Below are 118634 nucleotides of genomic sequence, written 5' to 3'. Positions count from 1 at the left end.
CGTATTTCTTGCTGAACTGCCGAAGGACGTCAAGGACATCCATCTTACAGAACCGCCATACTTGCGGAACATCCAGGTACATCAGAGATGTCCAAAGTATAGTAACAAGGACATGTTTCTCATAGAACCGCTGAAGGACGTTCATAAGACAAATTTTAGCAAGTACATTGGGAACATCCTTTACCGGTTCTGTAAGATGGACGTCCTTTTTACTATACTTTGGACGTCTCTGATTTGGATGTTTCGCGCTGCGATTTTGCAATGTCTAAGGACGTCCATACTATTTTTTTCGATTATACCTACCTGATTTTGGACGTCTTTGTGAGGACATCCTAATTCAGACTTGGACGACCTTTTGAAAATGCCCCTCCACGCCATACTTTGTATTATTTGAATATTTTTACTGCTGTAATTGCCTATTGCTCATGTTTGATCTATTCTTACTATATACCGCCTTGAGTGAATTCCTTCAAAAAGATAGTAAATAAATCCTAATAAATAAATAAATATCCATGCCTGCAACATAAGCAAGATTTCTGCTAGTTTTTATAAAATGCTAGTGATTGTGATGGGGGGGGGGGGGGGTTGAAAATAGGAATTGGAATTGTCCAATAGTTATACATCTTGACATTGTATTGTGTTTTGCTTGTATATGGATTTCTTTAATAAAAAGATTTAACATAAAATACTAGCATAAGTGGACATTTACAGTACTCTCCCTGCTCTGTTTCCACTTGCCTGAAAAATCATCCTGGTTTTGGTAGGGCATAATGCCAATGTAAATATTTAAACAAACTATTCATTAATAGATATTCTGACTTCAAAATTTGGTGTAACATGCATACTTGTCACGGAAGTTAGGCAGTGTCTTCTTTTCAAGTACTGCAGATCCTGTTGCTTTTGGATAAATCCTTTGGTCGTATCCTTTGGCTGTTTATACGATGCATTGCACCAAGTACAATACATCACAATATTTACAGAGTGCTTATATGTGACCCCTGAAGCAGGTGTCATGCCCCGCGGAAACACAGATCTGTGTCGGGTCTCCATTGTTGGTGCTACAATAAAGGTGTTTGATCCACAACTCCCTGCCTGAAGGTTGTGTGACATCCTCTACTCCTTTGGTGTTTACCTTCAGTGACACCAGCTAGTGGCTAGTTTTAGGTCACATGATTACATAATTCCAGAAGAAGAGCCCTGCATGACTCCTGCAATAACTGAGCTTTGGGCTCAGGCACCCTCCCAAACTGCAGCACCTGCTCAATGGCTGGCAGGGATGCCAAAACCTTGCCAGCTGAAGAAATCTGCTGCCTGAGTTACCCCCTCCCTCTCGTGCTGCTTCAGGAGCAATGAAGTTGGCAGTGTACTTTCAGCTGCCAATGCCAGCATTCCTCAAGCATCCTCAGTTCATGTGTGAACTGAGTATGCTCAGGGACTGCCGGTGATGGCAGCTGGAAGCATACTGTTGACTTTCTCTTTCCTCAGGCAAGGGCCGCTGAGAGACTAGGCCGGGCCCAGGGCAAGGCCGTCCCACCTCCGCCCCCCCACCCGCTGCCGACCCCGTCGCTCTCCCCGCCGCTGCAGTCCGCGGTCTCACCTGCCTGCCTCCACGGCTCCGGGCCCCCTTCATTCAAAGTGGCAGTCGCAGATCGCGACTCTTCTGGCCTTCCCTCCCTGTGTCCCGCCCTCATCTGCTGTAACTTCCAGTTTCCGCGAGGGCGGGATACAGGGAGGGAAGGCCAGAAGAGAGGCGATCTGCGACTGCCGCTTTGAATGCAGGGGGCCCAGAGCCGAGGAGGCAGGCAGGTGAGACCGGGGACTGCAGCGCTGGTGGTCTGATTCCGGCGCCTGGCCCCCCTTGGAGGCCTGGGCCCGGGGAATTTTGCCCCCCCGCCCCCTCTCAGTGGCCCTGCCTTAGGCAGCATAAGGAGGAGGGGGCGGCTTGAGCAGCCGATCTCTTTGGCCTGGTGGGGCTTCAGTATCCCTGCCAGCAAAGGTATGATTTTTCTTCTGGTGAGAGGGGGTAAGAGGAAATGCATAGCCTCCCCCCAGTCAACCCCTGGGCCCCCCCCCCCCCCCCAAAATGGACTTCTGACTGTACCCCTGGACTGAACTAAAGCAAGATGGGATGTGATACATAATAGGAACGGGCGGAGTCCCTTGCAGGTTGCAACTGTTCATCTGAAACGTCAATGACGAAAAGAGTATAAGTCAATACCAGTGTAAGTCTTTATTGTTTTGAGCATAATTCAAGGGACAGCACAGTATAGCTTCTGGGTAGACTCCGACTACACAGTGTTCAGCACTATTTTATATACATTTGAAACAAAAGAACAAGAGAAGGTGTTTGACACAATGGTTTTTTACCAGTTACAGCATTCCAGAGAAAACAATCTGATTGGTTTTACCAATGGGTTGGGGCCTAACTCTTTACACGGTCTCTTTTCAGCACACAGTCTTGTCTTTGTCATAACTACTCTTTCACAAACACTTACATTGAATTCTGCACATACTAGCTTCTTTCAAAGCTATTTCATTTTCTTTATTTAATTCTTTAAAATATCTTAACCCTTTCATACAACTGAATGCTCATGAAGCTGGATCCCAACTGAAGCCCAAAGGAGGAGAACTTCCAGGTTAAAAAGTAAAAAAAAAAAAAACCTAAACCAATCTAAATGTGCAGACGTTTGTTCAAAGCAGCTTGTTTTAACACTATTTCAAAATACAGTCAGTCATACCAACCCCCTCCCCTGTCTACACATCAGATGCTTGAAGGTTTAGAACAAGCCATGCTTTCCCTTTTCTTCTTAATTATGGTGGCCACATCATTTTTAAGTTTGCTCATACAGGATTCAAATTGTTGCCAAAAGTCTTTGAATGCTTGTGACTGTTTCTCTATAAATATGTGCAGTAGTTGCAAGTTTTCTTCTTCCTATAAAAATGGATAAAATTACAAATATAGCATCAGACTGTGTATAGCATTTTATGCACTTGTTTTTCTATTTGACTTATCCAAGAAAACACACTTAACCAAGTTATTCAAAATCTACCATTTTTCAGACTATTTAAATGTATGGATTTGAAGAATAACCTATACAATGCACTCGGTGGGGCTGATATTCAGACCGCGGGAGTTAGCCCAGCTAACTCCCGTGGTCGGCGGTTAAACTGGAAATTCATTGTTTGGTCATATCCGGTGACTGTCATTGAATTTCCAGGGTTTTTTTTTGTCTCTATGCATATAGCCAGTTAAGCCGATATTCATCTCCTGAACTAAAGATAGAGCTGCTATTTATGGGGTCTATCTGGCCACTAAACTTAGCCAGTCAGCCAATGAATATTGGTGCTAACTGGCTATGTTGAATTACATAGGGGCCCTTTTACTAAGGCGCATACAAAAAATGGCCTGTGCTGGTGTAGGCACGTGTATTAGACGCGCGCAGGTCCATTTTTCAGCGCGCCTGTAATGCTGTTTACTCGGGCCTAAAAGTCTCTCTTATCAAAAAACTTCAAACAGCTCAGAATACTGCGGCTCGGCTCGTATGTAAAGCCCCTCGATTCACCAAGTCAGCTCCTCTTTTGATCAAACTGCATCGACTTTCAATAAATGCAAGAGTTGCCTTTAAAACTATGAGTACTTGTTTATCAAAATGTATTTGGTTTTACCTTACTATGGGCCCCTTTTACTAAGTGTTTGTAAGCCCAATGCGGTCTTAATGCTTGCTAAACAGGAAGTATCAGGCCAGCATCAGGCCTTAGAAGCACATGGTGTCAGGGGCATCCCAGGAGCAAAACTGACACAAGGACTCAACCACTGATAGAGATCATAATCTGCAACCCAGGAATTCACGCCTACCTTACCTACTGTTACAGCCCAACCTCCCCATCTGCTAGAGAAAGACAAATAGTTGTCATACCTACATAAGTACCGCCATACTGGGAAAAGACCAAGGGGCCATCAAGCCCAGCATCCTGTCTTCGACAGTGGCCAATCCAGGCTTCAAGAACCCGGCAACCCCCCCCCCCCCCAAAAAAAAAAAAAAAAAAAAAATTAATAATGTTCAATGGCCTTTTCCCTCAGGAATCTGTAACCTCACTGGAACAGTTCACAGTATCTATCTCCATCTGCTGGTTGGAAGGGGTCAAAACCCGGCGGCACTTCCCACCCATAGCACAGCCATTTCCTACAGGAAAGAGAGACTTCCCTTTTACCCGCTGCAGTAAAAGGGGCCTCAGAGCGCATGAAAAACACACCGCCAGCGCAGGCCCCCTTTTGCTGCAGCTTGATAAAAGGGGCCCTATATGCAAAACTTCTTAGAATTACCTTTACGTAATGCTCATGCAACATCAAGAGACTATCTTCTCCTCCATTTTCTGTGTTATAAAAATCTTTGTTACAGATCTATTCATGATGCAAGCTTCATATACCAAGCTACTAGGAAATGGAATTCCCTACCAAAGTCACTCAGATATGTTACTGGCTATTTGAAATTTCATATATTGTTGAATGCATTCTTATTTAGTGAATTCCTCGCCACTGTGATTGTTATTCTTTTAGGACCCTTTTTACAAAGCAGCAGTAAGCCCAACGCGGGCTTACCGCTCACTAAAAATGAACTACCGCTGGGTTACTGCAGCAGCCAGGCGGTAGTTCCCACCCCCAGCTCGCTGTCATATCTGGCGCTACAAGTACAGTATATATATTTATTTTTGTAGCGCCGGTGTGTACCCAGCGGTAATCGGGCAGTGCTGTGCGCTGCCCGGTTACCACCGGGTTAGCATGGGAGCCCTTACCGCCACCTCAATGGGTAGCAGTAAGGACACCCCCCCCCCCGAAATGGCCACGTGGCAAGTGCTTTACTTGCCACACAGCCATTTCCTGCAGAAAAGAAAGACCTACCTTTTACCCGGCTGCGGTAAAAGGGGGGGGCCTCAGCACACGTAAAAAAACACGCGTCTATGCCAGCGCAGGCCCCCTTTTGACTCAGCTTGGTAAAAGGGGTCCTAAGTTAATTTGTTATTTCAAAATGAGTCATCTTACTGCTTGGATGTTTTTACCTATTATTGTTTTGTATTTTTGTTATAGTTCTCTTATTGTAATTTGCTTTAAAAGTTTGATGTAAGCCACATTGAACTCAAACCTGTTTGGGATAATGTGGGGTACAAATGCCATAAATAAATAAATATATCTGCACTTGGCTTCTCAGCTATATGGCAAACTGTATTGTAGAAAAGCATTAGTATCGGATCTGTGTTATTTGAATGTTCTAATGTTTCATTAGTATTATGCCGACATTGTATTATATATCTATTTATGAATTTCAGTGCTGTTAAATATATGTATTTTTGATCTTGTTTCATGGTAGTCCTATTATTGGGTTTCAATTTGCTGGTTTCAAGTTTACCTCATTTATTGTATTTTTGTTTATACTTGGTCATTTTTGTGAATGCCCCAGACCCACCCATGCCCTTCCTATGGCCACTCCCTCTTTGAGTTGCACATGATCCAATTTAGGCACCAATTGTTACAGAATAGCAAGCAGCCAGACTGGCGCCAAAATCATATTAGTGCCAAATAAGTCCTTGCTGACTCCAATAATGACCTCATTATGGGCCCCTTTTACTAAGCGGCAGTAAGCCCAACGCGGGCTTACCACTTGCTATACCAGTTAACCAGATATCTTATCCAGTTATCATAGAGCTGCTCAGTTTCCAGTCAGTTAACCAGATAAATCATTTTGAATATTGACCCCAAGATATTTTTATAACTCAGCAAATTAATCTGGTATAGAGATATTTGGTATGACAGAATTTGACTACTGAAGTATAAAATTTGTAAATTTGGAGTGGAGGAGTGGCCTAGTGGTTAGGGTGGTGGACTTTAGTCCTGAGGAACTGAGTTCGATTCCCAGCACAGGCAGCTTCTTGTGACTCTGGGCAAGTCACTTAACCCTCCATTGCCCATGTAAGCCGCATTGAGCCTGCCATGAGTGGGAAAGCGCGGGGTACAAATGTAACAAAAATAAATAATAAAATAAAATTTGTAAATCAGTCCTTCAAAGATTAATGTTGAGAAGATGCCATGAAAAGTACATATGCAACTGGGAACTAGAGGTTTTTTTTTAGGGCTTCTTTTACAAAGTCACAAATGAGAGGAAGCCCATAGGAATTGAATGGGCTTCCTCTCCTCTCATTTGCCGCACAGAAATCGCTACTGCGGCTTTGTAAAATAAGTCCTTAATTTAGCCAAGCTAGTACTAATACCATTATTCAGAAGGGCCACTCCTGCCTCTGAAAAAATAAACAGTTTAGTTCCATCCTATTGCAAATGTACTCCAGATGGTAAAGGTGGCATATAGTATTAAAAAATGAAAATATCTGTTAAAAATAAAACCTATGCTATTTTTAATAGGACAAAAGAATTACCTTACAAGAACACGTGCTGGGTTTAGACATCTTTGAATAGCCTGATTATCACTTACTGGAGGTCTGCAGTATCTCAGCCTCAGAACATTTCCGCGGATTGTGTTCATACTCTGGTAGAAAACCTTGAGAGCTTTAGCAAAGTCAGCATCGTAGCTTGTTCGGCGATTGCAGGCCTGGCTGCTTTCCTTAGAGGAAAAGGGAGGCCGGCTATTTTTCTTAGCTAACCTTATACCACAAGGTGACTTGGTTAAGTTGTTGCTACCTTAAACAAAAGAAATTGCATATATCATCAATGGAGAATTAGTTTATTTTAATACTTGTTAGAAAGTTATTGTCATTTGAATTCAACGGGAAGGGGGGGGGGGGGGGGGGAAATAAATGCTCTCTTGGAGGGAAAACTTAAAACCAGAAAATCTATATTTTGATTCATCAGTTTGACTCCAATATATACTTCACTGTCCCCCATTTTTCCTCCCTCTTTCCACCCTCAGCTCATAGTTTCCTTTTGAGAACCATGAGTAAGCTTATCTGCAGACTTTGCAACTTTGTGGGCTGTTTTGAACATTACCTCCTTTATGCAAATTAGATGACAAAAATAGTTTTCCTTCAAATTTCTTGTCACACTATGAAAAGAAAATATGTATGTTCTGTTCAAATACAGTGATAGAAAATTTACTTATAATAAGTGTTTGTTTTCATTTAGAAAAAAAAAACCTGTTCTAAACTCAGTTCTTGGGACACACCAAGCCAGTCTGTTTTTCAGGATATTGATTTTATTCTTTCACGCTATTTTCTATAAGTGTATAGTAGTCACCTATTGCTTTCACACTGACTCTTTTACTGTCACATATCACAGATGGTTCTGTTTTTTTTTTTATTTCTTATGGGTTGCATTCTGCACAATGTCTTTTTGATATATCTTTTATATATATATATTACTTACATGATTTGTTATTAGTGTTGTTTATATTATGTCATATTTATTTATGAAGACCTCTGACGAAAGCCTGCGTGCTGAAACACAGCCCATGTTGGATATATCTTGTCAGCGCACCCTGTATACTGCATCTGATGAATAAAATTTGTCATTGGCCATCTTGGAACTAATTTGTGGGGACTTTCACTTTTCTGTTTGCTCAATTGCACTAAACTAGCACAGAGAAAAACTAAATTTACGTTAATGAATCCTGCAAACTTAAAATTATTTATCGAGGAGATACCAGCTGGAGCCCAAGAAGCCAACACTTTTATGTAAGAAAAAAGTCTTTGGGACATAGCAGAGGTGAATGGCATGAAAACCTGAGAAACAGCCTCAGAGGGTTAATCCTTGCAAATGAAAGAACACAGCATTGTTGCAGGCTGAGGAGCCTTTTGCTAGATCTCTGCATGGTGTTGCGGTCCCCTGGCTATTTGAGTATGGATGGACAGTGCTTCATACTTCCGATTTATTTTCTCTGTGGAGACTATTGCTAAATTTCCTTTTTCTTTCTGTCTCAATAAGAGAACTTTACATTGCAGACCGGCGCTAATGAATTGCTACAGTTCTCTAATGCTGATGATTGCGACTGTTTGTATCACCCTCTTGAGGGAGGGAGCACAGAGTTATCTGAGGACAAGCAGGCGTAATATTCTCACGTGGGTGACATCATCCACAGAGTCCGGTATGGGCAATGCCAAGTGCACTCTCACTTTAAATCTTCAAGGCAGTGCCCCCAACGTACATGCGTGGGTGCCTTCCCGTCTGATGCTCGAGCGCGGGACCAGCAGTCTATTGTTTTCCATGGAGCAGAGAGGTTGTTTATTTTTAAATCTCTACAAAATAGGGAAATTAGCGCGTAGCTATTATGGGACAAAGAGGAAAATGTGCCTTTTTACTGGAAATACTAAAAGTGGGGCCACATTTTAGCGCTGCTTGGTAAAAAGGCCCCAAAATTTCCAGACAACAAGGGGAGGGAAAATTATTTTATTTTCAGATTAGTAATGTACAGGAGAAAATATATCTCTATTTCTTTGGTGTTGCACTACACACAGAGTCTGGCATCTAAGGATTTTAGTATAATTTTTGTACATTAGTACTTTTAGTTTGTGGTCACCTATCCTATATTTGAGGAGGAGCTATCTGTGCCCTGTATGTGTGATGGAGGCTAGGTTTTCTGGTGGAGATGGATGTTGGCCTCCGTTGGTTGGTCTTGTGGCTCCACATAAGAAGATACTTCAGCTCTCCTTCGGGACCTTTTGGACCCAAAGTGGCCCCTACTTAAAAGTTAGTGAAGACAGATGGTTAAAGTGGTTCTCTGAGCTTCCCAATGAGCAGAGCTAACCATTGAGCCACCTTATTATACTACTAGGTACTCCCAAGAAACAACTTCATTCAAATTCAGAATGAAATTATCATGGCAGACCGTATTTGGAATAACTTAACTCATCTAAGCACCGAAATAATAGCTCACACACTCAGAAGATTCTACTCTCACTGCCAACTAGACACCTGCCCCAACTATATAATGAACCCCCCCCCCCCCCCAATCAATACGTCACAGAACTCACAGACCACCTTAATTATCTATTCAAAAGAGGCCTATTCCCACAGAACAGAGGAAATATCCTACTAACTCCCATCCCAAAATACACCAAACAAAATGTAGAAGACACCTCGAATTATAGACCGATAGCATCCATAACCCTAACAACCAAATTGACAGAAGGCATAGACGCTAAACAACTAACAGAATACCTCACTGATTTCAACATACTGCACGAATCTCAATTTGGCTTCAGACCTCAGCACAGTACAGAAACAATACTAACCACACTCCTGACCAGATTCAGCAGGAAATAAAAAAGGGGTAAAAACATCCTCCTACTCCAATTTGACCTATCAAGCACATTCGATATGGTTGACCACCATATACTACTGAGAATCCTCGACAAGATAGGAATTACAGGAAAAGTACTCTCCTGGATCAAGGGATTTCTGACATCCAGAACATACCAAGTCAAATCAAACTCAGATATATCTCCACCTTGGAAAGCGGAATGTGGAGTACCACAAGGATCACCGCTCTCACCTATATTATTCAACCTAATGATGACACCACTGGCTAAATCTCTATCCAAACAAGGCCTCAATCCATTTCTCTATGCAGATGACATCACCATCTATATTCCCTTCAAACAGAACCCCACAGAAATCACCAAGGAAATAATAAACAGCATGAACATCAAGGAATCCTGGGCATCGGCATTCAAGTTAAAACTCAATAGAGATAAACCCAATGAGGGGCATAATCGAATGGCGCTGGCCAAATAGATGGCCGGCCATCTCGGGGGCCGGCTCCACAAGGGGGAGAGCCAACCGTATTTTCAAAATACGGTTGGGGCCAGCTAAATCGATTGCTGGCTTCGTATTTCAGCCATAATGGAAACCGGGCCCAGCCATTTCAAACCCGGTGAAATGCAAGGCATTTGGTCATGGGAGGAGCCAGCATTTACTGGCCCCCCTCACATGCCAGGACACCAACTGGGCACCCTAGGGGGCACTTCTAGAAATTAAAAAAACAAAATAAAAATAGCTCCCAGGTGCATAGCTCCCTTACCTTGGGTACTGAGCCCCCCCAAATCCCTGCCAAACCCCACTCCCCACAACTCTACACCACTACCATAGCCCTAAGGGGTGAAAGGGGGGCACCTACATGTGGGTACAGTGGGTTCTGGGGGTTTTGGAGGGCTCAACATTAACCACCACAAGTGGAACAGGTAGGGGGGGGGGGGAAGAGCCTGGGTCCACCTGCCTGAAGTGCACTGCACCCACTAAATACTGCTCCAGGGACCTGCATACTGCTGTCAGGGAGCTGGGTATGACATTTCAGGCTGACATATAGGCTGGCAAAACACTTTTTGTTTTACATTTTTTTTGGGTGGAAGGGGGTTGGTGACCACTGGGGGAGTAAGGGGAGGTCATCCCCGTTCCCTCCGGTGGTCATCTGGTCAATTGGGGCACTTTTTGTGACTTAGACCTAAAATAAATGGACCAAGTGCAGCCGGCGAAATGCTCATCTGAGCAGGCCATCTTTTTTCCATTATGGGGTGAAGCTGGCTAGCTCATAACCACGCCCACGTCCCGTCCCCCATCCCGCCTTCTGTACCCTCCCTTGAAGGTTGGTTGGCTCCGCTATAAAAAGCAGTTGGGGACAGCTAAAATCGGCTTTTGATTATACTGATTTGGCCGGGATCAGGAGATCGCCGGCCATCTCCTGATTTGTGTCGGAAGATGGCCAGCGATCTCTTTTGAAAATAAGCTCAATAGTCTTATTCTCTCGTCCCAATACAATAATGTTCCCCCCTCGGCAATTAACGCACAGGGTTCATCCCTCCCAATCTCAGACCACTTGAAAATCTTAGGAATAACAATTGACCGCAACCTAACGCTAGAAAGCCAAGCTAAGAATACGACCAAGAAAATGTTCCACACTATGTGGAAGCTCAAACGTATAAAACCTTACTTTCCCAGGGATTCATTCCGCAACATGATCCAAACCATGGTGCTAACCCATGTAGTCTACTGCAATAGCATTTACGTAGCTGCAAAGATCAAATCGTATGAAAATTACAGACAGCACAAAACACGGCTGCCAGACTCATCTTCGGAAAAACACGCTTTGAAATCGTGAAACCCCTCCTAAGAAGCTTACATTGGTTTCCTATTAATGCTCGCATAACATTCAAAATATGCTCAATAGTCCACAGAATCTACGGACTCGCACCAGATTACATGACGAAACTTATCGATCTACCATTAAGAAACGTGACGAGAATAGCAAGAACCTACCTAACTCTTCACTACCACAATTGCAAAGGTATAAAATACAAATCTTCACATGCCACCAGCCTCTCCTTTATAGGCACACAACTAAGGAACTCACTACCCAAGGACTTGAAACTCACAGAAAACTACCTACAATTCAGAAAAGACCTGAAAACACATCTTTTCAAGAAGTGTTTCCCCCCTGGATCTGCCTAATCCCACACCAACATACGTCACGAAAAGTTCAGAAATGGAAAACAATAATATTAACCTCTCTCAGAATATGCTAATATATCAACCTAAGCGTTTATTGTACTTCTGTATTATGTACTAGACTTCTACAAATCTAAATTTTGTATCTGCCTTTTTAGCAATATGTAAGCCACATTGAACCTGCCATATGGTGGGAAAATGTGGGATACAAATGCAATAAATAAATAAATTACATCAGCATTTAATTGAACTAATTTGCTATAATCTATAGCTGTTTTCAGCACGTTCAAAATATATTGTGTTTCAGTTTTGAAAGAAGGGTACCACTGAAACCTAACTAGTTTACCTTTTAAATTTACTTACTTTCAGGTTCTCCTGTGTGAAATTTCTTCAGTGTATCCTTCAGAAATACATTCTCTTCTCTTAGAGCTCGGTTAATGTCTCTGAGAAGCTCAGTCTCTTGTTCTAACTTCAACAGCTTATGGTACAGCTCAGAAAGCAGTCTGTCTGTGTTCTACAAAACAATGCAGGTATAAACTTTAGGACTAAATAACAATCTCAAGGTCTGTGGAACAGAAACTTCAAAATTACTGACAAGGGCATTGAATTTCTTTTTGTTCTTTATGTTTTATCATTTTTTTCATTCATTGATTGATTTTAGGATTCATTATAAGCATTATACCATTTTAGTTTTTGTGGAAGCGCAGTGGTCCAAGCTGAAAACTGCTATAAATATGGCAACTGATCTTTACGCAAGGAAAGTAAACAAAAACAAGAGAAACAGGAAGCCTATATGGTTCTCCAAACAAGTGGCTGAAATAAATAAGGGCAAAAGAGGCTTCATTCAAGAAATACAGAAGAATGCAAAGAGAGGATCACGGAAAAGATTACCAGATTAAACTCAAAAGAAGTGAAGAGGGAAATACGGCTAGGGAAAGCGCAGGTGGAAGAAAAAAAAATGGCTAAAGATGTAAAGAGAGGTGACAAAACCTTTTTTAGATATATTGGGGAAAGCAGAAACAATAGGAATGGAATTGCAAGACTGAAAGATACTGAGAATAGCTATGTGGAGAGCAATGAAGATAAAGCAAATGTGCTAAACAAATACTTCGGTGTTCACAGAAGAAAATCCTGGAGAAAGACCCTGGTCGTCTGCCGAGGGTATATCTGTGAATGGAGTGGATAAAGTGTCATTCACAGAAGAAAGCGTTTATAAACGGCTTAAAAATCTGAAAGTGGATAAAGCTATGGGGCCGGATGGGATACATCCAGGATACTGAGGGAGCTCAGAAAAGTCCCGGTGGGACCTCTTAAGGATTTATTTAATAGATCTTTGGAGACGGGAGAGATTCCGCAGGATTGGAGACGAGCTGCTGTGGTCCCTCTTCACAAAAGTGGAAACAGGGAAGAAGTGGGAAACTACAGGCCAGTAAGCCTCACGTTGGTGGTAGGAAAAATAATGGAATTGCTGCTGAAGGAAAGGATAATTGACTTTCTAGAAGCCAATGGGTTACAGGATCCGCGGTAACATAGCTTTACCAAAGGAAAATCCTGCCAAACGAATCTGATTGACTTCTTCGACTGGGTGACCAAAGAACTGGATGAAGGATGTGCGATAGATGTGATTTATTTGGATTTCAGCAAAGCCTTTGATATGGTCCCTCACAGAAGATTCGTGAATAAGCTGAGAGGGCTGAACTTAGGACCCAAAGTGGTGAACTGGATTGAAAACTGGTTGACCGACAGACAGCAGAGGGTGGTGGTAAATGGAATCGGCTCGGAGGAAAGGAAGGTGAGTGGTGGAGTGTCTCGGGGGGGGGGGGCGGTGCTGTAGTTGTTTCTGTTTAATGTATTTCTCAGAGACATTGTTGAAGGGTTAGAAGAAAAGGTTTGCCTTTTTGCGTATGACATGAAGATAGCCCTAGAGTGGATACCCTGAAGGGAGTAGAAACCATGAGAAGGGATCTCCAAACATTAGAAGAATGGTTGAGGGTCTGGCAGTTAAAATTTAATGATATCTCTATAAAATATATTGGGCTATCAACTAACCCAGTTTCTAATTTATCTATATTGCAACCACAATCCAGAAACCTCTCTACATTTTTTTTAATATACGTAAGTACCATAAAAAACTTAAATTATTTAATATAAGTTACTTACGTATATTAAAAAAAAACTACAGAGGTTTCTGGATGTGGTTGCAGTTAAATTTAATGCCAAGAAGTGTAGAATGTTGCACTTGTGGTGCAGAAATACAAAAGAGATGTACTGGATAGGAGGGGAGAAATTGGTACGCTTGGGGTGATGGTGTCTGAAGATCTCAAAGTGAAGAAACAGTGCCACAAGGCAGTGGCCGTGGCCAGAAGGATGCTGGGCTGCATAGAGAGGGGTATAACCAGCAGAAGAAGGAGGTGTTGATGCCCCTGTACAAGTCGTTGGTGAAGGACGGCCAAGTGTTAGGCGCCTTTGCTATGCCTTCGTCCCTGTGACGGGCAGTTGAGGATGTCCAAAATGTGGATGTTTCTGTGAGAAGAACATCCATGCCTTTGCTATGCCTCCGACACCCCCTTTATTTATTTATTTATTTGGATTTTGGATCACAAGTGACAGCAGTGGGATTTGAACCAGCCACCTCTGGATTGCAAGACCAGTGCTCTAACCACTAGGCCACTCCTGTCCCTTGAAATTTGGCCGTCCCTGTGGGGGGGGGCAGTTCAGGGCATCCAAAATGTTTGAAAGAAGGATGTCTACGCCTCCGCTGACACACACACATCTTCCCCCACCCAGGGACCTGCATACTGCTGCGATGGACCTGAGTATGATATTTGAGGCTGGCAAAAAAAGTTTTAAAAGTTTTTTTTTTCAGGGTTGGAGGGGGTTATTCACCACTGGGGGAGTCAGGGGAGGTCATCCCCGATTCCCTCCGGTGGTCATCTGGTCAGTTCGGGCACCTTTTTGAGGCTTGGTCGTAAGAAAAAATGGACCAAGTAAAGTCGGCCAAGTGCTCGTCAGGGACGCTCTTCTTTTTTCCATTATCGCTCGAGGATGCCCATCTGTTAGGCATGCCCCAGTCCCGCCCTCACTACGCCTCTGACACGCCTCTGGGAACTTTGGTCGTCCCCATGAAGGGAAGCAGTTGGGGACACCCAAAATCGGCTTTCGATTATGCTCGATTATGCCGATTTGGGCGACCCTGAGAGAAGGACGCCCATCTCCCGATTTGTGTCGAAAGATGGGCACCCTTCTCTTTCGAAAATAAGCCTGATATTGACCTAAACATGGAGGAAAAGAGAAACAAGGGTGATATGATACAGACATTCAAATATTTGAAATGTATTAATCTGCAAATAAACCTTTTCCAGAGATGGGAAGGTGGTAGAACCAGAGGGCATAAATTGAGGTTGAAAGGGGACCAATTCAGGAATATGTCAGGAAAGTATTTTTCACCAAGAGGATGGTAGTAGATACTGGAATGCCCTCCTGCGGGAGGTGGTAGAAGATGAAAACAGTAACAGAATTCAAAAATGCGTGGGACAAATACAAGGGAATCCTGTTTAGAAGGATAAAATCCAAAGAAGCTTAGTGGAGATTAGGTAGGAAAGCCAGTGCTGGGCAGAATTCTATGGTCTGTGCCCTGATCAAGGCTGAATAGATTTGGACGGGATAGAGTGGAGCTATTCAGGGGCTTTGACAACACTTCAGAAATGTTAGAACAAGGCCAGTGCTGGGCAGACTCATTAAAAATATGATGTATCACTTCGTACTATATGTAATGAGTTTATCTTATTGGACAGACTGGATGGACCATACAGATCTTTATCTGCTGTCATCTACTATGTTACTATGATGTTTTAAAATTCTTTGCATACTGGTTGATGTTCTTAATATTTAGACCCCTGATGCAGGCAGTTTTGCCGAAACACGGACCGTGTTTGGTCCTGTCCAATAAAATTTGAGTTGACGCCCCCTATCTTGAAGGCTCCTTATACTTTTGTTTCTTTACTCCTGTGTGAGTGTACTTTGGTTTCCCTTTCTGATGTCCTCCTTATGCTGTTTGTCCACAGTGTGCTCAAATCACAAAGGGATGTGTTGGGGGCATATTAAGGGTGGGATTAGGGCGTTCCTAACACTTGGACATTTTTCTGTCATAATGGAACAAAATAAAAATGTCCAGGACTAAAACTAAGATGTTTTGAACTACACCTGTTTTAATATTGACTAAGCCACAAAAAAGTACCCTAAATGACCAATGACCACTGGATGAATAAAAGAATGACCCCCCCCCCTCACCACCCAAAGATATGAAAGAAACAGAACATACCAGCCTCTATGACAGCCTCAAATGTTATAGCCAGTCCTATTAGAGCAGCATGCAGGTCTCTGGAGTAGCCTAGTAGTCGGTGCAGTGCATTGTAGAGAAGGGGACCCAGGCCCATATCACACTCTGACCTACTTTACCCACATATAGGTGACACCTGCAGCCATAAGGGCTATCATAGTGGTGTATAGTTGGGTACATCAAGTTTTAAGTGGGTTTTGGAGGGCTCACATACAACTATAACCACTACCTTCAGGAATCTCCAAGCTGTCGACCCCCCTACCCTATCCTCTCACATCTCCAATCTCTTCCCGTCCATCTCGTCTTCTGAATCTGTTGACACGGCTGTCTCTACCTACAATGAAATTCTCTCCACTGCTCTGGACACCCTAGCACCATCTGTCTCTCGCCCCACTAAGCGCATTAATCCTCAGCTCTGGTTAACCCCATGCATCCGTTACCTTCGCTCCTGCACCCGATCTGCTGAATGACTCTGGAGGAAATCTCGCACCCTGTCAGAATTCACCCATTACAAATTCATGCTATCCTCCTTCCAGTCCTCCCTATTCCTTGCCAAACAGGAATATTATTCTCAATTAACCAACTCTCTTGGCTCCAACCCTCGTTGCCTCTTCGCAACCCTCAACTCTCTACTTAAAGAGCCCTCCGCTCCCACCCCCCTCACTCTCTCCTCAAACATTAGCTGACTACTTCCGCGACAAAGTGCAGAAGATCAACCTTGAATTCACCTCCAAGCCTTCTCCTCCCTGTGACTTCTTAACCCACTCCCTCAACCAACCTAACCTATCCTCCCTCTCCTCCTTCCCTGAGATCACCGAAGAGGAAACTGCTCGCCTTCTTTCTTCCTCTAAGTGCACCACCTGTTCCTCTGACCCCATTCCCACCAATCTGCTTACCAACCTCTCTCCTACAGTTAACCCCTCAATCTGTCACATCCTCAACCTCTCTCTCTCCACTGCTACTGTCCCTGACACCTTCAAGCACGCTGTAGTCACTCCACTTCTTAAAAAACCATCACTTGACCCCACCTGTCCCTCCAATTACCGCCCCATCTCCCTGCTACCCTTCCTCTCCAAATTACTTGAACGCGCTGTCCACAGCCGCTGCCTTGATTTCCTCTCCTCTCAGGCCATCCTTGATCCGCTTCAATCCGGCTTTCGCCCACTACACTCAACAGAAACAGCTCTCTCCAAAGTCTGCAACGACCTGTTCCTTGCCAAATCCAAAGGTCACTACTCCATCCTTATCCTCCTCGACTTATCTGCCGCCTTCGACACCGTCAATCATAATTTACTTCTTGACACACTGTCCTCATTTGGATTCCAGGGCCCCGTCCTCTCCTGGTTCTCCTCGTATCTTTCCCAACGCACCTTCAGAGTATTTTCTAATGGCTCTTCTTCCACCCCCGTCCCGCTCTCTGTTGGGGTTCCCCAAGGATCTGTCCTTGGACCGCTTCTTTTCTCATTATACACCTCTTCCCTGGGCTCACTGATCTCATCACATGGTTTCCAGTACCATCTCTATGCCGATGACACCCAACTCTACCTCTCCACTCCCGACATCACAGTCGAAACCCAGGCCAAAGTCTCGGCCTGCCTCTCAGATATCGCCGCCTGGATGTCCAACCGTCATCTGAAACTGAACATGGCAAAGACTGAGCTCCTTGTCTTCCCACCCAAACCCTCCTCTCCTCTTCCCCCACTCTCTGTCTCTGTTGACAACACCCTCATCCTCCCCGTCTCGTCAGCCCGCAATCTCGGAGTCATTTTCGACTCCTCCCTCTCCTTCTCTGCCCATATCCAGCAGACAGCTAAGACCTGTCGCTTCTTCCTCTATAATATTAGCAAAATCCGCCCATTCCTCTCTGAACAGACCACCCGAACCCTCGTCCACTCACTCGTTACCTCTCGTCTTGACTATTGCAACCTTCTCCTTGCTGGTCTCCCGCTTAGCCACCTATCCCCCCTTCAATCTGTCCAAAATTCCGCTGCACGTCTTATCTACCGCGTGAACCGATACTCTCATATCACCCCTCTCCTCAAGTCGCTTCACTGGCTCCCGATTCGCTACCGTATTCAGTTCAAGCTTCTCCTAATGACCTTCAAATGCACTCAATCTGCAGTCCCCCATTACCTCTCTACTCTCCTCTCCCCCTATGTCCCCACCCGTAACCTCCGCTCTCAGGACAAATCACTCCTATCTGTACCCTTCTCCACCACCGCCAACTCCAGACTCCGTCCCTTCTGCCTCGCATCACCTTATGCCTGGAACAGACTCCCCGAGCCCATACGCCATGCGCCCTCCCTGCCCATCTTTAAGTCCTTACTTAAAACCCATCTCTTCTCCCTTGCTTTTGGCGCCTAACCACCTGATACACTGATACCTGATACACTACCTGATACATGATACATGTATACATGATACCTGATACATGATACACTGACTACACTGACTACATAGTTTGTTACCTTTAGATTGTAAGCTCTCTTGAGCAGGGACTGTCCTTCCCCATGTCTTAACTTGTACAGCGCTGCGTAACCCTAGTAGCGCTATAGAAATGCTAAGTAGTAGTAGTAGTAGTAAAATAAGGGAATAAGGGAGACATATGTATCTGGTGCCTTGTAAGTGAAGTCCACTGCTGTGCTACCTAGGGTGCCTCACTGCTCTGCTGAGATGTCTGTGTGAGCTCGTCCTACATCCCAATGACTTGATTTTGTGATATTGTGTATTTTTCCGAGTACAGCAATGCCTATCAAGTGGCCATTTTCAAAAGAAAAAGATAAATGTTTTGCCGTTTCAAAAATCGCTATATTCACCACTTGAATTTTAAACATTTTGAGCAAAACGTCCAAAGTCGGATTTAAACGTCATATTGAAAATGCCCCGCCTTGTGATCTTGGGCAATGCAATTCACCCTCCATGGCCTCATATACAACAGACTGTTAGCTTCCGTGGGCCAAAAAATAACTCGCTCTGAGTTTGGTTTTGGAAAAGAGTAATTAAATCAAAAAACCAAAGTTACATGACTTTGTAATTGAATGAAGGATTCAACTATAAAGTACTTTAGTTTTTTGGTGAAAACATTGTCAAAATGCACCCAAAAGTTTGTTTAAACTTGAATATTTAGAATGAATATATTAAAGAAGTTTATAAAAATGCACTTACCAAACATGCTGGGTTCGAAATTAAGGTTTTGGGGCGATCAATTATGATGCATCCTTCGCTGGTTGACTCAGCATACTGCAGAGACCAGTTCATTTCAGTACAACCTTCTGCATTATAAGAAAAGTACGATGGAATCATTTGAACATCCCACAGATGCTGGAATAGTCATGCAATGAACCAATTCACATTCTATTGAAAAATAAATTGGTTAATATTCAGCCTGCGGCAGTCAGCGTTTTTTTAAACACTGACTGCTGCAGGCAGAATGAGCCCCAGATATCGAAAGCTGGGCCATGTCTGGGCACCAACAGTGAATATCTGAGGCTAATGAAACATGTGCTGACTGCCAGAGTTTATGTGGGTCCCACTCAATATTCAGCCTGGACCCACATAAGACACTTATGCAGGACCAGGCTGAATATTAGCTGGGACCCGCATAAGTAGAAGCAGGTATTCTGATTCTCCTTTCCCTTCCCCTGGTGACAATCCCCCCACCCCAAAAACACACCTGCAGAGATATCAAGGCTTTGATTTGTCTTCAAGTGGGGGCCCAGCAGGCCGAGTTTTTAAATTTGGGGGTGGGGGTGGGTTTGGGACTTTGACTGAGGAGGATCAGACGGAGAGAGATTTTGGGGGAGAGGTGCTCTGACATGACAGACATTTTTTATTTATTTTCAGTGGACCTGAACTGCATGTAATGTGGTACTGTGTGGTAAGTGTCCATTTTGTGTGTTAAATGTAGTGCAAATGTGGGGTAATAAAGACTCTGCACTTACAGTGTGTGCTAGGTTTTGCAACTTAATGCAAGTTAAGTGCAGAAAATTATCACACGTTAGTAAAACAGCCCCTAAATGGACCAGAATGACCAGATTGTCTTATCCTTCTATGAAGAAACAATAAAGACAACAATACCTTGCAGGCCCCACAAATCAACTACTAATGCATTTCGTTGTAAATAAATCAAAAATTCATGTGACACTTTCAAGGCAGCAAACTGAGTCGTGTCTTCAATCTTGGGATTCACGTTTCTCCAGACAGGCTTGGTGTATAAAGTACATGGGAGATCATAAATCTGATATCTAGGAAAAAAAAATAACATAAGCACAATCTGAAATAAAAAAATCCTTACAGTGGTTGTTTCTCATTCATTATCTTACTATTTCCTTAAATTGTGCAAAAGAAGGACTTTGGGAGAACATTAAAAGAGGAGGTCTATGGATTTTTAAGAATATTCTACTGATGATTCTACTGTCTTATACTGCCAAACAAGCTCAGTTCAACTTTTAGTTTCATGAATTTTGTTATGGATGAGAAAGAAAATTAAATCTGTCACAATATCTTTCATAGTTGAAGATTTTTTGCACTAATAATTAGTTTTCACAAAAAATTGTTTATTGGTTTGGTTGAGGGTTTTTATGACCAATGATAGAAGCTGTGTTTCTGATGCTGGAATTTTACATTACAATATTACAACAGCATTCTGAGGATATCACAGTCATCTGAGGTCTCCCCCACCCCACCATCCTTTTGTGGTGCTAGTTTACAGAGAATATATTCCTCACTCTAGCTTTTGAATTGAGTAAGAATATTCCTGTAAATAAATGTAATATACCCATACCGCATTGGAGTTGTGAGTTTGGGAATATCATACTTGTTAAATAAATGGGGAGTCAGTTTTATTATTTTGAAAAGTGCTAATATAAACTGAGCTTCTGCAATGATATCGGAAACCCAGTTCCCATTTTGGCAGCACTAATGGAATCAATTGCAAGCACCAAGTTAAAAATACAAGAAAAGGAAGACTAAATTAGTCACAACTGTGAATGATCTCATCCCATGGCACTGAGAAAGGAACATTGTACTAGCTAGAGTTAGAAGGCCTTTCAGTCTCATGCTACAAGGCTCCCTCAGTCATATATCTCAACTATTTTTGGGAAAAAACTATTTTTCAAATTCCAAGGAGAGGTGGGAGGTTATCTATACAGATTTATCTTGCTAACCACAGAGAACGCCAGTTGCAGATAAACTACTTTGCCTTCTTCATGGATAAGCAGGATTAATTAGCAATAAAAGTCGGGACTCACAGGCTTTGTCTCATTAATCCATGCTTCTACTCTGTAATTTTGTTCTTTATAATAGTGTCTACCATTTTGCCCGGCACCAAAGTCAGGCTCACCGATCTATAATTTCACGGATCACCTCTGGAACACTTTTTTAAAAAATCAGCATTACGTTGGCCACCCTCCAATCTTCCAGTATCATGCTTGATTTTAAAGATAAATTGTATATTACTAACAATAGTTCTGCAAGTTCATTTTTCAATTCTATCAATACTCTGGGGAGCGTGCCAGGTGCCCTTGACCTGGATTGGCCACTGTCGGTGACAGGATGCTGGGCTAGATGGACCTTTGGTCTTTCCCAGTATGGCACTACTTATGTACTTATGAATACCATCCAGTCCAGGCAATTTGCTACTCTTCAATTTGTCAAATTGAACCATTACATCTTCCAGGTTTATAAAGATTTTGTTCAGTTTCTTTGACTCGTCAGCTTTGAATACTATTTCTGGCACCGGTATCTCTCCCAAATCTTCCATGGTAAAGACCAAAGCAAAGAATTCACTTAATCTCTTCGCTATGGTTTTGTCTTCCCTGAATGCCCCTTTTACCTCTCTGTCATCTAGCGGTCCAACTGATTCTTTTGCCTGGTTCTTGCTTCTAAAAAAGATTTTGCTACCTAAAAACGTTTTTACTGTTTTTTTTTCCTCCAACGCAATGTTTTTTTTTTCAAAGTCCCTCTTTGCCTTACTTATCAGTGCTTTGCATTTGACTTGCCATTCCTTATGCTGTTTCTTCTTATTATTTACTAGTAAAAAAGCCCCGTTTCTGATGCAAATGAAATGGGGGCTAGCAAGGTTTTCTTCAGAGTGTGCATGTGGGAGTGTGTGTCCCTGCCCTCTGCCCTCTCTCCCTCCCCCCTCCGAGTCCAGTCCTTCAGTGTTAAGTTTCCTGCTGTTCTGTGTTTGTGTTACAGAGAGAGTGAGGGCATCTCTCTCCCCTGCCCCTATGAGTCCTTCACTGTTACAGAGAGAGGGATTTCCTGCTGTGCTGTTTTCCTTCACTCATGGGGAAACCGGATATCTCTGGCGCTTCACACTTCCGGCTGGAGGCTTCATAGAACGTTGGTGTTGCCTTTTATATATATAGATAATGTTTGCTACTATGATGGTCCTTCCGCTTTTTCTTGGCGGTTTGCTCCACATTAAAAACTTATGCTCCTGTTTTCTGTGATCATTCATTGTGCAGAGACAATATTTTCTTCACAACAACAACTTTTGTATTGAGTGCTGCTTGTTTGTACTGACTCCTGAAGCAGGCGTTAGTCGACACCGAAACATGGCCCATGTCGGGTCATAATAAAGTATACTTTTTCCATTTACGAGAGCCCTTTGTGCTTCTTTTCTGGACTACTTGTTTTTTGTACTCTGACCCTCTCCGTTGTAAGTTATGTGCAGAATGCCATTATAGAATACTAGTGTAAGTGCACATTTATACACCTAACTTTAGATGCAAGCACTTATGCTAGCTCAATGGCTGGCAAAAAAGCTTGTGCCTAATAATAGGCAGTTAGGTGTGTAAATGTTAAGTAGTAGTAGTAGTAGAAGTGGTAGTAATAGTAAATGCAGGTATTCTATAATCTGCACATTATAGACTGCCTGACATGCTCCCGAGCCACTCATGCCCCTCTCAGGTCCATGTAATCTAAGGGGGTCCTTTTACTAAGCTGTGGGAAAAAGGGCCCTGCACTGGTGGCGGGGGCCATTTTTCCTCACATGCCAGGGCCCTTTTTCCTGCAGCCAGTAAAACCCAGAACAAAATATATGGCCATGCGGTGAGAGAACTCTCACTGCATGGCCATAAGGCGGGAAGCCCTTACTGCCACCCATTGTGGTAGCAATAAGGGCTTTGGCATTAACTTGGCAGTAACCGGGCAGTGTGCAGCAATGCCCGATTACTACTACTACTTCTATTTAACATTTCTAAAGCGCTACCAGGGTTACGCAGTACTGTACAATCTGATTACCGCTGGGTTACCGCCACACTAGGGGGTTCTTTTCCCCACGGAAATGGCGTGTGCTCAGGGCAGGACTACCACCAGCGGCCGCGCTGGGCCAGCAGTAGTCCTGAAAGAGCAATTTATAGAATACTAAGGGAAGTTACATGCATAACTGCTAATTGGTGCCCGTTATCACCATTTAAGGCCAATTAGCTTGTTAATACCAATTATTAGCTCATTATTAAATTAAGTTACACGCGCAACTGACCTTATTCTCTAAACTGCACAGGTATATTTGCACACTAGTCACAAATCTGGGTGCACTGCTTTCTAGAATTAGGAGGAAAATGACAAAATAACATACCCTCAGAGGGAACATGAAACAGATCCAGTTCCAGCCCTCTTCCAGTTCCTACTCCCCCCTCCCAGTATCAACCGCCTTCCAGTTCCAGTCTTAACATCAACCCCTTCTATCTCCAGCCCCCCCCCCCAGCAAAAGCCTACTTTCAGTCCTTGCATTAGTCCTCTTCCAGTCCCTGTCCCAGAATCCCCAGCATCAGATCTCTTCCACTCCGTCCCAGCCCCCTCCTCCTCCAAGCATCGGCCTTTTTCAGTACCTGCAAACCCCCTCCCCCCACAGACACACACACATCGGATCTCTTCCAGTCCGAGCCCCTGTAAGCATGTATAAATAAATAACTCTTATGGGAAAAGCTACCCAATGAGTAATTCCCAGGTTCCCGTTTACAGAAGTCTGGCTAAACAACTTCTTAGCTCTGCCTAGGGGTATTATTCTACAGGAACCTGCCTCTTCTGGTGCCTACACTAGAACTTTCCTTCCGTTGTAGAGAACTGTGATAAAAAGTCACAGCTGATATATATTAGAATTTATTATAAAGATAAGAAAATATAAATGATACACTCTGCAATAAGGCTTAGGTACAAATATAGAGACCTTATGCTGATAAGAAAACTATAGAATGTATTGTCTAACTAAAACACTGTTCTCACTGGTTACTAGGTTATACACAATCCTGATTTGTAACTGACTAGGTCATGAAGTAATACAGTTAGCAGCACATCTTCCTGACCACAGTTCTGAACTAACCCACCTTTGCTGAGGTAAGAACCCACTCACTAATCCCAGACTAATCGGAAATAAATCCCTGTAATTCTCACCGAGCTGACTCTTGGGTGGTCTCTCAGATGAGGTTGGCACAGGTTTCCCCCCTTCGACTCAAACTGTCTTCCACAGCGAGTCAGTCTTAGAGAATAGCCTAGGCTCTCTGCAGCAAGCAGGATTACAGTCACTCCGGCCGGCACTGCTGGACCAACCAGTACTTTCTTCAGATAGACAGTTCACAAGGTTGTGGACCACTTCAGGTCTCGCTGGTCTTCTCTCCAGCTACCCCGTCTTCCAGGCGAACCTGACAACAACTGCCAGACCCCTTTCTTATCCTCTCGTTCCCGCTCTTCCAGTCCCCGATTCTCAGGTGACCAGACAGCAACCAATCATGATCTTGTCCAGCTCCTTCCCTGAGCAAGAAACGACCTTTTCTTGACCTTCAAATTGTTACATTGTGATGGGCATTCCTGTCTCTCATCAGGCTTGCTGGCGCCATGGTCTGCCTCCCTTTTCCTTATCAGGGAAGTAAAAGGGGAGCCAGGTAGCCCACTGCATGTCCTTGAGTTTTTCCAGGCCTGCCAGTGATTTACCATAAGCAGAAAGCTGACACAAACAGAAAGTTGAATCTGCTTGCTCACTGAAGTACAGGGTCATAGTTCACAGACCCCATCTTGATATAGTTGTATTCACAGGCTGAGACCAGCAGAGTGAGACTCACAGGGAAATAGCCCTACACCCCCTCCCTGGTTAGTCTTTTATACAATGGTAGAAGGTTATTCCTTTGCTCCATCTGCTGTGCTATTATTTATTGACATTTTGTTTAGAAAGAGTTGGTGAGTGAAATTCTGATTTGATTTTTTTTATTATTTGTAAAAGAAAATCAGGAGTGTATGTGCTGAGACATACTTATTTCAGAATCAAAGCAGTTTATATATTATATACAGGTATTTGTTTTGTACCTGAGCAATGGATGATTAAATGACTTGGCCAGAGTCACAAGGACCTGCAGAGGGAAATTGAACCCAGTTCTCCGGGTTCGCAGGCTGCTGCACTCCATGCCACTTCATTTCTTGGATAGGAAGAGTGAGTGATTTTTCTAGAACATTTTGCTTTAGTGGACTTGCCAAAGTTAAGTGAGAGAGTGGTGAATAAAACTGAATTGAAGACTTGTGAGGGATAAGTATAAAATCATCAGATACTGAAATGATTTAGCTGTTTCCTTTTGGCTTTAAATCTGTTCTGACTGCTGTTGAAATCTATGAAGCTGTAGGCTATGGCAAATGGGGTGGGGGGGGGGGGAGGTTTAGGAAAGGCAGGGGGAGATGTTGGAGGGGAGAAAAAGAGAGAGCAATGTGGGACCCAGCTTCGATATATACATGGGTCACAGCATTTTTGGCCATTTTTAGTCCTAAAACTGCCTGCAACTTATACACGAGATTGACTTATAGATGAGTATATATGGTAAATTTATACCTTCTTTGGAAAAGTTGTACATTTGTGCATGTATTCTAGGTGCATGCATACATAATTTATAAAATACTTGTGACACTACCATTCCTTCTCTGCTGTGCCCAAATCACATAAAAGTAGGCACACACTTTCTATGTGTGTGTATGTTTATACAACTCTGAAAGCATGATAAACTTCCACAATATCATTGTCCATTCTCAGTGGACAGCGCAAAACAGCTGGACTGATATTGAAGCACTGAGGCCAGAGTTCGTTGCTCAGCCTCAAAGCTTTGTCCAGGATAGTAGGCACAGAATGAATGCTTCTCTCTAGCCTTGCATTCATCTCCAAAGAGGAGATCACAGCCTCGATGCTGAAGGTTCATTCAAGGGCCCTTTTACTAAACCGCATAAAAAGTGTCCTGTGGTAGTGTAGGCACGTGTATTGAATGTGTCCAGGCTAGTTTTTACCACATCTACAAAATAGGGCTTTTTCAATCGGATGGGAAAAGGGCCTGCGGTAAACATGAAACCAGAGTGCGCCCAAAACTGGCCTGAGCCCTTAATGCCACCCATTTATCTAGCAGTAAAGGCTCATGCGTTACATGCGCAATAGCCTGCCGGCGTGCACCAAGTGCTGATTACTGCCAAAACCTGTGTGCATAGGAGGAAATAAATAAATAATTCGTCCACACATTTTGGGCATGCGCCAAATCTGAAATTACTGCCAGGAGGGCGTGCTGGCCTGGTGGCAGTCTCATTTGCGTGCGCGCTGCACGCATGTAGAGCCTACCACGGCTTAGTAAAAGAGCCCCTCAGTGAATGAGCTGGAATGGATGTTTTCAGCATTGCTAATTTTATGGAACAAAGACAAATCCTCTACAACAATGAGAGAAAAATCCGATACAAGACCAGGAACAAGGCACTGACTGTCACTGAATTTGCCACACTGTTTAGACATAGTGGTGTTATCTAATGTACAAAAAAATGGTGTGGGAACCAAATTTTGACTCCCTCTATAAGCAGCTGGCACGCTTGTGTCTTAAGCCAGAGGGCGCTATTGTACCACCAGCAACCCTAGTACCTATGAACAGGAGGTGCATTCCACAGGAAATACCATAATGATATAACACTATACCCAATCTGAATTCCTCTCTCAGCAACTTCCTTCAGCCATCTGACTCCCAGACACTGCAGGATATCAATCTGGAAATCAATCCTTCTTCCCAGAAGCTCCAAAGGGTCAATAACAATATCGTCCTCGCCAAATGGTCTGAAATAAAGAAATAAACCTGTATCTGCATACAATTATAATCTTTCACCTAATTTATTATAATCAAAAGCCTTGAGAACTTCAGTTTACATCTGCCCAATTTGCCACTTTCTTAAAATTACTTTAAATATTACTGCTATTACAGTTCGAGGGTGACCAAAACAGGCACTTTCGATTTTGACCGAAACCGAATCTTCGGCCGAAATTTGCAGCTCGATTTCAGTCAGAACCAAAGCCAAACATGAAACCATAGCCCCCCTCCCCCCACCTTGTGAGACTACTATGAAAGTTCACATAAGACTGTCATGGAAGGTCGCAGTCACCATTTGAAGTTGAAAATGCTCCTGCCAGTGCCAGTTTCAATCCCAAAATGACCGCTGTGAGGCTGCCACTTGAAGTCGTGGTTGCCATTTTGTCTACAAAGCGGACAGGGACAGGAGCAACTCAGGATTGCTCCTGCTCCAAAGACGCCACTACACTATCATGTATTTTAGAAGGTAGGCCCAGGGAGGGCTTATGGGTGAGGGGTGGCAGGATTGGGGGGGGGGGGTTGCAGACCACGGGAGGGCCTATGGGTGAGAGGTGGGGAGGAAGGCAGAAATAGGGTGTGGTCTAGGAGTATTGGCTTTCTGTCAGGGGGTGGGGTGGGGGCTGACCAGAGCTTGTGGTGGCCCCGGCAACATCGCCATCAGATTGGTCATAGAGGTGGGGCGCGGAGTTCAGTTTCAGCTGAAAATGCATGGTAATTGTCAGTGTACGTACAATGCTGATTACTGCCCGGTTAGTGCTGCGTGCCAGAAATTTTCCGGCGCGCCTACTACACGCACATACAAACTACTGCCCAGGCCACATGCTAGCTGGGCGGTAGTTCCAAATTGGTGCACGCTGGGCGTGCGTAGGCATCTCTGCGGCTTAGTAAAGGGCCCCTCAATCTCCCTCTGGAAGGACTTCACTGTGCTTTTGAAAATTTGGGTAGGTGTTCGCCTTTAATTTCACAACAATGGATGTCTTTTGGAGAGTGTTGTACATTTCCATTGTAGTGAAGGTATCCAGTACTGGTATCATTTATGGGACATATATTTCAGTGGTCTTATTTTAACAAAAGCCACTGTATTCAATATACTTCTAGTCCTTCAGGCCCTTTGCAGAAGTTGTAGCCAATTTTCTAGAGACTGGATATAGGAAAGGTACCTCTAATTCTAATTACCCCTCAAGCTAAGTAATCTCTTTCCTCACTTCAGAGAACTGCACACAGATACATTTTCTGGAGGTCTAGAGGATGCCCTAACAACTCTTATTATACTGAGCAAAGATGGAATGAAAATCAGATGGAACAGACATAAATACATATACACATACGTAACAGAGCAGTTTGATTTCCACAGACATCAGTTAATAAGTGCTCAAAAAGTATTCATACTTTCCTGAGATGGAACAAGGAGTTATGTTAATCAGTATAATTGCTTCCTCCATTCCATCTGAGTTCAACAATTCTGTCTGTTCTTCTAGCTTCATGCAGTAGGCAAGTGATTGAAGCCAAATATGAGCAGATCCCAAATGAATGGCCTCAACTGGATCCCAGAATGGATCCCTTTCACGGTCTACACAGATGTTATCACCATCTAGGAAACTATGGTATATCTCCTCCATTAGAAACTTTCTATTCATGAATTTGGCTTTGGACCACATCCACACCTGGAAAGGCATGGAATAAATTGAAATGAACAATGCAGTTTTCATTATTACCTATGTGCCTAAGATCATATTTAACCATGCACATATACACAAATGAATTGTGCAAAGCAATGAAAACACAAAATAAACATTTACAGCAATGATGTATGCTCATCAAGACTGGAACCCAACTAAGAATAAGAGAAATCACATGTTTTAGAAGAAATGAAACTTATAACAGTGTATAAGTGCAGAATGAGAAAGCCAAACTGAGCAGCCTTGTAGCTCAGCTTGAACGTCTTGCTGGCTGTGTGACAAAAACTGCTTCAGAGGGAACAATCACTTCTGTACTGACTTAGAGAAATACCAACAAAGATTTTGATTGCTGCTTCTATCTAAGTCTGATTGTCTCTCTTATACCAGCCAAGGGGGCTGAGGTGTTTTCCCCTCCCAAGGGGCAAGGGACAGGGATTATACATTTTATTTTCAGAATTTTCAATTTAACATATAAACTGTGACAACTGGAACTCACTAAAAAGGAACTACCACCAGGCTACCGTAGCGGCCCTGCAGTAGTTCCCACCCCCAGCACGCTGTCATATCCGGGTGTGTACCCGGTGGTAATCAGGCAGTGCCATGCGCTGCCCGGTTACTGCTGAGATAGCGTGAGAACCCTTACCGCCAACTCAATGGGTGGTGGTAAGTGCTCCCCCCATTTCCTGCAGAAAAAAAAGACCTACCTTTTACCCAGCTGCAGTAAAAGGGGGCCTTGGTGCCTGTCAAAAACACGCACCGATACCAGCGCAGGCCCCCTTTTGCTGCAGCTGGGTAAAAGGGGCCCTAAATTAGGTGCGGATTCCCTTTATTCTATAAGAGCGTGCATAGATTATGGGAACACCCCTGATCCACCCATGACCCTCCAATAGCCATGCATCCTTTTTGGATCCATGCATAAATTTTAATTAATGAAAATTATTACTACTATTACTACTTATCATTTCTATAGCGCTACTAGACGTACGTAGTGCTGTACACTTGAACATGAAGAGACAGTCCCTGCTCCACAGAGCTTACAATCAATTATCTCTGATAATTGATTGTTGGGGTCCAAATATCAACACTAATTGGCTTATTATTCAATTAAATTGTGCGTGCAAATTGGGTGTGTTCCCAAATTTGTGCACGCAATTTTTAGCACCATTTATAGAACTTGGGGGTACATTTATGGTAACACATGTGGGAGAAGTATGATACTTATTAACAGATACTAATAGGGCAGAAAACCTACCTGTTTAGTGTTGCTATTTGACACTTTAACTAGAATTTCCTTTTGCAGGTCATTTCCTCTAGAATCAGATAATGCCAAGTTTTTTACCTTAATTTCAAACTTGAGGTCCTAGTAAAAGATAAAATGTTTCCGACAAGGTTAAGATCATTGTTATGAAATTACAGGATACGCCTTTTCAGAAAAGGTATTACTTTACTAATGAATACTTCATTTGACTCTCATGTGCTACATCAGCTTGTTGATGTCCATATCGTTGTATAGTAAGGGCAACTGTAAATTCCCTATGGGTCTTGCTGTCCCATGAGCACTTTGTACCTGCAGGACTGCAACTCATTTTAAAGGGAAACTCTTCCTCCAAATCCTTCAGAATTTTTGAGGATAACACTATAACAGGTTACCTAACCTGTGCAGCAAGTATGTGCAAATTTTATAAAGGGTCAATCAAAATGGATCACCAGCACGCATTAATGCCAGCTATATAACTCACAGCATCATATACTCAATAAACATTACTGAAATGGCAGCAACATCCTTTCAATATATTATTCAAAACCACAAAATGTCCGATATTATAATACTGAAGGGTCTTCATATGGAGAGGAGCCACAGACTAAACATCAAAAGGCTCATTCATCAATATAATCATTGGTTCAGTGTACTCCAAAATAATGTCATCCAAAAATACCAGTGTGACCCAAGAGGAAGCGGTCCAGTTGATATCTGTAACTACCGAAGATCCCTTGACAAAGCTCTAGCAAAACAGGCACCTGTCAGGGTCCAGTGAGTCGAAGGAATATCGGAATATCAAGATAAGTGACTACTTTAAGCCTGCCATTTCCAGCATGATTTGAATTATGTGTGAAAGATAGTGATTAAAAGAAAAAATATTTAAAAAAACATATTGAAACACAATTAGTAGGAGATTATACGCTCTTGGAAGCACACATTTGGAAGGAAGGGGGTTTTGTCTGTGGTTATAATAGTCATGAGAAGGGTTTCACCCGCATGGTGGGTGTATAATACAAAATATCCCTGTGACAGTATGAGACTTTCCCCTTCAAGCACATCAGTTGTACATTCAAGGAGGATCGATCTACTATTTTGCATTGAAGTGGTTTCAGACGGAAGTAGATTAGAGTCGAATAGATTATAGCAGTGTCACTATCTACTCTCAATCGGCAGCAGGGTTGTAAGTCAAATTGGGGGCTCAGTAAAGGAGCAGAGAAGTTCCCACACAAAGCGGGAAGGACTCAGGGTTTGACAGAGCTGGAATTGCTGGTTCTGGGGCTGGGTCCTGATGTAAGAGTAGGCTTGTGCTGTTAGGTTGCGAGGTGAATTGGTTCTGGGGCTGACTGGGACTACATTGAGTGTGTATATGGGGTTTTGTGTGAGTGGTTGACTGAGCTATGAGATTTTGTGTGTGAGTATGTGAAGTTAGGGGTTGATGCCTTGGTGCAGAGAGAGAGAGAAAAAAAAGGACAACTGTGCGGCGGAGTAATTGGAATTCTGCCTGGAACTGTACTGGACCTGGCTCAAGCACAAGCATAATGTTTTGGGTTTTTTTCTGTTTTTGCTGCACTAAAGTGAGCCATTGGAGAGAAGAAAGCTGAGCACAGAGGAAGCCAGTCCTGCATTACAGGTTATGAGAAACAAATACATGTTTTAGGCTGGAGAGAGAGTGAAAAACAAAAGAAAAAGTTTGAATACAGAGTGAAGGTTGATACTGTAGTCTAAGAGAAGTGATTTGGGAAAAAGAAAAGTTTAACTGGAAATAAAGAAGGGAGGGTATCGTTATGAAATTCTCTCTCATTTACTTTATTTTGGGGGTAGTTAGCACATTCAGTGCAAGTTATCTAGAAGAATGAGAAACCCATAATTAGTTGTGTATAGGGAGATGTTTTTCTTATTGATCTACTTTTGAGACTAAATGGTAGGAACCCCCCATACTCAGTGGAAGTTGAAAGAGAAAAACTGCAAGAAACGTTCCATTGGCACCAGGACAACATCATCAGCTGCAGAGGGAAAAGGCATTCAATGCAAAATAAGAACACAACAGTAGCCATACTGGTTCAGACCAATGGTTCATCTAGCCCAGTATCCTGCTTCCAACAGTGGCCAATCCAGGTCACTACTACTACTACTACTTAACATTTCTAGAGTGCTACTAGGGTTACGCAGTGCTGTACAGTTTAACAAAGAAGGACAGTCCCTGCTCAAAGGAGCTTACAATCTAAAGGATGAAATGTCAAGTTGGGGCAGTCAAGATTTCCTGAATAGAGGTGTAGTGGTTAGGTGCCAAAGGCGACATTGAAGAGGTGGGCACAAGTACCTGGCAGAAGCTTAATTAGTAGCAACATTTCATGCTACCAACCCCAGGGGCAAGCAGTGGCTTCCCCCATATCTATCTCAATAGCAGACTATGGACTTTTCCTCCAGGAACTTGCCATAACCCTTTTTAAACCCAGGTATTCTAACCATTGTTACCACATCCTCCAGTAACGAGTTCCAGTGCTTAACTATTCTTTGAGTGAAAAAACATTTCCTCCTATTTGTTTTAAAAATATTTCCATGTAATTTCATTGAGTGTCCCCTGGTCTTTGTACTTTTTGAAAGAGTGACAAATCAATTCACTTTTACCCATTCTGCACCACTCAGGATTTTGTAGACTTCAATTATATCTCCCCTCAGCCACCTCTTTTTGAAGTAGAAAAGCCCTAACCTCTTTAGCCTTTCCTCATATGAGAGGAGTTCCATCCCTTTTATCATTTTGGTCGCTGTTTTTTGAACCTTTTCTAATTCCACTATATCTTTTTTGAGATACGGTGACCAGAATACTCAAGGTGAGGTCGCACCATGAAGTGATACAGAGGCATTATAATATTTTTGATCTTATTTACCACCCCTTTCCTAATAATTCCTAGCATCCTGTTTGCTTTTTTGGCCACTGCACACTGGGCAGAAGATTTCAGTATATTATCTACAATGACACATAGATCTTTTTCATGGGTACTGACTCCTAAGGTGGACCCTAGCATCTGTCTGTTCATCCTGGTCAGGTGGATGGTAGTACACTCCTATCACTACGCTCTTCCCCTTTGCACATGGAACTTCTTTCCATAGGGATCCTGCACTAGTGTGTTCCTGTTTTCTTTCCCCCCTCTACATTTATTCAATTCAATTCTTGTATACCGCTAATATCCCCTTTCCAGGGTTCAGTGCAGTTTACATTCTAGGTGAGACAAAAGCAGATAATGTTAGTGTGAGGTATGAGAAACATTAGAGACCATTGGTGTAATGCATGAGCCTAAAAACATTAAGGAAAGGATAATGGATGATACTAGGAGGTAGAAGTCAAGATGGATTATTATGAAGCAGTCTTTGGGAAGAGAAAGTTTTTTAGCCTCTTCCTGAAGCTGTTTTCTATTCTGATGGGAATAGGTAGAGAGTTCCATATTTTGACTCCAAGTATGGGGAATAAAGAGCTGAAAATCTTCTGATTTCAAATTGTCTTTTGAAATGGTGATGCTAGCATTAGTTGTTGTTTCAGTCTGTTAGACTGGACCAGATATAGCGAAGCAGTCTTAGTCAGCAGTTCAGAGGTGAAGTCCTGTAAGATTTGAACAACTAAACAAGCAGCTTTGAACCCGTGTCTTTCTGAAATGGGAAACCAGTGCAGTTTGTTTAGATGAGTTAAAACACTAGTATATCTATTCAGTCTGTACGGTCTGCCGTCATTTACTATGTTACTATAAAAGTCTTGAAGCTGTATTCTGTATGATTTGCAGTTTTTTCTGATATTGACACTTAATACCAAGAAATAGAATGTTACAGTAATCCAAGTGAAACAAAAAAAGCAACACTGGGCCTTCAGGGTTGGGATAAGCAAAGTCCTCCTTTATTGAAAGATAGACCTGACACGGGCCGCGTGTTTCGGCACACTAGCGCCTGCCTCATGGGTCTTTCTGTGTGGTGCTTGCTTCTTACATGGTGCTACGTCAGCCAGAGCTAAGCATGGGCACTTCAGTGAGTCAAGAGTGTGATGAATCCAATATCTTCTAAAATTAATCATGGGCCACAAAAGCATCTGATGTCATTTCCTTCCACAGCCTCAAAGGCTCTTGACTCACCAAAGTGCCCATGTTTAGCTCTGGCTGACGTAGCACCATGTAAGAAGCAAGCACCACACAGAAAGACCCCTGAGGCAGGCGCTAGTGCCAAGGTACGCTGAAAAATGATTCTGTGTGCACCCAAAACACGCGTCTACACTACCGCAGGCCACTTTTCAGTGCACCTTAGTAAAAGGACCCCTTAGATACAGTACACAGATATCACTGATGATCCTTTCGGATAAATCTCTTCTAGCTATGTGTGATCCTTCTCCAACCTCTTCTTTGGTGAACACTGAACAAGAAGATTTATTTAATGTTCCTCCTTTTATTTACTCAGTCTTATAATCCTAACTCTGCTTTTCTTTCTTTCACTGATAAAGCTGAAAAAATTTTGTTGCCTTGCTCTGCAACCAAAAATAGGGACTCCGATGCAAGAAACAGTAGTTTTCTCATGTGAACTGGTCTGGGCAAGTAGGATTATTTGATACCAGGTTGTTAAATAATGCATTAAACAGATATGTAATAGTATCTAGGGACTCTGAAGATGGTTATATTGAACTTCTAATGGGTTAAATCAGTGTACATTATCTTTGGTATCATTGCAATTCATCATTACAGAGAAGAGCTCTAAACCAAAAAGAAATATTCTTTGAACATTTTCTCCGATTTGTGTAGTAAATTTAAAACAAATCGGAGAAACATTTTCTTCACCCAACGCATAATTAAACTCTGAAATTCTTTGCCGGAGAACGTGGTGAAGGCAGTTAGCTTGGCAGAGTTTAAAAAGGGGTTAGACGGTTTCCTAAAGGACAAGTCCATAAACCACTACTAAATGGACTTGGGAAAAATCCACAATTCCAGGAATAACATGTATAGAATGTTTGTACGTTTGGGAAGCTTGCCAGGTGCCCTTGGCCTGGATTGGCTGCTGTCGTGGACAGGATGCTGGGCTCGATGGACCCTTGGTCTTTTCCCAGTGTGGCATTACTTATGTACTTTTTTCTCTTAATGATCCACTGTTGATTACATAATTTTATGAATATGCAACTTTTCAATGAATTAGTATGACTTTAACTCCAAAACTATGATTGGCAGTAATTGTTCATCTCATTAAACAAAAAAACAGAGAAAGCAGTCAAAACCAGGAGAGACATTTTTAAAAATGTGAAAGATTTATGTTACCTTCTTCAGCTCCTCACTCATCTGGTTTGCTTCAGCAACCAGAGGCATTACTTTAATGTAATCATGAAATACAGCTAGCATGCTGGGGTCTGGTTTTCCATCCTTATTGTTCGCTGCAGCTGTGAGAAAGGTAAAGAGAAACGTTTCACTATAAAGTAAATGAAGCACATGAGCACAACAGGCTACACTGAATCAGTGCAGAGAGTGGAGCTGCCTCTGCTGGTGGGGAATCTGGTCTTGCATACACTGATGTGCTGCTAAGTATGTCTCTTAATATCGGAGAAAAGAGAAATATGGGTTAAATTGATTAATTCTGTGTGTTTTTAGAGTCCAAATGAGAACTTATAGTCTCTGTATGTGCTTTGTCCCAATCTCCCTCTTCCCCAAACTCCCACCCAACCTAAGGACATTAGAATATAAGAATATATGTAGTAGAAGTTGAGCAGTCACTAATAACTACAGAGGAAATATCAACAGCATTTCCTGTGTTGTTTTCTGTCACTGGCAAATGAAAAGGCAAGTTTGGCAATGACAGCCCCTGCCCCTGCAATCCAAGGTCTCCTGCTTCTGGACCCCCTCCACACAGCCGCCCCTTCCCACCCTCTCCCTACGGGACCCCACTCCCCATAGCCTCCCTGAGCTTAATTCAACCCCTGGTGGTCCATCAGGGATCGTTGGGACAGGAGCGATGCCCATTCGCTCCTGCCTATGGCCTTAGCCACATCCAATATGGTGGCCGTGACTTCAAAACTTAGTTTCACATACTACTACTACTACTTAACATTTCTAGAGCGCTATTAGGGTTACGCAGCGCTGTACAATTTAACAAAGAGAGACAGTCCCTGCTCAAAGAGCTTACAATCTAATAGACAAGTGAACGGTCGGTCCGATAGGGGCAGTCAAATTGGGGCAGTCTGGATTCACTGAACGGTAAGGGTTAGGTGCCGAACGCAGCATTGAAGGTAGGATGAAAGGTCATGGCCACCATACTGAGGTAGACCCGAGGGGTCCCACACGGAGAGGTGCCAGAAGGGGAAGTCAGGGAGGAGGCCAGAACATTTTCATTTTGCATCATCTCTCTTAGTTTAAATCTCTTTATTATTATACATTTTATACAAGCATATCACTTGCAAAAGAAAAATTCCACTATGGTAATAATTCTGCATCATCTCTCTTGAGACAGGAGAGAAACCCAAACAAAATGGGGAAATGACATGAAATAAATATTTTCTGGTTGCCCATTCCTAATATTGTAAATTGCTTAGAAAGTTTGCTAATTGGGTGGGGGGTATAGCAGATTTATAATAAACTTGAAACTTAATATGGAGTTCCAAGCCATGCTGAAGCAAACCAAGCTTCATCGAGCCCAGCATCCTATCTCTGACGGAGGCCAGTCTGGGTCACAAGTACCTAAAAGATCCCAAAAAGTAAATGCAATTTCTCATAGCTCATTTCCAGCCAAGCTTCCGATTCCAGTTCGAGTGGCGCTTCCAGCCAAGCTTCCGATTCCAGTTCGAGTGGCACTTCCAGCCAAGACTCTGAGCCCAGTCCGAGTCCTTGTCATGACTGATTCCAGTCCGGATCTCAGTTTCGGTTCAGCTCCTGATGTCAGTCCGGGTCCCAGTCCTGGTTCAGCTCCTGATTCCAGTCCGGGTTCCAGCCCCGGTTCAGCTCCTGATTCCAGTTCAAGTTCCTGTCAAGATGCTGATGACAGCCTGAGTTCCAGTTACAGTCAAGCTCCTGATTCTAGTCCGGGTCCCAGTCCCGGTTCAGCTCCTGATTCCAGTCCGGGTCCCAATTCCGGTTCGGTTCTTGATTCAAGTCTGGGTCCCTGTCCAGTAATCCTTGTTCATGTTGTGAAACCTATCAGTAGATTTCCCACCACAGTTACCCTTGGAAACCTGAATCTTCTGGGGAGACCAGGGGGGCCTTGAGGAGGGGGTACTGTCACGATTGTGACTATTTTCCATGTCTGTGCTCACTTTGCCCCCTGGTGGCCGGACCCTGTGGCTGCTATAGACTGTTTTCTTGCTGTTTCACAAGCATGTTTCAGAAGTCATTCCAGTCCGGTTTGGATCTTCCTGCTTGCCAAACTTGCTTGGGGTGTTTGGAATTAAGCAGCACCCTTACCTGTGACCTCACTTGTAATTGACTTTATTATGCAACACTACCCGGCATGTGTTATGCTTCTGCACTGCAATTTGGCTCTCCCAGAAACGTCCAAATTGGTATAATCGAAAGCTGATTTTGGACATCCTCAACTGCACTCTGTTGCAGGGACAGCCAAAGTTCAAGGGGGCGTGTCAGAGGCATAGCGAAGGTGGGATTTGGGCGTGCCTAACACTTGGACGTCCTTGACACATAATCAAAAAAAACAAGGACGTCCCTGAGGAGCACTTGGACATTTTCACGCGGACCTGTTTTTCTTACGAATAAGGTACAAAAAGGTGCCCAGATGACCACCGGAGAGAATCAGGGATGACCTCCCATTACTCCCCCAGTGGTCACTAACCCCCTCTCACCCTCAAAAAACATCTTTCAAAATATGTCTATGGTTGGGAGGCGGGGATAGTGCTGGGCAGACTTACACGGTCTGTGCCCTGAAAAGGACAGGTACAAATCAAGGTAAGGTATACACAAAAAGTAGCACATATGAGTTTATCTTGTTGGGCAGACTGGATGGATCATGCAGGTATTTTTCTGCCGTCATCTACTATGTTACTATGTCATGCCAGCCTCTATGCCAGCCTCAGACATCATACTCAGGTCCATGACAGCAGTATGCAGGTCCCTGGAGCAGTTTTAGTGGGTGCAGTGCACTTCAGGCAGGCGGACCCAGGCCCATCCCCTCCTACCTGTTACGTTTGTGGAGGAAACAGTGAGCCCTCCAAAACCCACCACAAACCCACTGTACCCACATCTAGGTGCCCCCCTTCACCCGTAAAGGCTATGGTAGTGGTGTGCAGTTGTGGGTAGTGGGTTTTGGGGGGGGGGGGTTGGGGGGCTCAGCACACAAGGTAAGGGAGCTATGTTCCTGGGAGCATTTTATGAAGTCCACTGCAGTGCCCCCTAGGGTGCCCGGTTGGTGTCCTGGCTTATCAGGGGGACCAGTGCACTACAAATGCTGGCTCCTCCCACAACCAAATGGCTGCATTTGGTCGTTTCTGAGATGGGTGTCTTTGGTTTCGAAAATCACCAAAAATCAGAAATGTCAATGTCTAGGGACGTCCAAATCTAGGGACGGCGAAATTTAAGGATTTGGACATCCCTGACAGTATTTTCGAAATGAAAGATGGATGTCCATCTTGTTTTGAAAATATGGGTTTCCCCGCCCCTGGATTGGGATGTTTTGCAAGGACGTCCAAATCGAAACTTGGATGTCCCTTTTGAAAATGCCCCTCCACATCTTTTTTGAGATGTGGTGACCAGAACTGCACACAGTATTCGAGGTGTGGTCGCACCATGGAGTGATAAAAAGGCATTATAACATTCTTAGTTTTGTTTTCCATTCCTTTCCTAATAATTCCTAACATTTAATTTGCTTCTTAGCCACTACTGCACATTGAGCAGAGGGTTTCACTGTATCATCAACGATGACACCTAGGATCCTTTTCCTGGGCGGTGACTCCTAATGTGGAACCTTGCATCACGTAACTGTAATATGGGTTCCTCTTTCCCACATACATCACTTTGTACTTGCTCACATTAAAAGTCATCTGCCATTTGGATGCCCAGTCTCCCAGTCTCGTAAGGTCCTCTTGCAATTTTTCACAATCCTCTTGCGATTTAACAACTTTGAATAATTTTGTGTCAACAAATTTAATTTCCTCAGGAATCTTTCATGAGGTACTTTTACAAATGCCTTTTGAAAATCCAGATACACAATATCGACCGGCTCACCTTTATCCGCATGCTTATTCACCCCTTCAAAGAAATGTAGTTGATTGGTGAGGAAAGATTTCCCTTGACTAAATCCATGTTGGCTTTGTCTCATTAATCCATGCTTCTACTCTGTAATTTTGTTCTTTATAATAGTCTCTACAATTTTGCCAGGCACCAATGTCAGGCTCACCGATCTATTTCACGGATCACCTCTGGAACCCTTTTTAAAAATCAGCGTTACATTGGCCACCCTCCAATCTTCTAGTTCCATGCTTGATTTTAAAGATAAATTGTATATTACTAACAATAGCTCTGCAAGTTACATAGTAGATGATGGCAGAAAAAGACCTACACGGTCCATCCAGTCTGCCCAAGATAAACTCATATGTGTATACCTTACCTTGATTTGTACCTGTCTTTTTCAGGGCACAGACCGTATAAGTCTGCCCAGCAGTATTCCCCGCCTCCCAACCACCAGTCCCGTCTCCCATCACCGGCTCTGGCACAGACCGTATAAGTCTGCCCTCCACTATCCATACCTCCCAACCACCAACCCCTCTTCCCCCCACCTGCTCCGCCACCCAATTTTAGCTAAGGTTCTGAGGATCCATTCCTTCTGCACAGGATTCCTTTATGCATATCCCACGCATGTTTGAATTCTGTTACCGTTTTCATCTCCACCACCTCCTGCGGGAGGGCATTCCAAGCATCCACCACCCTCTCCGTGAAAAAATACTTCCTGACATCTTTCCTGAGTCTGCCCCCCTTCAATCTCATTTCATGTCTTCTCGTTTTACCGCCTTCCCATCTCCGGAAAAGATTTGTTTGTGGATTAATACCTTTCAAATATTTGAACGTTTTTCAATTCTAATAGTGCTCTGGGATGTTATACCATCTGTTCCAGGCGATTTGCTACTCTTCCAATTTGTCAAATTGCTCTATTACATCTTCCATGTTTACAGAGATTTGTTTCAGTTTCTATGATTTGTCAGCATTGAATACTATTGCTGGCACCAGTATTTCTCCCACATCTTCCTCGGTGAAGACTGAAGCAAAGAATTCATTTAATCTCTCTACTATGGCCTTGTCTTCCCTGTATGCCCCTTTTATCCCTCGGTCATTTAGCGGTCCAACTGATTCTTTTGCTGGCTTCTTGCTGCTAATATACATGTATTCAGTATACCTATTCATATAGGTGGTGCCACAGAATATATAGATAATGTGGTCACCATACCAACAGTTTAGTTTAGACCTGCTTTATAGCAGGCTTAGATTAAACATATCAATTATCCAGAGAGCAGCTGAATATTGTCACTATCTGAATAAATGTTTAGCCCGCTCTCATTCCGCCCCAACCAAGCTCCATATCTTATGGATAGTATGGAGCCATTTTGTCAAATTTTCAGCATGTTATTGTCTGTATAAGTTTCAAAAATACACAGCTAAAGAACTTACATGTTTACTGGCCATTGGTGAATGTATACCTTCTTTTGAATATTGGCCCGACTTTATTACTGCATCAAGTGGCATACAAAAAGTGCAGACGGTTAATTAGTATAGTGGACACAGCAAGTCAACCTTACCAAGTTTATCAACACTAATCCCCTCAGCTGCTGCCAGCTCTGACTGAAAGAAATCATAGTCAAATCTGGTCAGGTCCTCGTGGCCACGCTCTGCGGGAAACCCAATGTAAAGGTAAGTGCTGTTAGATCCCAGAACAATACGATCCTTAAAAAGAAACAAGAGAATGCTTGGTAAGATCAGCTGGAGAGGTAAATATCACACTTCTTTTTTTTTTTTTAAGTTTACAACTTTATTATTTATCAAATACAATACAATAAGGTCAAGAACAATGCCAGACAGTGCACCCTCTACCCCGCCCCACTCCTGAGAAAGAAATGATCAAATGCAACACTAGGTTATTCCACTACACCCAAATAACATTGCAGAGGTGCCCAGACACTATAGAACTTCTTAAATCAGGCAGCTTTTAATTTTAGAAAGTGACATGCCACCAATTTCTCATCCAGGGTCTCTTGCCAGCTTTGCTTTACTCTGAGACATACTTTCTCTTTTACAAAGTGGATTTATAGCAGGTTCTGATATCTGTCATTGGACCAACAAATAAAACCTGTAGTAGCATATGATTTATTTTAGATTTGTTTTTGGAAATAATTTAACAAGGGGTTTCCAGTGGTCTTCAAAAGACCCCTTGACAGCACATTACTAATTTAAGACAATTTTTATGGTATTTTTCCTAAAACTGCAAATTGCTCTGCAGACTGTGGTTACCTATTGAAGAAAAATAAATGATGGAGTGATCTTAAAAATAGTCTAAAGGGTAATTTTATAACAGGTCAGCTTACCTGTGCATGTAATTTCAATCAGTTTTCAAATGGAAAGTATGTTTTGACCCTCAAGTATATACTTTCCCTTTGAAAATTACTCATGGAAAGTACATGCATATACTTATTTTGTGCGTACATTGCATACTTTATAAAATATGTTCATAAGTCCAAACCTCTCTCCAGGTCCAACCTCAGAAATTCCTCTCTCCAGGTTGGAAGAACGTATGTGCATAAAGGATAAAGGATGTATGTGCATAAATATAGAAGAACACGGTCTTCGCAAGCTCAAAGCAACAAAACACAGCAAAGATGATACAAAAATGCAGTCTGTGCCAGAGCCAGTGGTGGGAGGCAGTGTTAGTGCCGGCCAGACTTATACGGTCTGTGCAAGAGCCGGTGGTTGAGAGGCGGGGCTGGTGGTTGGGAGGCGGAGATAGTGCTAGGCAGACTTATACGGTCTGTGCCAGAGCCGGTGGTTGGGAGGCGGAGATAGTGCTAGGCAGACTTATACGGTCTGTGCCCTGAAGAGCACAGGTACAAATCAAAGTAGGGTATACACAAAAAGTAGCACATATGAGTTGTCTTGTTGGGCAGACTGGATGGACCGTGCAGGTCTTTTTCTGCCGTCATCTACTATGTTACTATATTACTATGTTAAAATGAAGGTCTTAGACGAAGGGTCCATAGAAACAAATTATGTCTATCCTTCTGTTTTCAAACAGAGACCTCGTTTGTGGGGCTCAATGCTCCATTGTGCAGGGTCGGCAGTGATACATCGCCTGTTCGAAACGTAAAACGGACCCTTTCAAAAGAACATTAACCTGCTTATAATCGAACGAGAAAAACGCCCAAGTTCCAACCTAAATCGGGAGATGGATGTTTATCTCGCAAAAACGAATAAAGCGGTATAATCGAAAGCCGATTTTTGGACGTTTTCAACTGCACTCCGTTGCGGATGCGGACAAAGTTGATGGGGGCGTGTCAGAGGTGTGGCGAAGGCGGAACTGGGGCGTGGTTATCTGCTGAACAAAGATGGGCGCATTTCACTGATAATGGGAAAAAAGTATGCGTTTTTAGCTAGAATTTAGGACACTTTTCCTGGACCCTGTTTTTTCACGAATAAGGCCCCAAAAAGTGCCCTAAATGACCAGATGACCACTGGAGGGAATCGGGGATGACCTCCCCTGACTCCCCCAGTGGTCACTAACCCCCTCCCACCACAAAAAAATGATGTTTCACAACTTTTTATTTTCACCCTCAAATGTCATACCCAGCTCCCTGGCACCAGTATGCAGGTCACTGGAGGAGTTGTTAGGGGGTGCAGTGGACTTCAGGCAGGTGGACCCAGGCCCATCCCCCCTACCTGTTACAATTGTGCTGCTTAATGCTTATTAGTCGTCCAACCCCCCCAAACCCACTGTACCCACATGTAGGTGCCCCCCTTCACCCCTTAGGGCTATAGTAATGGTGTAGACTTGTGGGCAGTGGGTTTTGAGGGGGATTTGGGGGGCTCAACACATAAGGGAAGGGTGCTATGCACCTGGGAGCTCTTTTACCTGTTTTTTTGGTTTTGTAAAAGTGCCCCCTAGGGTGCCCGGTTGGTGTCCTGGCATGTGACGGGGACCAGTGCACTACGAATCCTGGCCCCTCCCACGAATAAATGTCTTGGATTTATTCGTTTTTGAGCTGGGCGCTTTCATTTTCCATTATCGCTGAAAAACAAAAACGCCCAGCTCACACATTGTTGAATAAAACATGGGCGTCTATTTTTTCCCAAAATACGGTTCGGTCCGCCCCTTCACGGACCCGTTCTCGGAGATAAACGCCCATGGAGATAAGCGTTTTCATTCAATTATGCCCCTCTAAGACTCCTGACGCAGGCCAGATGGCCGAAACACAGCCGTGTCGCGTCACCTCGAGCTACCACATTGTTCTGGACTCATCAAATAAAGTGGGCTTTTTATACATCGTCTAAGACCTTCATTTTTGTGTCATCTTCGCTGTGTTCTTTGTTGTGTGCATAAATATGTGCACATATGCTCTGGGTAATTTTTGTAAGAGGCCATTTCAGCATGTAAAATACTATTTTTATAAAACAAAAAGACCTCTATTGTATGGCAGAAGTTGTAGTTCCATGACATCTTTTTCCTTCACTGTAGACTGAAGCATCAGGTAGTTGGTACAAAAAAATCCCCAAACAATTAGCAAGTAAATTGAACATTTACTCACCATAGACTTCAATAGTAAAACCCAAAAGAAAATCTTCACAAATTGTGGAAAATGGTAAAATCCACAGTGATTTGCAAAATTTGCAGCACTGGCACACAATTCATACCATTGTTTGCTGTTTGAAGGTTAGAGGAAGGTCATCAAAAATATAATAAGTTCTATAGCACAAAAACGTATAGCCATACTTGTCTGCAAAATGTTCCATCAAAGTTAAAAAGCCTAGTTTTTGTCAGATTTGCTTTCATTGCAGATTATTTACACATCTGTTTGGAGGGACAAACGTAAGCATTGAGAAACAGTCAAAGAAACCAACCTTCTAGGCCAATTAATCATTAGGCAAATCTAGGCAGTTACATAGGATGTTGGGTTCTGAGAAAGAAAAATCAAAAATACTATCTACAAATCATAAAGTACTGTAAGCGTAGATGGCAGATAAATGCATACACATAAACATTAATAATTATGATTAGTTGAGTCCTCAGTGTAGGATATGTAAATGAGGAATAGAGCCAATGATCCTCCCTAACCCATAGCCATAAAGAATCAGTTATTTTATTACACCTATAGTTAGTGTTGATTACAGAGATATTAATCTTTCATACACTATATTTTTTCACTGTAGCACTGTTTATTATTTTTTTTGGTGCAAATCGGAGAAAATGTTTCTTCACCAAACGCGTAATTAAACTCTGGAATTCGTTGCCAGAGAACATGGTGAAGGCGGTTAGCTTGGCAGAGTTTAAAAAGGGGTTAGACAGTTTCCTAAAGGACAAGTCCATAAATCGCTACTAAATGGACTTGGGAAAAATCCACAATTCCAGGAATAACATGTAAAGAATGTTTGTACATTTGGGAAGCTCACCAGGTGCCCTTGGTCTGGATTGGCCGCTGTCGTGGACAGGATGCTGGGCTCGATGGACCCTTGGTCTTTTCCCAGTGTGGCATTACTTATGTACTTATGCACTTGATTCACACATAGCTGCGTCTGATGACGGTGTGAAGTTTTAGTCGATTGTGAATTGTAATTCTATACGGCTGTGGGTTAGGGAGGAGCATTAGCTCTATTCCCCATTTATATATGCCATACTGAGGACTCAACTAATCATAATTATTAATGTTTATGTGTATGCATTTCTCTGCCATCTAGACTTAACTTTATGATTTGTTGAGAGTATTTTTTGATTTTTCTATTTTGACCTTACTTTTTCGGGGAGTTCTCTATATCGTTGGGTTCTGAGAAAGGGCAAGAGTAAAAGCAGTCAAAACAAAAATCAAAAGCGGAAATGTGCACAGGTCAATAGCAATGCAAATGCCAAAGAATTACATCCAAAAAGTCCCTTCTGTATGATATATAGCTTGCTGGGTGTAGATTGCAGCAGGAATAAGCGCAGATCAACAGTGCCAATCACAGCATGAATTGACAGGTCGACAGCAATGTGAATGCCAGAGAATGAAGTCCAAAGTGTCACTTCCATGTAGTGCATAGTTTGCTGGGTGTAGATCAGAGCAGGAATGTGTGTGGGTCAATAGCAATGTGAATGCCAGAGAATCAAGTCCAAACCCTGTAGGAGAGAAAGTAGATGGAGGGGGGAGGGGGAGCATAGCTCAGAACAAGTGAAGCCGCTCATACCTCTGGCCCAGTTCATGCTCACTTCTAGGAGGAGTTTCTTGGCCATTCACCTCTCCAGAAATATGACCAATGAGCTATCTCTGATCACTTCCAAGATACTCATCAAATGCAAATTATTAGGTTGGGATCGATTTTTGAGATCCTCAGGTTTTCCTCACCTTTAGCAAATGATACTTTGTTTGGAAACCTCCTGTATTGTGCTCCTTGCTTACTCCTCAGTGCCACACATTTCACTGCAGATGAAGGAAGCACCCACCTTGGCCTGCCTCTTGCCCATCTCTTTAATGGCCTGGGTTACCCCATCTAACTGTCCATATCAAACTTTCCAACATCTCCACCACTGATTCAGACAGAGATCTCCTAACACTAGTAAGGGTCTCAGGTTGCAGTTAGCCACTATCTTGCCTACGGTGTGCTTAATATGTTCCTTGCCCGTTTTAGCCAATTTAGATGCCATTTTTGTACTTTGTTTAGTAACATTGACATCTATAGGGTTTGCTCCATGGATCACATTGGTGCTTCCTTTGTCTAAGATACATTTTATTGCACTTAATTGTCAAGTATTGGAATGACCAATGATGAAACATACTGGGCAAAACCACAGAAAAGACGAAGATATTCCCTTCACACAAAAGTCAAATTAAAAACAAAATGGCGTCATTTTGTTGTGAAGTGAGCAAACAGAATAAAACTGGAAAGCTCTATAAGCATAACAAGCAAGTGAGCATAGAAGTCCCTGAGGAAGCCACTTTATGGTGACGTTGAGTGTATATACATTTGCTCGCACCTGGCGCTTCCAGCATTATTATGTTCATTAAGTAGTTCTAGTTGTATTTTTGAGGCATTTTATTTGCACATTAGAAAAAAAGAAAAAAAATCAGTGGAGAAAAATAAAACCCCCCGTGATAGAAACTATCAACGGCCATTTTTTTGGCATGTTGTATACCTAGGACGGATGGTCAGATAGGTTCTGAGGGTTTTTCTCCTATACACTACATTATCACTATGTGATTGGCTATTTTGACTGGTGTGTTGTTTTGTCTAGTATAGATTTACCCTTGGATCTGGCCAGGAACAGGTCACTGAAGACATTGGCAAGCCTGTTTTTGTTTAATGTAGAGAGCAGATCAAGAACAGCTTGAGATGGAAGAAAGACAACGGTTTTGAACAGCATGTTGAAGTAGTATGTATTTACTCCTCTCAAAGAAGCTATGTTTGTCTGCCTATTCCCCCCCTCCCCCAGGTTTGTCACTGAAAATTAATGTAAAAAATGAGGACCTTTCAGCAAGACATACATCAATGACACCACTGCTCAAATGGAGCCCTGGCAGCTGCCAGAGCATGGTGATCTTCTGTGAAGTTCAACTGAGGATCACTCTCACCCAGGCTCCCCGAAACACTGCTCTCAAGGGGAGATAAGAGCATACCTTCCCTCTCTGCCCATTCAAGTGACCCATCAGCCTGCACTGATGTTTGGTGCGGTGCAGTGCAGTGCAAATAAGTCCATGAACCCTGCAGATGATGGAGAAACCCAAGGTGCAGGCTAAGTCCAGGACCTTCTTTTTCTTTTCTTCCCACGCAATAGGACTAAGACCAGAAATAGGACCGCTGAAAAAACACATAAAAAATAAGAGAACTTGCAACCTGCCTCGTCCTCCAAGGCACCATCTTGCCTCTCCTGTTCCCAGATTACGTCTTTTATTATGCCAGTAAAATGTCAGATTCAAATTTTTATGAGGTCATATTTACTGATTTAAATATGATCTGTAAACAATTTTGGCTATAACCACAGAAAGGTGGTATATCAAATGTCAAGACCCATACCCATATGCGATTTGGACAAAATCCTAACTAAAACTAAGTTTGACTATTATGCTCTTAATTTGAGTCCATTAGTAGCAATAATGAATGATAATTATTATGATGAAGACTCTTCTTCCACTCTTCTTGTGCTACTTTTGACACTATTAATTATCCATTCTCATTAATCGCTTGGAGCATTTTGGAGTAAAGAAGCCACGTTTTAAACCGGTATAAACATTTGACAGATCAGGTCAATCTGTGATCTTGGGAAATTTATGTGCATCTTCACAGACTGCCAGGTTTCCCCTTGTCCAACATGTTATATTCCAACACAAGTGATACACTGCCATCTGTCCAAAGCTTGGGTTATTTATTAAATAGAAAATGAAATATACGATATTGCTTAAAACAGTTATACCTATTTGAATCTACCCTGTTTGCATGCCAAAATAAATCACATGATTTTGCTTCTTCTTGCTAGTGCAGCTCCCGATTATAAATGGAAAACCACAATCCAGATTCTGTAGGTACAAAAACACAATCATACTTCTCAAGAATTTGACCTTCAAGACATGTGCTTCAGAATACCCCCAAGGTAGTGCACATCCTTAGAACCAGGGATGGATTTCCAATAGGCAGATTAGGCAATTGTCTACTTTGGGACTAGGTGATCTATCTGTGTAAATGTGATGGAAGAGGAACTCCAGTGGCTGCTCCTCTGAAGCCATATATTCTCAGAAGCTATCATTTCAAGGAAGTGAGAGTCAGCAGCACATACCCCCTGCTAATGGAATAACCTAGTGGTTAGTACAGCAGCCAGAGAACCAGGGAAACTGGGTTCAATTCCCACTGCAGCTCTTTGTGACTCTGGACAGAAAGGCAGAATATCAAATGGAGGGGAGCAGTAGCCTAGTGGTTAGTGCAGCGGACCTTGAACTTGGGGGAACTGGGTTTGACACCTGCTGCAGCTCCTTATGACTCTGGGCAAGTCACTTAACCCTCCATTGCCCCAGATAAACTGCTTTGATTGTAGTTGCAAAAACCATAGAAAAGCAGTATATCAAGTCCCATTCCCCATTCCCTAGTGCTTACAAACTATGCAGCTTGCCAGACGTTATTCCCCAGTTTACATAAAAGATTTCTTTTGCATATTATGACTCACAGGAAACTTACCAGATGCTGAAGTTTAGTTTTTGTAAAAATGGGCACCCCATTAATAACGACTTTGGCTTTACCATGTGGTATTACAGCAACTCTGTTCTTGGTACTTGTGAAGGTAGCGTGCCTGTGAAAAATACTGGCAAGACAGACACAAATAATGCAAATAACTGTCAGATATATCACAGGGAGGGAGTATATGTAAACATCGTTCATCACAAATCCATCTCTTTTCATTATTTTGTTTATGGATAAAAGCAACTTAAAATTGCCAGGTTTATCATCTCAGTCAATAGTGAAGGCAAAACCAAGAATAAAACTACAGCTGCTGGAAAAGAGAGCTTTATTGAGTGGGACTTGTTTTGCCACTGCTGCTGGTCTGGTGAAGTGGCGGCAGCAGGAGGCAGCAGCAAGCAGGCAGGTGGGAGAGGGAAGACACTGGATAGAAGTAAGGAAAGAGAGGGGACAGACCATGGATGGAAGAAAGAAGGCAGATAATGGATGGAAGGGGGGACTGTAATACTGGAAAATGAACTCTATGTGAATCCAGGGCCAGCAGGAGGGGGAACTAGGTCTTAGTGCTTCCGGATGCCTTATCGGTGTACTGTGTGTGAAGAAGGGCCGATGCTAGGGTCTCTGGCGCCCCCCTGCCCTGCCCAACCCAGCCCAGCATCCCCCTGAATGTGAAGCGTCTGTTCACGCTTTCCAAAAATACTAGGACTAGGGGGCATGCGATGAAACTACAGTGTAGTAAATTTTTTAAACAAATCGGAAAAAATGTTTCTTCACCCAACGCATAATTAAACTCTGGAATTCGTTGCCAGAGAACGTGGTGATGGCGGTTAGCTTGGCAGAGTTTTAAAAACGGGTTAGACGGTTTCCTAAAGGACAAGTCCATAGACCACTACTAAATGGACTTGGGAAAAATCCACAATTCCAGGAATAACATGTATAGAATGTTTGTACATTTGGGAAGCTCGCCAGGTGCCCTTGGCCTGGATTGGCCGCTGTCGGGGACAGGAAGCAGTTAATTTTGTGACATAGAGGAGCACACGGTGCCGGCGTACCAGACCATTTGACTACAAGCAGAGCAGTGGCAGTGAAAAAGAGCAGGGCAGCTGGGGAGGGCTAAAGCCAGGCACCCCTGAATGTTGGCGCCCCCTCCCCTGCATACCCTGCTTACCGCATTTCGCCAGCCCTGGTATGAAGTGAAAATTGCAGGATATAGGACTAGAACTTTCCAAGGCCATATGCCTAATTAAAGCAGAAAGAGACCAAACTGCAGTTTCTAACTCAAAGATAATGTAAAAAGGCAAGCATTGCCTTGTTTGGCAGAATGTATTAGGACAATTCCTGAATGCTCTCCCACAGTTACGTGTATATACTTTGAAGTAAGTTGTACACTAATCATTATATTGCCTGGTAGTGACTAACCAATTAAAATATATATATATAGAACGCACTCTGAGAATTGTGATTTGACCCGTTCTTCTTCAGGGGAAGAGAAAGAGGGCAGGCACTGGCTAGAATTGAGGAGAAAAAGAGGGCAGACACTGGATAGAAAGCAGGAGAGAAAGGGCAGATGCTGGGTAGAAGTGGAGAGAGAAAGAGGGAAGGCGGAGTGAAAGGGGACAAACACAATGGAAGGAGGAGTGAAAAGGTCAGAACAGCTGCTGGAAGCTTGCAAATGGCTGAAATGCTGCTGTGCATTGTTTGGGCACGGATTGGTGGGTCAGGCCCACCCGTAGCTACAGCGCGAATGAGTCAAACATAAGCAATAGACAATTACAGCAGTAAAATATTCAAACAACAGTATGACATAGTTTGCTATGTTACAATGTCAACACAATACGCAATAAAACATTTTAATAGCATAGGGTGTAAGCAAAGATGGAACACAGAGATAGATAGACAGAGTAACAGGAGTAAGAAAATAAGGTACTAATTTAAAGAAAGCTGCAAATGAAGTAAAAAAAGGTGCTTGAATATTATTTATTTATTTATTTGTAGCATTTATACCCCGCTCTTTCCCGCTCGATAGCAGGTTCAGTGCGGCTTACAATGTGTGGTTACAAAGTATCACAGGGATGACAAAGTATCACACAGATAATACAATTGTGTAGAGAAGGACAAGAGGGAGAGATGTGGGGGGTAGGATTGAGGTATGTTAATGTTAGTGGTGTGGATTAGGGATTGTGAGCCCTCCAGGGACAGGGAAATACCCAGTGTACCTGAGTGTAATTCACCTTGAGCTACTACTAAAAAAGGTGTGAACAAAATCCAAATAAATAAATAAATAAATAATGCAATATTTATATATTGTATTTCTTCCTTCTAATGTGAATTCTAAATGAAGGGAAAATAAATGACAACATTGAAAATGGAAAAATACCAACTTCAAAATCTAATGAGAATGCTTTTGAGAATCTGGAATGTAGTATTTTAACACAGGATCTGGAAGACACACTAGAGTCAAGTGCCGTGCTGTTTCAATCCTACTTACCCTAAGCCTCTAAGTATTATTGCATTTGAGGTGGACTGGCCAACTTCACATGAATCTGAAAAAGATTAAATTTATTTATTTATTTTACAGCACTTATACTCCACAATTTCCCACCGCTGGCAGGCTCAATGTGGCTTACAACATTTAAGTAGCAAACAGGCGAGTACAATAAATGGAAAAGGGATAAGTGGGACGGAGAGGTAAAGGGATAGGAAAAAAAAGTAGGTAAGTCCGCAAGATCACTAGAGGGGTTGGAGTCCAGGAATCATTGAGGCAAGAAAGGATCTTTAGGGTAAGCTTGCCCAAATAAGTAGGTCTTGAGAGACTTCCTGAAAGTCATGATCTTGAACCATTTTTACCGATTTAGGTAACGCATTCCACCAATGAGTACTGACATAGGAAAAGGTGGAAGCATATGTGGTTTTATACTTGAGTCCAGAACACGCAGGGTAATGGAGGTTTAAGTAAAAACGAGCAGTTCTAAGTTGACAAGGGCATCCATATATGCTGGGGCTGCTCCATAGAGGATCTTATGGACTAGGGTACAAAGTTTAAAATGCAGTCTGTGCTCCAGTTCTGGATCACTGTATATAGTCAGAAGCTCTGAACTGCTCTGATGACAAGCAGAAGACCTGGGTTCAATTCCTGTGCTTTATCCTAACACTCACAGTCTTTGGAGTGGAGGAGAGTTCCAGGCATTGAACTATAAAGTCTGACTTAAAGTGCACATAATCTAGATCCCACAGAAAACAGCTGTTTATGCTTCTTGACTGTCACTGCAGCTAAACTGCGTCCTCTTTGCACCACCTGCTGTAAGGTGGCTAACCTGTACCTTCAGTGAGGGAGTGTTAATAGGGATACCTGCACCTATACCTCTCACAGGGGGGGAAGTTATCAACATAGGTTACTGTTAAGTTGGGTTATTTAACCACAAGTTGGGTTATTTTAGCACAGAGTCTCATTGCATAAAATGAGACCCTGTAATAAAATTGTATTTGTATGTTTTATTTTAGAGATGTGTAACCCTTTGATGCAGCCATCTCGGGTTATGTGATCATATTTTTTTAAATAATAAATAATCTTTTTAGAAAAGGCCTTATTTTCTGTCTTTTTTTTTGCCTTGAGTGTGCACTCTAATATTTACATATTGAGGAAACATTTACTAGAGCAGAAAGCATATAGGGACACTGCTATTATAGGTTGTTTGTAACACACTCAGAGCTCTTGGAGTTTACTCCTCTAAGATGACGGTACATACGTTGAGATATTCAAATACCATAAGTTAAAGCCTATTATATTATAGAGACTGCACCAAGTGCCACTGTTCTGTTTTAGAGATTCAAATACTGTGTGTTAATTACTTTCTGATCAGTTCCTTTTCTCATTGATCTATATTCTGTGCTACTCACTCAGGGGCCAATGCAGAAAACTATGTGGGCCTACCTTTGTAGTTACCGCAGGTTGACTGTGGGTTGTATGTGCCAAACAATACAAAGAGGGATCATGCATAGGTGTTAAGTTGCATGGAATACATGGCCACATGCTGCATTAACATTAATGCTAAAGAGGCCACTGAGTATTCCGTGGCAAAGCACAGAAGTAAACTGGGGCTTTTGACGCACAGTTACCATGCAAATGTTTTCGCCAAGTCTGAGGCAGCAAACAGGGGTTCACAGAGAGCATTTCATGCCAGTTTTTGAGATTTAACTGCCAGTTTTGTTGTCGTTTACAACTAGAAGGAAGAGCCTGCAGGTTTCAAAGGCAGACAGGAAGTAACAAAACATGTTAGCATGTCCAACCAAAACAAAGTTTAACAGCACACATCAGCACTTGTTCTTCTGTGCCTAAATATGAGCCTCGCAAGAATTTTATGTGCGAGCAACTTTTGTGAGTGTTATGATTCTGTTAGAATTCTGCTAGTCAGACAGGGGAATGCTTGGGACTGCTCCTGATTGGCCCGTCAGAGGCTGAGCTGATGTCAGTCTGATCTACTTAAGCTTACCTTTCCCTACAACCCCTGCTTTGGCGTTATTCCTATTCTGCTGAAGCCTTCCCTTCACTCTGTCTGAGCTATTAGCTCTGTGTTTTCGGGGAGTTTGGTTACTCCTTACCTCGTTTGCAGTTTTCAGTTGCTTTGTCTCTGTCTGCTGGCTGCTTCCAGCATGTGCCTAATTACCTCTTTATTCTGCACCTGAGATTCTCTCTGTTTGGCTGTGGTGCTGTGTGGTGAGTTCCTACCTCATCCCGTTCCACTTTGTTTTAGTTCCTCTTCCTTTGGAGTTACCCTCCTGTGCTGTGTTTGTATTCTGTTGGTAAGTCCTGCCCTTGTAGCAGACTCTGGCTCCTTTGTTTCTCTCTGTGGGGGGTTGTTTATTTGCTCTTTCCCTGTACTTCTGATTAACCCTGTATCTGCAGTGTTCCCTGCCTCTGGCAGCTGTGTGTTTCAGAGTTTGGTTTAACCCTTTATCTGCAGTGTTCCCTGCCTCTGGCAGCTGTGTGTTTCAGAATTTGGTTTAACCCTTTATCTGCGGTGTTCCCTGCCTCTAGCAGCTGTGTGTTTCAGAGTTTGGTTTAACCCTTTATTTGCAGAGTTTCCCTGCTTCTAGCAGTTGTCTGCTTAGTGCAGTCTTTCCTTGTGACCATTCTAGTTCTTCCTTTCCTGTAACTATTGCCTGTATTGCTGAGCACTATTCCCTTTCTGTGCTTGGTGTGTGTGTTGGGCTCTGTACTCCTTTTTGCTGACTTTTTCTTTCCCTGTCTGCTGAGGGTCTCTGCCTACAGTATCTTTATTTCGTAGTCCCTCATTTCCTTTGTATGTCGTGGGGTTCTGCTTGACGTCTTTCTGTGTGTGCTTCCCTTTCTTCCCTCCCTAAGTATGAGTCGGTTCCGGTTTGGCCGTGAGGCCCGCCTGCTTGAATTCTGAGTAAATGGGTTCCTGATAGGCCGTGAGGCCCGCCTGTATGCCCTATCTTCCCTTTTCTGGAGGTGCAAGTTGGTTGCTGTGTGTGTGTGTGTGCAGGGCTTGGTAGCTGGGGTAGTGTGTAGTGCCTGTTCGGCCCAACCTCGGCCTCGGCCTAACACCTACACTAGGTCTCGGCCTGGGCTCAAGGGCTCACAACCTGAGTAACAGTGAGGCTCATACTTAGGCGCAAAGAAAAGGCACCGATGTATGCCGGCACTTCTGTTTTCCTTGAACATGCGCACAAAGAAGCCGGGTTACCATGAAACTTTTGTGTGCATGTCTCAGACATGGTCCCCCCCATTAGCCACACGTTTTCTGTGCATAAAAGTTAAATACATTTAGCTTTCTACATGGCGTGTTTTTATGCTCACGGTAGCAACCACGCATTCAGACATCTCTACGCAGCTCTACCATGAACCTTTCTGCATTGACTCCTCCCTGTCTCAAGCTGTAAAAACCTGAAAAGCCCTAGATATTAAACAATCCCCTGTTTAAGATTTGCACTGCATCATGTTCTTGAGTATGTTGAAACAATCTTAGTCTGTGCAAACACATAGGTTTACTTTGGGCATCTCTATCCGACAGGGGATGAAACTGAAATACAATACCATTTTGGATGAAGTGTTTGAGAACTCCAGAGAGCTGGGGGTCTTCATTGACATTCATGAGATAAGGGAATGTCTGAATCATGCGTCGTTCCTGCAGAGTTCAGATGCATAAAAATCATGAACTTTTTTCTTTTTTACTATAATATATAAGAAAATATAAGTGGGGAAAAAAGGCATTTCAAAGGAAAAAGGTGGAGATTTCAAACCGCTTCTTCATGCACAGTAACTCTGAAATACAAATATTTGTTTTCCTGAGAGGTCTTCATCAGACATTTAAAATAAATTTGTATTTATAGACTTTGATTTAATTATATTAGAATAATTATAATTAAAAAAAAAAAGAAAGAAAGATATCACATAACATAATAATCTCCCACAATAAACTAATTCATTTATCCACAATATACTTAAAGGGGAGACAAGAAGAAAAAGGAAAAAATACTCATCGGATATTTTGATTATTGAAAAATTACTATCCTATTGCTTGATGAAGTCACCTCAGGAGAGAGCACATCCTGATCTTTATGTTGCAGGCGTAATATTAGGGTCAGTGCAAGGATAGTAAACATTTTGAGACAAACCTTCAGCCCTGTCTTCCCCCTCTTCCTCGCCACAATTACTTTTCAAGCCTATAGACTAGCCCCTCACAAATTTGATAATTAAATTCAACAATCATGACATCAGGCTTACCAGTCTATAATTTCCAGATCACCCTGAAACCTTTTTTAAAAATCGGCATCACATTGGACACCCTCAAATCCTCAAGTACTATGGACGATTTTAATGGAGAACCTATACGCTTGGTTTTCAGTTAGGCATTTCAGATGGTTCAGCATAGGCAACTAATAAATAATCTGAGCATCCTTAGTATGGATCCTAAAAGGGGCTGATTAGGTTGTAATCAGAGGTAATAGTGTTGGAGTTCGCTTTGAGAGAAGGTGTGTTACCAATAGTGTGCTGTAGGGATTAGTTCTTGGTCCAGCTCTTTTCAAAGTTTTCATAACCAATATTGCAGAAGGGCTGTTGGAAGAGGTTTTTTTTTTTGTGGAAGATACCCAGATATGCAAGAGAGTAGATACCCTGAAAGAGATTGGCTGCTAAGATTTAATACTTCAAAAGGCAATGCCATCCATCTGGGTCAAAGTCTTTAGGGAATTGTATACAGAATGGTAATGGGGATGTACCTGTGTATGAAACAAGAGTGGAACCTGGGGATGATCATATCTGAGGATCTTAAGGTAGCCAAAAAAGTAGATAAGGTAACAGCAAAATCTAAGAGGATGCATAGAGAGTACAAGAATCTCATCAGTTAGAATGACCCAGGAACAGCAAGCAGGCCAAGGTCCACTGACAGAATCCTCAGTGGGCATGGCACTCCCAGGCTGGAATGTCAATGTGGGACCTTGCTATGAAGGTCATAGTTGCTACCTTCCTTTTGGGTTGAGCCCTCTTGTACTGGTGACTTCTAGGCCTTAGCTGCATGAGACGCGGGGCCTGGGATGGAATACTTAGATCAAGAAAAGCCCTAGAAAAAAAGCAGGGAGCAGGAACAAGAAACACTCTCAAGAAGTCTAGGGTGAAAGCAAGATTGGATCTCAGCAGTGGAAAGAGTACTGGAACAAGAAGGGTACCATGGAATAGAATCAAGATCCAAACCACAGACAGAAGGTAGTAAGGAAACCAAACCTGAGTTAACACTGAAGCAGTGCAGTTCATGTTCTGGCAAAGAGGCTAATCAAGAACTGATTTTAAATGCAAATCCAGCAGATGGCCTCCAAGAGGAAATAGCAGGTATGAAGCAGGCAATCAGGCAGCCAGCTGGCCCGATAGTCTGCTGACATCTGCTGGTTGGAGGTCAGAGGTTCATTGACATAATATTCACTCAGGAGCTGAGCCCCCTATGGACCGATAAGGAACGTCACAGAGGGAGGAATGGCCTGTAGGAAAAAAGGAGGCAATATTGTCTCAGTATACATCTCTGGTGAGACCTCTTTGGAGTTAATATGTGCAATTCTGGAGATTGCACCTGCAAAAGGATATAAACCAGATGGAATCAGTCCAGAAAGTGACTACTAAAAGGTCAATGGTCTTTGCTATAAAGCATATGGGGACAAAATTAAAGATCTAAATATGTATACCCTGGAAAAAAAAAGGCAGGATAGAGGAGATATGATAGATGTATATCCTTCCAAGGTATAAATGCACAGGGAATGGGCCTCTTTCATTGGAAAGGAAAGACTAGAACAACAACTCATAGAATGAAAGTGAAAGTAGGTAGACTCAGAAGTAATCTGTGGAAATATTTCTTTATAAAAATGGTGGTCGATACATGGGACAATTTCCCACTAGAGGTGGTAGAGATAAGCACAGTTTGTGAATTTAAGAAAGCATGGGATAAGCACTAAAGCACAGAAGACCTCTGAAGGACAGAAACAAATTGTAGAACTGAGCAGTTGGTATGTATGAACAGACTGATAGGTCGTAAGGTCTTTAAGGTCTTTATCTGCCATCATTCAATATTTCTATGACAAAGCTAATATTTTAAGATCCTTTAAATTTATATAAGGATAATTTAATACAGTGCCTTAAAATGTTAAGTATACACTTATTTCTGACAACTCAACCTCTTCCTAACACTCGCTGAGAAGTATAGACTAAGCAACATTGGATCTCAGACAAGGAAGGGTACTGGAACAAGAAGGGTATCATGAAGTAGAATCAAGATCTGAGTAAAGACCTGAGTAACTGCAGCATATTGTTGCTCCCATTCCTTCCGAGCCTCCTCCAGCTGGTGCTCCCAAGTAACCTCAATAGCCTGAATGCGCAACTCATTTTCAGTCAGCAAATGGTGTAGCTCTTCTGCAAAAAGACAGAACCTAATCCAGGATGTATATTTTAAGGTTAGCAGATTTTTGGTTTGCAAATCTGGGGCACCTGGGCACGACAAAGTTGGGCAGGGGCCTCCCTCAGGCAACTTTCGACCCACAAAATGTTAATTCACTAAAATATTCAATTCCTTTATATCTTGAACGTACATTCTTTGTGTTGCTTACACAAAATATTTCTGATTCAATACTAAACAAAGTCTTAGGCTAGTTGATATGTATACACTGAAAACAGCAGAGATGAACTTTAGACCAACTGTAAACTAGTACAAAAAATTAAGTTCTAAAGTAAACAGACAATGAAAAAATTCTCTAAGATGCTCCTATACAAATGGGGGAAAGGACCTCAGCAACCAAAAAAGCAGATTATTTCACTTCTAATCTACATTCAAACATTGGTTCCTTTTTCTTTCATCGGAATTGAAAAACCCCAGGACCAATGAAAGAAAAAGGAACCAATGTTTGAGTGCAGATTAAAAGTTAAATTATCTCCTTCTTTGGTTGCTGAGGTTCTTTTCAACATTTGTATAGGAGCCTCTTGGATAATTTGTTCATTGTCTGTTTACTTTAGACCTTAATTGTTGTGCTAGCTTATATGTCCTTGTGACTCTAGGCAAGTCACTTAAACCTCCATTGCCCTGGGTACAAATAAGTACCTGTATATGTGAGAAATGTGTAAATATATTGCTTTTTCATTTAACATAAGTGCAAAAATAGCGTATGCCCTGGTAGAAAGGAACTCTTTAGGGATGAAAGTATAACTATACTTGTGCAGGCCCTTTGTAGCAGAAATCACCATATTATAGCTTTCAAAAATCATTAAGTGGAGAGGTGTGGTAGCCGTGTTAGTCCACTCCTAAAGGTTATCAATAGAAATCAAACAAAATAAAACATGGAAAAGAAAATAAGATGATACTTTTTTTATTGGACATAACTTAATACATTTCTTGATTAGCTTTCGAAGGTTGCCCTTCTTCATCAGATCGGAAATAAGCAAATGTGGTAGCAGATAGTATATATAAGTGAAACATCCAAGCATTACTTTGACAGTCTGACAAGGTGGGAGGTTGGGGGTGGGTAGGAGGTATGCAAGGGGACATCAAAGCATTTCATTGATAGTTTAACAGGATGGGTGTGGGTAGGTGAGAGGAGGGTGATAAACAGAGAAATACAACTTTATGGTTTATAATGGGCTAGAAAACCCAGGTCCTTGTTAAGTCCTGTCTGTTGGGTGTCAAAATATTCAATCATTCTGACTTCAAAGGTCTTACGTTCCTGTATTGTTTTAAAGTTACCTTTCAGGATTCTTACTATGAAATCACTGGTACAGTGTTCTGGTCTGGTAAAGTGCTGCCCCACAGGGGTAGGAACCTGGCTGGCACCTGCATTCTTCATGTTATGTCTATGCAGATTAAATCTTGTCTTAAGCATCTGGCCTGTTTCTCCAATATAGCATCCTTCGTTACATTTTTTTTTACACTGAATGATATATACCACCATTGGAAGATGAGCATGTGAAAGATTCCTTTATGTTGAATATTTTTCCTTTGTGAATGACTGTGGGGTCCTGTGAAATGTTTTGGCATAGCTTGCCAAAGAAACTCTGTTAGTTTAAAGAGATGTGTGCTAATTCATAAAAGTGCTGAGACCCAAAAATGCATGACAGCTTCAAGGACAGGCCTGAGAGCTGAAATAAAATGTAGCTAGGCATGATACCATGAAGCTGTAAAACTATGGACAAAGGGAGCAGAAGGAAGTGGGGGGGGGGGGGGGTCAAGGGGAAAGGTGAAACAAGCCATGTGCGAAACTGTTAATGAAAAGCTCTCACATTAAGGTTTGAAGATAAGAAAATGCTAACCGAGCAGAACTAACAATGGATAGAGGCTCAGGCTTGATCAATGGAAAATTTTCAGAGGACTGTCATATGATAATTAGCAATGATATATTGGGGGGTGATAAATGTGATCAATATCCAATGAGAAACTTAGGGGCAGACACTTAAATGTAACCAAAAGGAAAGACTATATAACCTGTAAACATTAAGGAAGGGTGTGCCTATTTGCGTTCAGAGGCACCCATTCTTGCAAGAGTGTATTTTGAAATAATAAATTAAATAAGACTTGTTTCTGGTTTCATAAATTCTGGTTTCATAAATTATTTTTATATAAGTTCTCAGGTTATCTGGGGGCTGTTTATAACAGTATATACTACGCAAGCCGCTTTGAACATAGTTGCAAAAACCATAGAAAGGCAGTATATCAACTCCCATTCCCTTCTCTTCCCACAAGAGAATTCATTATGCAATGAAAAAGCCAAATCAACTGACAAAATCCAGCTCTTTTCAACATGTAAACATTATGTGGGGCATATATGTTCAGGTTCTGAAACTTAGAACTGGATCCCAAGATGGATATGTCAGAGAACAGTAATAACTCAACCTTTGGTGTCTCTATTTTATAGCTTAGTATCTCTAACTTTTCTTGTTCTCTGGTCTCATGTGCTCCTTTTGTTTTTCTAGTCTCTGGCATCCCTCCCCCCCCCCCCCTTTTTTTTGTGTTTTAACGCACTCTTCCTTCTTTGTCTGTTTGATTCACCAGTGGATATCTTAATACTTTTCCTTCTCTCTATATCTTTCTACTCCTTCCTCCTGCTTGTATCTCATTTTCTTATCCTTCCTGCACTCCTCCTCATTTCTCCTCCTCTTTCTTTCCACATGTACTTCTTATCCTCTTGGTATAGCATGTTTTCTCCATTCCTTCTATGACAGAAGTGAAGAGAAGTTTTAAAAGGTGCATGGGGGTGTAAGGAGGGAGTTTGAGAAACAGGGAGAGATGCTGGATCACCCATCTAGTGGGAGGGGGGAGAGATGTTGGATTCCCAGCAGGGGGGAAGTGAAAGAGAGGGGAAAAGATGTCAGACTGTGGGAGGGGGGGCAAAGAGAAAATTTCATGCCCACTTACTTTGGGCTCAGGCCCTCCCAAATTGGTCTTCCAGCTACACCACAGCCCTAATCCATGATATCCATACTCACAGGTCTCCCATTCTTTATTCATTCCCCAGGCTTCCCACCTCTAATATTGCCCAGTCCCCAAACTTTCCCCTTCACTAACCACCCTCCATCTCCCACACAAATCTCCAGATCAGGTGTTTCTCTTCTTTTTCCCAAACCTGCTATTCTCCAAGGACACAGGAACTGTCCTCTTCCTCCTCCATATAAGCCCAGACTAAGCTGTTTAAAGAGCAAAGCCAGCATTTCTCCCCATTGATGTCGCCCAGAGTATAAGAAACTGTACCACATGAGACAGGTGGGAGGAAAAGGCGGTGGTTTTCTCCGCTCCTCCTCATAGGCCAGTTGGCCATAGGGGAGAGAGGGAGGGGGAGGGAGAAACACAGATCACTCAAATGTAGCAGAAGCAGAGCTGACTCAAACTTTTTTTTTACCTCACATTTCTGGCTTTGGAGGTGGCAGTAGAGACAGAGTAGATTCAATCTTTGCTCAGCCTCACAGTCACAAGCTCAACTTTTTCCTTGTAGGCAGCAACTTGAAGGACAAGCAGAAGTAAATCTTTTCAGCCATAAAAGAAGAATGGTGCTTAATGTGCATCACCATAGGAGCCCCGTATAAGAGGCTTCATGGACTTCCCTTGGCTGATGCAACTCACCCCCCCCCCCCCCCGCGTGTGCGTTTTAACCTTTTACTTCCCGTGGCAGCGACGTCAATGAAGAAAAAGGCACTACAGGCTCGCCTCCAGCTTCTCCCTTCTCTCTTCACACAGTGTCCCGCCTTCTGCGATGATGCATTTCCTGTTTCCGCGAGGGCGGGACACTGTGTGAAGAGAGAAGGGAGAAGCTGGAGGAGAGCCTGTAGTGCCTTTTTCTTGACGTCGCTGCCACGGAGAGTATGGAGGTAAGCTCCACCCTCTTTAGCCTCCCCAAACAGTTGGGCCACCGACCGCCTATGTGCATCACCTTCATATGCCACACAGCAGTGTGAAGCCAGCCTCATGAGAGTAGCTCCATCACTGTAGCACAGAAAGCTAATGACCTGTTATTAAGCACTGTTCCTGCAGCTGGCATAAGACAAAGAGAGAGGACTGGAAGACACAGAAAAGTTACTTGTAATCAGGGCTTTTTTTGTGCCGTTATGCAGCGGTACAGCATACCAATACCCTTTTAACCTGCTCCCCATCCATAGGCGTCGGAACAGGGGGAGCCACAAGTGCCATGGCAGCTCCTTCTCCCCTCCTTCCAGTTTACCTTTCAACTTGTTTCTTTTGCACAGCAGCAGCAGCAGCATTACAGAGAAAATTGGCTGAGCCGGCCCCAAAGTCTCCTCTCTTCCGCATCCTGCCCATGATGTAATTTCCTGTTTCCACAGGGGTGCGGCAGAGAAGAGACTCCAGGGCCGGTACAAGCAACCTTCTCTGAGTCTGAAATGCTGCGGTGCGAAAGAAATAAGTTGAAAGGTAAACTGGTGGGGAGGGGGGCAGGAGATTGAGAAAAACTGAAAGGGGAAGGGATCCCCCAACCCAAGCAGGGGGAGGGGGGTTAAAGGATAGAAAAGAGAAAAGGGGGAGATGTCTGAGATAGGCATGTGAGGAGAGATTAAGAGACAGAAGATCAAAAAGGAGGGGAGATACCTAAGCTGGCACACAGAAGGGAGGGAGAAGAAGAGATGTTGGACCTAGCCTGCATTCTGAGGTGGAGAAGAGAGAGGGAAGGGGATATGCTGGACAATGGAAGTGAGGAAGGAAAGCTGGAGAGATGTTAAACCACAAGGTAGAAGGGAGGGGAGTGGAGGGAGGGAGGGAGAAATGTTGGATTCAGACCCAGAGGTGGAGGGGAAGGAGAAAGGGAGAGATGTCAGATCATGGAGTGGAGGGAGGGGAGAGAGAGAAAGAGAAATGCTGGATCTGGACTCAGAGGTGCAGAGGACGGAGAGAGGGAGAGATATCAGATCATGGCTGGAAGGAGAAGGGGGGGGGGGAGAAATAGGGGATCCGGACCAAGAGGTGGAGGGGAAGGAGAGAGGGAGCAATGTCGGATTATGGGGTGGAGGGAAAGAGAGAGACGGGGGAAGAAGAGAGAGAGCAGGGCCAGCTTAACCATAGGACCAGGCGAGGCTCTGGCCCAGGGCACCATCATACCCAGCCTCTGGTCTCACCTAGTCTATAGGTTAAGCCTTTTTCTTCCCTCTTCCCTGGTCTGGTCTCGCCTCTTCTCTTTTCCCCCTCCCTGCCAATCCGGCACTGCTCCCTCACCTCTCTCATTCCCGTGCAGTCCTGTAAAGTTTACTTCGGTCACTGGTGGCAGCAACATCAGTATGACAGGCTGCCTTCAGCCAGCCCCTCTGCCACGTCCTGCCTTCTCTGATGTAATTTTCTGTGAGCGGGATGCGGCTGAGGAAAGACCCAGAGGATGGCTGAAGGCAGCATATCTGCTGCTGCCACCACTTGTGATGGACATAACTTTTACAGGACTGCGGGAGAGTGAGAGAGGTGAGGGAGCAGTACCAAACCCACAGGGAGTGGGACAGAGGAGGGGGAAAGAGAGACTGGACTGGGGGAAGGCAGGGAGAGATGTTGAACCCACCGTGTGTGTGTGTGTGTGTGTTGGAAATTATGCAATGGGTGGGGGAGGGGCACTGCCAAAGCAAGTTGGCTCAGGGCGCCAAGGACTAGGGGGCATGCAATGAAGTTATTAGGTTGTAAATTTAAAACAAACCAGAGAAAATATTGTGAATGATGCCTTTTTCATATGTTCTATGGCTGATAAAAGGGGTGTGGCTACTGTAGAGGCAGAGCCATAGATAGTGACCTCACCCAGTAAGGTTGCCCTCTATGAGTACCGGGTATGTTTTTTCCTACAAAAAAAAAACATGCTTGTGATATATGGAAGGTACAAAAGTCCTTTGCTTCTGTCCTTACTGGTGTAGGGGGCAGGAGATTGTAGCAAACCATGAAGATGGGGGGCACTCCTTCAAATCTAAAGATAATCCCCCCAAATTTAGTAACCTTAACCAGAAAAGTAATTTTGGAAGCTAGTACCTCTGTCTCTTTTCCTCTGTATCTCAGCGCAGGACAAAAAATGATGCTGCTGGCGTAAGGATGGCAGGAATAGACTACTTTCAACACAATTGTTGAATTCCTTCTGCTTTCTCCCTTTTCTTAAGTGGCTCTGAATTGTCTGCGCCCCCCACCCCCGGGCACATAGTAGAATGAATGAGGATTTGGTCCAAACTGGCTTCTCATTCATTTCGTTCATTTAAAGAAAAAAAAAAAAAACCTGTAAATGCCTTCACCATTCATTCAAAAAAACAAACGTGCATCCATAATGGCTAAAGTGTAAACTGCTCAGTGATCCTTTTTTGTTTGTTTTTTTTTTTTAAGAATTTTTATCTTGTTCTGTAAGGTAATTTTCTGGGATTAGCAATCATGGTAAAAACTGGGCTATAACATTTTCATATGAGTAAAAAAAAATGTACAGACATGCATGTGCAAAAATATTCGGCCCAATATTCAAAAAAATCTGGGCTCCCACATTTGTGCCCTAGTTTCAGCAAAAGTTAAGAGCCTAAGGGCCCTGTTTACTAAGCTGCCCTGTAGGCGTGCTAACAACAGAGACACCCATAGGAATATAATGGGTGTCTCTATCATTAGCGCGCGCTAAAAAGTTTTTTTTAACTCTTTATTTATAGCTTTTAATAAACATAATTCATTTTTATGAGTGTCAATACACAAAAAGAAAAAGTAATTCACATGTAACATTTACATCTAATGTCGAAATTTTCTTCTTACTATCATCCACAATATAAAAAGTTAGTGCACCTACAGCGTGGCTTAGTAAACAGGGCCCTACATTTTCAGCTGAAAATTAATCTTAAGTTAGGAGCATAAAAGTTACACTCATAAATGTATGCCTGCCATTTGTTTGCCTAGATTTATAAGCCTATTATATGAGCCTAGAGTTGAAAGTCAGTGCTAAGCTCCTAACTTCTTTTCCCCGTCCTAAATCCACTCCTGTTACCACTGACTTTTTATGCACCTAAAATTTAAGAGTTCAGTAAAATTTTGAGTACAAATTTATGCACTCAGCCCTAGTAAATTTTCAAAGAGGCCAATTTATGAGCATAATTCTCAAAGTTAGAAGCATAAATCCTTTGAATATTGGGTCTATTACGTATGCATTTGGTACATTCCTAGTACTGCATGTTGCACAATCACATTACATTCATTTTCTAGTATACATACTTGTTTCTTTTTCCACTCTTTTCCCTGAGCTCCTGAGCTCAGCCAGTCTGGTCAGCAGTTTGTGATTTTCAGCCTTTAAGTCTCGAATGAGTTTCTGGGTAGGACTCGTATTCACCACTGCTTTGTTCTTGATTTTCTTGGCTCTTTTACAAACAATATTGAAAAAAAATATCATAAATATTATCAAATGCAATAGAAGTTAGTTGATCATTATTTCATATGGCCAAGCTTCCTGCTCAGAAAAGGTCATTTTGGTTTTGTTTTTTTAATTGCATTTATAGAATTTACATCCATAACAACATAAGAAATGCAAAAGAAAAGAATCCAAGACTACTAAACAACAAAACACATCATCTCTGCAAAACGTCTACATCTCATGACACAGCTGAAATAAAAAATGAATAATCAAAATAATAACAATGAAAAAAAGCAAACAACTTCTAGTCTAGACCAGGAAAAAATTAAGGGCCCCGTTTACTAACCAGGACCCTGAAGCAGCAGAGCGAAATGCTGGCCATCGTCGGCCTGGGGCAAGAAGAGCAGAAAACGGTTCGGCAAAAGTCCTATAAACTGCATCTAACTTTAGGCGTAGTTTAAAGAATACGCCTAGGCGGGGATTCAGTGCTGATTTTTAAGTGCGCCATATATAGAAACTAGTTCTAAATGTCTAATTTCATTTCTTTTTTTTTTTTTGACCGTGAAATTTTATCCTGCTTCTTTGTGCCTCCAGCTTAGTTGAAACCAGGGCTTGAATCTGATGCCACGAGTCTTCATTCACAACTACCTATGATTTCCCCCCTCTATTGTATATCCTTGTCCTCAGCATACATAGTGCAATCATTGCAGCAATGGTCCTGGGCTACAGACCGTGCACCAAAGTTTCTTCTGGAACCCTGCAATCATAGACACTGACACAAATCACCAGGTGTCACCCTTAAGAAATAATCATCTCCAGGCTCAGCTGATACAGAAAGCAGCCGCCCAACTCTGGAATCTTCCACATGATAGTTCGCAATGCTTACTGCTCAAGTCATTGGGCCAGCTTGCATGTTTTGTTGGCTTTGTACTGTGATAAGTTGACAGACACTCTTATTCTGATACCCATTATAAAAGTCTGTGAAACTGTTCCAGGTAATGTCATTTGCATAATCAGTGGGATCCAGGCATGTAACTGAGGTAATGCATCGGCCTGCTAGAAAAGCATAAGGAATTGTGCAAAGCTTGAGCATCTCCTGGCTCCACGGTGGCACTAACATACTGAGCCCTAGAAAAGGACCCACAACACAACTCGTAAATGCGAAGCTTTTTATGCTAGGTGGGACAATCAGCAAGGACAAATGGGAAAGAGAAGGATAAAATAATTAGAGAGAGAGAGAAAAACATATAAACATTTCTGACAAATAAATTTAAAAGAAATTCACTACCTTTCAGCATATCGTAAAGTTGATAAAGTCTCTTCATAGCAAATATCCGCTGGACTTATAGCTGCAATCTGTAAATACATGTGCACTTTAGGATTTTGAAACTTATTTTTCAAGTATTGAGAAGCACTCGCTAACTTTTTAGTACTGAGTACATATCTTCCCCTTACAATAGTTGATGAGCTGGGCTGGACTTCCATCTTGAGTGTCAATAAGCAATGCGAGAGGTCCTCTGCTGTTCCCTTCCATCCAGGTCCTGCCATCTCTTTGCATCCCTCCCCCCATTTACTTATCTCTCTTCCTTGTTTAGTATCTGAGTCTCAAGCAGAAGCAACAAATCCAGTTGCAAAATTCAGCATAGGGCCTTCCAGCCTTCATGCTCTGACAGGCCCCTTTCTGATCCTCAGGTTTCCTATAACTATGCAAACCTGTACATGAGTCAGCAGGATGCCATAGGGTCTGTAGAAGCCTGAGGACTGGTAGACCCTGAGTTGAATTTTTTAATCTGACTTGCTGCCGCAGTTACTTTGAGACCAAGCATTAAACAGCACTTCAGAGCTAGGCCTGGACTGAGGCATGGCAACAGCAGGTATGCTGCAGCATCTATCAAAATTTGATGTGAGAGATAGTTGCCGTCGTTACCTATACTTAAATCCAGGCCTGTTGAGGAAAAGAACAGAGAAACCTTAGGAATCAGTTACTAACAGTGCTTGCTAACACCTTTACAGCACTATATTTACCGCAGGATCCCATTTATTCCTTTGGGCGCTGCGGTAGATATCACTCGTTACTGGCAGTAGCACGTGCTGTTCAAAATGGCCTTATTTTAAAAACGGCAGAGCAAGGCTTCAATTTAATTATCTACCATGGGAGATAGACATCCTTTTATTTTCCGTCCTCTAATAGTATAATACCTTCTTTTGTTAAGGCTCTGTGGATAGAAAACATTATAAACAAATCATGGTATAATGACGATATTGCAATTTGGGAAAAGTAAGGTTCCCAAAGAGCCACAAATTCTCTCTCTTTAAAACTGTTAGAGATGAAGCATCAAGGACTCTCACAATTTCAAGCTGTTTACCTTGAATAGACATAAGCAGAAGTCAGAATGAACTGAAGAGATGTCTTTGTATAATATCTGATAGTCTTATTATAACGAAGTTGCCTTGTATTATTTAAAGTGAAAATCTAGGTTGAGGAGTACAAAACAAGTTATTTTTTGATCTGAGAAAGAGGACAAACACAAGTTCATTAACCAAGGTTTACAAGAAATCATTGAGGCCTCTGTAAAAAATGTCATGTATGGTAAGACCCTCTTGTGCATAGTAAAAATAGCATTCTAAGCAGGAAGGCCTCACTGTTCATGATAAAGTGGTCCTAAGAGAATGTGCAAGCCCACCACATGCAGATGTAAGATCATAATATGTAAATGAAGAATTTGTGAGCTCAAGAATTGTAGATTGTGCTGGTTATAAATTATTTAAATAAATAAATAGCAGAGAGAGGCCACTTCTGGGTCCAACAGAGCCTTAATGTGAGTGCAAATGGTAGAGGGAAGGTCTCCACAGTCTGAACAATCTTCAGCAATGGCAGGATGAGTTGTGAGGCACCATTTCTTCTTGACATTTCTTTTGAAGGCCGTGGAACCTTTCTTCATATATGGTGGGAGTGCCCAAAGGTCTCAGATAATAAAACTGGTGAAGAAAGTAGTGCAAGTGGACTACCCATGTCAAGCAGAAACATGCTTATTGCATTCAAGGCCCCGGAAAAGCAAGAAATATAGTCATAAATTAGCAATACACTTCTGGGTAGCCGCAAAAATGGCACTGGCGAAAGCTTGGAAACAAGTAGCAACACCCAACATTAAGGAAGTGTTGAACAGAGTAGATTATTTACACTTGATGTCGAAATTGACAGCCTTGAGAAAAGGCCAGATGCATATCCATCAAAAAATATGGCAGGTATATGAAACTGTAAAACAAAATTTAATATGACTCCATGGCTGAACAGGAAAGGGGAGGGAGGGGGGTAAGGTCGGGTGGGATAAGTTCTGCTGTGGATAATGTTACAGATTGTGGATAAGAGATGTTGGTTGAAAAACATACAAGAGTGTGTAATCAGTTGTTGGTGTATGTTTTATTTGTCAGAACTGTTATGATAAAAATAAAAAACATATTTAAAAAAAATGGCCAGCAGACTACCTAAAAGGCTACTTGCTTTGAATATATCTGAAAGTTTTTATTTTGAATTCTGACTCTCTGGCAATGTTCTTTTAAAATTCTCTTTTTGCCTGCATTATTGATGCTTTACTTTTAATTTGCCAGTGCTTATGCTCTTTTTTTCATACACCCCTCCATTCCATTCTCCCACAATCCATACATACCCCTACATCATGGTAGAGGCCACCTACAGCTGAACATTCCCTTCTCCTTCCCCTCACTTCCCTCATCTGGGTCCGGCACCTCTCTCCCATCCCCCTATCCTCCAAAGGCCATGGCAGAGAACAATGAAAGTTGCCCCTCTTTAACCAGCTGGGCCTTTTCTCTGCCAGGTCCCGTCTATAGGAGGTTCCATCAGTCAGGTGGGACCTGGCAGAGGAAAGGCCTCACCAGTCAAAAAGGGGCAGATTTCAGCATTCTCTGCCCTGGTTTTTGGAGGACCAGAGATGGGGGAGGGGAGAAGGGGAAGCAGAGAGAGAGACAGAGAGAGACCTTAGACCCTGGAGGGAAGGGGGAAGAGAAGCAGAGAGAGACAGAGACCCTGGACTGGGGGTGGGGGAGAGAGGGGGAGAGATCCTGGACCAAGGAGGGAAGAGCACACACACATACACAAACACTGGGCCAAGGAAGGAGGGGATATGGAGATGCACATACACACACATAGCATTGAATAGGAAGGGAGAGAGAAGGGGAGAGAGAGAGAGGCACCCTGGATCAAGGAAGGAGGTGGAGAGAGAGAGAGAGAGAGAGAGATAGACCCTGGACCAAGGAGAGAGAGAAAGAGAGACCTTGGACCAAGGAGGGAGAAAGGGGGAGAGAGCATCCACGTGGTTGCCGTCCCTCCCTCGGTGCGGCGTGAGCCGGGAGAGTTGAATGGGCGGAGAGACAGCGGGCAGCGGCTTGTCGGCACTTGAAAGTGCCGCGAGTCCTCTCCCTGCCTACAGTGCTGGTCCTTCCGAGCGTGGTGAGCCAGGGGTCCTGGGCGGCCCTCCTGTCGATCCTCTGGCACAGGAGAGTGGGGAGCAAGGTGACCTGGGGCAGGTACTCCATGGGCCCTGCGTAGATCTCTCTGACGAGAGCAAGTGGAGAGCCAGGCGACCTGTGGCAGCCGATCCCTAGGCCCTCGTGTGGATCCTCTCTCTGACCCATGTCTCTACTAGTTCTGGTTCATGCCTCTGCCCTGCCTGTCCACTCTTATCCCTTGGCTCCAGCCCGCTCCGGTCCAGCTTGTTCTGGTCCGCTGCCCTGCTCTTCTGCCTCCGCTCCTACTTGTTCCCTCCGTCTGTCCCCAGTCCCAGCTTGCTCCACTACCTTCTGCTCCACCTAGTCCCAGTCCAGCTGTTCCAACCTGTTCCAGTCTGTTCCTGACCGTCTGTCCAGCCTGTTCCAGTCCTGCTCCATCATTGTCTGTTCCAACCTGCTCCAGCCTGTTCCGGACTATCTGTCCAGCCTGCTCCATCATCGTCTGCTCCTGCCTGTTCCAGTCCATCTGTTCCAGCTTGTCCCAGTCCATCGACTCCAGCCTGTTCCAGTCCTGCTTTACCGCTGTCTTCTGCTCCAATTTGCTCCAGTCCTGCCATACCGCTGTCTTCTGCTTCAATTGGCTCCAGTCTACTCCTGCTGTTCCAGCCCACCTGCTCCAATTTGTTCCGGTCCATCTGCTCCACCTTGTTCCAGTCCGTCCCAATCCTTCGCTCCAGCCTGTGCCGGTCCGCCTGTTCCAGCTTGCTCCAGCCTGTTCCAGCGTATTCCTTCCCAGCCCGTCTGCTCCAACTTGTTCCAGTCCATCCGTCCCTGCCTGCCCCAGCTTGTCCCAGTCCGCCTGTTCCAGATTGCTCCATTCCATCCCTCAGCATATCCTGTCACTCCTGTCCATCCATCCTGTTAACCCATCAAGTAACCTTCCTGCCTGCTGCGAGCCTCTTACCTGCCTGCCTGCTGCTACCTTATCAACCATTGACTTACCTGCCTACCTGCCTGCGAGCCTATCATCCATTGACTTACCTGCCTGCCTGCCTGCTGCTAGCTTGTCAACCATTAACTTACCAGTCCATCAACTCCAAGCCTCCAACCCAGCTCTCCATTCTATCTATCTGCTTAACACCTTAGTCACCACACAGTCACCTACTACACCTCAGTCACTACGCATGGCTCCTATCCACATTCTCTTCCTTGCCCTGTCCCTTCCTAATCTTTTCTCCTCCCCACTCCCACTGTCCACCACTGGAACTCATTGCCCTCCCGCCTGGCCCGCCACGGCAATACCCTTTTCACCCCCATCCCTCACCACCTCACCATCCCTCTTGTCCCCCTCCTCAATCTTAGCTCTCAACCTTCAACACTTCCTTCCTACTATTAACCCTTCCACATTCCTCCTAAGTGCACCCCGTCTTCGTCGCCCGTCCTCCCCCTCCCTCCACCGCTCTCTCTTGCTCCTCCTCCTGCTATCCGCGGGAGACATTAACCCTAATCCAGGTCCCCCTCATCTGTCCCCGTCCTATCCACGCGGACGATCCCGGGACGTCTCCAATCTCGTCTCTATCCCCCTCCTCCCCCCATCCTCCCTCCTCTTCTCTTGCGCCTTGTGGAATGCCCACTCAGTCTGCAACAAACTGCCCTTCACCCACGATCTCTTCATCTCCCACTCCCTTCAACTGCTCGCCCTAACCGAAACCTGGATCTCCCCGGATGACTCTGCCTCAGTCGCAGCCCTTTGCCATGGTGGTTATCTCTTCTCACACACTCCCCGCCCAGTTGGCCGCGGTGGAGGCGTTGGGTTACTACTCTCGCCCTCCTGTAGTTTCCAACCCCTCCTCCTACCGCAGTCTCACTGCTTCTCATCCTTCGAAGCCCACTCCATCCGGCTATTCAACCCGCTGCCACTCAGAGTGGCAGTCATCTACCGCCCCCCTGATAAATCCTTCTCCTCCTTCCTTACCGACTTCGATGCTTGGCTCTCTGTTTTTCTTGAACCCTCATCTCCGTCTCTCATTCTCGGAGACTTTAATATACATGCTGATGACCCATCCGACCCTCACGCTTCTAAGTTCCTCACCCTAACATCCTCCTTCAACCTTCAGCTGTGCTCTACCACCCCTACTCATCGTGACGGCCATTGTCTTGACCTCGTCAGTCTCTTCATCCGGCTCACCCTCCAATTTCCAAGCTTCAGCTCTTCCTCTCTCCGATCACCACCTGATCACATTCACACTTCTTAACCCCCCCCTGCCCCGCCCAACCTTAACCACCACCTCCAGGAATCTCCAGGCCATTGACCCCCCCCCCCCCCCACCTTATCCGCTAGTATCTCTAATCTCCTCCCATCCATCATGTCCTCCAAGACTGTCTACAAAGCGGTCTCTGCTTACAATGCCGCTCTCTCTTCTGCTCTGGACACCCTCGCACCATCCACCTCCCGTCCCACAAAGCATACTAATCCCCAGCCTTGGCTGTCCCCTTGCATCCGTTACCTTCGCTCCTGCGCACGATCTGCTGAACGCCTCTGGAGGAAATCTCGTACTCATTCAGACTTCCTTCACTACAAATTCATGCTATCCTCCTTCCACTCCTCCCTATTCCTTGCGAAACAGGACTATTACACCCAATTGACCGATTCTCTTAGCTCCAATCCTCATCGTCTCTTCTCCACCCTTAACTCTCTCCTCAAGGTGCCCCCCACTCCCTCTCTCTTCAATCACTGGCTGACTACTTCCACGACAAGGTGCAAAAGATCAACCTTGAGTTCACCACCAAGCCTTCACCCCCCACCCCCCCCTCTTCACCCATTAACCCTCTCCCTCAACCAACCAACCCAGGCCTCCTTCTCCTCCTTTCCTGAGATCACCGAGGATGAAACCTCCCGCCTTCTTTCCTCCTCGAAATGCACCACCTGCTCCTCTGATCCCATCCCCACCAACCTACTTAACACCATCACCCATACTGTCAACCCCTCCATCTGTCGCATCCTTAACCTCTCTCTCTCCACTGCAACTGTCCCTGACACCTTCAAACACGCCGTAGTCACACCTCTCCTCAAAAAAACTATCACTTGACCCTACCTGCCCCTCCAACTATCGCCCCATCTCTCTCCTACCCTTCCTCTCCAAAATACTTGAGCGCGCCATTCACAGCCGCTGTCTTGATTTTCTCTCCTCTCATGCCATCCTCGACCCACTCCAGTCCGGTTTCCGCCCTCTCCACTCGACAGAAACAGCACTCTCTAAAGTCTGCAATGACCTGCTCCTGGCCAAATCCAAAGGCCACTACTCCATCCTCATCCTCCTCGATCTTTCTGCCGCTTTTGACACTGTCAATCACGATTTACTTCTCGCCACACTGGCCTCATTTGGGTTCCAGGGCTCTGTCCTCTCCTGGTTCTCCTCCTATCTCTCCCGCCGCACATTCAGGGTACACTCTCATGGATCTTCCTCCACTCCCATCCCGGTATCTGTTGGAGTTCCTCAGGGATCTGACCTTGGACCCCTTCTCTTCTCTATCTACACCTCTTCCCTAGGCTCACTGATCTCATCTCATGGCTTCCAGTATCATCTCTACACTGATGACACCCAGCTCTATCTCTCCACACCAGACATCACCGCAGAGACCCAGGCCAAGGTATCGGCCTGCCTATCCGACATTGCTGCCTGGATGTCCAACCACCACCTGAAGCTGAACATGTCCAAGACCGAGCTCCTCGTCTTTCCACCTAAATCCACTTCTCCTCTTCCTCCACTCTCTATCTCAGTTGATAACACCCTCATCCTCCCCGTCTCATCTGCCCGCAACCTCGGAGTCATCTTCAACTCCTCCCTCTCCTTCTCTGCGCATATCCAGCAGACTGCCAAAACCTGTCGCTTCTTCCTTTTCAACATCAACAAAATTCGCCCTTTCCTCACTGAGCACACCACCCGAACTCTTGTCCACGCTCTCATTACCTCTCGCCTTGACTACTGCAACCTACTCCTCACTGGCCTTCCACTCAGCCATCTATCCCCCTTTCAATCCATTCAGAACTCTGCCTCACGTCTTATATTCTGCCAGAACCGATATACTCATATCACCCCTCTCCTCAAGTCACTTCACTGGCTTCCGATCAGATACCGCATACAATTCAAGCTTCTCCTCCTTACTTACAAATGCACTCAATCTGCTGCCCCTCACTACCTCTCTACCCTCATCTCCCCCTACGTTCCTGCCCGTAACCTCCACTCACATGACAAATCCCTCCTCTCAGTACCCTTCTCCACCACTGCCAACTCCAGGCTCCGCTCATTTTGCCTTGCCTCACCCTATGCCTGGAACAACCTTCCCCAATCCCTACGCCAAGCCCCCTCCCTACCCATCTTCAAATCCTTGCTTAAAGCTCACCTCTTCAATGCTGCATTCGGAACCTAACCTTTCGAACATATAGGTTGCCCCAATCTGTCTGACCTATCAGATTAACTGTACATTTGTCTTTTAGATTGTAAGCTCTTTGAGCAGGGACTGTCCTTCCATGTTAAATTGTACAGCGCTGCGTAACCCTAGTAGCACTTTATAAATGTTAAGTAGTAGTAGTAGTAGTAGTAGGATCAAGGAAGGAGGTGGAGAGAGAGAGAGAGAGATAGACCCTGGACCAAGGAGAGAGAGAAAGAGAGACCCTGGACCAAGGAGGGAGAAAGGGGGAGAGAGAGAGAAAGAGAAAGAGACATTCCCAGACCAAGGAGGAAGAGAGAGAAAGAAGAGACACTGGACTATGGAGAGGGAGGTCAGTTCTAGAGTTTGCAGGATGAAAGCAGGAGACACTGGGACCAAACCAATGCCCAGACAACAAAGGAAGAACATTTTTTTTAGTTTCTGAAATTATTAATTGTAATATGTCAGTTTTGGGAAATTGCATATGAATTTCTAGTTCTGTGATAGGTTTGTTTTTTGCAGGGTTTGTTTACTGGAGCTGTGAAAGGGTGTCCTCTTCACCCCCCCCCCCCCCCCCCCGCACCTTTGCTCCCTACCACCTTGGGAGAGATGGTGTTATAGGGGGGGCCCCATCTAAGTTTTTCCACCCAGAGCCCATTCCCTCAAAACACACCACTTCAACCCTTCCCATACCCACACTTCTACAAATCTAGAAAGCATTTCCAAGAGCCACACCTTTTGCATGCTTTCCTACTATTTTTAGAAAGAGTACTGGTTTAATATTTGCCATGATTGAGATTTACAAAGACACTTTACCATAATAGTTCTGCTGTTTCCTCCCAAAGCTGGCTGTAGAAGTTTTGTAAGGACAGAGTCTCGGTATGGTATATACACTACCTTCTTCCCCATTGCTGCTTCAGCCAGAGCACTAGAAGAAACACATAATAGCATTATGGGAAAAAGTGCTTTATGCAGATCTTACTCAATGCCTTTTGATTCCTCTCTCTACTGCCTCTGTGCCCCCATCTTTGCGCAATTCTCAATTAGCTTAGTTGTTAAACTGACAGTCTTTGGCTAGAAGCCAGAAACAGTAGCTCCTTATAGAACCTAGGCCCCAATGCACAAAGCCTCGCTAAAATTTAGTGAATTGCTAACAGCCAGCGATACACAAAAGTGATTGCATGCAAATGAGCTGCATGGATCCCCCCTTGTGCATCCTCGCCATTTGCGAGTGAGTTGTCAAATGGATTTGACACTGCTGTCAAATCCATTTGACAGCTGTTACCCTGGTGGGCCAGTGGACCCTGACTCCACAAAATCTTTCTTTAAACTTTACCTGGTGGGCCAGTGGACCACCCCCCCCCCCCCCCCCCGTGACCCCGTAACCTTTTAAAAAATTTTCCTTGGTGATCCGGTGGACCAAACCCATTCTTCTGCACAGACACACACCCCTCCCTCCCTCCCCCGACCCACACCCTGCCCCTCCCTGTACCTTACAACAAGATGGAGGTAGTAGGGCAGGAGCAACAGCTCCCCCCTCCTGCCTCGGGCCTGCCTGGAACAAAACGTTGGTGCCCAGGCCCTGCCCAGTGAATTTTGGGATGCACTGGGCAGGGCTAAACACCATATAAGGGACCCTAGTGCCAGCCTTTGAGCCTCCCCCTTCAGACTCCACTCCAGGATTCACAAAATCAACTTCTGATAAAATAGAACTTAAACACTGCCAACTAGTCCCTAGCAACGTGATGATCCATCAAAACCAAGAGTTAGTGATTAACCTGGAAGAAGCAATTAGTATAATATGGAGGAGACCACTTGAAAATGGCAGCAGGATCCATACTGGGAGTCCCCCATCCTTATCCACACTCCAGTCACGGCTGGCCTAAGGGTATTGGCTGTCCTAAATGAACCTTCAGTCATGAGCATTCTCTTTCCCTAGGGGTGGCCCAAGGCCCTAACCAGCCTCCCATAGTTCAACATCTCCCTTTCCCCTCACTATCTCCCCTTCCCAATCCCCCCTTCCCTGTGGCCAGCATCCCCCCTCCCCCTCTTCCTCCCTGCTTCTGGGCCTACTGCTGATGCCCTCCTGCAGCAGCTCCAAACTTAAAGAAGATTTTGCGCTGTGTAGCCCCATAAGTATAGGCCCACGCTAAAATGCTACCATGTTCCATTCCCCTCCAACAGCAACTTTACCTCGAAAGGGTCAAGGCAATGCTTGAGTGCAGGCCTGTGTTTCCAGGGCTCATACACTGCTCACTGTTTAAGCTCAGGGCCAGTGTGGGAGGAGGAAAGAGAGGTAGTAGCGGCAGGTCTGACAGGGAGAAGGCTCTTCAATGTACTGAAGCCATGCTGCCGTCTCCCAAATTCTGCCATCTTAGGTGGATGCTAGCCTGCCTAGTGGTAGGGTGGGTCTTGCCTGAGGGCATGCACAGCTGAAGGTTCGCCTAAGGCAGTAGTTCCCAAACCTGGTCATGCATGCAAATCTATCTCATGAATATTCATTGTGGATATACTGAAAACCTGAGTGGTTGGGGTGCCTCCAGGCCCAGGTTTGGGAACCACTCGCCTAACCTTTGGATCAGCCCTGGTGAGGATGGAGTGAAATGGAGTTCTAGTTTCATGACCCAGGCCAGAGTGCATTGAGCCTAGGACTGGTTGGAGTGGGGTCATAAGCGTAGCCAAGTTGTGACACCAGGGGCAGTGGAGAGGCGTGCACATTGCAGTTGCTCCCCTGGTGCCCCACCTAGCTTTGCCTCTGAGTGGGGTATCTGTGTCACCTGTGTGAACTGAGTAGTTATAACAGGTGTGAAACTGTGTGAAAAGATGTTGCAAGCATTGGTAAACTAGTCCCTCAAGCAGACTTTGAGAACTAGGTAATAGTTTCTCATTTATGATTCTTCCTAACTAGAAACATGATATAGACTGTTCCAAGTTACTTTCATTGCAGTTCTCTGGATGTACAGAAGTTTTTGCTGCAAAGAGCAGTGCTTGACTCAGCTGTGCTCCCAAAGTGCTAGGGTTGCCAAACCGTCAAAATTGTCAAGTGGGCTCAACACACTGTCTCAAATCAAACCAGTTCCATGTAGTTTTGCTCAAATATTATTCATCATACCTGATGACATTTCCTAATGTAGTTAAACTGAGGTTTACGCATGTCCCTTCCCGCAGTCGATCCCCCTCAGATCCTGATACTTTTTGCCTTTCACTCCCTGCTAAGTCCACTAAATTTATACTGGATTGCTTGGTCAGATCTTCCTCCAGAAAAATCTGCAAGAAATTATAATAAAGACATCACTTTTGTGACAACTTTGAGTATGGTATTAAGAGCAATTTCTTATTATAAATATAAAAATCTGAAAAATTTCCAGTTAACAATACACCAGAAAAATTTCCTTGGCAAACCAGAGATCTGACTTCAGGATTTACTACCATTCTACACCTATGAGACACAATCTTTGTTGAACTGAGTCATTTGCACTTGATAGGGTGATAAAGGGATAGGAGCTGCTTCTGGAAACAATGAGGGGCCCTTTTACTAAGGTGCACTGAAAAATGGCCTGCGCTGGTGTAGACACGTGTATCGGATGCGTGCAGGTTCATTTTTCAGCGCGCCTGCAAAAAAGGCCTTTTTTTTTTGCTGAAAATGGATGTGCAACAATAAAATTCAGCGCTTGTCCATTTTGGGCCTGAGACCTTACCGTCACCCATTGACTTAGCGGTAATGTCTCACGCGTTAACCGGGCAGTAATCGTCAGTGCATGTACACTGTCGATTACCACCTAGTTAGCGCCAAGCAGTAGAAAATACAAATTATTTTCTGCCACGCTTTTTGGACGCTTGTAGAAATTAGAATTACTACCCAGAACCAGCCCCAATAGACTATAAGGGGGAAGTTATCAATATGGGCTACAGTTAAGTTGGGTTATTTTATCCAATGAGACCATGTACTAAAATAACCTAACATGATTAAAATAACGACGATGATAACTTCCTCCCTAAATGCCGATGCACACATACCTGCTCCAAAGTTGGTGTAATGTGTTCATGTACTCTAAGGGGGTAATTTTATAAACATTTTTCTATGGCTAAAGCTTGTTTTATCTGTAGAAATGGGATTTTATAAAATTACCCCAGTTGAATCATACTGACAGGGGTATCGGTCTCAAGCTGACTAAACTTCTCTTACAACCGACAGGAAAACAGTTTTCCTGTCAGTTGAATGAGATGTTTAGTCAGCTTGAGACCGATACCCCTGTCAGTATGATCCAACTGAGTAGTTCCTAATGAAGCCCTGTTATGGGTGAAACGAATCGGGTCCCGTTGAAAAACAACAGTTGAATTGTGGGGTTGTCAAGCCAGCATTTATTAAGCTAAGTTGATGCATGCCATGCTGTAGCTTGAACAATTTTTGTTACTCAGTTATCTTTAATATTTGTGCTCTATTATGGGCCTTTTTGTATAAGAAAAATTGTGCTCTATTATGGGCAATTTTGCATGATGCTCCTATATGGGCATTTTTGAATGAGTGGAGTAGGGAATATTTACCCCATGAAAGAAACTTGATCACGGGCACAAAGTCTTTTATAGATAATAGTGTCTTGTTGATTAGACCTTGGCAAAAGCCTTGGTTTCTGAGGGTATTTCCCACTTTCCTCATTTCTTTACATTGTGTTTGGCTGTTTTTCAGTTCTCTGGAGTATTTTATAAAATTACCCCAGGGTTTTCGGCGGTGAGGAAACCAGAAAAAATTACCCTGGAAAATATCTGGGACGCTTTGGTGAAAATACTTTTACAGAGAAAATTTCCTCCATATTGATGGTTACTCAAACACTCCCGGGCAAAGTGGTAGAATTGGAGAAACAGATGCAACAAACTCAGATTTGTGAGCAAACATTTAAAGAAGATATAGTTAAAACTAAAGAAAGCCAAGCGGCATTGATTAAAGAAAACATCTTATTACAAAGGAAAATAGAAAACTTAGAAAATCAACAAAGGATGAAAACTTGGCACATCCTCATCCGTTAGGAACTATGTAAACATTGCAAAAGCACTGGGTTCATGATCCTTAGAGAATTCTGAAGAATAAAGAGGGATTATAATCACCTGGGTCACTCCTATTCTGACCACTGGATGTAGGGAAATTGGAATTGGTGGTAAAAGAGAAAAACAACTTAACACTAGAGAGCCAAGTGAAATACTACTACTACTACTTAACATTTCTAGAGCGCTACTAGGGTTATGCAGTGCTGTACAGTTTAAAAAAAAGGATAGTCCCTGCTCAAAGGAGCTTACAATCTAACGGGCAAAATGTCAAGTTGGGGCAGTCTAGATTTCCTGAATAGAGGTATGGTGGTTAGGTGCCGAAATCCACAACAAAGAAAATGTTCCACTCAATGTGGAAACTCAAACATGTAAAACAATTCTTCCCGAGGGATACATTTTGCAACCTGATACAGTCAATGGTACTAAGCCACGTCGACTACTGCAATGGTATTTATGCGGGATGCAAAGAATAAACCTTAAAGAAACTTCAGACCGCTCAAAACACAGCAGCTAGACTTATATTTGGAAAGACACGATTCAAAAGTGCAAAACCCCTCCGCGTAAAACTACACTGGCTCCCAATCAAAGAACGCATTGCTTTTAAAATCTGCACCCTGGTTCACAAAATTATCTACGGTGAAGCCTTGGGATACATGACAGACTTGATCGACCTACCAGCTAGAAACTCATCTGAATCAACACGAACATATCTAAATCTGCACTACCCAAGCTGCAAAGGTTAAAATACATATCAACTTACGCATCCAGTTTTTCCTACATAAGCACACAACTGTGGAACGCATTACCGAAAGCCTTGAAAATGACATACGACCACCTCAACTTCCAGAAAACACTAAAAACTAACCTGTTTAAAAAGGCATACCCTACTGATCCAACTTAAATGCCTGATCTCTGCAATACAACAAAACTAAAGTATGTAATGGACATAACACAACTCTCCTGCTATATGATTCCCTAATGTGGCTGTGCCACACGAACTTTACCTATCACAACATCACTTTGTATTTGTTCTCACCGGTGTCGGCAAACACCTCTCTGGTACTATGTAAGGCACATTGAGCCTGCAAATAGGTGGGAAAATGTGGGATACAAAAGAAAGGTAGGGAGGGGGGAGGAGAGGAACAGAAATTAGATTGGCTGCACAAATAGGATGAGAGCTGATGTGGAGGACCAGGACTGGGATTAATGTCACCAGCGGAGAGCAGGAGAAGGAGCAAGAGAGTACGGAGAAGAGTAGGAGAGGTATGACGACAGTGATGAAGGCGAGATGTACTCAGATAGAAAGGAGATGGATAAATGGAAGGAAGGAAATGTTGAAGGTTGAGAGCTGAGAAAAAGGAAGAAGAAAAAAAAGAGATGGTGAGATGAATACAGAGGGTGGACAATGTGTTCCTGCAGTGTACAGTGGTTTCAGATGGAGAAACAGATTAGGAAGGGACAGTACCAAGAAGAAGAAGTGTACTGGAGCCATAAGTAGTAACTGGGAGAAAAATAAATGTAAAGAGAAAATGCCAACGGCGTGCGGCACCTAGAGCGAAGGCCCTGAGTGGATTGGAGTGGACCTGGGAATCACCCCGGAGAAGGCTGTAAGGATATGCAGATTAGCTGCAAGTCCTCCACAGCACCTGAGAGGCAGCTGGTGGTAGAGCTGGGCACCTCTTAGCCAAGGAAAGGCTTACCAGGGATTAGGCCGAAGCCAGCATTCCTCCCCCTGAGGGTCGCCTGACTTTAGCCAAAAAGCACCTGGAAACCCTGGGCACCTGGAGCAAGGGCCCTGGGAAGATCGGGGTGGACCTGGGAGTCACCCCGGATTCAGCTGAGAGGGTATGCAGAAGGGCTGCAAGTCCTCCACAGCACCTGGTGGGAGTGCCGGGCACCTAGAGCGGAGGCCCTGAGTGGATCAGAGTGGACCTGGGAGTCACCCCGGAGAAGGCTGTAAGGATATGCAGATTACTAAGAAGAAACGCTGTCCTTCATTAAAACCACTTCTCACTATATCAAACAAAGAAAGTAATAGGGTTTCTGTTTCATGGTTAGACCGAAATCCAAACTGATTTGGATCCAACCAATTGTGCTTGTCAAGAAATTCTACTAACTGTTCATAAACTATTTTTCCATTACTTTAGCAAGAAGGGGTAACAAAGAGATTGATCTATAGTTGTCAAGTATATTAATCTCAGATGACTGATTTTTGAGAAGGGGTCTAATCACTGTTTTATTTTTGTTTGGTTTTTTTAGCACAGCTGGCACTGCCTCCACGATAAAACATTTATTAATTATATTTGTAAAAACTGGTAAAGACAAGTCCTTCAAAGCTTTTAGAACTGAAGGATCACATGCACCTAAATTACAATGAGTATTGTTAACTCATGAAAATGTCTGGCTTATCAACTCAGTTGAGACCAGAAAAAATTCATGCCACATCTCAGATGATGATGTGTTTCGGGGAGGAGTTTGGGCAGAATACATATATGCAGGGCTTTTTTTGAGGGGGTACTTGGGGGTACTGAGTACCGGCACCTTTTCCATTGTCTGCTAAAATTGACCCATGGACCCGAAGATTTAATGAAAGAGCTCAGGTTCTACACACCAATTCTGCCTGGTCATAGATTCTGTGACTGGTTGCAGGGGGCCTGACAATTATGGGGTGGGTCCCTCAGTGGTCACCCCACTTCTGAAGGGAGACCTAGCATTTGAGTACCGGCACCTTTTTTTACTAGAAAAAACGCACTGCATATATGTGACAATATCTGGGAAAAAGTGACTAAAGTCTCAGATCCAAAATGTTGAGAACAGCTGATTTTTCATGTCATGGGTCCATAAGCAATATGAAAAAGTTACATGTTTGAACTTTTGTAACTTTATTTTTTTCACAGATCACCTCCCTTCGGGCCTTCCCTCCCTGTGCCCGCCCTCGCGGAAGTTACATCAGACGAGGGCGGGGCACAGGGAGGGGCGGCCCAAAGGGAGGCGATCTGCCGCTACTGCGCTTTCACACGGAGGTGAGGCGCTGTGATTTGAATGCAGGGGGCCCGGCCCGGTGGTGGATGGTCAACGGAACCGAGGGCGGGCGGGTGAGACCGGGGACTGCGGCGCCGGGCCCCCCTTGGAGGCCCGAGCCTGGGGAATTTTGTCCCCCCTGCCCCCCCCCTCTCGGCAGCCCTGCTTCTATCCATTGACCTTCTGAACAATAGATATCCTCACCAACATTAAAACCCGGGGATGCAACTAAATCCAACTGATGTCCTTTAGTGTGAGTAATTTTGTGTGTTAGTATATGAAAATTCTAAGCCTATGTTGCATGGCCACAGTTGAATGTATGATTGCTACTTTTTGGCAACAGCATTCTTTACCATCGAGATATTATGTACAAATGTTTATAGTATATTTATCATGCAAGCAAGATTACAGTCATTATATTAAAACAGCTGTTAATTGTACAGTGAAACCTCGGTTTTCGTCGATAATTCGTCCGAAAATAATCGATGAAAACCGAAAATGACGAAAACCGAGGCAATTTATTTTAAATTCTTTTAAATGAATAAAAAGACTAATCCTACTATATAAATGATGATGCGGCACGTCACACAACGCTTCAGATATCATAACAGGCTGTAACAGCGCCAACAGGCTACTAAGGGCAAATCAGCGCTCCGATCAAGAGGACTCCAGATTCCCCTGCCCCGCTTACCTCCGCCTACCCCCCAGTGCACGTCCCCAACCAGCAACTACTTACAACGCACCATATCCGCATATCGCTATCCCGTCCCGCCCTCACAGATCTCCAACACACACCTCCTCCACCAGCCCCTCTCTAATGATCCCACACACTTAAACACACCCACCTCCTGCTCCCGCCCTTCAAAAACACTAAACAAATGCAAACAGGAACAAGGGGAAGGGGGAGTGGCACTAGAAATAGCCCACGCCTTCCACACCAACAGCCAGCCAATGCAATTAACGCACTTGATGTAAAACACACCCACCTCCTGCGCACGCCCTCAAATCACTGGTAATAAATGAACATTTAACATGGCATTTACCAATGAATTCCGAGGAGACCGACGAAAACCGAGACAAAAATTTCGCGGAAAAAATCGACGATAATCGAAAATGACGAAATCCGACGTCAACGAAAAATGAGGTTTCACTGTATAAGATTTGGGGGACTTTCAGAGATGCCACATTACCCAATTCGATGGATATTTTAGGACAGTCCTGGATTTCTGACCACCCCATTCTGGTGCACTATGGGACTTGCAGCACTGATTTCAATGGGCAGAATCAGGCACTATAAATCCCACACTGCTGTTAGATGTAAATGCAAGCAGAGGACTGGCCAAAAATCTCCAGCTGGGTGATTTGACATCTCTGGAATTTTGAACAATGGTCTAGCAATGAGGAATAGTTCTGTTGAGTGAGGGGTGAGAAGAGGGAGGAACAAGTACTATGGGGAAAATTTGTTGGAGCTGGTAACATCAGGCATGGTAAAGCTCAGGTATTTGTTATAAGTTCAGTGCTGTTTATAATGTTTATGGATTGGTTCCAAATTTATTTATTTATTTGCTGCATTTGTACCCCACATTTTCCCACCTATTTGCAGGCACTATGTTGCAAAAGGTATAATCATAAACAGAGTAAGAGGTATGGTCTAATTTAACATATTACTGTGTAAGAAATTAGGTAGCTAGGTCAGTAGAATTATTTACATAACACAAAATAAAACAGGTAAGATATAATGACCAATAGTGATAATCTACAAATTGGAAAAAAAAATGCATAATACTTGTAATCTCTGGAGGAAAACCAAACAAAGCCATCAGATGGTGGCAATATTTTGGTATCTGTGGCAATATTTTGGTATGTGTTAGACAGAGAAAGGTATAACCTAGACTCAACAGCGGTGTCTAGAATCGGAAGCACAAATTCCAATGAGCAAATAGACTTAACGGTTATAAAGCCATAAGAGTGTTTCTTGGAAAATCAGAGCATATGATAGGTTCCCAGGAGGCTTTACAACCCTGTACAGCACCTGTTTGAAATGGATTGTGATGACCACATGGGACCGGCTGCTGGTGGCATTCATAGAGGTTGAGGCTGTGGTCCTGATTTTGACTCCCTGTTCCATCAGCCGTTCTATCTGTGCATAGCTTTCACAAGGTACTAATTTCAAACCATCCACATAGAAGCCCTGCTGCTGGTTCTCTCGTACCTTCAGTCCACCCTTCTTCTTGGTTTTAGACAGCAGATCTATCACCTAAAGGTAAGAAAAGATTGGGTTAAATTTCACCTAAGCACATTAATGATCTGTCTTCTCATTCTATATTACACAGCATATATAGAAAATTAATATTGTATATAAAAGGGATCAGATTAGATTGTGAGGTCTCCAGGGACAGAAAAGTACCCACTGCACTTGATTGTACACCACTTTGATAGCTTTTGGGTTTGCAGGTGGTATAGATGAAATAAAATAAATAAATGTATTTCTGACAGGGACAATTACAAACCAATGTCTGGTGCAGAATGCCTTGACTTTCCTAGTTCTTTAGATGAAGCACCAGATAGTAACTAATGCATTTTCATAAGACAGTTTGAGAAAGAAACTTCTAGAGATTACAAACCAGCAGGTAGCAGACGCCATTTATTATTACAGAAACTTATGTATTTCACTCTTTAGGAATGGGGACTGTGATTTGGAAGGAACTTCCCAAAAAACTGAAGATATTACGAAAATTGGGCATGATTAGTTCCTTTGCAAGCCTGTCAAAAGAACTGTAATTTTAGGAAGTGGCAGAGCACAGCAGGGTATGCCAACAAGAGGCTGCAGGACCCCATAGTGTAGAAAATGGTAAATATATGTAACTATCCCTCTGTGACCCTTGGTATCTAACCTATGCTCCTGGCTACATACCAACTTACAGTAGTGAGGGCAAGGGGATGGGATTTCATATACTGCCTTTCTGTGGTTACAATCAAAGCAGTTTACATATCATATACAGGTACTGATTTTGTACCAGGGGCAATGGAGGGTTAAGTGACTTACTCAGAGTCACAAGGAGCTGCAGTGGGAATTGAACCCTGTTTCCCAGGTTCTCAGGCCACTGCACTAACCATTAGGGAAAGGTCGATGCCAAAGATAGCTGTAAGAGAGGAATAGATAAAGACAGGAGGAGGGAGGAACAATGGCAAATGGACAGCAGACTATGGAAAGAACTAGGAAAGACTGTGACTGACATGATTGGGAAAATAAAATGCCAAGAAAACAAAGGTAGAAAGTATTTTATTTTTAACTTATTAATTTATTAATTGGAAATATGCGTCTCTGATTTTGTATTTTGCACAATACAAGAGAAAATGCATTTGTACTTCTGTTTCTCCAGTGTTGCATTACAGCAGTGACTTCTTGGGGGATTTCAGTAAAATTATCATCTATATAATTCTATTTTTAATTTATGGTGTCTTGTTCTGTATTTGATAAGGGGCTGTCTATGTTTTGCTTACATGACTGAGGTATGACATTCTGCTAGTGTTACTTGCTTTACAGTCTGACTTCTTGGGGTTTCCAGTTCAGTTTGTCGCCACACATTTTAATGATTTGTAATTTGTAATCACATACTTTGTGTGTGGTGAGGCTGTATCCATGTTCTGTGTATTTGTGACCGAAGTGAGGTATTCTGCTGGTATGTAGTTTCTGTGTAGAGAATCCTGTTTCCTCTGTTTTCCCTAAAAGAGGTGTATTGGTGTTCCAGGGACTGGTGTAATATTTGTAATACACTTTTCTGTGTGCTCTGTGGCAGGTAATAGCAGGCGTGGCTATGTTGGGGCGGAGCCATAGATAAGTCACCCCACCCCATATGGTTGGCCCTGTATGAGTACCAGCACCTTTTTCCCTAGAAGAAAAGCGCTAGGTATATGGAATTGCTGTTTACTACTACTACTATTTAGCATTTATATAGCGCTACAAACATATAAGAAAGATAGTCCCTGCTCAAAGAGCTTACCCTTTCAAATAGTACTAAGAGTAGGGGACAATCCATGAAGCTAAAATGTAGCATATTTTAAACAATTGTTTTCACTCTACATAAAAGCTGCTCTATATAGACCCATTACTTTGGGTTTCCTCTAGTCCATTCCAGCACAGCTCTCAATTGAGCAGTCAGATTATAATAATATTACAAGTTTTAATAATAATGATAATAATAATAATTATCATTATTAACAACATCTTTAATATGCTACTCATGAGATAATTAAAAACTATCTGAGACTCCTCATCTTGGATTTGGATTGGTAACGTCTAGCACAGGTAGATGAATCTTGGTAGCAGTATCATTTGAGACATGCCATTCTTCCCACCTAGGAATGCTGGAAACGCACCCAGTTGGATAGATGCAGCCCAAGGTTCTTGAATATTGGTGGAAAATTAAGGGTATACATTGTGGTAATATCTGGGCCTATCTGAATCTTCAGGTATTTCACTGCCCAGAAAACAACCCAAAATGTGTAGATATCCCTTATGACCTGGATCTGTTCTGGCCCCAGTGTGGTATTTAGTATCTCTGACTTAGAAAGATTGGCCTTAAAACCAGAAAAAGTCCCATAATCCTGAAGCTCAGCCAGAACTGTTGCCAGAGAGAGACGTGGCTCCCCACTGGAATCATGATGTCATCTGCAGACAAAGATACCTTTTACGTCTTCTTACCAAATTCCAGCCTCCTTATCCCCCTATTAGAACAAATTATCATAGAGTACCTCAGAATAGTTCCATTTACTATCTCTCACAACTGGGGCAGCAGATAAAACCCAGATTTACTTTAAATAATTTGGACCAAACCCAAGCTTTCATAAATGGCCATTCTACATGGACAAAGGCCTTTCCATGTCTACAGCCAGTATGATCATTAGGATTTCCTGTTTTTTAGCCCAAAAGATCAAATTCAGTAATCTTTGCCCATTATCCTCCACTAATTGCCCTGGGATGAACCTAAATTGATCCTCGTAGACTAAAGTGGCTATAAAGTGGTTCAATCTAGTAGATAAAATCTTAGCAAAGATCTTTATGTCTAAATTCAGGAGGGAAATGAATCAGTAGGAACCAAAGGACAAGGGATCTTTCCCAGGTTTCTGGAGAACTATGACCCCTGCCTCTAGCATAGAGACTGCTAGTTCACCCCCATTCAGAATGGAGTTAAACAGCTGTTCCAACCGTGGTGCCACCTGATTCACAAATCCTTTTATAAAATTTGACACTAAGACCGACAAGCCCTGATGCCATTCCTAATTTAAGTTCTTTACTTGCTTATAGCACTTTCTCCTCTGAAATTTTAGCTTCCAGCTGGTCACTACTATCATGGGATAGTTAGGGTAGCGTAATTTACCCTAGGTAGTCTTCCATCTCTCACAAATCCCATACTAGCTCAGAGTATTGTACAAAGCATGACTGAATACCCTACAGCTCTGTCATTAATTCTCCTGCAGGATTCTTCAGTGCAATGATTTGGATAGCTGCATGCTGTTTCTTCAACTGGTGCACAAGCAGTTGACTAGTTCTGTTGCCCTCTTTGAATATCATCTGCCTTGCTCTTGCCAAATCAAATTGACTTGCTCCACCCACAAAGCCCTAACTGGCCCCTTAAGCCCACCAGCATCTGGGCATCTGAAGCAGTAAGTTTGTGTTTCCTCTGTCCCTCAAAATGCTTGATCTGCGTTGAGAGAGATAATAGTCGGTCATCATGAGAGGGTCTTTTTCTGGCCGCGTACTGGATCTGTCTTACCACAGGCTCATCATCTAATATTATTTATGTCCCAGAACTTGAGACCTGGGTCCCATTCATCTAATCTCCAAGCCATCCAAAATAGGTAAATGGTCAAACCAGACCCTGGTCTCAATTCCTGTCCATTGTACCATGTCGAATGCCAGCTTGTCTACAAACAGGTAGCCAATTCTCATGTAATTTGATAGCAATGCTAATAGCATCTCAGCTTTTCTGGGCTGGTCATGTTGTGCATAGGGACAACACCCAGATTCTCAAAATGGTTTGCTTTGGACAGCTAGCAAATAGATAATAATTGTGAAGCAGATAGTTTAAAAGGTATAAAGACAGGAGAGCCAATATGATGGTTTGTAGCCAGGAGAAGGTTAACCTCTGCTTTGTCATGGAAGATAAAACATAGGGAGTCTTTTACTAAAAATTATCATTTTATTAGTCACAAGACCTATTTTATTCTTTTGGGCCCTGCTGCAGAAAACATGTACTAATTTTTAGTAAAAGACCTCCACAGTGTTAGATTTGGCAAAGGGATATGTACTAGTTTGAACATAATTATTATTTATTTATTACATTTGTATCCTGCGCTTTCCCACACATGGCAGGCTCAATGCGGCTTACATAGTAACAATATAAAGAATTACAAAGTCGTAAAAAAGAATATACAATTTGTAGTAAACACAATATTAATGGGGTTAACGGATAAGTAAATTGAACATAGGAGAATCGGGTGCAGAAGGAAATAAGCGTAAGGAGGTAGGAGTAGGAAGATGGAGAGAAATGGATATGGGATAGCAATAAGGATAATGGGAAACATGGTCAATGTATAACAATCGTCGGTAAGAATCATGTGGCCAGGCTTTGGTTAGGTTGAATCGTTAGGGTAGGCTATCTTGAAGAGATGGGTCACATCGTATTGCTGATGGAGAAACATCAACACCACAAAGTGGCTATCTCTCCAGCCAGTCCTTTGTTTGAATGGGATCTCTATAGAAGACTGTGCAGTTAAGAACTGGTCTTTAGTCCCATAATCAGCGGCGACAAGATCCATCAATTAATAGTTCAGTTCCGTGTCTCCTAATTTCTAAGAAAAACTACCTGAAAATCTCATGATTGTATATAAAGCAATGTAAGGTGGTGAAGCAGGGGTGTAGCCAGACAACAGATTTTGGGTGGGCCTAGGCAAGAAGTGGGTGGGCACCAAGTGTTCTCCCCCCCCCCCACCCCCCACTATCACCACCAAAAAAATATATAAGCTGGCAGGAAAACGCTTCTTTCCACCTTGGCAGTCTGCCGAAGGCATGCACTGAAAACTGAGCATGCGCAGGTGCCAGTATCGTGGATAATAGCATTTTCGTTACCATTAGGCGGAAGTCTTTAGCTGGTGGAGCTTGGAATCCCCACCATCTACCGCTAAACATGTGTTACTGTTGGGTGGGCCTGAGCCCTAAGTAGGTGGGCCCTGGCCCACCCAGGCCTACCTATGGCTACGCCACTGTGGTGAAGACTTGACTCCTATTGTTATACATTAGATTATTCTGTAGGATGAAAAAGAATGTTATTGAGATGACACTGGAAAGAAATTGGAAGCAGCAAAGATGAAAGAAAGTATTGGCAGCTGCATATTATGTGACTGTAAAAATGAATACAAACTGCCCATGTAGCCAAATGATTACCTGCTCATTGTAAATTTCCAACATACTGAATGTAACCTGAAAAGAGAAGAACAAAAATTAAAATTAGATCTCTCAAAATACCCATTTGCAAGTAGATATTATACTGTTTTTTCCTCCTCTTCTATGCTGCCTTTCTCTCCTTGATGGCATCCTGATGACAACTGAATGAGGCAAAACTAGAACAGAAACAGATAAGCACAGAGTATAGATTGTGCTTGAATTGCTGAGAGCTGTAATTTACTTTCTATTTACAAATTTAAAACAAATTTACAAGAAGTTCTATTGTACTGACAGACTGAAATATCAGATGCAGATTGAATTGAGTAAACAAGTGGTGGGTGAGAGAGAAGGGTAATTTCATAACAGGGCACCTTTGTCCAATTTTTAAAAATGCCTGTTATATAAAGGCAACATGAGGGAGTCTATAGGGTGCTGCTCCTCCCCTTAAGGATACTCCCTCACAGTGTCAGAACCAGCCTAAGGGGGAAGTGACTGGGAAAGAGTGGAGCCAGAAGAGCGGGAACTAGGAAGTATAAAAACTAGAGGCACAGCCAGGTTAAGGAGGCCCAGAAGGAAACTGTGATGCCCCACCGCATATGCCTCCATCCTCTATGTGTGAATTGCCACTGCTAGAATTAGGTAGACCAAGCCTCACTTGCAACCTTGCAGATTTTGTGTTTTGATCTGAATGCTTGAGGAACCAGACTAGGGACAAATAAAGTGTATTACTGTGCTGAGAGACAGCAAGGTACACAGTGACCCTGCAGAACAGGCCACCCAAGTACACTGTTGCATTACAGACTACTTTTCTATTGCCTTTTTTTTTTCCTAACTTTGAGTGGAACAGGACCCATGACCTACAGCTTTAATAAATGTTATTTTCTAGAGTTTCCCCCACCAAAAGTAAAGAGGTGTGGAAGCCGTGTTAGTCCACTCTTAAAGGTTATCAATAGAAATCAAACAAAATAAAACATGGAAAAGAAAATAAGATGATACCTTTTTTATTGGACATAACTTAATACATTTCTTGATTAGCTTTCGAAGGTTGCCCTTCTTCGTCAGATCGGAAATAAGCAAATGTGGTAGCAGATAGTATAGATCTGACGAAGAAGGGCAACCTTCGAAAGCTAATCAAGAAATGTATTAAGTTATGTCCAATAAAAAAGGTATCATCTTATTTTCTTTTCCATGTTTTATTTTGTTTGATTTCTATTGATAACCCCACCAAACGTGAACCCCCCAACCAGAGTAACCCCCTCCCTTAGTGATGGGGTTCAGGAGGAAGTGCTTCCCAGGCAACCGCCAACCCCTTCCTCCACTCTCCCGAAGGTCCCTCTGGGCCTAACTTACTTGAATCTGTGGTGGCTAGTGGTGTGAGCAGGAGCAATGCCCCTCTCTCCTGCTCTGGCCAGCATCCTAATCCAATATGTGCAATATGTACATTTACATAGTAATGAGCTGCTTTACATGTGTTTGCTTATTTTGCATCTCATTACCTTGTACCACGGGGTGGCTTATTTAGCATTGTGTTAGGGCACTGCACCCAGCATGAATGCCCTTTAAGTCACATCATAGGGACACATTACAGTGTCCTAATGCAGCTTGATAATGTCTCCCCCCTACCCCCCAAAAGTGATGAAGGATTTACATTAAACAGAAACCTCAAGATCAAAGCAATTTTAACTCTTCTTAAAATAATGTGTCAAACTGTTTATAACTGAACCACCTTTGTGTTAATCTTGGCCCATCAGTCTGAAATAGACATTATGCAGTGACATCTTACTTTTACTAAAGTTTAGGGCACACTAAATGCTGCGTGTCCTATTTTATATCTATGAGCCACATGGCACTTAGTGCTTGCTAATGTCCATCACCACATGCTAAGCTTTAGTAAAAGGGCCCCTTTGTCACTAAGTTCTCAATATTAAGCAGGCATCATTGTCATCATATGATCCTTGTGATTTTTATAATTTATTAACTTTACATATAAAATACCTCAAGATTGTTATTATTTATTTGTGTTCATTTATTTATTGGGATTTAGTAACTGCCTTTATGAGGAGATTCATCCAAGGGGGTGTCCATCAGATATGACATAACATTTATTATTTTGTTAACAGCATAACAATAGTAAAATGATCACAAATAAGCATAAATACAATCAATGAGATAAACTTGGAGACAGGCAAATTCAATCCTTATATAATTCCCCTTTGTGAGTGTTCCTGGGTCTGGGGTCAATCTGGCTGCAGTCACCCTCAGGCCCTGGAATTGTTAGCGCCTGGTGCCTCCATCTGAGGAAGAATGGTGTTAGCAAGTGGGATTTCCCTGCTTTCCTCCCAGGAAATTCAAAAGACCGTTGTGAACAAGGCTGGCTGACATGTCAGTTTATTGAACTATTTACAATCAGTGCCGTAGCGAGGGTGGCTGACACCCAGGGCGGGTTGCCGCAGCACGGCGCACCCCCTCGGCGCGCACCCCCCCCCGGAGCGCATTCTTACTTGCATTAGGAAGCGAGGGACAGGCGAGAGGGCCGATCCGCCCCCGAGTGCATGTCGCTGGGAGCTGCGTTGGCTCCGCTGGTTCCTTGCTCTCTCTGCCCCGGAACAGGAAGTAACCTGTTCCGGGGCAGAGGGAGCAGGGAACCAGTGGAGCTGACACCCCCCCCCCCCAGTGGCGTGCACCAGGGGCGGACTGCCCCACCGCCCCCCCTTCCTACGCCACTATTTACAATGTATACCATATGAAAGCATTAAGGCATTTGATAATGAGAAGTATTTGTGATAATCAATTTATTAAGCCTTCTAGGTGAATGGTATTCAATAAGCAAATTAGTGTGTGTTGCGGTGGCTAAGAAAGCAAATAGAATGTTAGGTATGATTAGGAAATGAATGGAAAACAAAAATGAGAACATTATAATGCTTTTGTATTGTCCCATGGTGCGACCGCACATCAAATATTGTGTGCAATTCTGGTTACTGCATCTCAAAAAAGATATAGTGGGATTAGAAAAGGTACAGAGAAGGACAACAAAAATGATAAAGGGGATGGGATGACTTCCCTATGAGGAAAGGCTTAAGCGGCTAGGGCTCTTCAGTTTGGAGAAAAGACAGCTCTTAAGTTTCTACCTCTAAAGAAAGTTTCATTTTAAAACTATGGGAAAAGGGTTGCATACTATGGAAACTAGTTGTTATTCCTTGCTTCTCTCTCTTTTTTTCCCCCATAAGACTGGTCTAGGCTGCATGCTAGAGGCTATCTGTTAATGCTGTGGTACAAAGTTCAAGTTTTAAAACTAGGAGGAAAAGGGTATGGAGACTAGTTGATAACGTTTGCTTTGTTATTTTTTTTTTAATTCTGCTTATTAATAACCTACAATTCCTCTTTAAACTCCAATATTTAAGTTCCCAAAGCACAGAGCAAAATATTTTATTTATTTATATTTTGCTCATACCGTTTCCAGTAGTAGCTCAAAGTGAGTTACATTCAGGTACACTGGATATTTCCTCTGTCCCAGGAGGGCTCACAATCTAAGTTTGTACCTGAGGCAATGGAGGGTAAAGTGACTTGCCCAAGATCACAAGGAGCAGCAGTGAGATTTGAACCTACCACCTCTGGATTTCACGACCAGTGTTCTAACTAACCACTAAGCCACTCCTCCACTTACTAGAGAAATGCCCTCTTCTTTCAGAACTTCTCAGTATCTCTAGATCCATTGGCTAACACTACATCTGCAGTGCGCCCTAGTAGAATAGCATTTTCCCGCACCAGCTCTGGTCATAACAAAATCATGCTAGAGCCAGCGTCCACAAGCCCAGCCACCTAGGTCTGATTCACAGTTACTGAGGTGCTATAGTGTTGTGGAAACCCATTTGCTTCCTTGCTTGATAAATGACCAGTAACTTCCTGTGCTGCGGCTGCTGTGTAGGCCTCCTCCCTGGGACTGGAACCACCCACAAAAGCCTCCAGCTTCAGTGCAGGCTTGGGTTATCTCGGCAATCCACTTCGAAATGTCCTGTATGCCCACACTAGTAACAAGGATGTTCATGCCTCAAGTATTAAGTTGCAGGAATATTTGACTTAGGGCCCTAACTGCCCTTAGACTCCGGCTGCTGTGAATAATTATGGATGGCTTCTCTTCACCAACCAGGGGCAGTAAGCCACAAAGATGTCACCCAACTCAGCTAACTTCTCTGGAGTATAGGCTGGTGATCTTGAACATGTTCCCTCACCTCTGGTCGACAACGCTGAAGAAACTGCTCCAGGACAATCAGGACTTGGCAGTCCTCCAAGGGTTTAACCTTGGCTCCATTGAGCCACCGCTGGTGCTGGTATCTTAACTAGATCACAAACGTGCTATGAGTATCGTCTGTCCCCTTTTGCAAAGTCCAGAACTTTACTCTGTAGGTCTCAGGGCTAATGGCATAACGGTTCAACAAATCTTTGTGCACCTCCTCAAACTGGGAGCCCATCTCCATACACAGTCTTTGGAATGCTTCAAGTGCTCGGCCAGTGAGCTTGCCTCTCAGATAGCGCACCCAGTCTTTCTGAGGAATCTCATTGAGGCAGCAAATTTTCACAAAGGCAGTTAGATACCCATCAATGTCACCTTGGGCATCATCAAACTGCGCAAACAAGTTGGGCCCAATGCAGTCTATGGATCCCGCCTCTGGCCTCAGTGCAGAGGATAGGCTGGAGTTTTGGATACAAGCATTTTGATTTCCATCTTCATTTTCTGTAGTTGGTATTTGCGCACCTCTTGCTGCAGCTGGAATTCCCACTCTTCACACCACCGTTGGCCTTCCTCTCACCACTGTCGCTATTCCCATTCGCCACTGTTGTTCAAGCCACTGTCACTCTACCATGTAGATCTAACCAGATTTCAGCTGGCATGCCATCTGGCTCTGCCAACTCATGGGCCTCTGCCCACAAGGAGTCTGGTCTCCCCTCAGGAGAACTCTGCACAGGCCGATCCTGCAGCTCCTCCTCACTGAGGTCATCTGGTTGCTGTTGTGTTAGGTCAGGCCTATCTAGTGTCTGATGGTCTCTGCCAGTCACCATCAGCATGCTGCTAACCTTCTAACACTATCAAAAAACAAACAAATGGGGAAGGGACCCTGTTACTGCTGCACTCATTCACTGTGCTCTGTGTCTGGAGGTTACAGATCAAAACAACTCTGAGCCACTCAGTGGATAGTGACCTTCACTCCCACACACTGAACCTGACAATCCCACCACACTGCCACAAAAAAAAGAGGTCAAGGTCTGTCACAAAACACCTAGTACCCTCAGGCCCAAGTGCACATGCTCTATACTGGCATCCTCCTCCCACCGACTGGGTCCCACTTGCCTCTGGGTGAGGCTCCCACCCACATGTTAATTCCCTGGTGATTTCTATGGCCACAATCCCAGAGTTCCCACAGCTCTTAGAAAACACCCACAGACCCAAACACAAACCACCAGGATTCTTAGTCAGTCCAGGACAGCAGAGCTAATAAACTAATTGGTTTATTATCAAAAAAGTGAAATAGTAAACGTGGGAAAAAATGAATGAAATTAGCAAACAATAACAGGTAACTGAACAAGGATTAATATTAAACTGTCTTAACACTGTATTACTACCCAAGTAGAACCTGGGGAGTTCAGGAAAGTTAACTGCTCACAGTCTTGGAACAAGGTCTCAGTATAGAGATCTTTACCCTCCACACTCCCTTGCTGAGACTAAAGACTTCCAGCATATTCTGGCTGGATTAATGAACTATAAGGCTAATCAGAGCCCAGAGCAATAACTTTGAAAGTATCTGGCCAATGGCACAGCAGGTTACTTTCCCTCAGGGTTTCCCTCTCTTCCTGTGGAAGATAAGCTAAAAGGAAAACAGCTGCAGCCTTAAAGCATAGAACAGGCACCACCTGCTGGCCAATTAAGGGAAATACATGTCATAAAATAAAAGTAATACACATCACAGGCTAAGTCCCCTGTTTCACCAGAGGCCCGATATTCAGTTGGCAGCAATCAGCATTTTGCTGATCGCAGCCAGCAGTATACCAAAAAATTCAATGCTGGCCCATGTCCAGGCTCTAGCATTGAACTTCTGGGTACATAGATCCAATGAAAGTATAGCCAGTTAAGTGCGATATTCAGCACTTAACCGAATTTGAAAAGCCACATAAAGATAAGACTGCATTTTATGTGGTCCCATTCAGGCATTTATCTTAGCTGGTTAAATGCTGAAAATCGGCACTTAACCTGCTAAATGCTAACTCCACCCCTGGAACACCCCCAAAAGAGCCAGTTTCGCTTGAGTACTGACCGGGCATTTTCAGCGGCACTATCCAGCAAGGTGCCGTTGAAAATGCTTGGTTAGCCCTGGACAGGTGATTTAAATGAAACAGACCGAGAGGGTCCAAAGTACAAAACAAAGTCCAAAATAGAACAAAAAGCACCAAGAGCCTTCAAAAACAGGACACAGTTCCTTTAATAGTAAAAGCCAATCTTCCAATATAGACCCGGTATGGGTCATGTTTCGGTGCACAGCCCCTGCATCAGGGGTCAAATATATTCTGATATAAAATAAATGCTGTGTGCAGCAACCAAACCTCTTCCTTATAAAATAAAAAAGAATTCCATCCACTTGATAAAGTGGTCACTCAACACATTAAGAACAAAAAGGCCCCTTCGTTCTTTGATAAATTTCCATGTGCAACTTTAGTTGCCATAAGCACCTCTTAAATAGGAGGCAGTAAGTGCTCGCTCAATAGTTTTTGCATTTGCCACGCGCTAATTGGAACATTAGCGTATGACCTGCAAAAAAAAAAATTTGGCCCAACTTTAATGTCACGGTAAATCTGAGCTTAGCACATGGGAAATATGCTAGAATGCACTAAACACAGATTTCACCACGCCTCAGTGAAAGGACCCCTGAATGATTTACCTAACTGCACATGGATTTATATTTTAATAGCAAGCACTAATTTTCTTTAGTTGGCAGTATAATTCATAACTTTGGAATTAGCTGATCAATTCATATTTCTACCCTCCTCCCAAGTACATGAAGAAAATAATTTTTCATGAAAGAAAGCTGCCATTCATTGAAAACAGTAACAGAGGAGGAGACATATGTACCTGATACTGTATTTTCTTCTCCTGACTCTTCTTTATTGCTTGGAACAGCTCTTCACAGATAATTGGAATGATGCCCCTGTTGGCTCCATATCCAATCATGGAATAACTTTTGCCTGCACCTGTCTGGCCGTAAGCCAACAAGGTGGCATTGTACCCCTGCCAGGCACTCTTCAGGACACCCTCGCCAAGGTCACAGAACACTTTTTTCTAAAGGTAGAAAATTAATAATGAGTAAAAGTGCTTTATATCACATGTGAGTACTCAGAAATAAAGAGATGAAATTCCTAAATCATGCTATAAAATTCAGTCTGAGAACACTGTCAGTACCAAATAATTATGCAGTGAAGAGTACTAGTAGGCCATGTCATGTCTTGAACAAACTTGGGGTTCCTTTTACTAAGGTGCGCTGAAAAATGGCTTGCAGTATTGTAGGCACGGGTTAATCAAAATTGCCGCACGTCGATTTGGGTCTGAGACCTTACTGCCAGCCATTGACCTAGTGGTAAAGAATCCAGGCGGTAATGACCTGCGTGCTGTCAGGTTTTCAAGGCAGAAACTAGGTTTGTGAGCCCTTGGACCACTGCCGGGGAGCGGCAGTGGCAGGCAAAACCACCCCACACCAGAGACAAGGCAAGACTCTGACAGAAACAGCTAGACTTCACCTGCACTTGACCGTGCTTCCCCAGGAGTTGAGCCCCTGGGTGCAGGCGGCCGGCAGGACTTACTGGACAGGGCAGGAACTGGATACCAACTAGGCTGAACAGGGACTAAGGGTCAGAGGGAAAAGGAATATACATGGGCAGCAAGGCAGGAAACTATTGAGGTGGTGGTAAGGGCTCCCTCGATAACCCAGCAGTAACCGGGCAGTGCGCAGCTCTGCCCTATTACCGCCGTGTATACTCTGGTGAGAAGTACCGCCGAGCTGCTGTGGTAGCCCAGCGGTACTTCCTCTTTAGTGAGCGGTAAGCCCTCATTGGGCACCTTTTACTAAGCAGCAATAAGCCCACATTGGGTGCCCTAAGTAACTTTATTTTTCTATACACAACTTAAAAGTTCTTGCTTTTGCTTTAGTCCTTAATCGTCTGATTATTGCAACTCATTGTACTATGAATCATGCTCAGGTTCATAGACTCCAACTTGTGCAGAATGCTGCTGCACAAATTTTGAAAGGTACAGGCAGGTATGATGATATTACGCCGGCCTTGAAATCCTTGCACAGGCTTCCAAGTGACATCCAAGATCCTGTTTACCAGTGCTCCTTTTTCAAATTTTTTTACTTTAAATTTTTATTTTAGGCAACGAACAACAAACAGAATACTAATATATATGCTGTTTAGTCGTATCATCTTTCTCATCTCTTTGTTTCCTTTCACATCCATTTTCTCACCCGTTCATCATACGTCAATCATCTATCCATTCTTCCCCCATAATACTACTGGTCTGAAGAACGAGACACTCGTTAATATCCTGTTTTGGACCTGTCAAGTGGAATTCACTTCCCCAATCCCTTCAAATGGAGTCCTACCATATTAATTTTAAGGCTGCATTGAAAACTCATTTATTTTCTGGTGCCTTTGAGGGAAGTTAGATTGTTCAGAATGAGATATTAGTGGATCCCTAATGACTACTTTCTTTAATTTTTCTCTCACTTTTTCTCTCTCATTTGAAATTATTGTACCTTTTTTCCTTTTCTGTTTTGATTTCTTACTGTAAACCACCTTATTTTTCATTTTATGGATGTAAGGTGGCATAATTAGTCCTTGAATAAACCAAACTAAATAAATAAACAACTGTCTAATAATAAGATGCAGACAGCAGTCCAGCAGCGAGATAAGAGCTATCTCGAAGACAGCCCTCACCCGAGTCCCTGAAGAAAGTTTCGGTCTGAAACCCACGGCAAAGGGCACTCTCAAGCAGGGGAGTGTGGGCTGATTTTTCCTTGAAGAGCCTTGTGATCATCTGAGCCCTGGGCTTCCCTTCTGTATATAAGCATCGGGCTCATAAGTACTTTATGATTTTAGACCAATATATCGCTTTGTTAATATTGCCTTGTTGCTATTTCATGTGTAATGGATGAATTGAAAGTTTAGTATAAGTCACACATTACTGTACATAAATAGAAACATAGAAACATGACGGCAGGTAAGGGCCAAATGGCCCATCCAGTCTGCCTATCCTCAGTAACCACTAACTCCTACTTTTCCTAAGGGATCCCACGTGCCTGTTTCATGCTTTTTAAAAATTCTGACAGTCTTCGTCTCCACAACCTCCACCAGGAGACCATTCCACGCTTCCACCACCCTTTCCATGAAAGAGTATTTTCTTAGATTCCTCCTAAGCCTATTTCCTCTTAACTTCATCCTATGCCCTCTCATTCCAGAGTTTTCCTTCATTTGAAAAAGGCTCTGCTCCTGTACATTAACTTCACTGAGGTATTTAAATGTTTCTATCATATTCCCTATCTCCCGCCTCTATTCCAGCATATACATGTAGGTTCATAAGCCTCTCCTTATATGTTTTACAATGGAGACTGCTTACCAATTTAGTAGCCGCCCTCTGGACCAACTCCATTCTGTTTATATCTTTCTGTAGCTGCAGTCTCCAGAATTGCACGCAGTACTTCAAATGGGGCCTCACCAGAGACTTATACAAGGGCATTATCATTTCCTTTTTCCTGCTAGTCATCCCTCTCCTTATGCACCCAAGCATCCTTCTGGCGTTGACTGTCACCTTTTCTACCTGTTTGGACACTTTAAGGTAGTCAGACACAGTTAGTCAGACACAGTCACCCCCAAGTCTCATTCTTCTTCCATACACAGAAGAACTTCACCCCCTATATTGTACCGTTCCCTTGGATTCTTGTAACCCAGATGCATGACTCTGCATTTCTTAGCATGAATTCTTAGTTGCCAATTTTTGGACCATTCTTCAAGCTTCGCCAGATCCTTCCTCATGCCATCCACACCTTCCAGGGTGTCCACCTTATTACAGAGCTTGGTATCATCTGCAAAGAGACAGACCTTACCAGACAGTCCATAAGCAATATCACTCACAAAAAATGTTAAAGAGAGTCGGCCAGAGGACCGACCCCTGTGGCACACTACTTATAACATCCATTTCCTCAGAGCAAGCTCCACTTACCATCACCCTCTGTCTCCTCCTACTTAATGAGTTTTTGACCCAGTCACTTTAGGCCCCATACCAAGGGCACTCAATTTATTTATCAATCACCTGTGTGGAGCTGTCTCAAAGGCTTTGCTAAAATCCAAATACACCACATCTAGCACCCCTCCCACGTTCAACTGTTTGGTCACCCAAGTCAAAGAAATCAATCAGATTTATCTGACATGACCTGCCCCTACAGAAGCCATGCTGCCTTGGATCCTGCAGTCCAATCAGTTCAAGAAACCTCACAATCCTGTGCTTTAGAAGCATTTCCATTAGTTAACTCACCATTGAGGTCAGACGGACAGGTCTATAATTCTCAACCTCCTCCTTACTTCTGCTCTTGTGCAGGGGGACCACATCCGCCTTTCTCCAGTCCTCCAGGACCACTCCAGTCTCTAAGGAAGCACTGAAGAGGTCAGACAGCGGAGCCACCAGGACTCCTCCGAGTTCCTCGAGTACCCTCAGATGTATCTCATCAGGCCCCATCGCTTTGTCTACTTTTAGTTTAGCTAGCTCCTCAAGAACACAGTCTTCTGTGAATCGGTCCCGGTCTACCATACATCCATCCATAGGCGGTCGGTGGCCCAACTGTTTGGGGAGGCTAAAGGGGCGGGGTTAGGGGTGGGGCCGGGGTGGAGCTTAAATCCATAATTGTCTGATAACACACATAAAAAATAAATAAAAATAAAAGTCACAATACCTTTTATTAAATTTAGATATTAGATATGTATCATATGTCAAAGAATAAAGTGGTTGCTCAAAGCATATTCTAACCACAATCACTCAACTGCAAAACACTATGCACAACTTTGTGCAAAAACACACTCAGAACCATAAATATTACACTGGGCAGAACCTAATACACCAATATACATGTAAATGATTAAAAAAAAAAGAATTGTAAGAATTCTAATGGTACTTGTCAACATGCAGCATTTCCTTCATCCCCTTTGACCTATTTGGTTGTTCTCAAACCAGCTTCCAAATCCACTAGCTGTTACAGGAATGTTTTTTTCCAAACAGGGAAAATATTTAATTCCTTTTTGGTTTTCCAGCTCAGTCTGAACATGCCCTGAGCCATATTACCCTGGCTAGTGAAATTGAATACCTTTCAAAAAAGATATGAAATCAACAGCAATATTTCTTATGTCATAAATTCTACTGAAACTATCTACAAATGGCTACCACTTGCTCCAAATAATATTGAAATTACTGCTCAAACAAGGGTTCAAATAGAGCCTTGTATAACATACTGGCCAAGTAAAAAAAAAATTAAATATTTTGTTATTTTTGTAAGTTTCATGCAGATCTCTTTGTTTAACTAAGTTATGTTTAAACAAAGAGATCTGCATGAAACTTACAAAAATAACAAAATATTTAAATTTTTTTTTTTTACTTCTTTCTTTTGTTTTAAAAAACCTTCCTTTAGTCAGTCAGCACAGCAGAGCAGCACTTACCTCTCTGTCTCCTGAAATCCAAGTGGCCCCCCCTGGACCCGGGGCAAATTTCTAGAAGGAAGTGGGAGGGATCATCAGACAGAGAGTACTCTCTGTTTTTCTTCTTCTCCTACTACGTGTGCCGTCCCGCGCGTTCCCGCCTATGCGGAACAGTACACCACGGGACGGGAGCGAGCCAGCGCGCGAAGAAGGCTGACGTGAGCTGAGGAGGACCTGGGCGAGCCCAGCCGAGGGCGGGGCAAAGAAAGAAAAAGAAGCCGCTAGCCGCACGTCTGTCTTGTCTTCTGATTCGCAGTAAGGCAGCAGCACAGGACCAACCGGCACGCTGGTGAGAGCCCGAGCGGGCGGAAGTTTGGAACTCAAGGGCCTGGGGCTGGGCGGGCTGAATTTAGGATGGTGCGCGTGTCCGTCCGTGTGTGGGCATCGTCGTGGTCGCGCGCGTCGGCGGGTCTTAAAAAGACGATGCTGGGCCGAGCGGCGAGCCCCAGGGCCCACGGGCGGAACTGGGGGCTGATGCCGATGCGGTGTGTGTCATGTCGGCGGCGGCGTGGTCCGAATCTGACCAGCTGAGCTGTCAATCAAAATCCGACGGACTTCTGGCTGGGGAGGCTTAGCCTCCCCAAGCCTCTTATACCGGGCGCCTATGCATCCGTCCCCATTTGCATTTGCTTTCTGTGGTCCTTCCCTCGGCCTTTCATCCATGAACCCAGAACAGAAATAATTGTTAAGCAGTTCAGCTTTATCCTTACCAGCTTCTACATATTCCTCCCCTTTAGCTTTTAGCCTCACAATGCTTTTATGGCACTTCCTCCTGTCACTTACATATTTGAAAAAGGTCTAGTCCCCCAATTTTACTGTATCGGATATCTTTTATTCCATTTGCCTCTTCGCTTTCCTAACAACTTTTCCAGATACTTTTGCCTGGCTCCTTCTTTCTGAGTCATGTTGTAATGTGAGAAGGCTAACTTTCTTTCCCTTACCTTTTCACCTACTATGTTTGAGAAATAGAGCAGCCTTCTTTCCCTCTTACATTTATGTAATTTTCTAACATAAAGGCTCATTGCCTTTAAAATAGCTCCTTTCAGTTTTGCCCACTGCTGTTCTACTTCCTTCAACTGCTCCCATTCAACCAACTCTTCCTTGAGAAATTTCCCCATCTTGACAATGTTAGTTTTGCACTTAATTGCACTTTATTCTACTGAAGTGGGTGGCCCGATGAAAGAAATGCAATTTTTCACCTTTTAGCAGTCATTATATTTGTCCGCCGCATGGGTGACTAAAATATCTGAGGGCACCCCTTCTTTATTTCTCATTACTAATTAGTGCTTACTCCTGGTTTGGTTGGGTATTTATAATTCATATCAATGAGAGTTGGGTTATTTGTTTTGAGTGTTTGATTTTCCATTTAAATGTGAGCAGATTAGGTTGTGTGTTTACATTATGCACTGTTAAATTGTGGACTACAAGTTCCTATGTTTTTGTAATTCTTAGATAATTCGTCCTTTTTGAGCATACGTGCTCTGCTCCTTGTATCTTATGAGCTTTCCTGATTGGCCTGTCTTGTCTCCAAGCGTGCTAGGTGAGGAGCCTGTTCTCCCCTCCCATTGTACTGCACATGCTGTGATCTTGCTGCTTAGCTGTTTCAAGTCCCTGTGACTTCATTGTATTTTCACCATAGGTATTTACAATTTCACCAATAGCGTGTATAAACTGAACTCACCAGCCTCTCTGCCTGAGAGAGCTGGATGCTGAACAGACTCTGATTTGCAGAGGCAGTAATTCTATTCCCAACACATCTCAATAGTAAGTGATTTCTACTTGTGCAGATGAAGAACAGAAGGATTTAAAAGGTACTGGTGAGTTGGAGGATTGGAGTTGATGCTAGCTCTAGTGATGTGCAACTGATAGACTGAGGTGATCCTGTGCAACAGTGGTAGGCAGATCAAAAGTTTGGGGTTTTTTTGTTATCTATTTACACATTTATTCTCTACCTATAACCATACAGATTACAATTCACACACACAATCAAAAAATAACCTGGATAAACAAATGTTTAAAAAAACATCCTGGATAAACAAATATAAACAAAACTGATACAAAAGTAAAACAGAGACAAATTTTATAGGGAAATAACCAATACGTCCAATGGTTAATAATAGTATCACTAAGTTGAAATAGCTTTTTGCCCAGGCTCTATCAGTGATGCCAGCCATCCTGTGAGGATATGCAGGATGCTTGTTCACAGAGAATAGCATTAAATGATCCCCCAGATTTTAACAGTTGACGTGAGACACAGTAAGGTGACAAAAAAGGAACGCATTAATGGATCAACTCTTGCTCACAGACTTGTGACTAATTGCAGCCACTGTTCTCTCTAAGCTGAGCGGGAGTCCTCCACCTACAGTCCTGCCAGTTGGGGGTGCTGTTTCACTATCACATTTTTATTAGTGAGGGGACAGGTAAGCTCTGCAGGACTTCAGGGAACCTATCTGTCCCTAGTGATTGAAAATACAATATTAAAGCAATACCCTCCACTAGCAGCGATGAAGTTGGAGGACTCCCTCTCAGCTTAGAGGGAACAGTGACAGTGGCGTACCAAGGGGGGGGGCAGTCCGCCCCAGGTACACGCTGCTGGGGAGTGCCGTGTGCCTGTTGGCCGAGTCCGCTCGTTCCCTCCCTGCTGCTCCCTCTGCGCAGAACAGGTTGCTTCCTGTTCTGGGGCAGAGGGAGCAGCAGGGAGGGAACGAGCAGACTCGGCCAACAGGCATGCGGCACCCCCCAGCAGGTAAAAATGCACCCGGGAGGGGGATAATTTCACCGGGGGGGGGGGGGGGCGTGCTGCACCCTGGGGGGGTGCATCGGCGATCTGCCCCGGGTGTCAGGCAGCCTAGGAATGCCACTAAACAGTGATTGCAGCATCCAAATACTAAATCTGATTAATTCATTAGCATATCATTAGTGTATTACCTGGTCAGCATATCTGCTACTAGCACCATTAGGGACAAGCAAGCCATCTTTGTCCTTCACAAAGCCATCATGGGACCAGTATGCCAAATCAAAGTTAAAAGTTCTCTCATGCCCTTGATTTTTGGGATCGTAGATGATAGTGCAGCCACAGGTCATAGAAATCACACAATGGCTGCCTGCCTCAGTTTCTCTCTGTGAAGAACATAAGAAACAGCAACATTGTGGTCATTTAAGACAAGAAAAAAAAAGAACATAGCATTTTATGAATGGCTGAATGCATTATCCTTTCAAAGTTCCTATCCAGAAAAAATGCATTTCCATAAGCATTTATCTAAGATAGACCAGTTGAAAAAGGAACACTCGCAACAGTTTCTAAAAATTCTACTAATTCCTTGTTAGAGGCAAGAACCAACAAAGGAAAGCACTAAACTCTGAAAATCCACGAGACAAAGCAAAGAGAGGAGACAGCCAAAGGAGAGCGCGTCATATCCAGATCTTTATTTTAAAAAACCAATGACCCAATATGACGTTTTGGTTGGCTGCCTGTATTAGGGTTCCAAACCATCTAAGATAAACATAATACAATACATAAGTATAAATGTGAAAATTAAAAAAAAAAAAAAAAACATAATTATGAATGAAAAGTAATGCCTCCATCTATATAACTTGTTTAAATGAAGATGTAATTAATAAAATAATAAAAATAATGCTTGAGACTTGCTGTTTACTTTTCTACATAGTTGCCACCATTCGTCATACATTTCTGCCAACGATGAACATGCTTTTGAAAGCTGTCACGAAAGAACTGTACATCTTGTCTCTTCAACCAGTTGCTTGTTGTGAGGTTAAAGTTTGGTTGCATTATTGAGAACATCTTCAAGTGAATGTATTGCCATACAAGTGAGCTGAGCAAGACTGAGAGACCCATCTTCGCAATTGCTTCTGTGATGTTTCATGCTGTGTGAGGCCCAGCATTGTCATGTTGCAGGTTTCCTTCTTCTGCTTCAAAATCTTATCATTCGTTCTTTCAAAATCTGGTTATTCTACCTTTAACCTTCTGGGGTTTGAAGCATCCCTCTAAAGGTACGCTTGCTTTCCAAGCTTCACCCCCAAATTTTGCATAGAAAGTGTTTTACTTTCTATGCAAAATAGACATCTGACTCTTTGAGAACATATTTACACTTCAGGGCCTCAAACTAGTATATAATCCCCTTCTAAAAATTGTTTTACATATTTCAATCCCTCTCTTTCCTACCTATCACTTAAATATTTTATTTTCCCATCTCACGGTACATTCTGGGTTATGATTTAGCTGTATACCTAGAGTATCCCCCTTTCTCTAGCAACTCAGTCCTCTATGCCTCCCAAATTGTGAAAGTCAGGCCTGTCAAAGGCTTTTTCATTTGTTTTGCTCAAGATGTAATATGCAGATCCCACAGCTTATGCCACAAATCAGGCCCCTCCAACTCATCTTGTTCTATCAGCACCCATTCCTTATGGGCCCACTCTTTCCATTCCAAAGTTGCTTTCAGGTGTGATGCTTCATAGTACTTAGCTAAATTTGGCAATGCTACCCCTCCCTTGGGTTTGCACAATATAGGATCCCGGGGTTACCCATGTTTTTTTTTCCTTTTTCAATATATAATCTGCAACCCTCTTTTGCAAATTCTTCACATAATTCCTAGGCACTTCAATAGGCAATATGTTAAAGAGGTACAGGATTCAAAGCAAAATCACAATCTTGATCCCTGCCAGCCTGCCCACCAAGAGGCATAAAGTTGAATCCGTCTATCCAATTCCTTACTGATGTTTTGAGAATAGGAAGATAGTTGCTGCAAAAGAGTGTATCTGGGTGATCTGTAAGATTCACGCCTACCTAATACTCTCTTTAGCCTATGTATATCTGAACCTCTTCTTTAACTCTGACACTGCCCTAGGAGGCATTGTCAAATTAAGAAGCTCAGCTTTGCTAATATTCATTTTAAAGTTTGCCACTTCTGCATAGTTCCTTATTTCCTCCTCAAGAATGGGTAGGGATGCTATCAGGTCCTCTAATGCAAATAAAATATCATCTGCAAAAAGAGAGATTTTATTAACCCTTTCGCCCACTTTGATCCCTTTTATATCTTTATTATCCCTGACTCTCTGGGCCAAGGGTTCCATAGTAAAGATAAGCAGAAGGGGAGAAAGAGAGCAGCCCTGTAGAGTTCCTCTCCTTAGCTCAAAAGGATCTGTGTAATCTGAATTTATTTTAAGGCAAGATAAAGGAGCTAAATAGAGTACCTTTATCCACCCTATTTTCTATAGCACTCGAAACATGCAGGGCCAGTACACCCAATCCAATGCTTTCTCTGCCATTAACAACCCAGGCTTGTTTTCCACCCTGGCCCTCCATATTAGATTTTGAACTTTCTGAATATTGTCTGCTGCTTACCTTCCCAACACAAAGCCAGCCTGGTTGAGGTGTACTAGTTTTGGTAATAGTGGGTTGCCAATTAACTGGGTGGCCAAAATCTTCAAAAATATTTTGAAATCCACTCCCAACGGGGAAATTGGTCTATAAGATCTGCATTGAGTGGGATCTTTTCCTTCTTTGTGTAGATAGTTATTGCCACCACCCATATCGAGTAAGGCAATTGTTAGTTCACCAGCATGTCATTATATAATCTCACCAAAAGGGGGCCAACTATTCTAGAGGATATTTTATAGAACCTTACTGTATAACCATCAAATCCAGGAGCCTTTCCTCCTTTCAAGGATTTTATTGTCAACAGCACCTCTTGGACTATTACAGGCCTACACAGAAGGCCTGTTTCTCAGGTGCCACTGGCAGATTAACCTGGGCCAAGTAGTGCTTCTTTTCTCTCGGGCTCCCTGCTTTGGCGTGTAAGCTCTTTATAAAATTCAGCAAAACACTTACTGATACTTTGCATTACCTTCAACCCCTTCCCCTGCTTATCCTTGATTTTAAATGGAGATCGTTTGATATATCTGTGGAGACTACCTTGAAACAGCATTTTTTAACGTGAAACATGGATCTGTGCCGGTTGACATCTGGTCTCCAATCTTGTATATATAAGGAGAATTAAAGCTGTAGCTGAAGTTAAAAGCTAAGTATTCGAATATACTAAGAAATTGTTATGTATAATAACCTGGAAAGCTTTATATAATTACTAAAACGCTATTAAGCTTAAAAATATTTGAAAAAAAGAAAAAAGAAAGATATAAGAAATGGTTGAAGGAAGTACTCTTAAGGATTGATGAGGATTGCGTTACACCCCTTTACTGACATATGCTAGGCTCATTTAGCCTTATTAGGGGAGGGTATGCTGATCTGACTGATCCTAAAAAAAAATATTATGACTTCCTGATTCAGGGGATCCTAGAGATAAATTGTACATTGGTGAAAAGAAATAGATTGAAGTAGAGCATATATATAAGAGTTTGACCATATTATAGTATAGCATGTCTCTACCTTCACTGACCAGTGGGAGCCAGTGGGAATTACTGGTCTACTCCTACAATGGGTATGGAACTCCCGCTACACATCTCAGAGTTCAAACATCTCTAACAAGTGCACTCTTTTTCTATGGATCCTCATGTTTGTTCCCTTGAGTTATCCAAACATGGGTTTGTAGGGGTATGACCCCTTACCACTTTGTTGGTGCAATTCAGAGCTTGGTCAACAACCTCTTGCACTCCAGAATGCAAATGAAAAGTGCTCATGCTTCAATACAGCATGAACTTGCACTTCAGCAGGAAAATACCTATGACTCACTTTTGGCTGATGCAAAAGTGGGGCAACCATAGTGAGATAAAGGAAACCCTCTTGTTTTGAACTGTTTGCTTCTGTGCTGTTTTTGCTGGAGTTACCAGGGACTTACCACAAGTTGTTTGAACTGCTTTGGTGGGAACTGTCTGTGGCTGAGCAGTTTGCCTGGCCAATTGCAATATATAGCTTGGCTTGGGAGCCAAGGGAACTCCGAGGAGACTGGCAAGTGAGATCCTGGCCAGCAGAGGGCTGCATTTCTGAATCACCCAGCGGCCGGGAGCATCACACCCTCCAGGAATAGCAAAAAAAAAAGTACCGAATCTAACTGTACACCCCTACAGTAGCCCTTATGCTTGCAGATGTCACCTATATCTGGGTTCAGAAGTTATTTTTTTTTGGGGGGGGAGGGGGGCACTCACACTTTCCATCACAAGTGCACCAGTTAGAGTGGAATATGGGCCTGGATCCCCTTCTCTACAGTCTACTGCACCGACCACTAGGCTACTCCAGGGATCTGTTTGTTGCTGTAAGAGGAATGGCCATTATATCTGCAACTGTCATAGATTCTGGTATGTATTGACACTTTCACTTCTTAGGGGGAGGGGGTGGGATAGTGTCAGTGAACACTGGGGGATTAAAGGGGGATCATGACGCCATAGGAGCCAACTTTTCAAAATGATTGGGGGTGCTGAAACTTTTTTTTTTTTTTACAGGCAGTGCGTCCCCCCCCCCCCCCAATACCTTAAAATCCTGTCTGCTGCAGTCTTCACCTGGGCAGTGGCAGCACCACTCAAAGGCTGCCTGCAACCTGCACCAGGATGTCTTCCCTGAACAGTCCCACCCCTCAGTCCCCCTGTACTGTGCAAATATAAAGAGATGCAAATTTCAAAAACTGACATATTTCAATCACTATACTATAGGTTAACAAATAAAACAAAAAATGGAAAATATGATATCATTTTAGTGGACTAAATACATTTTTCAATTAGCTTTCAAAAGGACAAAACCTCTTTCCTCAGATCAGGACAGTATACTGCTGTTATGGTATTCTGCTCTGAAAGAAAGGAGGGTTTGGTCTCCAAACATTAGTCAAAAATGTATTAAAATTAGTCCAGTAAACATGTCACCTTACTTCCATTTTCTGTATTTATTAACACAGCTACCACACTACTTTATCCTAAACTAAAAATAAAATTCATTTTTTCCTACCTTTGTGGTCTGGCCGTTTACTGTTTCTAATTGTGTTGGTCCCAGTCTCTTGTTTCTTCTTTCCTCGATCTTTAACTTTCCCCCCTTTCCATCCAGCATCTCACCCCTCTTTCTCTCCTTTCCATTGTCTGCCCCCTCTCTTCCCTCTTTCCATCCAGCGTCTATTTTCTCCATCCATGTGTAGTTTTTCTCCTCTTTTCCCTTTCCCTCATCTGTCAGTATGCATCTCCTTCCTCTTTCTTCACTCCCCTCCATCCATATGCAACTCCTTCCTCTCTCTTCCATCCATGTCCACCATTTTTCCTCTCTCTCCACCCCTCCCATCCATGTGCATTTCACTTCCTCTCTTCCCTCCCCTCCATCCATGTCCAGCATTTTTCCTCTCTCCCCTCCATCCATGTGCATCTCCTCCTGTCTTCCCTCCCCTCCATCCATGTCCAGCATTTCTCCTCTCTCCCTGCCATCCATGTATATTTCCTCCTGTCCTCCCTTCCCTCCATCCATGTTCAGCGATTTCTCCCCCCTTCCCTGCATCCATGTTAAGCGATTTCTCCCCTCTTTTTATTATTTATTATTATTTGTATCCCACATTTTCCCACCTTTTTGCAGGCTCAATGTGGCTTACATATTACTGTTAACGGTGTTAGCCGATTCCAGTCTGAACAAATACATGGTATGAATGAATACAAAGTGATATTGTGGTAGAATGAGGTACATGTATGGTAGGTACAATTGGGGGGAACTTAGAGAGGGAAAGGGGGAAGAAGAGTCAGGTAATGTCTGTTATGGTCTTTGGTTACATTGTGTCGCAAGTGTCCAGGTATTTTTATGTTGGGTCGGTGGGGTATGCTCTTCTGAACAGGTCTGTCTTTATTTCATCCTGCATTTCCTCCAGAGTATTTTTTTTAACTGTTACTATACCACTTATAATGAAGGCTGCTGACCATTTTAGTAACCAGAGTCTGGATGGACCCCATCTGGTTTTTACCTTTTTTTTAAAAGGAACTTCACACAATACTCCATGTAAAGTCTTACTAAAAACTTTTACCATCTCCTCCTGTTTTCTGCTTGCTACCCCTGACCATTTATACCTAAGCATTATCTTATCTACTTGCTTAGCCACTTAAACTCATCAGATATTATCACCCATAGATCCAGATATTATCATCCATAGATCCTGCTCGTTGGTACACAATGCTTCATCCCATGTACTGCACCGAAAACCTGAATTCAAGAACCTGCATTTTTTTAGGATTAAGTCTTAGCAGCCAAAATCAAGACTGTCAAGCTTCACTTGACCTCCATTAGTACATTACCCATGCCTTCCATGACGTTACAGATCTTGGTATCATCTGCAAAAGAAAACCTTCCTCATATTGCTTACGAAAAGAACAAGCTAAGGACAGATCTTTCATCTTTGAACCCATGATACTAGCCTCCTATTTCAGAAAACGCAGAATTGGTTTAATTGGCATTGGCAAGTTATCATTATGCCTGAGAATAGAAATCCCTGCCAGCTTCCTTTCCAGGGGTGCCCATGAGAAGGAAAGAAAAGTCTAGGGTGATATTTATTCAAGAAAAGGATTAACATCCAAGGAAGACAGCTGAAGTTGGGAGCAATCTTCAGAGTATCCCTCCCCACGCTTGTGAAATCTTCCCTTTAGGGTGAGGAAAGTTTAACTCTGTGGATAGAGCAGCCACCTCTCCGTCATTCTTAACAGCACCAACTCCCAGCAAGCAAGCCCAAAACCTTTCAAACGCAGAAAGGCTCACATCTCCAGCCCAAACGACAACCCCCACCCCCCAAAAAAAGTTTTCTGTCAGTCCTGCAAAACTAGTGAGAGTCCCTCTATCCACAACAAGGAAAACTCAAGCAGAAAACATCCACGGAGGCCCGCAGAAAAACCGGCTAATACATTTTACCTTTCTGAACTGCACTGCAGTGAAAGAAGCAGAGTACAGCCGGCTCCGTCTTCAGCAGCTTTCTTCTTCCCTCTCAGCGTCCCACCCTTGCGTAAACAGGAAATGAGGGCGGGACCACCACAGCTGAGAGGGAAGGAGAAAGCTGCTGAAGACGGAGCCGGCTGTACTCTGCTTCTTTCACTGCAGTGCAGTTCAGAAAGGTAAAATGAGTTTAAGCGCTGACTGAGCGGCAGGAAGGCAAGGAGGAGAGGTTTGAAAAATATTGGGGGTGCTCCAGCACCCACAGCACCCACGGAGTCGGCGCCCATGCATGATGCTAATTATCCAGTGGTCATCTGGTCAGTTTGGGCACCTTTTTGCACTTAGTTGTTATGAAACAGGTCTAGCCAAAAAGTCCTATTTTTTGTCCTGGACATTTTTGCAATGTTCCATTATGGCAGAAAAACGTTCAAATTGCAAGCCCGCCTTAGTCCTGCCCAAAACACGCCCCTTGTGGATTTAGATGAACTGGATAGAAAAATGTCAAAAATGAGTTTCAAAAATAGCAATTTGGGACATTTTCATGAAAATGTTTGCTGCTTTGTGCTGGGGTTTTTTTTTTTACATTTTTCTGTTTTGGAAATGAGCCCCTTATCTTTTCTTAAAATCATTTGTGTTACACAACAATGAAAGGAACTTTAATGTTGTGGAACAATAAGGGGATAATTTTATATCAGATTGTCTATCAGATTTTGACCACTGTCTGTCAACTGGTTTCTAATCCAATTCACCACTTTGGGTCCTAACTGCAGCCTGTCAGGTTTATTCAAGAACTTCTTTATATCATAGTGAAAGGATAGATCGGATTGGAGGAGGAGTAGCATTACACATTAACGAGAAGCTTGAATCAAATAGACTGAAAATTCTGCAGGAAACAAAAGACCTCTTGGAATCATTGTGGATCGAAATTCTATGTATAAAGGGGAAAAGGACGATGATAGGGGTGTACTACCGTCTGCCAGACTAGGATGAGCAGACGGACGCAGCCATGTTAAAGGAAATTAGTGGGGCAAATAAATTAGGCAACGCAATAATAATGGGTGATTTTAATTACCCCCATTGTAATGGATAAAGATTGTTTTTCAACCCTGTCTGGACCGACCAGTGCACTCGGGGTCTGTGTTGTTCATTAGAAGTAAATCTGTTTAAAAATGGTTGTTTAACTTTGATTGTGTGAAAATAAGTTGGAATGCAGAAGATAAGACACAGCTGTAACTAATTTGGTATGTGAAGGGGAGGATGGCACTTGATTTTTCGGGCCCGGCTTGGCCACCTGGACTTTGGAAAGCATGTGACCACGTTCCCACAGTAAGCATTCTGTAATTTTCCTTAGCTGTAATTTTCCATATCTCTGAACATTTTACATAGGTGACTTCCTTTATAAATCACTCCTATATTAAATTATGTTTGTTATGCTTTCAATTGACTAATTGCAAAGATAGGGGGTTACTCTTTAGCTAGAGCTCCATCTCTCTCTCTGGGTTGGGTTAAAAACATTAATAGGTTTTTTTTTCTGCACTGCTACCATGTCTTCCAAAGCTGCAAGAGGGCATTTAAGTCATTAGGCCTAAGCCTTGCTTGCTATGGTAACATCTTCATCTTCCAAAGCCATTGCTCTAGGTGCAACCAGTATAGTAGACATTATCATCCTTACCCAACGCTTAGTCAGCATTGCACTGGGAGATGAAGTCTGCTGGACAGTGTAACATAGTAACGTGCAGGGGCATAATCGAACGTCGTCGGCGAAATACATGGCCGGCGATGTATTTTGGCGGCGCCGCAAACAGCTGGTCAGACCCGTATTTTCGAAAAAGATGGCTGGCCATCTTTTGTTTCGACCATACGGTTCCGGCCAGCCAAATGCCTTGGATTTGGCCAGAGTTTGAGATGGCCAGCTTTGTTTTTTTAGCGATAATGGAAAGTTATGTCGGCCATCTCAAACCCCGGCCAAATTCAAGGCATTTGGCCGTGGGAGGAGCCAGCATTTTTAGTGCACTGGCCCCGCTGACATGCCAGGACACCAACCAGCCACCCTAGGGGTCAGTGAGGTGGACTTCAGAAAAGCTCCCATTTGCATAGCTCCTACTTTGGGAGCTGAGCCCCCCAAACCCACTACCCACAAATGTACTGCACCCACTAAAATTGCTCCAGGGACCTGCATACAGCCTCTAGGACTTATTGCTGCTGTATAACTTTGGCACACCAGTTGACACCTGAAGACTAATTTCTCTGAAAAAGTCCTTTCTTGAAATAACCACATTTACTCACAGTTAACTGCAGATCAGAGGTTGTGCCCCACTGGCAAAGAGTCCCCTGGTACTAAGATTAGCAGTAGGTCAGAGCTGGCACAATGGTGTAAAATGCCCTCTTTCAACACCATTCAAGGTAAGAACTACGTTCTCTAACGTGGGTAACACAGGAAAGGGAACTAAAACTGGCTTACTAAAATGGCCACTACCGCATGGACTACAACAGGAAATAAAACAGGGCACACTCTGACCCAGTTAGCAGGGGGGGAAAGCACCATGGGAGTAGAGCCCAGTACCCTACACCCACCACAGTGCATTGCTAATGTGATTCTGCAGGGCACCTAACAGAAAAGGTGTCACACTCACCCGAGAGCTACATCGCAACCAGGGAAAGGCTGTCGGAGAATACAACACATTCTGCTGTCATGGAGGTGGGTACGGCATTTGAGGCTGGCATACAGGCTGGCAAAAAAGTATTTGTAACCCGTTTTTTATGCTGGGAGAGGGTTGGTGACCACTGGGGGAGTATGGGGAAGTCATCCCCCATTCCCTCCAGTGGTCATTTGGTCAGTTGGGGCACCTTTTTGAGGCTTGGTCGTGAAAATAAAAGGACCAAGTAAACCCGGCGAAATACTGCTTAACGCCGCTTTTTTTTCCATTATCGGCGAAAGCCAGCCATCTGGTAGCCACGCCCATGCCCCACCTTCGCTAATCTACCAACACGCCCCCTTGAACTTTCGCCGGTGAAGTGACGGGAAAGCGGCAATGCTGTCAAAAATGCCGCTTTCGATTATACCGATTTCGCCGCTTTTAAGAAATCACCGGCCATCTCCCCATTTGTGTCGGAAGATGGCCGGCGATCACTTTCGATTATAAGCTGGATAGTAACATAGTAGATGACGGCAGAGAAAGACCTGCACGACCCATTCAGTCTGCCCAACAAGATAACTCATATGTGCTACTTTATGTGTATACCTGACCTTGATTTGTATCTGCCATTTTCAGGGCACAGACCATAGAAATCTGCCCAGCACTAGCCCCGCCTTCCAACCACCAGCCCCGCCTCCCCCCACGGCTCTGCAAGTTGCTCTCACTGCCTCCTCCTCCTCCTCCTATGGTCCACCAAATGTTCTAGACTTGATGTCTTGTTGGCTGAGAGACTGCAGATGTACTTGGAGTGAAAACGAGAACGGGACCTAATTTTCTTATGCCTCACTATTAATCCTTCCAAACAGGATACTCAAGGTTTAGATGTAACTTCATTTTCAGGAAATGAAATATCAGACTGCTACCGCTGATTTTGTAAAGATCAATAGTGACCCCAGCAGATATCGTCTATAGTAATGCATAGACTGTGTTTTCTTATAATATATTGTATGCATTTTGTGCAAAGGTTTGACATATCCAGCACTCTAAATTATGTCTGACAATACATTAATTATGATTAATAGCTTTCACAGTGAATACAAGATGAGAATTGAGTTCCCAAACACGTTCCCTTTAGCTCCCTCTACCACCGCAAACCTGAAAGTATTAAAATTGAGCAAATCGTGACCATGATTATTATACCAAAAAGGTTATTGCACTAAACATTACACGGATTAGATAAAAGCAAACAAAAAGCTGTACGTGTTTAAGTAGTAGAGGTTCAGAGATATATTTACATAGAGGAAAAAAAATCCCTAGATAATCAGAATTGTTCGTAATTTTTACAGCTGTTCAATATATGCAAGTTTTCGCTTTGTTCAAGGCAATAATGCAAAGAAATATAAGGCAATAAGTAGAAAAATCATGCAAGAGACTCACCTGATTAAAAGGCCTCACCCGTACTGCTACTTTTACACCATCAATGTTGGTCATATTCTTTTCTAATAAATCTAATGTTTCAAGGTTTTATTTTAAAAAAAAAGCAAACGAATGGTAAAAGTTACACCAATTTCAGAGAATGAAAAACACTGCTATGAGAAGCTTCAGCGTGGAAGGGTGGTCAATAAATTATTAAGAAGTTCACTGGCTTAAAGAAGAAGTATTTAATTACCTGAACTGCATGGTACAAACATCACCATTGTTTATAGCCTGTAGTGCAGAGTTCTAGCAGCTGTTGTGGACCTGACATTTTAGTAACATAGTAGCATAGTAGATGACGGCAGAAAAAGACCTGCACGGTCCATCCAGTCTGCCCAACAAGATAACTCATATGTGCTAATTTTTGTGTATACCCTACTTTGATTTGTACCTGTGCTCTTCAGGGCACAGACCATATAAGTCTGCCCAGCACTATCCCCGCCTCCCAACCACCGGCTCTGGCACAGACCGTATAAGTCTGCCCAGCACTATCCCCACCTCCCAACCACCAGCCCCGCCTCCCGATCTCGACTAAGCTCCTGAGGTTATGCATTTTACTGGACTAAAACAAGAATAATATAAAGATAATGAAACATGCCCATTCTTCAAATGTAACTGCAAGGTTGAAAAAAAAAGGAGGTGGGGGGGGGGGGGGGGGAAGCTTTCATACTGTCCAAATAAATTTTTACACAAATATGAACAAAATTAATTTGTATGGCAACATTTTCATTTTTCTGCCTTCCTTTCAGAAGACCATACAATGGGTCTAAGACAGTGATCTCCACTATTTTTGAATTGGAAGTCACATTGGCAAAAAGACTTCAAAGTGAGAGCCAGCACCAGTGCTGGATAAATGGCTGGTACCCAGAGTCCTGGGCATTAAAGGGGAGGGGGGGGGAGGGCCCTCTCCAATGATGTGGCCAGTTCTTCTCCTCAGGCACACTCACAGGCAGATGATCAAAAGCAAACGCCGGAGCTAGAGGCTGTTAGCGCCATACTAGCCCCGGCGTTTGCTACCGTCCCATGATCAGAGCCCTCGAGCACATGAAACAACGCGCTCGAGGGCTCTTAGCGCAAGTAGCATGCAAATGCATGCTAAACAGGGCTCTTAGCGCAAGTAGCATGCAAATGCATGCTAAACAGGGCTCTTAGCGCAAGTAGCATGCAAATGCATGCTAAACAGGGCTCTTAGCGCAAGTAGCATGCAAATGCATGCTAAACAGGGCTCTTAGCGCAAGTAGCTTGCAAATGCATGCTAATCAGCGCTTCACGCATTCATCCCCAATGATCAGTGACCAGCGCGCCAAAGATTGGGTCGCTGGGCACAACAAACCCTACGCCAGCTCTGAGCTGGCGTTAGGGTTTGTAGATCATTGGGGAGGAATGGTGAGCCCTGTCCAGCATGCATTTGCATGCTGGCAGGCCCCCATTCCCCCCTATAGCAAACCTGCCAGTGAGGGCAGTTGAGGATGTCCAAAATTTGGATGGTTCTGTGACGGGGCAGTTGAGGACGTCCAAACAGGGCCGTGCCGATGCGGTAAGCGTGGTAAGTGCCGCAGGGGGGCGCCCACCTCTGGAGGGCGCCGCCGCGGTGCTTACCCTTGCCCCACGCCACCGAGGACTTTAAATCTTTTACCTTGGTCGCAGCAGCGTCAGTGAAAGCGCTGCCGACGTCTCCCTTCCCTTGCACTCATTGGTTCCCTCAGTGTCCCGCCTTCTTCTGATGTCAGAAGAAGGCGGACACTGAGGGAACCAAGAGCGCGAAGGGAAGGGAGACGTCGGCAGCGCTCCACTTTCACTGATGCTGCTGCGACCGGAAGTAAAAGATTTAAAGGCCTTCTGTGCTATGTGCCATTTGTTTTTTGTTGGACGTATTTCACAAGGGAGACCGTTTTGCGCCAGGTTGCATGGCTGTGTACCAAGATTATGTCTAGCACACGATAAATTGGCTTAAGTTTTTGAAAAAGGTTAGACTAAGGATTTTTTTTTCGCGTAGAGGTGGGGGTGGCAGCCTTAGCATTCTAAACGGTGTGTGTGATAGAGCGTCAATGACATTTGTCTGTGTATTATGATCTGGACGAGACAAGGTGCTGGGAGAATTCTGTGGATTTTTTTTTAAATTGGTGCATACAAATTTTAAATGATAAGAGAGCGCGGAGGGAAGAGCAGAGAGGCATGGATGGGAGGACAGAGAGACGGGCATGGATGGGAGGGCAGCAGGGCCCAGGGAGAGGACAAATTGATGGAGGAGGGAGGGGCAGAGAGGGACAAGGATGGACATGGGGGCCCAGGGAGAGGACAATTTGCTGGAAATGGAGGGGAGGGGAGACAGGAGGATTGCTGGCTATGGATGGAGGAGGGAAGGGCAGAGAGGGACAAGGATGGACATGGGGGCCCAGAGAGAGGACAAATTCCTGGAAATGGAGGGGAGGGGAGAGAGGAGGATTGCTGGCTATGGATGGAGGAGGAAAGGGCAGAGAGGGACATGGATGGGAGGGCAGGGCCCAGGGAGAGGACAAATTGCTGGAAATGGAGGGGAGGGTAGAGAGGAGGATTGCTGGCTATGGATGAAGGAGGGAAGGGCAGAGAGGGACAAGGATAGACATGGGGGCCCAGGGAGAGGACAATTTGCTGGAAATGGAGGGGAGGGGAGAGAGGAGGATTGCTGGCTATGGATGGAGGAGGGAAGGGCAGAGAGGGACAAGGATGGACATGGGGGCCCAGGGAGAGGACAAATTGCTGGAAATGGAGGGGAGGGGAGAGTGGAGGATTGCTGGCTATGGATGGAGGAGGAAAGGGCAGAGAGGGACAAGGATGGATGTGGATGGGAGGACAGGACCCAGGGAGAGAGAAGAAATTGCTGGAAATGGATATAGAGCAAGAAATGAAGAAGAAAGGAGGAAAGTAAAGAAATAAATGGAAAGGAAGCCCTGGAAATGGAGTTAAGAGGACAGATAGCAGCAGACTCAGATACTGGGCCAGCATGATCGGAAAAAGAAAGTCACCAGACAACAAAGGTAGAAAAAATCATTTTATTTTCATTTTAGCGTTTGGAATATGTCCACTATGAGAATTTACATCTGCTATCTTATTTTGCAATGTATAGCAATTTGTTTCTAAGAATATTGCTGACAATTCCTTTCAGTGTGGCAAGTGGTGAGCGATTATTTTCATGGGGGGGGGGGGGGGGGCGCCAACTGATAGTCTGCAGGGGGGCGCCAGAGACCCTAGGCACGGCCCTGCGTCCAAAGATAGAGGCTTTTACTCCCACCTTCTCACTAGATGCCAACAACATGCAACAATACCAAATGTTTTAGCAGGAGACATGAACCAGGTATTTGACCCAGAGATGGACAGATCGGAGTCTGCACAGTTGCAGACCTCGTCTGGCCTCTCAATATCAGAATCTTTCTGTCAAACATTGGGCATGGTAGACCCGTGGCGGCTGTTACATCCAGAAGAGAGAGATTATATGCATACGCTTCTTCTGGTCAAGATGGCGCCGAGGTAGGACCTACCTGAATGAGCTCTGACCCCTCCGAAACGGCATCGGGCCGAGAGAACGGAGTGAGGCTGGTGCCATAGCCATAAACAGAGCTCTGGGCGCACAAGACCACCGACGCAATCCCGGTGAAACCCGACGGTCGATTGACGATTTCCTCAGGCATAGAGAGGCAAGTAAACCTCTCTACACGAGATACGCAAGGGGCACTCAGCGAGCCGGCTCTACCCGCCTGACCGAGACTTAGAAGCGAGCAGCAAGAGGGACCAGGTCATACCGAGGTCTTGGAGAGAGCTGTGAACTTCAACTGGACTCCCCCCTGGTACTGCCAATCGAGCAGCAGCGCCCTCGGAGAAGGGAGAGGCAAATGAACCTCACCTCACGAGGGCTCACATGGGGTCCGCTATGAGCCCGACCCGACATTGCGTCCGCCCGAACACAGGAGTGTTAGGCAGAAGCCGATCAGGCCCAGCCGAC

The 118634-nt window shown here is 43.6% G+C and overlaps 1 protein-coding gene across 1 annotated transcript; it reads right to left on the bottom strand.

Moving 5' to 3' along the window:
* Nucleotides 1–2259: 2259 nt before the first annotated feature.
* Nucleotides 2260–114670, bottom strand: LOC115464263 (kinesin-like protein KIF28P). Its single transcript, XM_030194662.1, has 23 exons — nt 114617–114670; nt 103619–103810; nt 96027–96233; nt 88907–88942; nt 83492–83716; nt 76508–76662; nt 74212–74323; nt 65786–65853; nt 64362–64504; nt 56964–57085; nt 54227–54317; nt 50657–50711; nt 48169–48292; nt 40569–40713; nt 35104–35222; nt 29813–29920; nt 28271–28545; nt 26716–26850; nt 19860–20026; nt 18948–19054; nt 11807–11957; nt 6483–6688; nt 2260–2932 (listed from the first exon to the last, which is right to left on the bottom strand). The coding sequence occupies exons 1-23, from the start codon at nt 114668–114670 to the stop codon at nt 2762–2764; spliced, it is 3168 nt and encodes a 1055-aa protein (XP_030050522.1). The 3' UTR covers nt 2260–2761.
* Nucleotides 114671–118634: the final 3964 nt, after the last annotated feature.

Source organism: Microcaecilia unicolor, chromosome 3 (assembly GCF_901765095.1).
Source record: "Microcaecilia unicolor chromosome 3, aMicUni1.1, whole genome shotgun sequence".
Taxonomy (NCBI): Eukaryota; Metazoa; Chordata; class Amphibia; order Gymnophiona; family Siphonopidae; genus Microcaecilia; species Microcaecilia unicolor.
This window is presented reverse-complemented; position numbering and strand designations above follow the sequence as displayed.

What these genes read in the sequence shown, in the direction of transcription:
- LOC115464263 (XM_030194662.1), bottom strand. Translation starts at nt 114,670, where the DNA reads ATGACCAACATTGATGGTGTAAAAGTAGCAGTACGGGTGAGGCCTTTT. An exon ending in ATAATACTTAGAGGCTTAGG is followed by an intron (nt 48,293 to 50,656) that starts GTAAGTAGGATT and finishes CTGTCTTGCCAG; the next exon opens with TATTTTTCACAGGCACGCTA. An exon ending in GAGAGAGGAATTCAGATTGG is followed by an intron (nt 20,027 to 26,715) that starts GTATAGTGTTAT and finishes TTTTTTTCCTAG; the next exon opens with ATATCAGATTTATGATCTCC.